Raw genomic sequence first — 112293 nt, 5'->3', positions numbered from 1 at the left:
AAATTTAAAAACCAATTTGATATTCTTATATTAATCAACAAGACAAATTCAAAAAGATGCATAAAGCAATACTTTGAAAGAAAAAAAGTTGCACCTCCAGAATAAACTTCTAAAATTTTTAATGCATGGAAACACCTTCCCCCCATTTCCCCTCAAGGACAAAATCAATTTTTTATATTTAGGTTTCTTATATGACGTTTAAACTGTAGATGTTGATTACAAATTCAATGTCCAAAATTGATCCACTCTACTGTACATTGTTATAATTTAATATTTGATGTGGGTATAAACATTAGACATAGATGGTCAACCTGACCCCATTTTTTTCTTAAAAAGAAACCTTTGTTCACTTTTGTTGTATACAGCTTTATAGGCAACATTATTTGCAACTAAATTTTAATTTTTAGAAAGATAACTTTATTATAAGAAATTAAATTATTTATAACTAACTTATTATATGTTGTGTCATACACTTCACATTATATGATGGAAGAAATATTTTCTTCAAATATTTCACCCAAGGAAAGCTTTAACCTAAGATATTCAACAATTTATAGCTGATACATAATGTAAACAAAATTCCCTTGTGATGTCTCTAGGTTATCTCTATTGTATAAATGAACGTACAAAAGAGGAGGAGAGAGAGAAGGAAATAGACAGAAAAGTGAGGGAGGGGGGAGGGGGAAGAAATATAGAGAAAAATAGACAGAGATATTTATTGTTCACCCTTAGATGATGTAAATTTTTTGATAGACTTTTTTGAATTTAAGAAAAAGATAGAGAATGAGACAAAACCAAGTATCATATTTTATTAATATTGCTTATACAAGAAAGGCCATTCAAAATTATTTCACCAATATTAAGGTCAAGTGACAAAATTTTAAATTTCCACCTACTTCGCCCCCAGAGGGGGCAATAGTAGAAGGAAAATTCAAATTTTGATCACATGACCAAAATTGTTGAAATAATTTTAATATCCTTTCTAGCATTCACAATATTACGAAAATATGATAAATAACTATTAACATATTCTTGATAAGTGAAAGACATAGAGTAATGTGAAATAGAATAGGATAAAGGTATTTATTTCTCATAATAAAAATTAAAAGGGCTCTAAAATAACCTAAATTGTATTATAGTAAAAATAAGGTATTTTTTTAGAATTTGAAGCAAAACTATGTAGAATGTTTTATTTCAGAAAAAATGATGGTTTAAAAAATATTTATTTACAAATACACATATTTAGAATTGAAATGTATTATAATATACATAGAAATATTTATGATCTACCAAGATGATATTCTACTTTAAAGTAAAGCATTGTCTAGAATCCAAGGTAGATATGCAGTTACATTTGTATAGACAGCTGGTACCCCTTTGCTTGCACATCTCCAGGGACCAAAACTTACTATTCCAACCTTAAAATAAACTTTAAAAATTACACTATATAATAGTTACTATAAAATCAAATACCTCTTTTGCTAAACACTAATTTAGAACGGTAAGTAATTCTAATAATCTGTATGACAATTCTTTATCTGTAGCATTTCAGATATACTTACAAACAAAGTAAGAGATGCGGTCAGGGTGCTTGCGCAAACTTAGAAATTTTTTTCCCCCATTAACTAGATTAACAGAAGAAACAAGGATGACAACATCCATAAGTAGCGAAGCTCAAAAATTAGGAATGGATATGGGGGAAAATAACTATAAAGCAGTGTCATACAATAAACATTAATCTTGATAAAATAGGAAAATCAGGAAACCTTAAAAATCACGCAACCTTAAGAATCACGAATATTATAAAATCTAGGAATTAATCTAGCACCGCAATTTATAGATAGAACTTAATGAAACTTGATAAAGACATGTAGAATATGAGCATATTCAATCCTTGATAATTTCGGACGGACAAATGGATGGACATTTTGAATTATAGAGTAGCTTTGCTACTAAAAAGGTATAGATCGATTCCCATGGTCTAGAGAAGTCTCCCAATATGCCTCTAGACGCCTCTAGGAGGAAAGGAGGGAGAAAACCCTCCCCACTTTCAATTACAGTTTTAAAAAGAAAAAGTAATAAAAAATTTGGGGGGTGACTCTTTAAGTTTATTTTTCTAGGGGCATTAACTCTATGGAGGTTGTTGGTACCCTTCCCAAAATAGTTATATACCCTACCATGACCTATAAGAAGAAAGACACATAGACAGACAGTTATCTTTTTATATAAAGTTATACCTGGATCCATCTTGGATCATAAGGTCTTCCAGCTATAGACTCAAGCAAAAGTCCAGATCCTGAATCACCAGAACAACTGTCTTCACCTGAATATAATTATACAGGCTGTTTTATGCTGTGCTTTCTAGTAAGATGTAGACAGCTTGATTATCATTTAACATTTTTTTGGAAGTTAGTTTTATTCTAAGGTATTTTTTAAGCTAGTTTGCAGGAATTACAAAGAAAAGTAAAACTATTACAAATCTGGAGATGAACTTAAGTAAACACCAAAAGAAAGAGGCTGCCTGAATGAGATATTTTAACGAGCAAAAAAAAAAAAAAAATTCTTGAGGGTCAGATAAAAAGATTTTCATCCTATTCAATAAGTACCCAGGGTTGCTTTAATATTATTGATTTTTAAATTTTAGTCTCATGATGGTTTTAGACTATAAATTTAGACTAAAATGATATAGAATTAACTCTACCTTCGTTACCACCAGCACATATTTGGGTTTCTTCTAATCTTACTCTTTGAACCTCATAAATATCTAAAATATTACAATCAAAACTAGTAACTTGAAACAATATGCCAAGTAAATAATATATAAGTAGGTCATGCCAGGCTACAATTGAATCAAGACAAAAGTAAATGTTAAATATTTTGGTTTTACCTGGAATCATCATGGTTTTATAGGTCCCAGAGCTCAGCACTTACTTTTGTCTTGATTCAATTGTAGCCTGGCGTGAGGTGTAAAACAAATTGGTACAAAATGACAATTCAAGTGGATTAAATGTGGAACAGTAAGGTTATGATAAAAACATCATGTAATTTATGTAAATGAATAGAGTGGGCATAAGCTATATGTAACTCTACTCACAAAGTGGGGACCCTGCACCGACTTTCAATTGGGTCTTTAAATATCAGCCTGTAGCATCAAAAATAAGTACACAGCAAAGTGGCTATAAAAGAACAGAAATCCAGAAAGCAATTTACTAGCAGATGAAAGGCCCCCACCAATTGGGTCAGGTAGTTGTCTGGGTTATAATTCAATACTTATTCATATATTTTCATGATTGTTCAAAATTTGTATTTTGACTTTAGTTAGTGAAAGGCTAGTAGCATGGAGTGATGAAGCATAAAAAGTTTAAGAATTTTAGTTACCTTTACATGTATCAAGACCAACATAGGGAACAGAAACATGTTTCAAAATATCACTAAACCTAAAAATATCTTTAAATTAGTAGCTACACAGGAAAGAAAGAAAACGTTGCAATTCAAAATAGTTTTAGGATGATCATTTAGCTGGGGGTTATTTTCAACCTCCCCCATTTTTTAATTTAGTTTTAAAAAATAGAAATAACTATTTTTGAGTGGGGATAATTTTTTTAGTGGTGATTTATCTTTGAAGGGTTGTTGTACCCTCCCCAAAATTAGTTATAAACCTTACCACGAACTATGAGAAGCTACATTGTAAAGGTTAGCAAGGTCCTTTGGTATACACAGACACAGATTCTATTACTTATCTATTAGGATAAATCTATCTATTGATGTATCTCAGGGAGTAAGGGAGGGGACAATGGATCAAATATTCAATTTTTAGGAGTCTCAGACTTTGGGGACTGGCTTAAAGGGAATGTGCAAGAATTTAGCAGTTTCTGACTGAGTTTGGGGACTTGCGCATAAAATGCCGCTACTCGTTATGTATGTTTTGAATATTGCAGACAGGGAGAAGGGATAAGGGAAGTGGGGGCAAGGGAAATAAACACTCGTTGTGTTAGTTTTGAATGTAGCAGACGGGGAGAAGGGAAAAGGGAGGTGGGGCAAGGGAAATAAACAGAATAAAAAGGGGCAGTCATATTCTTGCTGGCAGCTGGCCGGGTCCAATAATCTTTTAATATAAAAATCACACCAAAAAACCTCAATATATTTCATCAAAAACAAGTTGTGATTTCACTTTACATGACGCTATGGAAAACTATTATTCAATTAACAATCCCTTTATAATTTCCCACAAATTTATTGGATTAAACTGGATTTCATGCCCTTTCTTTGATAACTCTTATATTGAATTAATTGCCCATTGTCCCCTCCCTTACTCCCTGGATGTATCTACTTACTCTCTAGCTAGTTTATCAGTAGCCCCCCAACCAGCCACCTCCATTCGACTTCACCAACAAAACAATACATATTTATAATCTATAATGAGTAATAACTCAGAGAAGCCTTATATTGATACTGATAATGGTGGAGCTTTTCATTTCAAAGGACAAAGTGATTTTGTAATAAATATTCCTAACACCTTTATGATTAAAGGACCTCAAATCAAAGGTTGCTAAATTGTATTTGAATTTTTTTTTATTATTCTTGTTGATTACCTCACCCTCCACCCCCCCCCCCCCTGAAAAAAAAGAATTTTGGTAATTTCCTAGGTTAAAGCCAATCCCCTAATTAAAAAAAAAATTTGGGTTGGCATAGGCACCAACAATTTTTTTTCTGGAGGGGTATTATTCATTATATGCTTTTGTAAACCTCCCACTCTAAAACAAATTTAAAAGCTTGGACGTCCTTGATTCTTGTGAAGAATATGAAAATGATGAATAGTATTATTTCCTTCTGGAGATATTGTATGTGAATGCTGAAGGTAGTGGCAGACATATTGGAGACACAAAATCTGTAAATTTTAAACCATTACTTTCTCACAAAGAGCCAGTTGAGCAATGAACCCCCCATTTCTTATTTTTGAAATAAAATGAAAATAAGGGTGGGGACCTATACAATATACATGTATTGTTCATAGCGACTAACTTTACCTAAAAAATATACATATGTACCCTGAAAAGATTGTCTTTTTAGTTCCAAAGGATCTGAAGGCCTGGTCTAACAAAACTTGTATTAATTCTATGGTTTTTATTTTATTATTCGTGGAAAAATGTCTGTAATATGATGCTATACATGATTTTTCAGTAATTTTGAGAATCAGGTCTAATCCAACGAATGTTATTTCAATCTGTTTTCAAGCCATACTGAAATATATTTTACCGTTTTCTCTAACATTCTTATCAAGCTTTATCAAGGCAACATCATTATTAAACCTAAAATTAAACAGTACTTAATAATTTTATCCAAATATTCGGCGGTTTCCCTTAAAGTGACATGTTGATCACAGAAACTCCCTTCCTCCAGGGATTAGACATAAAAAATAACACTTTCTTCATTATTCATTTTTAAAAAAAGGGTGGGTGGTTCTGAGCTTGTTTAGCTATTTCAGGAAAACACCAAATCTGTATTGATTTCTATGGAGCAATTACAAACTTTTAAAAGATTTCTTAAGCGTTGCTTACCTGTATAAATATGCTTAGCTAGTAAAGAAATCCCCTCCCCCTATATTTATAGAAAATTTTTATTTCTTATGCCGTAACCCTAACCCTAACCCTGCATTGCCTATTTCTGCGAGGGTTAACCTAAACCTAAATTACCTAACCTGACCTACCATAAGATAAAAAATTGACATTCTTCTCATTTAACAAATTACTAAGTATTGTATGAAAAAGAAAATGTACCTATTAGGCTTGTTGTAACTTGGATGAATAATAATTTTCTCTGCTCTAAAATCCTAAAATATATATATGTAACTATTTTTGACAAGTAGCAATTTTCCTATTTTTTTGTTGTTAATCTTTTTGATTAGATCAATTTTATCCAATTCTTTAAAGATAACAAATTTATATCAATTGTATAGAAATTAGAGTAAAACACTAGAGGGAGAAAGGGATAAATAACTGTATTTCCCTATCGCAATGACTTTGTCTTGACTAGAAATATAGTCTTTGAAAATCAACCATTGATAAGAAGAAAATTAACACAGCAAAGTAGCAGATAACAATTTGCTGGCAGACGAAAAAGATCATTGGCAAAGTAAATATAGCGCATCAGCTAGTATGAATTACTTGAGGTACAGGTGCACATATATCATTCTTGGCATTACAATCTTGTCCAGGATTAGATAGGTCATGCTCTCCTACTCTTACAGTTGATCTAGATAGATAGATAGATAGATAGTATATGTCCAGGATTAGATAGGTCATGCTCTCCTACTCGTACAGTTGATCTAGATAGATAGACAGTATATGTCCAGGGTTAGATAGGTCATGCTCTCCTACTCTTACAGTTGATCTAGATAGATAGATAGATAGATAGTATATGTCCAGGGTTAGATAGGTCATGCTCTCCTACTCTTATAGTTGATCTAGATAGATAGATAGTATATGTCCAGGGTTAGATAGGTCATGCTCTCCTTCTCTTATAGTTGATCTAGATAGATAGATAGTATATGTCCAGGGTTAGATAGGTCATGCTCTCCTACTCGTACAGTTGATCTAGATAGATAGATAGTATATATCGAGGGTTAGATAGGTCATGTTCTCCTACTCTTATAGTTGATCTAGATAGATAGATAAATAGTATATATCCAGGGTTAGATAGGTCATGTTCTCCTACTCTTATAGTTGATCTAGATAGATAGATAGTATATATCCAGGGTTAGATAGGTCATGTTCTCCTACTCTTATAGTTGATCTAGATAGATAGATAGTATATATCCAGGGTTAGATAGGTCATGCTCTCCTACTCGTACAGTTGATCTAGATAGATAGATAGTATATGTCCTGGGTTAGATAGGTCATGTTCTCCTACTCTTATAGTTGATCTAGATAGATAGATAGATAGTATATATCCAGGGTTAGATAGGTCATCTTCTCCTACTCTTATAGTTGATCAAGATAGATAGATAGATAATATATGTCCAGGGTTAGAAAGGTCATGCTCTCCTACTCTTATAGTTGATCTAGATAGATAGATAATATATGTCCAGGATTAGATAGGTCATGCTCTCCTACTCGTATAGTTGATCAAGATAGATAGATAGATAATATATGTCCAGGGTTAGAAAGGTCATGCTCTCCTACTCTTATAGTTGATCTAGATAGATAGATAGTATATGTCCAGGGTTAGATAGGTCATGTTCTCCTACTCTTATAGTTGATCTAGAAATATAGATAGATAGTATATGTCCAGGGTTAGATAGGTCATGTTCTCCTACTCTTATAGTTGATCTAGAAATATAGATAGATAGCATATGTCCAGGGTTTGATAGGTCATGCTCTCCTACTCTTATGGTTGATCTAGATAGATAAATAGATAGATAGATAGATAGATAGATAGTATATGTCCAGGGTTTGATAGGTCATGCTCTCCTACTCTTACAGTTGATCTAGATAGATAAATAGATAGATATAGAGATAGATAGATAGTATATGTCCAGGGTTAGATAGGTCATGCTCTCCTACTCTTATAGTTGATCTAGATAGATAGATAGATAGTATATGTCCAGGGTTAGATAGGTCATGCTCTCCTACTCTTATAGTTGATCTAGATAGATAGATAGATAGTATATGTCCAGGGTTAGATAGGTCATGCTCTCCTACTCTTATAGTTGATCTAGATAGATAGATAGTATATGTTCAGGATTAGATAGGTCGTGCTCTCCTACTCTTATAGTTGATCTAGAAATATAGATAGATAGTATATGTCCACGTCCAGGGTTTAAAATGTCATACTCTCCTACTCTTATAGTTGATCTAGATAGATAAAAGATAGATAGTATATGTCCACACAAATAAAATTCAAATAAAAAATTACATATCCCTATAGGGCTATGGACTGACGCACGGGAAGACCTTACGAAGTGATAAAAATACAGTCGTATTTATTAATGTATTGAAGAGTAGCTTCGCTGCTACTAAAAAAACTTACACAGTTGTTCCTCTTTCCAATGAAGTAACACAATGTGCTGCTGTCAGTACATGCTGTAAGCCTAAATGTAAATGTATTTTTAAATAGCACAGATACTCTATACTTAGAATTTGCCTGTCTGTCCGTTTATATGCTGGTTATACAATAAAGGGTATACTTTTTGATTATAGATAAAATTTAAGAGCCAATGAAGATAAATTTATGTACTCCCCAATCAAAATACTACAATTTATATGTTATAGATCTAAATTATTGATTGACTAGTTTGGATAATGATATTTTGAACCCAGGGATCTAAAGGGATAAGACAATGGCCGATAAATTTAAGTACATCCCCAATGATGATACGCAAAATTACCACTTCTATAATATAAAATTGTGGTTAAAACTTTTAAACCAACCAATCTAAATTTACTTAAGTCCCCAAACTTGTTAAGCTATCTCGTAATAGCATTTTAATCTTTCTCAATATAAGCGTTATAAACCCAGGTTTGGACTTAAAAAACTATAAAATCCGTCAACTGAATCAGACCCTAAATGTAAAGAAAATTCACAAAAATACATTTTTACATATATTATTTTGAAGCCGGCTGTGAAAAAAAGTGGCTTCGAAAAAGAGAGAATATATGCTATTAAGTAAAATTTCTTAGTATTTATATAGTAAAACTCCATATATAAAATTGCAGCCGGCTTCAAGATTTTTTGAAATTTTAGTGATTTTTTCACATATATTTTTCAATAAATTCCTTTGATTAATTACCATTCTCAGATTTCGAGGAAAATGAAAATTTTTTTAAATAAGGGAAAATCAATAAAAATAAATTTTTCAAATTATTAAGTTAAAAAATCACTAAACTTGTCATGATCGCTTCTAGTTTGGTTGTAATTTACCTAAAAGAAATCTTTGAACCATTAAACCTAACTTTCTTGATTATTGACCAATTTCAACCATTTTTTTTTCTTTCACCTGGATATTCATTGGATATTCCAAATCTGATATCGTACTTTACCTAAAATGACTATTTGAACCATTAAATCCAACTTTCTTGTTTATTTACCAATTTCAACCATTTTTTTCCCTTTCACCTGGATATTAATTGGAGATTACAAATCTGATATCGTAGTTTACCTAGAATGACTCTCTGAACCACTAAACTCAACTTCCTTGTTAATGGACTGATTTCAACAAAAAAATTTCTTTCACAAAGAAAATCATCTATCTATCTATCTAACGGACTATCTATCTATCTAACGGACAATCTATCTATCTATCTAACGGACTATCTATCTATCTAACGGACTATCTATCTGTCTATCTATCTAACGGACTATCTATCTATCTATCTATCTATCTATCTATCTAACGGACTATCTATCTATCTAACAGACTATCTATCTATCTAACGGACTATCTATCTATCTATCTAACGAGCTATCTATATATCCAACGGACTATCTATCTATCTATCTAACGGACTATCTATCTGTCTATCTATCTAACGGACTATATATCTATCTATCTAACGGACTATCTATCTATCTAACGGACTATCTTTTTATCTAACGGACTATCTATCTATCTAACGGACTATCTATCTATCTAACGGACTATATATCTATCTAGCTAGCAAGCTAGCTAGCTAGCTTTCTAACTATCTATTTATCTATTAAACGGACTATCTATCTATCTTTCTATGTATCTATATTTCTATTTTTCTATCTCTCACAGGCCCCGGGATAATTGTAAAATGCTAAATCTTTTTAAGCAAGTAACATATGTCTGTTAGTGTGTAGCATAAGATCTCGATAACTACTGAACAAATATAAGTTTAATAAGAAATTGAAAGTAAGATATTTAACAAATTGTTGTTTTAAACTCAAATATTTATTGTCAAGTGTTCCTTCATAACTACAAAACTTCTAGCTGTTGTAAAGTAATAAAAAGGGTACACTGAAAAGAAATATTTTGGTTTCTTGTGTTATAGACAGAACATGGAAAGGCTAAGTGCTAACTCATAAAAAAATAATTGCCAAAGTGGGTATGTGAAATAATAGGAGTGAGTGTACGTTTGTGCTGTTTTGTCAACCACACTGTTTTAAAGTTTTAAAGACACACAACAAATGTCAAGTTTAATCGTCCAATGTTTCCTGTTACCCAATAAAAAAATATTCTTACACAAAAGTGTTTCTTATAATAATAGAAATATCTATAAATATTTCTATCAAATATTATTTTCAAGGAATCTTAATGATGTCATTGGGTGGTTTTGATTACTGCCTTCCCACTCCCTTAGACTTTTGTCTGAAATTCTTAACTATGCATGGCAATGATACAAATGTATTTTTAATTCAACAATTATATGCTTAAGAAAGTAAGTGTATTATCCTAAAGTAAATGTTTCCCTATCCCTTTTAAAAACATATCTTTAACTATTTTTCATACATAAAAAACTTTTCAAAATCTGTTAAAAATAAATAAAAATCAAAATTTAAATAAATACAAAAAAAATGAGTATTATGCTTTAATTAATTACGTGGGAAAAAAGGTCAAAAAAACATTTCACACACTCCCCGGGGGGGCTAAAATGGAAAAACTTTTCCTAAAAGATATTCATGGATGAAGTTAACAGTAAAGTGACCAGGAAAAAAAAACCAGTACTTAGTAACAACATTTTTATTACAATTAGTTAAATTTTTAAAAATTAACATTAGAAAAGAAGAAGTATGTATCTATATTTCAGGGTAAAATAGCCTTAAACCTGTTCTGGTCTAAATTAAAGATTTATGAAATAAAATATAGTTTATACCTTTCTTCATAATATCAAATACCAAAATCTTTCTCTTGTATTTTTTTCCTTTTTTCCTGTATTATTTGATACTAAAACACAAAATGAAACGTGTGAAAAAAGGGACAGGGAGGATAAAATAATCCTCAACATTGACAAACAACATTTCCAATAATGATAAACTAAATTACCCCTGCACATTAAAATAAATTGTTAAAAAGTTTGATAAAATCATATAAAAAATCAATAAAAATACCCAAAAGTTTTGATCAATAAACGTATATAGTTAGAAAGCTTTGGGTACCAGTGAAAATGTAGCCTATCGTCCACATCATCCCTGAAATATCAATACATGGGGCCAAAGGACATTTCTAAAAACTATATTCTAAAAATAAAGTAAAAAGTAATATAGTATCTGTATGTTTTAGCTATGAAATTTTGTTATGTTAGAAAAATGGATTATAAAGTTTGATATCCCATTTCCAAGATATTTTGTTTCAAACAAAAAACTTTAATTTCTTATCTAATGGGTCATAGCCAATAGAACCTGTACTTTTGAGAGATTGTGTTTTAAAAAAATCATTAAACCATTGTTATAGTATACATACAAAAAAAATCACATTTAATTATTATAATGAAAAGTTGTATAATTTGTATTTATTAAACATCTAATTTTAAAATCATTTATTTATCTTTATTTTCCAGCTAAAATTGTTCCATATTTGTTAAATTTTTATTTCTATTTGAACTTTACTTAAACATTTATCTTATCATCCAATTATAGGATACTTTTTTTGAAGAAAAGTAGCGCAGCAACTCTACTTTATTTCAGCTTTATTCAAATATTGGCCATACATGCTCAGTACAGTTTTCCGTACATCTAGAGATTTACTTTCTTATTAAAGAAGCGCAGCTACTAAAAACTGCAGATACAACTATTTCCACTTACCTTTGTTTATTATCTAATTATCTAAGAAAATTAAACTTCAAGTGGGTTATAGCCTAGATTTGCTACAATTAAACAAACTGCAAGATTAGAAGTTTTGAAATTATGGATAATTTTGAGTGTAATCACTCCTTTACCTCCCCCCCCCCCCCTTCTCTCTGGAGGGTTGTGGTTCCTTCTAGAAAAGACCTATAAAAGCAACAATGTGAAAGAGAACTAATGGTCCAGTGGTTAGGGAGATTCTTGGTACACACAGGCAGAAAGACAAACTCATGCGCACAGTCACAATGTTACTCTAATCTAATTTAAGAATAGTCACCAACAAAATAAGATTGTTATAATGAAAATCTATATAATATGTTTTGTTTCTATCTGTCTATTTATTTAGCTACATGTCTAACTATCTACTATCTATATATCTATATTTTGGTCCAACGGAATCTTTGCTTCTGCATGGAGTTAAATATAATTCTTTTTTTTAAAGGGGTAGTTGCACGAAATGCATTTAAATTTGAATTTAGTCAACTGCTTAATTTCTCCTAATCAATGGTTTGAATTTACATTTATAGGCCATACATTTGAAAGAATTTCAATATTCTACCATGTAGTTTAAAAATATTAGGACTTAAAATAGTATTTTTGTGATATATGTAATTTATATAACTGGCTACATAGATTCATGAAAAACAGCATGACGACTAATTTAGTTATGTCTAATTGTTTGTTATTTTGATTTATGTCCCCAATGATGTTTCACAAAATTACCCTTACTGTAGATTAAAATAAGTGTTTGTTGAGGCAACGAATAAGAAAACATTATCAGAAAACTTTGAGGACAAACAGACAACCATCCAAAGACATTTACAAAGCTTCTTGAAAATTTTCAAGATTGAGAATAAAAAACCTCACTACTCATTTAATTTTATTAAGGAAAGCATAATTATCTTCTATTAAATTAAAAAGCTGTGATTTTTAGTAAAATTTCACTACATACATTGTTTTTGTCTGTGCGTCTAATTTTACCACTTACTTTTTCAGTCAGTTTATTTGACTCTTTGACTTTTTGCTAAATAGTTTTATATTTTTGTACTTCGCTACTTATGGATGTTGTCATCCATATTAAGATGAAGGGTACGATTTCAGAAGCGTAGCTGCTCTATAATCGTTACCAGAAAGTCCGTTCGTATTTTTAGCTTTATTGGACAATAACATTTCATATGATATAAAATTATCCTATTCATCTCATATGATATAAAATTATCTTATTCATCTGATTCCTATGACAACAATTTACTATGTCATAAGCGAAGCTTCTCTATTTTAATACAATTTGTTCTAGACATTATACATCTAAATTCTGCTTTTTCAGTTTGGTACTCTACAAGTGTTCATATTTGTTTGTCCTACCATTTCAGAGCTTTTTTTATGGATGTTGTCATTTAATCATTTAATCTAATATTATAATTTCAATGAAATATAATATGATAATAGTTATTTCTCGCATCGTATTATAAACGGCTTTCCGCGGATATAGATTGTACAATTATAAGATTAAAACCAGTTTTTTTAGTCCCGAGATGCCGAAGGCACGGGCTAAAAAAACTGGTTTTAATCTTATGATTGTACATTTCTATATTCGTAGAAAACTGGATATAATACGATGCTAGACATAGTTTTTTCGTATGGATGAGAACCGGTTCCTATCCACCGGATTCGAATGAATACGAGAAAAATGATTAACTATCATTTAAATATTTTAAAATCAAAAAAATCAAAAACCAAAAAGTGTCCAGAGCAACTTTATTAGAAAATAATAAGCTTGTCTCAAATTTGTGTAATTTAGCGAGATAAAGCAAAAAGAAATTGTCGGGATATATAGGTTTTCTTCACAGCTTTACAGGGTCATTCAAGAGAAATGACTTTTTCTTTTAAACTTGAATCATAGAAAGAATTCAAAGTCATTCCTAATGAGGACAGAAGTCACTGGAAATTGGTCTAAGGAAGACTACTTATGTCCTTCATCTAACAAAATCTAACTTAAAGGAACCCTGCGAGAAATACACCGATCTAACTGCTGAAAGACTGCCACAAGTGGATCCAATACCCCAAATTTGAAGCCTTCAGCTTTATTAACAAAAAGTTTTAGGCATTTTAAAAAGACATTTTATGTATAATGAAAATTTTAAAATATTTTCATTGCTTATGTTAAGAAATTTAAAATTTACGTAGCCAAGAAACAAAATTATAAGCTTTTTAAAAGCGAAGCTTTTCTATAATTAGGGTCGGTCCGTCCGTCCGTACGCCCGTCTGTAATGGATAGCTTTTTTGTTTATTTAGGCATGTTAGAATTGTCCTATCGATTTCAAATTTTGCATGGTGATTCCTTTAGTAGTTAGGTACGATTTAGAAAGCGTAGCAACTCTATAATCATTACTAAAAATTTCTGTATGTCCATTATAAACAACAAATTTTTATATGATCTAATCATCCGATTGATCTGATTTTTGGTATATTGATTCTTGGACCAATAGCGATAGCTCGCTCAATTTTCTGCTTTTTGGTTAGTGGCATATTGATTCACTAGGTACTTATTTCACAGAAAAATTGTCACAGTTTATTGCATCAATAATTCACTGGATGCTATTGATCTCTTGATGAATGCTAACGCCTATTCATCAGATACTTTGAAATTGTCTCAACCATGACACTTTGGTTGAGCTTGACTTCCGAATTAGCGGGAAGTTCACGAGATCAGTTGGCGAACATACAAACCCCCAATACCAGGAACCATCAAGTTTCAACAGCAGGTTTGAATATAGATTTATTGATGAAATTATTTCAAAGACCTGAAATTACAATATCAATTAGTTCATAATTCCAGTTATTTATAACCACGTAATCTTATTTGCTTTTTAAAAATCATTTTTCTCTACGGTAAAAATCTTTGGAAACTTTGGCTTTAAAGGAAAATTATTTGGTTTAATAAATCATTGTTAAATGCAACAATAAGGCACATAAAAATTACTAAAACATATATTAAACATAATTAAGTTTCATGCTTAGCTGGCTAAAGCCTTTTTAAAACTACATATAATCGTCCTATACACCATACTTCTTAATCAAATTAACAAATTCTACCTGAAGCTCTTATGGTTTCAAATCCCTGATATACTAGGGTCGTTCACACACAATGAGACCAATGATAGGCCCAATTTTGTTCTCCGAAATCTTCACACTCTCATATCTCATTCAAAAGTCAAGAACGTGCGCATCATAATAAACAAAACAATCCATGCCGCGCCACATTATGAAAGGAAAGCCATAAAAAGACGACATTTGCGCTTGGTTTTCAAATAATGATAAGGAATTAATTTCGTACTTGATAAACACAAAGCTTCCTCGAAAAGAGGTTAAGACATAGAGACTAACTAGGGGGGGGGGGGTTGTCATGAATTGGGTTGTTCAATATAATTGTCGACAAAATCATATTTCTTTGCTAAAGCATTGTAATAAAGTGAAAGGATATCTCTCTGTGCATCTGCTTAACTGATATGCTTCTTTTTTTACTATGTAGCTTCTCATAGGTCCTGGGAAGGTTTATAACTATTTTTATAACCCTCCAAAGAGAAATCGCTCCTTAAAAAAAGACCCCCCAACACCAGAAAAAATAGAATTAACTTAATGAAATTAATTCTTTTTAAATCTAAAATAAAAAAAATATGGTTGTTGAATTCAATGACATCACCCCTCTCAAGTGCCCCTAAAGGCATCTAGGTGCGTAGCCACTAGTATCAAATAATTATATTCTGAATTGTTTTATACAAACAAATGGACATACAGACAGACACTGATTTTAGAGTATCTGTGTTATGTATCCTTATAATAAAGTAACATAATATACATTCTACATGTGTCTGTGTGTACTAAGAGATCTCACTGACCACTGAACTGATATGGTTCTCCTTTACATTGTAGCTTCTTATAGGACCTGGTAAGGTTTATAACTATTTTGGGGGAGAGTACCACCACCGCCCTAGGAGAAATCACCCCTAGAAAATAATAAACCCCTCTCAAATTTTATTTTACTTTTTATTTCAAAAACTGTAATTGAAAGAGGAGGTTGGCTCCCCCCCAACCCAAGGGTCTCTGGATACCTCTAGGGGCATAGCGGCTGCTAGTATAGTGTTCCACACTATAAAGTAGTAAGGTTTTTTGTATCAAGCCAAAGATTATAGAAATTGTGGGTGTGAATTGGTTTTACTTCTCAGGAAAGCTTTATAAATATCTTGGGATGGTTTTATGCTATTTTTATAACATTCCCCACCCGCCCTAGAGGTTAAGGGCAAAGCAACTAATAGATTATACAGCAAAAGCCTAAGATGATTAGTACAATATGGTACAAAATAGACGCATAGGAAAAATGATTAGTCCGGATGCGTTGAAAACGACGCAAAAAAAACTTCTTTGGTATGCCAAAAATCAAAAAATCTAAAAATACAAATGTCTTACAATCCCTTAAGGAAGCTGTGTTTAAAATTTCATGCAATTCTGACGACAGGGGGGAGCTTCGGTACTAATGGGTTAAGGACAGAAAAGCTTAGTTTTGCAAGAATTTGCTATTTGAAGGACAGAAAAGCAATGTTATGTAAGAATTTACTATGTGAAGGACAGAAAAGCAATGACTTGCAAGAATTTGCTATGTGAAGGACAGAAAAGCTAATGTTTGTAAGATTTTGCAATGTGAAAGACAGAAAAGCTATATTTTGTTAGATTTTGCAAAGTAAAGAACAGAAAAGCTACTTAGTACTTATGTCCTTCATAGGAAGGTTACATCTGTCCTATTTAAGGAATGACTTTGTTTTCTTTCCATGATCCAAAAACTTAAATAATGCAAGAATTTGCTATGTGAAGGACAAAAAAGCTATATTTTATAAGATATTGCTTTGTGAAGGACAGAAAAGCTAAGTTTTGGAAGAATTTGCTATGTGAAGGACAGAAAAGCTATGTTTGGTGAGATTTAGCTTTGTGAAGGACCAAAAAGCTATGATTTGTGAGATTTTGCTATGTGAAGGACAGAAAAGCTAATGTTTGCAAGATTTAGCAAAGTAGAGGACAGAAAAGCTAGGTTTTGTGAGTTGAAGGGAGGCTACTTATGTCCTCCATCTTAAAATATCTTTGTTAAGGGAGGCAAGTTATGCCCTTCATCTAACAAATTCTCACTCAAGGAAGGCTACTTATGTCCTTCATAGGAAGGTTACTTCTGTCCTAATTAAGGAATGACTTTGTTTTCTTTCCATGATCCAAAAACTAAAATATGCATAGAGAAAATACAATTATATAAAATGATTTATATATTTGAAAACCTGTATTGGGACATTGATGTTTAAATTAATTATTTAATTAAAAATTTAAATTAATTATTAAATTTTTATAAACTGTACAGCAATATAACGGCTATTTATTAGGGTAATTTATATTCAGTTTCCTTAATTAGATATTTTGTAATTTTAGATGTTTAGCTGTTAAACAGCTGCATAGTGATTCATGTAGTAATTAGGTAAAATGTAGAAAGCGCAGCAACTCTATAATCAATACCAGAATGTCCGTACGTCCATTTTTAACATGTCGATTTTTAACTTTTTTTAACAACAAGTTTGTTTGTGATATTATTATCCAATTGATCTGAGTTTTGGAATACTGATTCCTAGGACAACAACATACAATGTTATAAGCGATGCATATCTATAATTAAGTCATAAAAATGTAAGTATGCCCTTAAACATTTCCCTGTATTTAAACAGTTTTTAACAAATTTACTTGAATTTTTTCCTTGTTGAATAAAAAAATTAAAGGTAATATTTGCTGCCAATGATAAAATATCATTTGTTTTCATATAAACCCGTTAAAATATATAGTAAAACCTTTACAAGTACTGACATGTACTGAAAGAGGTGTACTAAGCTCTACTATCCTTGTACCATAAACTCATACCCCTATCTTATCCTATATTATTATTATAAATTGTAAGTCGATAGTTAAATACTGAAATACATATACAGCTTCCATTGGTTCTCAGAGGTTAGGATAAATGCAATTTTTGTTGCCTAATTTCTGGTAAAAACATCCGGGTAAAGAGCATAAATATTTTTTGGACTTAAATAAAGTATTTTATGTTACCTGAGCAATCTAACAACAAATTTACATACAACTGTGCTTTATGGATGTTTTAATCATTGTTTTCATAAAAATTTTGGAAAATTATGTAAAATAAAAAGAGTTTTCATTGCTTTCATGATCAAAATTTTTTTTATAGCACTGACTCTTTGTCTGATTTCGATATGAACTCGCCCTAATGGATGTACAGACAGGGAGACATGTTTTGCCACATTTTCAGAGTTCAAAATTTCATAGATTTTGAGTTCTAATTAGAAATGTATGTAAAATCAACTATTTTTTCTTACTTTGCATGTTATAAATTTCCTATATATTGAGAACTTTGAATAATCTATATTGTTTATTTATCGTATACATGCTAAAAAGTAAAAAGTCAGTGCAATAAAAAGATTTTGATCATGGAAAGAAAACGAAGTTGCAGGTTTCGTAGTATTTTCACAGAAGCTTTTCTCCTATTTTTAGCCCTGCGGGGTATATTTTCTAACCCTGCAGGGCAATCATTAACATTTACTTAACCTAACCTAACCTAAAATAACCTTTCAAAAGCTACTGTGAAAATACGATGAAACCCACAACCTCGTTTTCTTAACATGACCCAAAAATTCTTTTCATTTTTATCTTGGAAATTTTTGAATTTGTCAAAACTAATTTGCACCCGCCCTGTATACCGATAAAAAAAGTTTTAGGATGGTTAAAAGTAAATCTTTTCTATAATTAGGAACTGTTCGTCCGTACGTCCAAACATATGAATGTCCCTAACGGATGGCTCCTATCATTAATTTATACAACTGGGATTTTTTTGGATTTTTCTGTCTATTTAAATCTTGACATGATGATTTGAATCTGTAACAAATAAGCAATAATTTTATAAGCAAAGCATCAAGTCCTAATAATATAAGTATATCTTGTATTTAGGCGATCTTACAACGAATTTAAACACAATTGTGTTTATGCTTAAAATGTTATATTCTGTTTATTAAGTTCTAACAATCTACAAGGGTTGATGTTTGTTTTGCTATCATATTTTGGATTTTCGCTTTTATGGATGCTTTCATCCTTGTTTTAATAAATATATATTTTTTTAAATTAGTTAAAAATCTGATTTTACATGACATTGATATTATTTAGTATTGTCTTATTTTTTATATCAATTAAATTAAAGGTAGAATATTTAAAGATTAGGTGTCGAAATTTGGATGAACAAGTTTTTTTCAGCAGATTAGGGGTCTGCAGCAACACTTTCAAGCTGCTGTGTTGTCTTCCTAGCCCTGTGGTAACTTTATTCTCTTTATTTTTGTTGTTTTTTCTTGTTTAAATAGTTAATATTTTCATATATAACAAGGATGACAACATCCATAAAAGCGAAGCACTGAAACGGTAGGACAAACGGACATTAACACTTGTATAGTGTCAGAACTGAATAATCATAATATAAATGTATAGGAAACAAAGCAAAATTGTAAGTAAATTTGTTAAAAAACTGCTTGATTCAGGATAATGTTTATAGACATACTTGTTTTTTTAGGACTTGATTATAGAGTTGCTTCGCTTATAATATTGTACTTTGTTGTCCCAGGAATCAATATACCAAAAATCAGATCAATCGGTTGTCACATAAAAATTTGTTGTTAAACAAGGATGACAACATCCATAAAAGCGAAGCACTGAAACGGTAGGACAAACGGACATTAACACTTATATATTGTCAGAACTAAATAATCAGAATATAAATATATAAGACTCGAAGCAAAATTCTAAGTAAATTTGTTGAAAAACTGCTTTATACATAATAATGTTTATGGACATACCTACATTTTTAGGACTTGATTATAGAGTTGCTTCGCTTATAACATGATATTTTGTTCTCCCAGGAATCAATATACCAAAAATCAGATCAATCGGATGATTTGATCACATAAAAATTTGTTGTTAAAAAAGTTACAAAAATCAACATGTTTAAAACGGACGTACGGACATTTTGTTAATGATTACAGAGTTGCTACGCTTTCAAAATCATACCTAACTATTAAAGGAATCACCATGCAAAATTTGAAATCGATAGGACAATTCTAACATGCCTAAATTAACGAAAAAAGCTATCCGTTACGGACGTACGGACGGACGTACGGACGGACCGACCCAAATTATAGAAAAGCTTCGCTTTTAAAAATAATAGAATACTAATTATAGCCATGATAAATCATTAATTACATTTTGTTTTTCCCCAATTAAATTCTTAAAGAGAGGAACAAATAATTGGCCATTTTTCTACCCTTTCCAATGCAGAGCATATAGGTGCTGGGGACGCAGTCGATAGAAGATAAAGTTATTTACTAAGTATATTTGCGATTACTTTTATTTAATAGATTTTTCCAATTTTTAACATTTACAAAAGGGCCTGCTTTATTGCTTCAAGATCCATGTCAGATCTATATAGGAAATAAATGTCTATAAACGAGCTCAAGTTTTCCAAGGAATAATTGTATAAAACTCATAGTGCTCCAATAATCCATAATAAACTCTCATTGCCCAGAACATTTAAACCCAATATTTTACTTTATTAAGAATAAATTAATTTTTTTTAATTTCATCTTGCTATTTACATAATATTGAAGTATTTTATTACTATTCTTAAAAAAGAAAATTTAAATTCATAATGTAGTAAATTTAAGAAAACTTAGTTTTAAAATGAGTTGATTCTAGCGCCCCTCCCTAATGTGTCCAAATATTGAAACAAAAATTAAAAACATTTTAACCCTTTCCTGACGGTTATAAAAAATATATATTGGAAAATAAATTCCGTAATTTAAATTGCATTTTTGAAAGAATGAAAATGGCTTTATTAATAACACGTATTTGAAGATTAAATTAAGAAATCAAAAGAAAATGGAAGAAAAAGCAAGTTAGAGAGAGGTTTTTTTTTAAAACAAGAAAACGTCAAGGCAGAATGTTAATACGTTCATAGTATCAAAGGCTTTTATTATAAAATAAATAACTAAAATCAGCCGGACAGAAATTCTAACGTAAGTAGTTGAACTTGAAGTAATCTTTATGTGTAAGTTAATATATTTATCTCTTTCTATTCTAAATGCATAAGAATATTTTAAACTAGTGGATGTGTACCTAGCATCCAGGGGCTCTCAATTAAAAGGGGCAGAAACAGGCTAGAAAAAATAGCTCAAAACCATCTGAAAATAAAATAGCCTAATAACATCATGGGACCTATTTAAAGCTTACCTAAAATAGAGAACCCAATTGCTTCAGTAGTTATTGAGATCTTAACCTTCATAAAAAAAGTGGAAAAACATATTTTTGCAGACAGACTGACGGGCCAATTGAGATGCAGAGTAGATGCTCATCACCCTGTAAAATTTTACCAGGGAAAAATTCATCTTTCTATCAATCAAATGACAATCAGAGCATTACCGATAGACTGACAGACCAGGTAAATTATATAATGGATGCTTTTTTGTAAACGAGAACCATATCGATTCTGCGTTTATAGAGATCTTTTAGTACAGACAGACACACACACACACCGAGATCCTTTTACTTTATTTTAAGGACTATAGGCTAGACTTCTATTTTCAATAGAAGAAAAGGCACATTTCTCTACAGAAATTGATGTCATCTGGAGGGTTACAGACAGACTAACCGACTAAATAAGGTAGAGAGTAGATATTCATTTATCAGGAAAATCTTCTCTAGAAAAATCAGAAGTGATCGTCTATCTAATTTAGAATTTGATAAATAAAATTTTTACATTTTAAATTAAATGCCTTGCAGGGTATTTCCGACAGGCTGATGGAATAAGTAAATCACATATTGGATGCTTAAAGGTATAGGGTATATTCTCAAAAATTAAAACCGTCTATCTTTAATAGCAGATGGTGAATTATGTTTTACCCTCAGATGGACATTTCTAATTAAAGAGGGACTTCGCGTAAAAAATATTATATTTAATAAAAAAGCAAGGTCAGCCAAAGTGAGGATTAGGGTGCTTTCCCATATCGAGTGCATATCGAGCATTGAAAATACACTTCCATATTTTATAAATAAATTGTAAATTAGAAGGGATAGTTTTTTTTGCATAAGCCTAACTCCTGCAGGGGGCCCTAACCCACCAAGGTTTACCCTTGATGTGCCCTTACTCTTGATAAGATATTAATTATAGAACATATAGAATTTCTTAGAAATTTTAAAGCTAAACAAGGATGACATCATTTATAAGTCCTTAGTAAAGCTAATAAACATGGAAATCTTTACAATAGAATTTATATAATATCTATGATAGTAGATGCATATCAAAGCATTCCAACAGACGGACGGACAAAGTAAGTTCATCAGTATGGGGATGTTTTTAATTCCAGCCATTGATCTTTTATAACTGAAGAGAAATTCACGTTTACTTCTTTACGGTTTCTTTCAGACAGACAGACAGACATTTCAATTAGAGTACCAAGAAACATATGATAATATCCATAAACTTTGTGAAGTTCATAAAAAGCTAATAAAATAGACGGACAATGTGGTTAAAACATTAGATGTCAATAGAAATATATACAGTAAACTTAAAACATAAAATACCATAAAATCTAATTACTAAAACTTTAGCATAATGAACGGACTGACTGACAAAGTTAATTAAATATATATGATGCTTTTTAGTCAGCGAAATCCTCACAGACAAATTTGCTTTTCATTTTTAATTTTAAGTAAATCATAATTCTGATTTTGTACCAGACAGACATACAAAGTTCAAGTAAGATTTTCTGCTAAAATATTTTTTAGTAGGAAGCTACTCTATAATTCATAATATAATAATTTTTCCTAATAACTCGGACCCTAAGGCGGCCTGAGGCCACTTCGTCATATCTTAATAATTGCATTAGCCTTCTACCTTTCTAGTACGGATATTTAATATTCTCAAGAGCATTACAGACCAGCGAACAACGTGAGCTGTAGGCTAGTTTAAAGATATTTATGGGCTTGCTAAAATTTAATTCAACGTATTGTCATTTTACTCAAGAATCCCATAACATTTTTTTTGATAATGGTTAGGACCCATATGATTTGATATTAGGTTAAGTAAAACTACTAATAAAACTATTTCTTGTGCATGATTTTTTTAAGTTCAATAAAAAAAACAACATTTTTTTGTATATACTACATATGAAGATACTGCTTTAAAATTTTGTTGTTTTAAAGGGACTCTTAACTTTAAACATTTGAAATTGCCCTTACTGACCTTACTATGGACATATTATTACTTGGCTTTTACATCAGATTTTCATGTTCTCTAATAAAATAAAATTTGCAGCGAGCTAGAATAACAATTACCCCCTTTCCACCCCCCCTAACCCAATCCACTCCCTTCATACCTCCAACCCAATATATCTTTTTATGAATAATATTCCTTTATTTTTCAGAGTGACTTTATATAGGTCACAGAAACTTATTCAGAGGTTTATGAGGTCAAGACATTCCCCCCTCCCATCACAAAAGTCTATCCATCTTTCTATATATCTGTCTATTTATCTTTTAACACTTTAATTGTCCTCTATCTCTCTATTTGTCTATCGATATGGCTGTCTTTTTATTTTAACTTTTTTTTTAATCTAGCCAATTAAGATTTTAAAAATATTTATATTTCCAGAAAAATGGAAATATGTGGTAAAAATAATATAACTAATTACTTAATCTAACAAGGGAACATTTGTTGGAAAAAAGGTGTCAGATATCTCCCACCTACTTGGCTAAAATTGAAAGTTCTTTTTCTGTAAAAACAAGGATGATAATGTATATAAAAGCGAAGCTCTGAAACGGTTGGACAAACGAACATTGAAATTTGTAGAGTGTCAAACTGAATAATCAGATTATAAATGTATAAAAAACGAATCAAAATTGTAAGTAAATTTGTTAAAATACTGCTGAAATACAGGATAATGTTTAAGGACATACATATACATGTCGGACAATTATATCAAAATTATTTGTTCAAAAAGTTAAAAATCAGTCATTCTGGTAACGATTATAGAGAAACTATGCTTTATAAATCGTATAAATCGATAAGACAATGCCTAAATTAACAAAAAAAAGCTATCCGTTCCAGACGGTGTTCGGACGGACTGACCCTAATTATAGTAAGGCTTCACTTTTTTGTTAAAAGTCAATTGTAACAAGGATGACAATATCCATAAAAGCGAAGCTCTGAATCGGGAGAACAAACTAACATAAGTGTCGAATCAAAATTGTAAGTAAATTTGTTAAAAACTGCTTAAAAATAGAATAATGTTTAAGAACATACTTACGTTTTTAGGACTTTATAATATAGATGCTTCGCTTATAACATTGTTTTTTTTTGTCCTAGGAATCAATATTCCAAAAAATCAGATCAATCGGATAAAATTATCTGATAAAAATTTGTTCTTAAAAAGTTAAAAATGTTTAAAATGAACGTACGGACATTCTGGTAATAATTATAGAGTTGCTACGCTTTCTAAATCGTACCGAAATACTACAGTAATCACCATGCAAAGTGTGAAATCAATAGGACAATTCTAACATGCCTAAATTTACGGTCGGACGTATGGACGGACCGACCCTAATTTTAGAAAAGCTTCGCTTTTAAAAAGGGAGTACTTAAAAGTTGAAAGGGGACGGAGGGTTATAAATAAGTTTTAAACATTTCTTGGACCTTAAGGGATAAGATATTAGAGGATAAATTGATAAACATCATGCTCAATAGCGGTAAATTAAATTACCCCATTTCTACATCATTTGTTGAAAAGTTTGAAGAAAACAGTAAAAGTGTCGAACAAAAACGTCAGAAAAAATTAACAATTAACCAATAAGAAGCCAGTATTCACTGTGGTAAAATATATAGCGGCCTCTCATTGGTTAACTGTTAATTTTTCTGACGTCATAGTTCGACACTTTTACCAACAAATAACAATGTAATAAAAGTACCAAAGTTTTTTAGTCAACAAATAAGATAAAGTAGTTTGAAAGCTTTGAGTACCATCCCTGAAATATCTACCCATCATTCAAATATTCAAAAACCCATTTTTTAGGAAATGTAGCACACCAACTCTACTGTGTTGGATTTTCTATCTATCTATCTATCTATCTATCTATCTATCTATCTATCTATCTATCTATCTATCTATCTATCTATCTATCTATCTATCTATCTATCTATCTATCTATCTATCTATCTATCTATCTATCTATCTATCTATCTATCTATCTATCTATCTATCTATCTATCTATCTATCTATCTATCTATCTATCTATCTATCTATCTATCTATCTATCTATCTATCTATCTATCTATCTATCTATCTATCTATCTATCTATCTATCTATCTATCTATCTATCTATCTATCTATCTATCTATCTATCTATCTATCTAACTATCTATCTATCTATCTATATCTATCTATCTATCTATCTATCTATCTATCTATCTATCTATCTATCTATCTATCTATCTATCTATCTATCTATCTATCTATCTATCTATCTATCTATCTATCTATCTATCTATCTATCTATCTATCTATCTATCTATCTATCTATCTATCTATCTATCTATCTATCTATCTATCTATCTATATCTATCTATCTATCTATCTATCTATCTATCTATCTATCTATCTATCTATCTATCTATCTATCTATCTATCTATCTATCTATATCTATCTATCTATCTATCTATCTATCTATCTATCTATCTATCTATCTATCTATCTATCTATCTATCTATCTATCTATCTATCTATCTATCTATCTATCTATCTATTTATCTATCTATCTATCTATCTATCTATCTATCTATCTATCTATCTATCTATCTATCTATCTATCTATCTATCTATCTATCTATCTATCTATCTATCTATGTTGACTTTCAATTTGGAAAGTTTAGTGATTTTTTCCGTATTAATATATTTATCTCAAGTATTAAATTGATAAATTTAACTTGAAGCCAAATTACATATATTCTGAGTTTTTTAGGTAGGGGTTAATTTTGGAAGAATAAAAGGGTTTTAGGAGTTTATTTTTAGTTAAAAAGGGTCTAGAGCTGTCAACATATATTTTTAACTTTTTTCGGCTTTGAAAGTGTTTTTTACAGCCGGCTGCGAAATAATATATATGTACCTATTAAAGTACCTCCACATCTAAAGGATAGTTGATTGTTTTTATCTAAATCAAAACAATGATAATGTCTTTGTGAGATCTTTTACAAATTGGTTCTTTTTTTTGCATTTTCTTATTCTTTACAATTTTCATAGTGTAGAGAAATCTGTTTTTGATCACCATTAGTCCAATAGTTAATCCAGCAAGTTTCTACTCACAATGTTTGTTCTATAGGCATAGCTTTTTTATTCCATTCATATGTTAGACTGTACGTAAGCTAGGTTTTTAAAAACTTAAATTATGTAAAAATCATTTTGTCAGCTTGGATATTGTTTATTTTCTAATTTGGTCGAATGTACATGATTCTTGGTTGCCTAAAAAGGATTATTTGAAACGTTTTACCTACTCAGTAAATCAACAGCATTTATTATTGTCTTTAGTATAGGGCTATGCAGGATAAACCTTGTTGTATATTACCTGTGTATCCAATGTTAGCAAGCCAAGGAAATTGTCCAAGCTTTGCTGCTTTTCCTCCAACAATTCTCCACATTCTTCAATAAAGTTCAATTAATAAAACCTATATATAAATATTAAATATTCTGGAATAACCATGATCCAATGATCCACGGGGAAAGCTTCAATGAAGAAAAAAAACGCGTATAATAAATCTTTTTCTCGCATTTGTGTGCATGTGAGATAACCGTGTATTATTGAGTTATGATGTTCCATATTTTTTTGTAGTCCTTCTTTTATTTTTAAAAATTTTGTTCGAGCATAATTGGTACGTTCCACCGTTTGCAGTCTTGAAATTACTCAGATATTTTGAGATAATCATAACTAGGAACAAAAAATATTATTAATGATATTAATTTCCAACACAAAACAGCCAACTATTTTTAAAATCACTGCAACAAAACATTTTTTATAATTATGTAAGTTTTTTTTTATTTTGCTTACCCATCTACAACAAATGGCCGTCCACATGTTTGAAGGTTACTCAACACGTTCATACCTGGATATTTTTTATCAAGAATACAGACTTTTACTTCTTTGTAAACTTCTTTGCTTGTTTCATTTTGGAAAGGTCTTGTGGTCTGTTGATTTAATTTTTTGGAGCGAGTCCTTTTTTGCATGCCTTATTTTTAATGGCCTCTTTGTTAGATAAAGAATTTTTGACTATAACACTAGTCCCCAAAGGTTTATAATAACGTCTTCTCATTCGTTGGCCTAACAACTTTAAGGATCTTTATTGATTTATGGGTATTTTGTGTATTATCATTGGGATTGTACAGCAATATATTCATTTATAATCCTGAGTCTTTGTATTTAGGTCTTAATTTCTTAAAAATGGCTGTCATTTGGAAATTAACTTGAGGAAATGCATAGTTAACCTGGATGCTCTTGAAATGATCTTGGATTTTCTGTGGTTGTAGTTGTAGTAGTAGTGGTTGTAGTAGTAGTTGTAGTTGTTGTAGAGGTAGTTGTTTTTAATGTAGTTTCTTCCTCTTTAATTATATTTTTTAATCAATAAAAATACATTTTGGTAGGTATAGCAGTAAAAGTAAGACAAAAAATTTACATCCATTTCAGAAAATTTACATGAAAATGGAAAAATAAAACAAATTTGTTGGATAAGTTTAATCACTGTTAGTTTTTGCTAACTAATCAAGAATAAAAAGCTTAAAGTTTTTATGTCAAATGAGAAAAAAAGGATCATTTTTATTTACTATCCAATGCCCTCTTCCTCCATGATATATATTCATTATCAGTCATGCATAGCTATGATTATAAGACAATTTCAACTACTTCTTTATGAATATTATGTTTATGTTGATTTTTTCCTGTTGTAGTTGTTGTAGCTTGGGTTGTGGTTGTACTTGTTTCATTTTTATTCAATTGAGAATATTCTAAACATAAGTATACTTTATGTATAGCTCGTTATATTATTAAAAGGATATGAACACATAGTTAGTATTATTCGGGTTTAATCTCAAAGAATAGCTAAAAACTTCATTGGTTTATTATAAAACTGCCTTAAAATCAGGGATAATTGCAACATTTATTGCTGTAATTTAATGATAAATTTGAATGCTAACGTTAATCCTAATCTAAAACAAGTAGGTATTAAGTATGACTCCTACTCTATTGCTTATCACTGGACTTTATAAATACTATTTTAAAGGAAAGCTTTATTAAGGTCTAAATTTTTTTTAAAAATCAAATACAGCCAAAAACAACCTTGCAATTATGCTTTGCGCTTACTTTATATTGTAAAAGTGCCTCGTAAAGAAGGCGACAAATTAAACAACAGTTTGGCTGAAGTATTCCAAATGACGTCATACTAGAAGGAAATATGACGTAAAGCGGGATATTCCAAAGCTTCCAATAATCAGATAAGGAAAAATAAGATGCCCCTAGAGAGTTTATAAAATTGAATTGTTTTCAGCTAAACAGTTAAAATGCATCAATTTATAAGTATATGGAAATTCCATGCGTATGAATGCTCTAAGCGCTGCTTCACTTTATTAATTATTTGAAACTAGTGGCTACGCACCTAGTAACACTGGAGTTGGCGGTGGGGAGATCGACCCCACCTCCTACTTTTCAATTTTAGTTTGAAAAAGTAAAAGTAATTTTTTTTGTAGGCAATATGTTTTTATGTGCTTCATTGTACAGAAGAACCATTCGGTTCATCGGTTAGCGAGAACCTTTGTTACACACAGGAAGACAGACAACTTTTACATAAGGCTTTCTCACCAAGAAAGTTAGGATCTTGGAGTCCATCTCTAGGACAGCATATTTTTGGTAGCCCCGTGTCTGGTTCCTGGCCACATAAATATACCTAAACAAGGACAAACATGTGCAAAACCAAAATATTATCATTAAACAAATTGAGAAAGCCTAAAATGTCACTTGTGACGTCATAAAAATCCATCTCTTTTTTGGGAGTTGTCTTTCCGACTACTACCTTCATCCTTCCTTTTTAGACGTATTTTTATGACGTCACTCGTGACATTTTAGGCTTTCTGAAAAAATTAGAAAGTTTTTTATAGTGCCTATAAAAAAATGACAGCGTACTGGTTTACCATTGGGCAATTAAAATGTATACTTATCTGCAATAAGTAATTTAGCCTGTGTATCGGCCTACAATTGGTCATTTGTATTGTATGCCGTCATTTTTTTAAGGCACTACAAAGAGCTTCAATATTAGTTAGGTAATTATTTATGATCAGAAATGTTCTCTTTCCCTAATATTTCAAGAAAGCAGCTTATAGTGCCTCACAAAAAAGTGAACAAATGTTCCAACATTTGGCCAAAGATGTCGTTTGACGTCATAGTCCTTTCTAATGGGGATAGTATTAACAAGCTTCAACTACATCTAGACTATTTCTGGACATTTTTCAACATACTTGACCATAGTTCAAAGTATCAGTCACAAAAAAGTTACACTTCACAGCCCAAGACTTCATGGATTTTAATATACTTGTTTTATATAATATAAGTTTAAAAAAAAAATGAAACTCACCTCCTTCATTATGATTGGAATTCCAGAGGGCAAAGGCTAAAAATAATATAAATAAATATCATAATCAATCTATAAAGTTTATCGTTTGTTTGTTCGTTGATTTAGGACAAGTTAGGTTAGGTTATACAGGGTACTGGGTATTCCCCGCAGGGAAAAAATAACCTTCTCCTTTATTTCAAAAATAGCGATGGGGGATTAAGTTCACAACAGGCACTTTGTGGAAAGGCACCAAAAATTCGTCGTGGAAATTTTTCGGATGCTCTTAATTAGAGAACTCTACTTATCAATCAAAACCCACTTAATAATAATCCAATCCAGCTGTCTATAATTTTTTTTTGCTTTGTTAGCTGATAGTTTTTATCTATGACCTTTGCTACATATTAATGTTGTCAATATTGTCAGATTTCTTACCCGTCTGAGGTTTGCCAACATTTGAATGAATGGGAAACATTTTGTGTATGCTACACATGATCCTTGAGAACCATCCTGAAATATGGGGTTTAACTATTAGTTTTGTAGTTAGAATACAGGGCTCGGCAGCCGCGCGACGAAGCTACAAATTAAAACCCGTTTAAATGCTTTGATTTAAAAAAAAGTGAATTGCAATATTTGGTCAGGTTTATCATGCTTCTAACTAATTTTTAAAAGTGTAAAAGGTTGATTTCCCTGAGGCATACAGGCTCAAAGTAAAAGTAATGTAAAATAAGATTGAATTTAACATGCTTCAATTCCAAAGTTGGAATATCATTCTCATTTAAACGAAAACTCATTTTTATGCTTGTAAAATGTGGTTTAATTTTGGTTTTTAAATTTCATTTATTCCCTGGTATAATTTTTCTTTCTTTTAGTAATTAATAAAAATTCTAAAATCTTCCCAAAAAAAATAAAAATTTTCTAAAAATGACTACCTCCGGGAAATAAATGAATATTTACATCCACTATTTAAGGGGTTGTTTATATGGGAATGAAAATTTATAAAAAAAGTTAGGCATTTGTTTTAAAATCACATAATCGAAATATAAACCTGATATTCACAAGTTCCCATCGCAACCTGAAGTATTCAAATAAATGATAACTAATAAATTTGTTTAATGAGGATAGGTATACAAAAAATCATTATAATAGATTTGTATATATTAAATGAAATTATTTTGTGTTAAGATATAAAAAAAAGTATTTAAGCAAATTTGATAGAATTAAGTATGTTATCTATTAATAAATTAAATTCAAGCTTTTATTACCGGAGTATTAAATCGTACAACACTCTCCCTAAAAAAAAAATAATTTTAAACTCTATTCTAATAATTACAATTTGAATGAAGGGGGCATTATGGGTAACAAGATAAAAAAAATAATTTTTGAGGTTAGAATGTGAGGAGTCCACTAGTAATCCTTTGGTATTATTATTCTATGTTTTAATACTATGGAGTTTGTTGTTAATGGCATTAATGAACATCTAATTTTACCCCTAAGAAACAGCTTGTTATTATATCCCTTCTCTATCAATGGCGTGCACAGTATTTCAGTGGGTTGTAATTCAGGGGTAACAAAGTGGAAAGATAGTCCAAATTATATTTTTAAGGGGGTGTTGAATCGTTGATACCACACGTTACTGATTTCAGTAGATGATGTATCTTATGTGTATTAATACAAAAATTTGACTAATCATTGAAGAATAAACTAATAGAATATCCAATCCAACTATCTAAATCCAATCATTGTTGAAGACCCAGATTCTTTTAACCCATATTCTCAATTTTCTTTCTTATATCCACTTCCCTTTAGTGACATCTAAAAAAATTATACATGTCCAACGACAAATAATGCAAATACCTGGGACAGCAAACAGAAACGCCAGTATTAGATCCCCCATGCTTGCAGAAAAATGAATCTCTTATCATCAAACCAACATCTAACAAGAACAATTATGTCAATAAAAAGTGTATCCTTTAAAATACATTATTGCACAAAGAGGAGCCCTCCCTCAAAGTGCCTTGTCGAACATAGTAACCCACTATTATATTTTTGAAGTTGAATAACAGGAGAAAAGGTTTTTCATTTGTTCAATTCCGCAGGTAAAGGCTTAAGTCCAACTGTAGTGGTTAGGCATAGGGGAAAAAAACTTATTGTATAACTCCGCAAGAGCTTATGCATGCGACCATTATACAAAACAAGAATGAATCTTTTACCTTTTGGTAATGGCTTCTGTAGGTTTCTCAGAAGTTGAATTAGTAAATTACATTCACCCAGGCCAACACAATTCTAAATAAGAAAACAAAGTTAAAGAAAAACAAATTTTGCAATATTAATCCTTCATTTATTATTCTAAATAAATAAATAAATGTATTCTATAAAATGTATTTTAAAAAATAGTTATTTTTTGAAATAAAATGTTATTTTTACCCCTGTATTGCCACTGACCAGCCGACATTGCCTTGGCTCTGCAGGTTCCAGGTACAAAAACCTGGTCCAGATTCATACCATGGACCTTTATTTTCACAAGTTGCTTTAGTTTATGATTTAATATTACAATGTACTATGTATATTTTTAAATGGTTAATTCCCATTGGAAAGTAAAACTATTTGAAAAGACGATTGAAATTCTTTATTTAATAAAATTTGAAGATTTTTTTTTATAAAATTATGGTATGGCATTCCCAATTATTAATACTGTAAAAAGCTTTTTCATTTTTTCTGAAATTTTAACATTTGAAAATCAATATTGTAAGGTTTGAATAACTTCAAAAATATGCATTATATAAATGAATCGATGTGAATTTGGTTCATTTTTTTAGGAGATACTGGTATTACCTAGGTTTCAAACTGTTTCAAAACACCCCCCCCCCCCAATAATATCTTGGTGCTTTCCTTTAAAGTTCCAAGCGAGCGCAAAAACCTTTACCTTTATTTTTAAAATACATTTAAATTAATGGAGGGTGGTAGTTTTTTTTATGGAAGCTCCATATTGGTACTGCCTAGGTTTCATTCTGTTTCAGGTTTCATAAACTCTATCACCATTAAAAATCGATTGGTGCTTTCCATTTAAGTTAAAAGCGAGCATAGAAAACTAATCCCTCCCCCTTTATTTATTTTTTTTAAATAAGGGGGTATGGGGGTTCTGTGCTTGTCTATTCCTCCCACACATTATCATATAACCTTCCTAAGATAAAAATTATTAAGAAATTGATAAAAAAGTATTTTTAGTTTAAAAGACTTAAAATCAAAATTTCACAAGCGTTTTATTTTATAATTTCACAACAAGAATTTGATGTTTATAGTGTGTTCTTAACATTAATGTGTTGTCACCAAAATTTCTGACTAAAACTAAAAAATAAACAACATGATTTTCAATCAACTTGGGAAATCTGAAGTAGGTGTTATTTAAAAATAACAGATAATATGAAACAGTAGCAAAAGGAAGTTGGCGACAAATTAATGTTAAAAAATTTTTCTTTTCCCCCTTACACAAATAATCTTTGTATACCCAACACATGCAATCTTAATATAATACTTTAGCGTGCACAGGAGTCCTGCCAAGGGGTTATTATCCTGAAGGGGATGTTAAAACGGATGAAAGTCCTTCACACGGGAGGGGGGGGGGAGGGGTATTGACACCTCCCTCCTGAACGCCCCTGATACTATCTGATCGTACGACTAGTTTTTATTCCCAAAACTAAATTACAACTTTAATGTAATAGTAAAAACCTATAAATTGCTTAATATGTTTTTCAAATGTTATGTATGAATACCTATGGAAATGCAATGTCTCTTGTATAGACTTTAAAACAATGACATTTAAATAACTAAGTAGTGGAGCAATAAAAGTTTACAATATTTTACAAACATAACTTTGGCAAGTAATATCATGCAATCATTAAATAATAAAATATACCTATTATGTTTTGAATTTCTTAAAGAGTAAGTTGTCTGTTTATCTAACTTGCTTAGAAGGACGAACAAACATACATTAATTATAGAGTGGCTGCGCTTCTTAAGCAAGGGACAAAAGTCAAAAAGAGATTTATTGTTTAATTGTTCATACATTTTTTGAAAACATCTTGTTTTCATTGAGGCAAAATATTGGTTCTTTGTGTTATTGGCCTAAACTTTTATTTGTAAAAGCATTGAACTCAATTTTAAAAGTGCTAAAGTAAAATACAATCTAAATAAAAAGTTAAAAGTTTATAGAGAAGATGTGCTAAAATGAGCAAAAGAATAAGAATGATTTTAAACAAATTTAGAAAAAAAGCAACAAGAAAAGAAATAATTGCAAAAATATAATATATCTTAGAAAATGAGAAAAAAGAGAGTGAGTAAAAGGAGAAGAAAATTAAAAGTAATGAAGGAAAATGATAATAAAAATTAAAGAAAAAGAAGAAAATTAAAAGTAAAAGAAGAAAATGACAATTAAAATAAAAGAGCAATGACTTAAGAATAACATATGTGCAAATTCAAACACTACATATAACACTCTAAAATGTTCAAAATAAACAAAAAATGTAATTTCACAAATTACTCATCATCTTCTGCAACAACATTACTCTTATTCATTCGAAACCGATTAATATCCGGCGGATTAGAACTGGTTCTCATCCATACGAAAAAATCATGTATTATATTCAATTTCCTACGAAATAAAAATGCACACTCATAAGATTAAAACCAATGTTTGTAGCCTTTGTCTTCGGCATCTAAAAAAACTGGTTTTAATCTTATACTTGTACATTTTATATTTGCGGAAAGCTGTTTATAATATGATGCGAGAAATAAATATTAACTTCTCTACTTTTGAATTTTAAGTAATCCTAACCCCCTCCAACCCCCCCCCCCCCAAAAAAAAAAACCCACTTTTGTAAATAATCCCCCAACGTCAAGAGTCCTCTAGGAGAACTTTTGAGAAAGGGAAGACCATTGAAATTTCTCTTAGGATAATGGAGGTACTCTAGTATTCACCTCAAAAGTAGATCCCAAGACTTATGCAAAGCTTCATATTGGTCCAGCAGTTGGTGAGATCTTTTGCACAAAAAGAGATGAGACTCAGAAATACATACATGTATTTTAGATAATTAATTTTTTATAGTGTTAGAAAAGGAGAAGTTTTTGTAAATACTCTTATCTATAATACAAAGTAGCTTGATGTCTGTCCGTCCGTCCGTCCGTCTGTCTGTCCGTCCGTCTGAAGCTTAAGATCTCGGTAACCACTGAACCGATTGGATTCTACTCTTCAGGGTAAATACCTATCAGTCCTGTGGTGGTTTTAAGCTATTTTCTTGGGGGGTGGGACACCCCCAACCCCCCCAAAAATAAAAATTTACCCCCCCCAAAAAATTTTTTTTTCTTGAGAACACATTAGACTATGAGCAGCACCAGTAGTTTCTTGAGAACACATTAGACTATTTTTTTTTACGAATTTTGCGAATTCGTTATTTAAACGAGAAAATGTTTTCCTGCTGGGTAGGTGCGAAAATATTTGCGATCCGTTTTGCTGGGTAAGTAATAGAAGATGTAATTATACCTTTTGGGGCAAAGCCCCTAGAGGCTAGGGGCGAAGCTGCTAGTACTACATATCGCATTATGGATATAGGATATACGTGTATATATTAACAGGGGAAAATTTGTCATTAATTTAGCTTGTTAATATGGACCTCATTTATTGGTAATTTCGTCCATACAGTAAGAGATGAGGGGATGGATCAAAAATGGTGAGACAAATTCGAGCATCACATTATCACAGTACATGAAAATCTGGTGCAACATCCAAGTGATAATTTATCTAATAAACAAGTATTCGGAATTTCAGACTTAGTTGAAGACAGGGATAGGTGTTCTGAGGTGGGTTTCTTAAAAAACAAGGATTAAAACATTAAAGAAGTGAAGCAAAAAAATCATATAATGACAAACGAACAAATTAAGTTAAAGAGCAGGTGGCCAGTTATCATAAAAAATACTTAGAGTAACAGAAAGAGTAAAAATCACCAAACCTTATATAAATATGTTTATGTATACATATATGTCGTTTGATAGCATGACTGCAGGGATCTAAAAGGACAAGACAATGGCCGATGAATTGATGTAAATCCCCAATGCAATGATGATACACAAAATTTTCTTCTGTAAATTAAAATTAGTAAATGAAACGTTTGAACACTCAACTTAACAAATCAACCAATTAAAATCCACTAAAGCCCACAAAGTTGTTAAGCCAACGAAGAAGAAAACGTTATTATAAAACTTTGGGGACTTGTGTAATAAACAGCCCATTATTTCCTCTCTCTCTCCCAGGCATGACTGCCAGACAGACCGACATAGTAAATTAAAATATAAACTACAGATGTATATCTATTTTAAGCCGCAATTTACAAAAAAAAGAATTGAATTTGTTATTTAGCAATAATATTTAATTCAGCAAGACTTCATTTTTTGTGTCAGACTTTATTATATTAAATCAAAATTTTTCATGCTTGAAATTGATGTGCTTCTTTTAAACTTATTATTCTCAATTCATGTGCTGCAACATAAATTATTCAAAAAAAAATCTAAACCATATTTTAAACTATATTTATAATTTTTTTGGAATTACAAAATTATCAAATAATTAAGTATGTATTGAATTATAAAATTTTACAAAAAAATTAATATTTATTATATATTACACTTGCAGCTGCGCCCCTATGAACTTAAAAACGAAAAATAACCTACAACCATCCTAAGATTTAAATTTTAAAATGTAATAGCCTAAAACCATTCTATAATTTATATTAAGCTTATTGAATTCGAAAACTTATCGGTTCAGTGGTTAGCGAGGTCTTAACGAACAAACAAAAACTCTTACAAACAATCATATAGGATTATATTCATTAAGAAATTGGAAATAACAGGGTCATACACTTTAACACAATATTTGAAGGCCATAATCCAAGTCCAGCAAGAAAGATCAGTACGGCATCATTTTGGAGTCTTCATGATTATTTTCCTGAACTAAAACAAGAAAATTAGCATTATTTAGTGAGGGAAAGGTGGGTTAAGCAGTTCTCCAGTCCCTCGTCTTAATTTCTGTTTTAAAATATAAAGAAGGATAATGGAGCGAGTCAGCCGCGTGTAAGCCTTAGTGAAATCGTCATGTTATAACTTGAAAATTCAACTGGATATCTAAATTGGTTCTAAACAGACAATCCATCTTTTCAGCATTTTATTTTTTTTGCGCTCAAGTGGATTTAATTTTGAGTCTTATGTGTGGCTACCGAGCCCTGTTAATTCTCTCTTGCTTCGGGCCGGTTTCCTTACCATACCATAAGTTGAAAAATACATTTTAAAAAGTTATACTAAGTATTGGGTAATTATTGAAATATTGTCTCTATTTATTAACATATAAATGATAATAATAACCTGATCTATGAGAAAAAATAAAAACAATTAGGTCTTAAAGATCTAAGAATGTTTGTATTTAAACTTTGTTTATGAATAAAATATAATTATTATTTATATTATTATTATACCTATTTAGAATAATTTTACAGGCATCCCAAAACCACCATTGACTCTCTTTTATACATTGCAAATAAGCTTTCCCTGAAAATAGACATTTAAATAAAAAAATTAGTAAATTATGAAGAGTGAAAGCTAAAATAAAAAATCTATGATTTTATCTTATATGACAGCCGAGAAAATCAAGTACCTTATGGGCAGAGAAAGGGAAGGACATTTGAATTATAGAGCAGCATCACTCTACACGGTTAGTTTTTTATTAAATGAATAAGTTAGGGTACAATGTTTGGCACTTTCGAAATAAGCAAATGATAATAACAAAGCCACAGAATACGATAATACCTTCAGAAAAATCGATGAAAATAGTTTTCATACTAAATTTTGTTTTTTTTATATTTTTTTCTAAAATGTCATGACAGAAGATGCAAAATGTCGTCTTAGTTTTTTGAAAGGATTAATCTTCTCTGAAATCTAAATTATCAAAATATTTTTTTTGGTAAATGATTATACGATATATGTCAAACATTTTATCAGAAAGAAATATTTAAAATTGTGAAGTAGAAACCTGAATAATTTTTCTTGTGGAAATAGTTTTCTGCAAATGTTGATAAACATATGTCTGCTAGTATTAAGATGTTTGTACTGCCAATACACGTTGGGTTTTATTTAAAGAATTTCTTAAAAATGTTTTTTTTTACATTGTATACCAATAACGCAATATTTGCTATCAGAAAACCCCCGACTAAGACTCGCCTACGACCCGATCTTTTAGGATTGCTTTGTAATTTACATTTTTGAAAGTCTTTCAACAGTATACACAGAAAATTCTCTCTTTTTTAACTAACTTTCCGAATAATATACCTAAAGCATTTGAATTGACAAAGGCTATGCTTATATTTTTACCATTCAAGTTTATTTAATATTCTAATAAATAGCACAACCCTCCAAGTTTATGACTACTTTTCATGAACATATGATCTAAGGAATAAGCTCTGACGCAATGTCATATAAGGATATTATAATATTCATTAAAAAATTGTTATTTTAGCATATATGTTACATTTTACAGTGTTTTGTGGCTCAAAAGAAAGACAATTAAAAATTATTTCATATTATATAGTTTAAATTACATAAGATAACCTAGAAATAGTAAAAAATTCCCTTTCTTTTTTTGTCGCAAAAGAGAATTCAACAAAGATTTTCATTAAAAAACACCTTAGTGTAAAAATTAAAAAGTTTAAACATGGTCACAAAAAGATTCAATTAGTTTATTAAATGTTTCATTTTCAACAAATGACGATTAATTTCTATTACAAAGAATAAAGTGTAAAAAGATATTCTCGTTTTAATTTTAAGCAACTTAAAATGCATTTTAATACCTTTTAATGATTTATTTTTTAAAACATCATTTTATAAAATGTTATTGATTTTTAAAGTTATATATTATAATGTTTTAAAATTTTGTTAACATTTTGTTTTAAATGTAGAAAATTGGTAATTCTAAACATTCAAAAAATGATTTTATTAAATTTTCATCACTTAAATTGCATGTTTGATGAAATTTTCAACTGATAATTCAAGAAAAATCGTTTAAGTTTTATTATATTTTACTTTGAAATGTTAAAAAAATATATTATTGTCAAAAATGTGGAAGTTATACTTTCCTCAAAAAAAGACCTAAAACATGCAAATTAACACGTGTAATGAGATTTTTTTTCTTTCAGGTTTAATTTTAAGTAATTATTGATATTTTTTGTAAAAAGGATTTTATATAAAAAGTTTTAAAACTCGAGTTATGTAGTGGTTCTAAAAAAGGTTGCGAATTTATGCAATTTTCTTGCAAAAAAAATTTTCTAGGATTTTAAAAATAGCAAAGGGTGTTATTAGACGTACTTACAGATACAATTGCTAAGTCATTTTGGCCAAACACTAAAATAAAGTTTTGACATCTGAGGGTCCAGCCGTGTCTAATAATTCTTAACTCAAACATTAGAATATTGGTACTAACTAATAAAGTAGTTTTTTTTCTACATGCGACAATATAAAAGATAGTTAATTTATAAACAAAACAAGACCAAGAATAGTCATAACATGAAACTGTAAAGATTGCAATAAAAGTAAATACAGACTTTTTAAGTCCATAAAGAAAATGAACAAGCGTTTTTAATACGATAAAGATATTAAATTTTAATTACGTTTAGCTTCGTCGCTTTGAGGAGCAGTCATTCCAAAGCCAAGGAAGAGGGTTAAACACAACATTACAAGCTAAAAGAAAAAATAAATAAGTCTAAGCAAAAAAACTGCCTAAAACAGATAATTAAAAAAAAAAATATTACACTTAAATTGCAATGCAGTTTATAAGGCTAAAAATAATAAAGAATATAGTCAAATATTTTGATTGTTAAAGATTTTAAGAAAAAATCTATTGCATGATTTAAATAGTAATAAAAAAAAGAACTTACAACAAAAAACAGTTTAGAATTCATGTTTGTATACTTGTAATGTCTAAAAACTACTGATTTCTAAATGAAAAGTGTTTAAGGATTTCTCAAACCCCCAGGGCAGAGCAACAAGTTTCTTGATAGGAAGCTTTAACAAAATGTAATTTACAATTTGCCAGTTTTAGAAACGAATTTGGTTTATTTGAAAAACATATAAATATCTTATAGATTGTAAAATAGACTATAAAAGTTTTAAAGATTTTTAATCAATATAATAGATTTAAAATCTGCATAAAATTTTAAGGATTTTTTATAAAATTCGTTTTTTATACAATTCTTTATTTAAAGGCGCAAATACGATTTAAGTTAATAAATTTTGACCAATAGGATAGCTGGATTGGGAACTACCTACGCTCTAATTGGTTGAATGATGTACGTCACTTAAGCTTCTCCAATCAGAGCGCAGATAGTTTTCAATCCACCAATCACAGATCTCAAAATTATTTAACTTAATTTGTATTTGCGCCTTTAAATAAAGAATTATATAAAAAACTAATTTTATAAAAAATCCTTAAAATTTTATGCAGATTTCAAATCTATTATATTGATTAAAAATCTTTAAAACTTTTATAGTCTATTGTAAAAGGTATCTAAGGAAGGGGGGTAATTAGGGTAAAAGCCCCCTCCCACAACAAACAAAAAATGCATATCTTCCAATATCATCACCCCTTGAATTTGATTAACCCATCTTGAACTTCATCGTAAGGGGCTAATATGATCATTTAAACTTGTACATTTACCTTTTTTTAAAAGCGAAGCTTTTCTATAATTAGGGTCGGTCCGTCCGTACGTCCGTAACGGATAGCTTTTTCCGTTAATTTAGGCATGTTAGAATTGTCCTATCGATTTCAAATTTTGCATGGTGATTCCTTTAGTAGTTAGGTACGATTTAAAAAGCGTAGCAACTCTATAATCATTACCAAAATGTCCGTACGTCCATTTTAAACATGTTGATTTTTTTTACTTTTTTAACAACAAATTTTTATGTGATCAAATTATCGGATTGATCTGATTTTTGGTATATTGATTCCTGGGACAACAAAGTATAATGTAATAAGCGAAGCAACTCTATAATCAAGTCCTAAAAATGTAAGTATGTCCATAAAAATTATCCTGTATCAAGCAGTTTTACAACAAATTTACTTACAATTTTGCTTTGACTCTTATAATTTTATATTATGATAATTGTTAAGTTCCAACACTATACAAGTGTTAATGTCCGTTTGTCCTACCGTTTCAGTGCTTCGCTTTTATGGATGTTGTCATCCTTGTTTAATGTTTAATAATGATTGTCATAAACAAGGATGACAACATACATAAGTAGCGAAGCACAAAATCTATTATGAAATAGACACACGTTAAGGGTTAAACAATTTTTTTTTGAACATACAAATATACAGACAATGACATTCATAAGTTATAGAGTTGCTGTGATACTAAATTAACAGCTTGAAAAAAAGAAATCTAACTATGCCGGATTAAATTAAATAAAAGGCAAAATTGTAATTTACAATTTGGCCGTAACTTTCCAAAATTGTTTTACAGCTTTCTAACAATGGATATATGATATTCATGGATGTATTTACAGGGGAAAATTTGTCGCCAATTTAGCTTGCTAATATAGACCACTTTTATTGGTCTTTTCGCTCATACATATTTAGAAGAAGGGATTGAGTTAAAAGAGTGGATGGGGGTGGGGCTATCCTTATTTTAGCCACTTGTGAGCATTTCTTTATCAGAGTAAATGAAAATCTGGTGTAACATCCAAATAATAATAAATAAATTTTTTTAACAAGTACTCAGTTGTGTGTAAACTCTCCAAGTAGAAGTACCAACATGAAATTTAAACTTTTTTTTCTAGTAAGTTTTTAAAAAATCTCTACCTTTCATACATGAAAGGATAATTACGTCCAAAAGTAGCGAAAGCAAATACGCAGTAAAAATGAAAAAGAGAAATAAACATATCTTAGCTTTTAGTAAAATGAAACAATTATTCATATGCATAAGCATAAAATAAAAAATGTTTTTATGTATAAGTTAATCCTTATAATAAAGTAACAGGATGTTTATCTGTCCGTACTAAAATATTTCGCTAACCACTGAACCGAAAGGTTCTCCTTTCCAGGGTAGAGTCTCATGGGTCTTGGGAAGGTTTATAACTATTTTGGGGGAGGGCACCACCACCCTATAAAGAGAAATCCATCTTTAAAAAAAGTTACCTCCAATCTCCAAAAATAAAAATGGGTTTGAACTACCCCCTTTTCAAATGCACCTTGAGGCCTTTTTATATATTTATATTTAACTGAAGAAAAGTGGGAAACATTTAAACTTCAAATATATTAGTTTTTGTATTCTACCTATAAACCCAACCCCTTAATTCTAGATTAAATATGGGCTTTTCATTTGTCAGCCCCACAGACAGGGTTAGGGAACCAAAGAAGTTAGGCAATGAAAAATCAATTAATTTAAAACTAGGGGGGGGGGGGCGGGGGGTAGGGTCAACAGTGTTAACAGGCACTTTGTGTGAATGCACCAACTAATTTGATTTTTTTATTTAGCTATTAGTCGTATGTCTGTATATTTGCCTTGGATATGGAAAGGCTGTCCCCGATGCACAAGGGTATACTCTGAATTCTGCTTATGGTTTTGGTAAATGTTATTTTTTTTTTATTATCAAAGCAACTCTATGATAAGGCAATATTTGTAGGTTTGTAAATTTCCTTTTGTTTTGGATTGGTTGTTTCAGAAACAGATCTATAGTATAGATGTATATACAGATAACTACCTTTTCTAAGGACCTATTTCGTCTGCTATCCTATTGTTTTCTGCTACCTTGCTGTGTTAATATTCTTGACACTATTGGTTAATTTTCAAAGACCCAATTGAAAGTCGGCACAATGTCCTTGGGATGGGGACATATAGTTATTTACCCCTTACCCTAGTGTTTTACTCTAATGTTTCAGATGTACAGCTTTTAGAGGTATTTTGAATTAAACATTTTAGTGATGTAGATTATTAACTACAAAATTTGAGTTTATGAAGTTAAGTAATTGTTTCTTATTAGGTATTATAAAGCTTAAACTACAATATTTGAAAAGATTCTATTATTATATTTCAGATTGTTCTCGCTTTTGCCCTACTCATCATGTCTGCAGTCATGGTGAATGTATCTACTATCCACCTGTTACTGATTTTCCATGGCATTAATTGTAAATGTATTATCCTTCTTAGCAATATTTATTTGTAAAATAGTTTTATTTTGTTTTCTTCATATCTTCGATTGTTTTCTTATATCAAAATTTACTTAAAATGGATCACAATAAAACTTTTTTCATTTGTACTGTTCTGTTTCTTTAATTCATATTTTTCTCTTATTTAAAAGATCGTGGAGAATAAAGTTTCGAAAAAAACTAAAAATAGTATAATACTAGTAAAACACCATTTTATTATTTATACATAACGTTTAAGAATTTTATTGTTTTTTTCTTATAATAAATGATTTTGAAGTAATAGATTAAAATAAACATATTAATAAGTATAACATATTTTATTTGTTGTAATTTTTATGTCAAATTATTTTATTGAATAAATAATTGCTAAAAGATAATTTTGTAATATACTTACTGAAATAAATTGAAACCTGTTCTAAATATTATGAAAATACAACAATTTTAGAAAAAAAAACAAGGATGACAACATAAAAGCTTAGCTCTGAAATGCTAGAAAAAAACGAACATTAACGCTTGTAGAGTGTCAGAACTGAAAAAGCAGGATATAATTGTATAAGTCTAAACTAAATTATAAGTAAATTTATTGCTAACATTTTTAATTACAAGATACTATGTATTTCAGGATATACTTACATTTTTAGGACTTCATTATAGAGATGCTTTACTTATAACATTGTACCTTGTTGTAATAGAAATCAGTTTTCCATAAATCAGATGAATGGGATAATTAAATTAAAAATTATTGTCAAAATATTAAGAATCAACATATTTTAAAGGGATGTACGGACTTTCTGATAACGATTTGAGAGTTGCTACACTTTCTAAACCCTACCAAAGTGTTTTAGGAAACATCTTACAAAGTGACAGCACTTTTGATTTTGAAGAAACTAGCATTTCAGAACTATGGGTTATGGACATCCTGTCCCTATATTTAGAACAGATTTGCTACGTTTCCAACCCCCCTCCCAAACAGATGAAAATTGTATATTTCTGAATTAAAATAAAAATTTTGGCAATGTCTTCTTAGATATATTTTTTCAATTTTTTTCGACAGAACTATGACTCTATGAGAATAAATTTTTTTTACAATTAGTTTAGGTTATTGGCTAGGGCCCCGAGCGCTGCGGTCAGGCAGGCAAGGGTGCCGAGCGCCGCGGCCAGAGTTCATAGTTCTGTCGGGAGTGGTGCATAAAAATTTTCAAAATTGAAAAAAATATTTCTAATAGGATTACCTATCAATTTACAAACAAGATTGTTTCCAAGTGAAAAACGGGCCCTTTTTAGGAGCTTCAAAAAAATTTGACAACAAAGTTACAAAATAAACCTTAGTAACATGAAAACAATTTAGAAGGTAATTTGTAATTTACATTTTGTTTAACTTTCTAAAAAAATGTTTAATGTGTTTAAATTCTGTAATTTAGACATAAAACATAAACATATTTATTTGGGCATTAAAATTCAAACATTGTCATCAAATCAAAAAAATATAAGATACAAATACAAATACAATTAAAATTACTATAACAATAAACAACCTAAATCCTAATCAGTTCTGCCCGGATAACCATGAATTGATCAATGGATCTTATAAATTCCTTAATCTTTTTGTAAGTATTTAAATTTGATAAGTACATGAATACAATTTTGCCTTCAATCTTATAAAATATTTTTTTTTTTTTTGGGGGGGGGGGGGTGTGTTTGTTCTCCTTGAAGAATGAACTATATTTTTACAGATAAAAATTATTCCTGGGATTATAAAAAAATTTGTTTTCGAAAAGGAGATCCAAATCTGTTTCATGCTACACACAGACAAACACACATACTGTTACTTTTATTTAAGGTTAAATGCTTATTCTTAGCCAATCATACAAGACTCCTAAAAAATTGAATGTGCTTAATCCCTGCGTGATTGGCCCTTCTAGGAATTATCAGTACACTGCAGTTTTGATTTTATCCAAAATTTGCCAAATAATTTTTTTGTTTAATTCATACATATTGATAGTAGGTATATCTTCCCGTTTCTTAACCCCCACAGGATTTCACAACTCCTTTGGCAAAGCCCTGTGCACGCCACTGATTAAATTTCAATAATTCTAAGATCATGTAATGCAAAATAAATCTAAAAAAAAACTAAATGTGGCAACTCATGTGCAAATAATTTTGGTTCTAAGTCCTGATTTTAAAATTCTTGTTGTTTCTATGCGTAAATAGGGGCCATAGTTGGGTTTGCTGGTTATATCTGGTTAGAAAATTAAAAATTGTTTTGTTTCTCTCCTCCACTCCAAGAAATAAAACAAAAAAAGTATGTTTATAAGTAGCGAAGCATTAACATAGGAAACTGGTAAATGTTAACATGGTGATCAGGGGCGTCCAAGCTTTTTTTTTTTTTTTGGGGGGGGGGGGGTAAAATGGCGCGCGAAGCGCGCCGCAAATTTTTACCCCGGGGGGGGAGGGGGTAATTACCCCCCCTGAAATCTGTTGGCAGGGGTAAATTTTGTTTACCCCCCCTTAAAATTTACCCCCGGGGTAAAATTTTTTGAGGGTTTAATAAAAATTTTATTAAATATTTAGTATTAAAAATGCGCGCGAAGCGCGCAAAGTTTTTTTTTGTTACAGATTTTTTAGTTTGGGGGGGGGGTATTTATCCCCCCCCAAAAATTGTTTGTGGGGGTAAATACCCCCTCCTAAATGGTTGGGGGTGCCTACGGCACCCCCAGGGTAGGGGTAAATTCTAAACAGGGGGGGTAAAATAAAAAAAAAATCGTTTGGGGGGGGGGTAATCACCCCTTTACCCCCCCCCCCTTGGACGTCTATGATGGTGATTTATAATTCCAAATGTCCGTCAGTTAGAAGCGTAGCTACTCTATAATTCAAAATGTCCGTCAGTCTGTTAGAGACAAAGTAGAAAAAACTTAATTTTCTCGGCTCTTATTCAAGATAGACAGCTGAAATGTTTAGTGATTAAACAAGTTTACATTTCTCATATTTCAACCAAGTTTCATCAAGATTTGCCCATTTTTCGTGATTTTCCTATGCAGGATTGATGGCTGAAAGGGATTGAATATGTTCACATTCTACATATTTCCATGAAGTTTCATTGAGATTTGCTTATTGATTGGAAGGCTAGATCGAGTCCTAGATTTTCAGGTTTTCGTGGTTTTCTCGATTCTATTCTAATTCAAGATTGACGGCTGAAATTTTCAGGGATTAGATAAGTTCACATTCTAGAAATTTTTACATAGTTTTATTATGATTTGTCTATTAATTGCGGTGATAAATTGATTTCTAGCTTTTCTTGATTTTAAAGGTTTCATGATACTCAAATTAAATGTTTTTTTTATGAAACTGCTCTATAGTTATTTTTTTCTGGATATCCATTAATAGTTTTTGAGCTTCGCTTCTTATTGATGTTACATCCTAGTTTTATTTTATAAACTTCATAATAACATCAAGTTTGTAATAGGAATAATAGTTATGTAAGTTAGTTGATGTTGTAATAAATGTATGTGTAGTATTCGGCAACCGTGAGCCATGCCTATGGCACCCCTGACCGGGGTTCGGGGAAGGGCCAAAGGCCCTCCCCCGAGTCCTGGGGAAGGGGTCTGCCGACCCCCTCCCTATGCCTAAAATTAATGATTGAATCTGACAAGCTTTATTATGGTTAAGCTGCATTGTTAATTCCCCCCACCCTTCCCAGGGATGGGGGATCATTATTGCCCAAACTGACTATTGTATATGTATTATAATGCTTTTATGTTATGATTATTTATTCCTATCTGTGTAGCTATTGTTTGTTGTATATAACTTTAGTAATCCTTAGACCTTCAATAAAGGAACAACTGAATAGATGCTGTTTGTTATTTAGTGATTGTTAGAGAAGCGTAGCTTCTCTATAGTAAGGTGTCCACGTCTGTCACACTGCCGTAGTCTTTTCGAACTCTGGTGTCTGCCATTTATCCTAGGCGGATACCACAACTTTTGGTGACAGCTGTGTGAGATTACGGCAAACCACAAGTGTAGAGCAGACGCGTAGCTGAGGCTAAGGTACTCCCAGCAGTGAAACTGGCAAAACTGACACAAGCAACCTGAATTACCCACCCTGGATAGCAAGGTCTAACTCTGCATCCGGCAGTTGTGGAAGCGAAACAGCGAAACTTGACGGAGAACCGCGAGAAGCGCCGACATCTAACGGAGAATTGAGCGCTCAAGGGCTGAAACAGGCCTGCGGACTGGCTGAAACAGGCCAACTAAGTGCAAACGGCTGAAAATAGGCCAACATTTACTGCAAGAGATAGCAGGATTCGAACCAGCGGCGCTAGCAGGACGGGACATTCCCTGCCGCCATCAGCCGGATTCGGATACACGGCGCTGCAGGACGGGACATTCCCTGCCGCCGATAGACTGAAACAAGCCAAGGATTCGAACCAGCGGCGCCGCAGGACGGGACATTCCCTGCCGCCAACAGTCGGATTCGGATATACGGCGCTGTAGGACGGGACATTCCCTGCCGCCGATAGGCTGAAACACGCCAAATAGCTGCGAGCTGCGAGCCAACATACGAGTGTAGTGTACCAAGCAGAGGAAACTACGTCAACTCCAAGTATCCTGAGAGGCTTCAGCGCAGCCACCCATCTAGAAAAGCAGATATTATATCACATTTTAGGGATTACCACCCTAGTGTGATGGCTAAACAATAGATTTATGAGCAAGGATTGGCAAACAATTTGTTGTGTATTGTGATAAAACTAAAAATAGAACAGGCTTGGTAAGCAAATCTGTTATGTATTGTGATAAGGCCAAAAATAGAATCTAGATGTAATATAACAATGCCTTGATAAACAATCTAACCACCCAAGCCTCCAGCACAACAAAATACACCCCTTATTCCAGAGGAAAGGGAGGGGCCCACTCTCCATTGAAGAAAATACAATCAAGGTGACATAACAATAAGCCTAGGATTAAGGAGAAAGGGCACCATTACCTCATCACACAGTTACCTCAAACCCACAGCACTCCCCCTTCCCCACAGGGGGAACGGATGGCTTTACCCTGTCCCCTCACGCGCTTCCCCCCTCCTACCCACACTTGACTAAGTCCGCCCACGGTGTGGAGCTAGCGACCGGGAAAACAGAGCGCCATTTACGGGTCGCGCAACAGAGTTCGGGACATATCATAAAATTCAACGGACAAAGCGGACCAATGAGAGAGCGAGTTGAGGGATAAGTGCGCGTTTTACCTGTGTGCGCGGATTTGACGGTGCGTAAGCGCGCTACAAGGGAAGGAGATTTCACGCACACACACACACACAGGAGCGGAGCTACTCCATAGCATCTAACAGAGATATTTTTAGAAAATAAAGAATTACAAGCTTCTCCCTCCTATCTATAGTGTGATAAAGGAAAACCCAATCAGTTCCTGACAGCAGTTCAGACCCTCAACAGCTATCTACCCCTACCAGCCTACTCTACAACCTCAGAATAAAACTAGTGATAAGTACAGCTAAGTTATATCTTTGTAACTAAACTACCAACCTAGTGATAAAACAGTGTTGGCTGCTGGGCTAGAAAGCCTCAAGTGATAAACCATTTATAATATTGCCTCATAACTTTGTGTCCCGCCGTTGAACCGTTGACCCGATGGAGCAGCCGCAAGCGCCAGGAGGCGACCAAGCCCAAGGATGGCTCCAGGATGACCCCCAGCCGGCTCCAGCCAAGTGACGCAAGCTGATGCTGAGTAACCTGCCGGAGTATAGAGGACCGCCCAAGCAATCCTGGAGTTCCCACATCCGCAGACTCGAGATGTCATGGGCGGCTTACCGCGTGCCGCCCCATGACACCCTCAACCGCCGCAACGCCCTTTTACTGTCACTGGTAGGGCAAGCGGCGGAAATGGCTTCTCATCTGTTTGGCGAGGCAGGCCAAGCCTTGACATACGAACAAGTCAAGGCCGAGTGTGAAATGTTATTTCGTCCCGCCTTTGAATCCCAGACTTTGAAGCAAGCCTTCAGGGATTACAGGCAACACTCGACAGAACCTATACAAGCATACATATCCACAAAGTGTGCCTTGTATAGGGAGGCCTACAGCCATGAGGATCTCGAATTATTAATCGATGAATTAAATCGTGGCATTCGTAACGCCAATGTGAAACGTGAAATGATGAGTCATGAGATCGCCTCTGTACCTGAGTACACGAGGCGAGCCATGTTCACCGTCACAATGATTACCAAGCAGCTGAAGGAGGGTGTGTGCCTAGTGGACGCCACCGACGGGCTCAAGGGATCAGCCAGCGTCCAGTTGCCCAATTACGACGAGTCGGAGCCAATGGAGATTGGCGCCTTGGCTCCGGGTCTCCACCAGATGGGGAAGGTCGCTCCAGATGACAAGACTCCAGGCCGCTGTTTCCGCTGCCAAGGGAGAAACCACCGAGCTCGAGACTGCCCGACGCCTATGGAAGTCAGCCTAGAGGAGAGACGCACCCAGCCACGCCGTGACCGTCCTGCCAAGTGCGAGCGTTGCCACTATGCTGGCCATACGGCGGCCGAGTGCAGAGCCGACTGGGACCAGGTAGCCGGCCGTAGGCGCACCGCAGACAAGGGTGCTCCCCCAGGAAAGCCCAGCAGAGTAGCCCACATGGAAGGGAGCGCGCCCCCAGCACCACCGCAGCAAGCAGCCGCCCCCAACGCAGCGGGCCGAGCCGACGGAATGCCGCAGTTTGGGACCGTTCCAGCTAGAATCAACGTACTGAGAGGCGCGGCTGAACCCAACCGGGTTGGCCTGGGCTTCAGTCTCAACCACCTGGGGCCGGAGTTTGTGCAGCCCAACAACATTGCCGAGCCAGAAGTTCTGAGGCCCCAGCCTTTTAGCCTAAACATGATGGGGCCTGCCCGACCGAGCCTACCCAGCAAGAGTGGAGGGGCGCTACCCAGCGTCACTGAGACGGTGTACGGGGAGGCCCTGGCGGCCGTTGAACGAGAGAGGCAGGAGGCGCTAGCCAGCGCATCAGAGTCGATGTATGGGGCGCCACCCGGCGCCGCCACCTGCGATGACTGGGGGGTGCTATCCAGCGCCTCCAACCTGGTGCCTGGGGCGACAACCGTCGCCGCCACCGAGATACCTGGATCCTGGAACGAGCCAGCAGTCCCAGAGGAAGGGGTGACACCCGTCACCCCCAGTCAGCCAGCGCCACCAGCCTGTAGGGAGAGCCCAGCTATACACCATCCAGCGCCCCCTGCCAGCCGAAGGAACCCAGCTGCCCAGCACTTCCAGTCGAGCCAGGATAAGTTAAATTTAACAAATGTGTTGTATCCAAACTGTTGTAAAACCCCAACCTTGCCTGTGCCCCCTGCACCAGAGGCTGGGGAGATTGAAATTTGGGGATATAAGGACTTGCCTGTGCCACATGCACCTGAGTTCCTAGGGCAGGGGAGGGACGTGAGTCAGGGCGAGCCTGTGCCACACGCACTTCAGCCCCATGCCACTGGGCATGCCATGGACAAGGGAAGGGACCCCTTGGGGCTAGGGGAGCTGACACCCAGGCAAGCGCCAGTTGCCTGCCAGTCTGTCATTGGGGAGGGTATCGGGGTGCCCCGAACACACAAAGATATGTTCAATGGAAATTTGTATCTAGCCAGGAGCAGCCCAGCCGTGTCCAGCCCCAAGAAGCAGCCGTGACCCAAGCCGAAGATCCCCAGCCGCGTGCGCGAGGTAGATGGCTGTCTGGTAGCTTCTCACACTGGTGGATGGTCCTGTGGGGACTACTGCTGGCAGCCGTGTGGCCTACAACTAGCTACGTCCTGGTAGGGTGGGACTGCGCCAACCCCACCCACGTCACAGCCTACAATAAGGAAAAGATGTGTAGCACGGAACCGCTACACCAGGAGGTGCCCCTGGGCCATGAAGTACATGTCCTGCAGCAAGTCAAGATTAGGGAAACAACAGGATACAGTTGTCAGCTCACTGTGTCCCAGTGGACATTCAGGTGTGGGGTATGGGGTCACCTCAAGGTGACCTCGGTCCCCACCCTCATGAGGCCAACCAAGATCGATCCAGAAACGTGCCGAGACCTGGCCAGGAACCGAGTCTACACGCTGCCAGGCAAGACCCAGCCACTGACGTTCCAGCTGAACCATCCCCTGTTCTTCACCCTCGATATGGTGGGCGCCCTGGTCAACAGCCCCGAGGGGGTGGGTTGTGAAGGGGAGGACGTCCACTTCGAGGGCCAGCTGTACCGCAATGAATTAGTGCTCCAGGAACGACGGCTGCTGGTCAAGGAAGAGACCTACGTAGTAGAGGATGGACGGGTGGAGTCCCAATCTGACCACCTGGCCTTAGAATGTCCCCATTCTGAGCTGTCTTGCATCACTGGGGAAGCAACCTACGTGTGGGACCACCTGGGGAGAGATTGCCCCTTGAGGCTGATCCGCAGCCTCCAGCCTAGCCTAGTGATGGATGCGTTCCTGGTTGACCATCAAGCCCAGTTTTTCATCAACATGACCAACCCCACCTCAATAGTGAACTGCGACTTTGAGGCCCATGCCACCAACCACCCAGCATTGTTCGTGGCAGCTGACCCGGCCACAGCAGCGCTGCCCAGAGTATCGGCCAGGGATGTGGATGTCCCCCTGCAGGCCCAGATACATGCAGGTTACATTGGATTCACCCTGGAGACACGCATGAAAAGCACAGCGGCAGAAGAAGTAGCGGCCAACTGCTGGAAGCTCCAGCAACTAGACCCGGCCCACCCGGTGCGTGTCCAGGGGAGCACGTTCTCTGTACTGAGGGGAGATGTCCTGCTCCAGCTTACCTGCCAATGCAACAAATACGTTGTCCGTGAAAGCAAGGAATGTTGGGACAAAGTACCAGTGGAACCCACAGGATTTGTAGACGCCATGACACGGGTGTATAGCGGCCACGCCACCAAGATTCCCTGCTCCTCCACCTACCCCCTGACTGTGCACGCGGAGGAAGGCTGGATAGAACTAACCCCCGCACCTAAGAAGAGGCCACCCCAGCCGGATACGCCCAAGCAGCTGCTGACAGAACCCTTGGATGACTTTAGTTCGGGAGGCTTGTATTCGCAGGCTGAGTTGAACGACTGGCAGCAGCTGCTAGCATTCCCAGCGTATAAAAGCGCCATGCTGACCGGCCTGTCCTATGGCTCGTGCGTTCAGCAAGGTAGCTGTTCGGCCACTGGAGACCATGGGATCGTGTCCTACAATATCGACCGACTGGCGGAGGAAGGAGAGGCCGCCCTGGATGTCTGGGCTGGGTTCAGACAAGCTATTCACGAGTGGGGAGATGGCGCAGCCATACTGTGCTTACTGTTGTTGATCCTCAAACTGCTGGGGGATCTGACCATCATTTCCCTGGCAGCCGCACAAGGAGGTGTACGGGCCGCCATGAATGCGATGTCACAAGTGTTCCTGTACCATCCAACCTTGTACAGGAAGGCCTTGGCCAGAGCCCGGCTCACCCATGCCAAGTCCCAGGACTTTTCAGTAGACTGGGATGCCATTCCCATTGGCCGGGAAGCCGCCGAGGAAATGGTGTCCATGCAATCGACCGATAGCGGGCATGACCGCCCAGGCAGGCCTGGACCGCCCTCTGGAAGACCCCGCGGCCCCTCGGGAGGCCAGGCTGCCGCTCAGACGGTCAACTTGGCAGCCAGTGCCCCAGCCGCTGCCAACAACAACCAGAATGCCCCGCTGCTGACCGGCCCCGCAGCGGCTGTGCCCCACGCCAACCTGACACCTGCCGGCGCCGAGCTACGTGTCCAACCAAAGCCAGCCTCTACCTTCTATCCCACGTTGGGAGCCCATCAACCCTGAAAAAATCACCACTAGGATTCCATTGAATCATTATCATTTGTATATATCTTAGCCCTAAGGAGCGGGACGAAGGCCTCAACCACTGTCGGAAGTCTGGCAGGGAGACCCCCTCCCAGCCTTCCGAGGGGAGAGTTGTGGTATTCGGCAACCGTGAGCCATGCCTATGGCACCCCTGACCGGGGTTCAGGGAAGGGCCAAAGGCCCTCCCCCGAGTCCTGGGGAAGGGGTCTGCCGACCCCCTCCCTATGCCTAAAATTAATGATTGAATCTGACAAGCTTTATTATGGTTAAGCTGCATTGTTAATTCCCCCCACCCTTCCCAGGGATGGGGGATCATTATTGCCCAAACTGACTATTGTATATGTATTATAATGCTTTTATGTTATGATTATTTATTCCTATCTGTGTAGCTATTGTTTGTTGTATATAACTTTAGTAATCCTTAGACCTTCAATAAAGGAACAACTGAATAGATGCTGTTTGTTATTTAGTGATTGTTAGAGAAGCGTAGCTTCTCTATAGTAAGGTGTCCACGTCTGTCACATTGCCGTAGTCTTTTCGAACTCTGGTGTCTGCCATTTATCCTAGGCGGATACCACATATGTATAGATATGTTAGAATAGGTTGGATTAATTGTTTAGGTTTTAATTAGTTTAGGATAGCCCCATTCAGGGGTTAGGTAATTACTTGGTTTTAGGGGCTGAGGGCTTGCCTCAGTTACAGTGAGTGCAATACATTGTGGTTGGAATTCAAATAGAATCAAAATTCACATGTTAAAATATAAATTTATACTGTCCAAGAAGCATGCCATATCAGGGACGTCCAAGCCTTTTATTTTTAGGGGGTAAAATGATTGGTTTCAATGCTTTGAGGGGGATAATCTAATGTATTTTTTAAAATTTTGAGTGGGGTTTTAAAGTTTGATGGGGGTTTACCGCTAACTTTGGACATATCTGTGCCACTTTTTAATGACATATTGTAATAGTTTACTGAGTATTGAGATTGCAATAGATAATGCGTTGCTAATAATCTAATAAAATACGCACAAAAAAAACAAAAAATATAATTTACATTTTGCTACAACTTTTTAACAAAATTTAGTTGCTTTCCAACCGTACAAGTATCAACATTCAACATGAAAATAAAAGTATTTTTTGTGGTAAGTCCATGAATATATATTTAGATATTAATAAACTAGAAAAGAGTTAGGAAAACAGCATAAATTAATCTTAATTTCTTCAAAGTCTTAAAAAAATCAATTTTAAAATGAATTCTTTTTTTTGATATTGATTAAAACATGATCCATTACGTACATATATACATATGTGATTTAATGTTTCTTTTAGTTTCTAGAACTAATCTTGGGTGGTTTCCCAAAAAGTTTCTTTTGAGCAAAAAACCCCCACCCCATTATTTTGAATTTAATTTAGAAATGTTTTTTTCTTACTTTTAGTAAGGTTAGTTTATGTTATACTAGCGGCTTCGCCCCTAGCCTCTAGGGGCTTTGCCCCAAGAGGTATAATTACATCTTCTATTACTTACCCAGCAGAACGGATTGCAAATATTCGCACCTACCCAGCCGATTAAACCACCCCCCAAGAAAATAGCTTAAAACCACCACAGGAACGATAGGTAGATACCCTGAAGAGTAGAATCCGATCGGTTCAGTGGTTACCGAGATCTTAAGGGACGGATAGACAGACGGACAGACAGACAGACGGACAGACAGACAGACAGACGGACAGACAGACATCGTTCTACTTTGTATTATATATTGGGTACAGGGTAAGGGGTAAGGGGTGTTTTTCTGTGCTGGCCAGGCACTTTGAGGGAAAGCAATTAATCTTTATTTCTATGAAATCTTCAGGTGTTTATTGTATGTTTAAATCTTCAAAGAGAGCCATCTTATGTATCTGCCGGACTTGCATTTCCAATTAAGTTGCCAGGTATTTATTAAGATAAAAACAATCTTTTTTGTTGACAAGGCATTTCTTATTTATTCAATTATTTGAAATAAAAATGTGTTCTTAGAAGCTAGATTGTTACTGATTTTCGACACAATAAAAACTGTCCCGAATTTGTATTAATTTTGAGGAACACGACTCCAGTTACGTCATATTTTTCTTTCCCGAAAAAGGGAAGTGGGAAAGAAAAAAAAGGGAAGGGGGGAAGAAAAAAGAGATGGGAGAAAAGGGGGTTTTCCCCATCTCTTTTGAAGAGATTTTCTTCCCCCCTTCCCTTTTTCGGAAAAGAAAAATATGACGTCACTGGAGTCGTGTTCCTCAAAATTAATACAAATTCGGGACAGTTTTTATTGTGTCCTGATTTTCCCATAGAAAAGGATATTTGCATTTAGCACTAAAAGGTCACTAAAATAAAATAAATATTCTGCCAATATATAACTGATTATTTTAGATTGCCAGCAGGTTACTTGCAAACCAAACAGTACTTGTGTTTATGGCATATGTGTTCCTGATTGCAATAGTTCCAATTGCCCTTCCCCAAATTATTGTGATCGTAATTTATGTAGACAAGGCCAGGTCCAAAGGGATAGTTGCAATAGTTCCAATTGCCCTTCCCCAAATATTTGTGAGGGGAGTAAATGTACAATATGTTGCCCTGAAGGAAAAGATTATTGTATTTGCTAACGAGGACAAATTGATGTATTTGTGGTAAATGTAAACGAGAATTTTTTAACCCAAAAAAATTATTTCAATTAAGTACTTGAACATACACATTGCTAGAATATTTACTTAAGGCATCGTATTATAGACAGTTTTCCGCGGATATTAAAATGAAAAAGTTTGAGATTAAAAACAGTTTTGTCAACCCCGAGGGACCGAAGGCCCAAATATCGTATTTTTTTTCGTAGTAAACTAGCTATAAAACGATATGATACATGATATTTCAGTAAAGCTTTAACCAGTTCTAAAATTGGCGGATGTTGGTAGGTTTAGAGACCATACTTTTTTATTATTAATCCTTGTGTATATCAGCTTATTAAAAACTCCTGTGCTGAGTTTTTGAAGTATTGTTTTTTTTCAAAAAAAGTTTCTAATTTTATTTTCATTATTTAAAATATCTTTAATATGTTAAGATTTCTAAAATCATTATTAGTAGCAAAGCTACTCTACAATTAACTACAATTATATATCCGTCCGTCCGACCTTCAGTCAGTCCGTTCCTAACACAATAGTAGATATGTGATTTTCTCGGCTGCTGTTTAAAATAATCAGATGAAACTAATTGTAAAGATTCTCTGTACCAATGAAAATTCAGTATTCTTACTTTATTTTTAATGACAACAAAACATCTGCTTTACATCTCACTTTGTCCGTCCATGATTTATTTGTACTTTGCTACATATGAATGTTTATTTACGTCATTTATTTTGGCTTGATTTTTTTTGTGTATTTATAAATATAATAGATATATGTATATTATATAAACATCTACAGGGTCTATCAAATAAAGTTCATAAAAAATACCCTCATTCGTATTTTCATAGCTAATTCCAAAACTGTACAAAAATAACTTTTAAAGTAATCAATGATTATCTATATCAAATTAAATTCAACAAAATTCAAGAAGTAAGTTAATAATTAAATTTTACGCTCTAAATTTTCAATTTTAAAGTTTTTATTTAATTGTCATACTTTTAAGTATCTTGTAAAAATTTTAATTATGTTTAAAGTATGTATTCATATATATAAAGATTTATTGATTTTTATTGTCAAAGAAAATAAAAAAATAACTTAGTTATTGTTCATTAAACAAGGATGATAACAGCCTAAGAAGCAAAGCATAGAAGTATTATATAGACTAGACAAGTATGAAAAACCGGAAAACGTATGTTAAAGAGAAGCTTGTAATTTTTAAGATTAATTTTAGAAGTTTTTTTTTAAGTATGTCTTTGAAACCGATTGATATCCAGTGGATTGGAACCGGTTCTCCAGCCATACTTCAAAATAATGAGAAGTTACAGAAATTTTCCAAGAATATTGAAATATAATATTTAAAACACTTGAAGCTGGCTAAATTAAGATTCTCCCCTCTTCCCCTCTTTACCTTATCCCCTCCCCTCCTTCTGGATGAAAGAGCTGACCAATAAGTGACTTCATTTTAGTAACAATTTTTCCCCTGTCATAATATCCAAGTATATTTTGTATCCATTTTCTTATGAACTATGAGTTATGGACAGTCTCTAAATCTAGAACAGAGTTGCTGCCAATTATAACCCCACTCCCACCTACAAAATTCTATATTTCTTGACGGAAATTAAATTTGATCAACTAGTTTGTTTCCAAGTAGAAAAAATTAAGCCCTTTTTGGGAGTTTGGAAAAAATTTGTAGTGCCCCCCTATTCCTAACAACAAACAAACAAATTTGTAATTTACATTTTGTTTAACATTCTAACAAAATATTTGACGTGTTTAGATTCTCAATTTAGACCTAAAATTTCTTGATCTTTTTGTAAGAATTTAAATTTATTACACACAATTAATATATTTATGTAGCGGAGCTACTCTATAGTTTACTTTGTCTTTACCAACGAAGATACTCTATAATACACTTTGTATGAACGTCGATCCGACAGTCCGTTCATGATGCTATGGGGAAAATGGGATATACGCGCTGCAATGTCAAAAAACAATTTTCTGTAGTTCTAATTGATTTTAATGTTCGTAGATGAAAGTACAAGTAACAAAATTTTCACTTATTTTTTATTTTCTCCTCTGCTATTGAAGAAAGATTGCTAATGTTTGTTGTGAAGGTACTCACTTTCCAAAGAGCATCTAATATACAACTTACTTAGTTCGTCAGTCCATCGGTCATGAGACAAATGGTTTATAGATATATTTTGATTAAAGTTTCGTGATTTCCTATCAATCTTAATTTATACTATTCATATTTTCACTAAAAATTTGCTTAATTTTGTCAATCCATGGTTTTTTCTACCAGTATTTTTGTGTGTTTAATTTTTACACATGCAGAAGGAGGCGTAGAGGGGTGTCAACACCCCCTTAATATTGAAATTTTAAAGGTATACCTTCCCCTTTTCTTACCCCCACAGGATTTCACAACTCTTCTTTATGTGTAAAAAGAAGCCATACTTTGGTTTGCCGGATATAACTGGCTAGAAAATTAGAAAATAATTTTACTTCTCAGATATTTACCTCCACTCCACTCCAAGCAATAAAACAAAACAAAATATATTATAAGTAGCGAAGCATACATTTTTGAGATAGCTGCTTTTACACATGTTCGTGGCTATGTAAGAAGTTTTACTTTAAAATTTTTTATTTTTTAAATTTCAGTTATGATATTGAAACCGATTAATCATATAATTTAAACCAGTTTTGTTAGCCTTGGCCTTTCAGGGATGGAATTAAAAAAAACCAAAATTCACATGCTAAAATAAAAGTTTAATTTAAGCTGTCCTAGAAACATGCCATCTTAGGGACGTATAAGCTTTTTATATTGAGGGGAGTAAAACGAGGGATTTCAAAGGTTAAAGGGGGATAGTCTAATGTATTTTTAAAATTCTGAGTGGAGTTGAATAAGGGGTTTTAAAGTTTGAGGGGGGGGGGGGGGGGAGGGTACCACCACCCTTGGATGTATATGAGCCTTATTTTAGTGAAAGACTGCAATATTCATAGATTAGCTGTGTCAAATACCAAAATCAGCAAAGTTCAAGTTTAGTGACAGATTGCAGTAGTTTCAAAGTAGCTGCGTTGCTTATAAAATGCGCACAAAAAACTGGAAAGAAATAAAACTGTAATTTACATTGTAATATAACTTTCTAACAACATTCAGTTGCTTTCCATCCCTACAAGTATCAACATTCAACATGAAAATCAAAGTATTTTTTCTGGTAAGTTTTGCATTTAAATCTTAAACAAAAATTACCAAGTTTCAGAAAACATCATTCCTTTACCCTCCTGTATTTTTCTACATTTTTATACTGTTAACTACATATTTTAATTTCTGCAAAGCCCTTAAATTAGAGCTAATCTTAACTATTTAATAAAAAAAATATTTTGTTATATATTATTATAGATATGATTAATTATACATTTAAATAATTTTGGATATTTTTGTGTTTTTTTTAACTTTATTTATATTAGGTTATGCTTTATTGGTAACAGGGTAAGGGAGAGGGTTTCTGGGCTCACTATGCGCTTTGAGGGAAAACATCTAATATTTTTTTTGTATGTAATCTTTAGGTGTTTATTGTATGTTTAAATTTTTCCCTTGGTTATGGAAAGGCTGCAGTGGGTGCACGTGAAGTTCAAAGTTCAACAGCAGTACGTAACCGTGAAGGTATTTGATAAACTATTAAAATATTTTTTTTTAACTAATGAAGTTTTTGTTTGTTTCTTTAAGTTTTTACATCAAAAAACTTGCTAAATTGTTATTGCTTTTACTATAGAAAAGTTTTTTTTTTATAGTATTTAACACTAAATAAATACTAAAATTAAAAAAAAAATATTCTGCTAATATATCAAAACAACTGATTATTTTAGATGCCATAGCAACTTGCCTGCACCTTTGCTACTTATCCAGTTTACCAGTTACTTATCCAACATCTTCTACATATCTTCAACAACAACAACAAAAAATTGTTTAGGCTGTTATCTTCTATAATACAAAGTAGAACGATGTCTGTCCGTCTGTCTGTCCGTCCCTTAAGATCTCGGTAACCACTGAAACGATCGGATTCTACTCTTCAGGGTATCTACCTATCGGTCCTGTGGTGGTTTTAAGCTATTTTCTTAGGGGGTGGGACACCCCCAACCCCCCCAAAAATGAAAATTTACCCCCCCCCCCAAAAAAAAAAATAATTTTCTTGAGAACACATTAGACTATAAGCAGCACCAGTAGTAATTTTCTTGAGAACACATTAGACTATTTTTTTTGGAATTTTGCGAATTCGTTATTTAATCGAGAAAATCGTGCAAAAATTTGCGATCCGTTCTGCTGGGTAAGTAATAGAAGATGTAATTATACCTCTTGGGGCAAAGCCCCTAGAGGCTAGGGGCGAAGCCGCTAGTAATGTATAACACATAATATTCTTCCCTTCTAAATGCTATTTGCCAGAGCACTTGCAGACCACCAAATTATTGTTATAAAGGTATATGTTTTACTGGTTATCCTTCTTCCTGTGTTCCTGGCTTATCCAAATGCAATTTTTTTGAAATTTGTATTAATAATGTATGTACACCTTTGCCCCCAAAAATGGGTAATCCATATAAAAAAAAATAATCATCATATATATTTATTGAACCTATATAGATATACACATTGCTGGAATATTTATTTATCGCATCCAAATAAATTATAATTTAATTTTTTGCTCTTAGTTTAAAATTTTTGTTTAAAGACCCTGTGTGTTTTTTAAAATTTTTACTATTAACAATTAAAGTATTTTATAAAAGTTGTAATTATAATGAAAGTATTTATTCATGTATTATTAAGATTTATTGATTTTTATTGTTAAAGAAAACACCTCTTACTTATTATTATTCAATAAACAAGAATGATTATAGCCTTAAGTAGCAAAGGATATAAGTCGGATATTAATTGCAAAAGTACGAAAAGCTAGAAAACATTTGCTAAAAAGAAGCTTGTAATCTTTATTTAATTTCAATTTAATTAAATTAATTTAATTTATTTTATAAGTTCTTTTACACTATGGATTCGAAACTGATTAATATCCGGTGGATTAGTATTAGTTCTCAGCCATACTGAAAAAGCAGGTTATTTAACACAATTGGTTTTAATCTCATAATTTTTTCCAATTTAATATCCGCGGAAAGCTGTGTAATACGGTACATTAAACATTTATTTCCCACATAAATAAATTATTCTTGTGTTATTGACAGACTGACAGACAATAATTATCTTAGACTAGATGTTCAACTCATTTAACCTAGAAAATTTATTCATTTAATGGATTTAATATTACTGGATCTTAAACACCAGATTATCATGTATGTTGCTGGCTAAACAAAGATCCCCCATACACCCTTTACCACATTCCCTCCCCTCCTACTTGATGAACGAATTGACCAATAAGTGATGTCCATGTCAGCAACTCTTGTCAAAATATCCTTGTATATTCTATATAAATTTTCTTACTACAGCTGTACAGACTGTCAAAGTTACATAAAGAGTATGCTAGTTAACTATTTTTTATAATTATTTTGCATTGTGCCCTTTCTACCCTCCTGTTTTTTTTATTGTGGGGCCCTCCGGGTGGGGGGGGGGGTTGGTTGGTGGATCAATTTCTCATCCTAGAACCTCAAAAGAAGAGTGTAAGATAAAAACAAATTTCATAAAGTACAAAAGTCGTCTTAGAGTAGTCAGAAACAAAATATAAAAAAAACAGGATCATATTTTGGTATATAATTCAGGCGCGTCCACAGATATTGGGTTAGGGTGTGAGTCATCAGGGGTTTTAAAAGAGGGTTGTAGGCCACTTTAATTTTAATTCTGTAGGGGTGCTGACACCCCCCTAATACAATTTTTATTTCTTACTGTGCAGTGTTCTTTTATTTTTCGAAATTTCAAAACTGATGGTTGCGCCCCTCGCATTTAGGAACTTTGTTTTTGAAGGGGAAAATAAGTGTTAGAAACAAAGCTTAAAACCATCCCTAGGGGTGTCAACACACCCCTAATTTCACCCCTACAATATTTCAGATACCTGGCGAATCCCTGTACACGCCACTAAAACCATTCTTTTCCCAAAGCTTAAATTTAAGACTTAAATAACCTAAAATCATTTTTGGGCCTATTTAGACCTCCTTTGATAGCAAAATATAATAATTCACAATAAACATTTTTAAAAGCGAAGCTTTTCTATAATTAGGGTCGGTCCGTACGTCCGTCCGTCCGAGATAGTTAGCTTTTATTCGTTAATTTAGGCATGTTAGAATTGTCCTATCGATTTCAAACTTTGTATGGTGATTCCTGTAGTAGTTATGTACGATTTAGAAAGCGCAGCAACTCTATAATCGTTACCAGAATGTCCGTACGTCCATTTTAAACATGTTGATTTTTTTTACTTTTTTATGTGTCTCTATCATCTCTATAATCAAGTATTAAAAATGTCAGTATGTCCTTAAACAGAATTCTGTATTTAAGAAGTTTTGCAACAAATTTACCTATAATTTTGTCAAACCTTATATTTTCATGTTTTGTATATTCACTTCTGACACTCAACAAAAGTTAATGTTCGTCTGTAATATCGTTTCAGAGCTTCGCTTTTATGGATGTTGTCATCCTTGTTATTGGGAAAAATAGACTAGAGACAAGAGGCGAGGACTAAAAAGCTATCCTTATATAAAAAAGTATAAGGGTGTGTGTTTGTCTTTCCGTCATTATTTTTGATTTCTTCTTGGGGCAAAGGCTAGGTGCGAAGCCGCTAGTTTGATTCTAAAGTAACTTGAATAACAAATAAACCAATATCCTTAGATAAAATCAACAATTTAAAAACATTATGTAAGTATTCTATAAAGGTTGTAATTTTTTGCTTGTGGACATAATCTATGATAATTTGAGAAAATATTTTTTTAAATAATTCTTTTTTGAACAAGGATGACAACATCCATAAAAGCGAAGCACTGAAACGGTTGGACAAACGGACACTAACACTTGTATAGTGTCAGAACTAAATAATCAGAATTCAGAATATAAATGTATAATTGTAGAAAAACTGCTTGATACAGAATAATGTTTATGGACATACTTACATTTTAGGACTTGATTATAGAGTTGCTTCGCTTGTAATATTGTACTTTGTTGTCCCAGGAATCAGTATACCAAAAATCAGATCAATCGTATGATTAGATCACATAAAAATTTGTTGTTAAAAAAGTGAAAAAATCAAAATGTTTAAAATGGACGTACGGACATTCTGGTAATGATTATAGAGTTGCTACGCTTTCTAAATCGCACCTAACTACTACAGGAATCACCATGCAAAGTTTGAAATCAATAGGACAATTCTAACATGCCTAAATTAGCGAAAAAAGCTATCCGTTACCGACGGACGGACTGACCCTAATTATAGAAAAGCTTCGCTTTAAAAACGCGACTGCGGCTTATTTATATTTGCTTTAGTGACTCTTGACTTGTAGAAAACTTCAGCTAAAACAATTTGAGGAATTTGAATAATTTTCGTTACAAACTAACAGTTTACAAACCACTCAACTACTAATTTTATTCTACAAAATAATTTATTATAACTGGGGATGTACATATATTTATATTCTATTGTCTTATTCCTTATATCCCTGGTGGTAACTGATTTATTACTGTAGCTTTCTATGATTACTCATAGATAAAAATCGCCAATAAAAAGACAACAAATACCAATAAAATAACTTCCTGACTACAAGTAAATAAATTAATCAGTTACTTACAAGTCATACAACAAAACAACTTGTTACTTGCTAAACTAATACCAGTTTGATAAATTTTCATTTTACTGTCCGCGGAAAGATGTCTTTTTTACAACAATCTGTATAACTTTTGTCTTAGAGACTTTTGACAATACACGAAAAATGTTAATGTTTCTAGGATCTAATGGATTTATTTTCGAAGGGATATGGAAGGGCAGAAAAAAGACTAAAACCATCCCAGGACATAAATAAAGCTTCACTGTACAGACAAAAAAGCTTACTAATTTATATGATAGGATATTATTAAACTGTGATTTTATAGCATTCTCATTGTTTTAGAGCTCAAAAAGTTGAAATAAAAATGGAAGAACTATCTGTAAATGATGTAAATGACAAAGCGCTGGAAGTTCTTGCCAAAGAGAAGGAAAATGAAGGAAAAGATGCATTAAATGAATTTGAGGATGCTGAAACAAGTATTGACAATAAGGAGTTTACTTTTAGTCATAAACCAACGCCGTTTAGTAAGTATATTCTATTGTAACACAGATTTTTAATTTAATACCGATGCCTTCATTCTCCTCTTTAAAAAATTAAGTTACTAAAGTAATAAACAAAAGATTACTTTAACTTCTTTTTTCAAATTTAGTTTTCAATGTTTTTTCCCTCAATGTTGTATAATAAATAATCTTCGAACTAAAAAAATTCTCCGATGGAAACAACCAATAATGTTTACGATAATCTTTCTAGCGCTCCGTGTAAAAATATTCAATGTCTTAAAACTATTTCAGTTGATTTGAAGGGTAAGAGCCTAGTTCTGGACTATTTTCTTTCAAAAGAATCAAATTTTCAGCTGGAAATTAGAACCTTGAAAAGAGGAATCATAATTACAGGTTTACATCCAGTTATTTTAAAACAAGAATGACAGCATTCATAAAAGCTGAGATAAAAAACTGTTAGACATATAATGAGTAACAGCTTATGTGATTATGAACATTATTTAGAGAAACGGTTATAATCTGTATGTAAATTCTATCAGACCGGTGCATCGCGGTGAACAAACACACACACTTTAAATTTCTAAAAATGTTTAAATTTCAATCCCTAAGCATTTACTTAAATTAAAAGAAATAATTGTTGTTTTTATCCTGTAGAAGGAGATGGTATGGAAAGTTTGTCGAAAATTGGAGAAGACTCTTGGACAAAGGTTTGTTAATAGCACTATATCTCATACCCTAATTATAGAATAGCTTCGCTACAAACAGTGCAGTATCTATGATATACACAAACGCACACTGACACGCAATTAAAAAAATAATATAAACTAAAAAAGAAATTTATCTTCTATATCGACAAAGAAAATCTAAACTTTATCAGATTCATACAGACAGTTGAGACAAATGAACACACAGACAATAATTCTAGAGTAGTAGTAGTGCTGCAAAAAACTGAAATTACAAATATAAAATACAAACAAAAAACGTCATTTTTTGGCAGGGAGGAAGGGCTATTTTACACTAGTCCCCAAAGTTCTATGATAACGTTTCTTATTTGTTAGCTTTATAACTTTGGATTTATTGAATTTTGATTGGTTGGTTCATTTAGTTGATTTTCCCTGACCAAGCGTTTCAACCACTAAATGATATCTACACAAATGGTAATTTTGTTTATGATTGGGGATGTACATCAAATTGTCGTATATTGTCTTATCCCTATAGATCCTTGATTTTTAGGTGAAGAGAGTAGAAATAGATCAAAGAACATTAAGATCATTTAAAGAAGAACTTTCAAATCCAAAAGATTTCAATCCAGATCTTTTTCAGGTGCCACAAGTTGTAATAGTCATTTTATCAAAAACTTTAAGTATATTTATCAAATTTTTATTAGTTGGTTCCAAACTAATCCTGTCGTTACTTTTCTATAAATTATCATAATAAATTAATTATTTATTAATTTTGATTATTATTGTTGGGTACGCATACAGTACATTAATTTATCGTCCATTTTCTTATCCCTGGGACTATTAAACTAGAATTAAACGCAGTAGACTACCTTAAAACTAAGAAAGGGGCGGTGTTTATTGTATATCTTTATTAGAAAAGAAATTTCACTGCTATATTTGGTCCAATAGGCAAATTATATGTTAATTGATGCTTTTGGTCCATGGCAGGGACATTAATTAAGTTCTTTGGTCTTTTAATAAAAAAATCTTCTTTTAGGTTAAGAATATAAACAACAACATATGTCTTGGATTCGATGTGGCAAGGGTAACATTCTGCTTATTAAGTTCTGACACTCTTCAAGTTTTTGTTAGTTTGTTCTACCGTTTTAGATCTTCGCCTTGATAGATGTTTTCATCCTTGTTTAGTAATAAATTTACTCTTCATGCATTTAAGATGTTAGTTCGTATTGTGAAATGGCAACAAGTATAATTTGAAACCGTAGCAAAGTTCATAACAGTCAGAATTGTTCGTTATGGATGATGTCATCCGTGTGTTAGTTTATACTTTAACTAGCGGATACGCCCCTAGAGGCCTTGAGGAGGAGAGAGTCAAATTTAATAACCCAATTTCTTATTTTAAATTTTAAAAGAAAAAGTAAAAAAAACCTTTTTTTTGGGGGGGGGGGGCGAAATTTTTTTTTTTTTTGGGGGGGGGATTCTTCATTTTTTTGGGGGGTTGGGGGTGTCCAAGCCCCCAAAAAATAGTTATAAACCTTCCAGGGACTTATGAGAAGCTACCCTGTTAAGGAGAACCCGATCGGTTCAGCGGTTAGCGAGATCCTTCGGTACAGACACACAGACACACAGATACACAGACAAACAGATACACAGATACACAGACACACAGACAAACAAACATCCTGTTACTTTAGTATAAGAATTAAAAGATATTATACGTACCTTTCAAGATCCTTTTCCTCGTTCATCAAATTCAAAAAAGTTAAATATTTATTCTTTAAATCTACATTAGTACTATGATAAACTTATCTTATCATACTGATTTTAAAATACTATACACCTTTATAAACTAAGGAAATTTTGTCATTTTTCTTAATTGTCCTGTGTTTCAGCAACGTCCAGTTTTAACAGAAAGAAATCCACATCTTGAAGGTATGCAAACATATTTAACTCTTTCTGTGTATCTACCTATATAGCTAAGTATCTATCTATCCATCTATTTATCCATCTATCTATCTATCTATTTATCTATCTATTTATCTATCCATCTATTTATCCATCTATCTATCTATCTATTTATCTATCTATTTATCTATCTGTCTATCTATCTATCTATTTATCTATCTATCTTTCTATCTATCTATCTTTCTATCTATCTATCTATCTATCTATCTATCTATCTATCTATCCATCTATCTATCTATCTATCTATCTATCTATCTATCTATCTATCTATCTATCTATCTATCTATCTATCTATCTATTTATCTATCTATCTATCTATCTATCTATCTATCTATCTATCTATTTATCTATCTATCTATCTATCTATCTATCTATCTATCTATCTATCTATCTATCTATCCATCTATCTATCTATCTATCTATCTATCTATCTATCTATCTATCTATCTATCTATCTATCTATCTATCTATCTATCTATCTATCTATCTATCTACCTAGGATACCTAGATCTGCACAGATGTTACTATCTACCCTCAGCTACAGAAAAGAATAGATATCTTCCCAATTATTTGAGTCAAAACACAATGTTTATGGTAAGTTTAGTTCTTGTGACCTTTTTTGATTGTATTTTTCTATAGTTTAAAGCCAAACTTTCTAAATTTACAATCTGTTCTAATTATTGTTTATTATGGTTTTTTCTTTAACAAGGAATTGCCAAGCGAGCCAGAATTGATTCCAACCATTCTACCTGGATTCTTTTTCTACACACCAAAACTTGTGGGTAGGATTTTTATTTTGTCAGTCTTATTCAAGTTTTAGGTTGTTTAGCGTTGAGTTTTTGATTCTCTGTCAAGTATTAGGCTATTTTTGATCATAAAAAAGTATTGTTTAGGGTTTACAGCCCTCATTTTTTATTTTATTCATCAAAAGTAGCATATTTCCATGATCTCTATACATTTCCACACAAAAATATTAAAAAAACATATGCTACTTTTGATAATACATTAAGAAACAAGAACTGTAACCTTTAAAAATACTATCTCTTATAGATCTTGCTGTTTTTTTACATTTTGTTTTAGGATGCAATATATTTATTGCCTATGATGAAGAAATGAAAAAGTATATTATCATAAGGTAACTAAAAAAAATAACACATATATTATCATAGTAGAATAACAGTTATATAAGTAAAATGAGATATTTCGACATGTGTTTGAAAAGTTGTAAATTCTAATTTTTTTTCAATCTACCTTGAAAATTTTGCATCAATCAGTCCAGCTATTTAGTAGTAGGAGAGGACTAACAGTCAAACAGACATTCGGTTCAGGGATCTAAAGGGATAAGACAATAGCTGATATTTATGTAATACCCAATACTTATTCACGAAATTATCCCTTCTGTAGGTTACTATTAGTAGTTGAATCGTTTGGACACTCAACTTAATGAGCAGACCAATAAAAAATATTAAAGTTTCAAATTTGATGAGCCAACGAATAAGGAAGGTTGTTATAAACTTGGGGACTAGTTTAATAAAGAGCCCAATGTCCCCTCCCTGCTTTTATTCACTTACTTTTGTGAATAAGATCTTAAGAAAATATGTCCCTGATATTATAAAAAAATGTTTTCAGAATTGGTTCTAAGTATTTGTTACCCCCGCCTGATGCCAACAAGAGTAAGTCATAATGTTAGTAGCGCAGCCACTAATATAACTAGGATATGATAGTACGTCGGAAACTAAGTTCTTTCATCCGTTTAAAGTGAGTTAAGGAGTACTCAACAATGCTAAAACTTGTTGAAATTACCTTAGGAGATTTAACGTTATAATATATTATAGTACAACAAGTTATTATTCTTTTTCTTCCTTTGACTCTAATTAACATAGATTGATCAACACAGTTTGATTAAACATGTTATTTTAATTTGATAAGTCCAATACACGGTGTTTCATGTTAAAAAACAATCTTCAGTTGGTTTATAAATAAAAAGACATGATGCTTTAATGAGCATAAATTATATACTCTAATTAGTAATTTATTACTAGCAGCTGCGCCTCTAGCACTTAGGAGAGGGACCTAAATATGATAATTAAATAAAACAGCCACAAATCATCCCATGAGCTTTGTGAAGTTTTCGTGAAATATAGAACTCATACAAATACCTTACTACTTATCAGGATACATCAAATATTAATTATTATATGTACATTTTTGATGAATTTTCATTTCATAAGAAAATACTGAAAAACAAGATACATCTAACCCGTTGGATAATTCAAGACAGGTAAACTATATGTAGCGAAGCTAAACTCAATATGATTCTTGTTGACTGTATTGGGGAATTGTGATTATCACGGCTGCATTGAAGACATACACCTGAAATTTTTAGAAAGGTTTCCTATGGTATATGCTCATCTAGTCATTACTTCGGTCTTTCCACATAAAACTACAATTCTTTTTTAAAGGTTTCGTGATAACAAATATATATATTAATCCTTGTTTTAACTTAAATTTTTTGTTGCAGGAAGAACAAAATAACAAACAAAGTTCTAAACAGGGGTAAAGTATATTTTTTTGTAGTAAAGCTACTCTAATAGTTATTGTGACTGTCTGTTACTAGGTACCCTTCCCCAGAACATATGAGAAGACAGACAAACACACAGAGATCATGTTACTTTGTTATATGGATTAATTTTATTTTAATCATTTATATTTTTGTATGTATATCTTTTTTTAGAGAAAAGATCTTATCATTTATTGGTAACAATGCTAGTAAACTTAGGGAACTTTCCGCCAGCCAAAGAAAGAACTCTTCAGGTATACTTTTGTTCACTGGTGCGTGCACAGGGATTTGGCGGAGGGGCTTAGTGGTAGGTTTAGCTAATTTTTCATATGCTCCCTTGCTGTTAATCAAGAATAGCTGACAATATTTTGTGTAGTTTTCAAGAATTTAATCATAATGGGTTCTATTTTCATCTTCAAATTTTCATATGTTAGCCAAGGACTTACATAAATATACAGGAATATGTAAGACTTGGGAATTTCTAACTTCTGGGCTACCCTTAGAATATTTAAAGGATTTGGCCTAATATCATTGGTTTATAAGGTACACCGACAAACGTCCTAATACGACAAACGTCCTAATGCGAAAAACCTCCTAAACGACAAACATCCTAAACGACAAACATTCTAATGCGGCATCTCTTAAGTAAAACGTCCTAATTTTTTTTTCTCAAAAATTAGTTCTTCCAAATTTAATTTTAAAATGTTCTAAAATAAAAGGAAATAGATATATGTATATTTTTTAATTTAGAAAATTAAAGGTTTATTTTTGTAATGCACGGTTGTATTGGGTTCGAAACCATTCCGTTTGTGATAGCCAACACAGACTTTGGGAAAACTGTCGGACAGATTTGTAAAATTTAGCCTATGGTTAAAGTTATTCGATTTAAAAAAATATTTTTTCCTGTGTTTTATCGCCATTTTTGATTTGATATTGCTAAATATTTTTATAATTAGAGGATTTTGTCCTTAATTTTGGAAGGTTTTTTTTATTTCATAATTTTTAAAATTTTTTAGGACGTTTTAATAAAGAGATGTCGCATTAGGACGTTTGTCGCATTAGGACGTTTGTCGTTTGGGAGGTTTGTCGTTTAGGAGGGTTGTCGCATTAGGACGTTTGTCGCGGTAGGACGTTTGTCGGTGTACCGTTTATAATATTAATTATATTGAATTATTACCAAATAGTCGACATAAACCATTGAAGGTCACTTTTTGTGATTTATTGAAATTACTTGTAAAATTCGGTTCTCCAGTTCACATTATTTCTGCGCTACTTAGACAAAATTGCATGCATCTTAAGGGATAAGCCAGTGGAGTATAATTTAAAGTCCAATGTTTCCACCCTCCCCCAAAATTTTCAACATATTATATATCATATTCAATTAAAATAATCTTGATATGCCATTTAGACGAAAAGCTAAGTCCAACGCCAGCAAGGAAAAACTCGTCCAAACGAAGTCCATCACCAACCAAAAAAGGTAGTTTATACAGTTTTACTTTAAAAATCTAGTTAAAAAACAAAATTAATTTAACATATTAGTTGCGAATTTTTCTAAAGTTATACATCAAATAAAAAAAGACGGTTATATCGTAAAATTATAGGATTTACACTTAAAAAGAGAAGATAAAACATTTTATTTGGGGGGAGGGGGGGGGGGGCGGGTGAGTTCTTTTTCCAGCTCATAATAAGCTTTTCTACTTTTTCCAGCTTATAATAAGCTTTTCTATAATCTAGAGCCATATCTGTCCAGGAATTAGCAAGATCTTTAGGTACAGACAGAAGATAGACTAACATCCTGTTACTTTTACATACAGATAAATTAAAAAAAGATGATTAAATTAGTTTTAGAGAAATCTGGAAAAGATTCTCTGGATGACGATAAAACAAGAAGTTTACTTAAACCTTGGAGACCAGCAATGTTTGTTAAAGTAAGTCTTTAAGACAATTGTTTTCAATTCTAAACGGGACCGTGGCTCTAAACGTAGCGCATCCGCTCGTCGTCGGGGAGGTTGTAGGTTCGAATCTCGGCCGACACCACGTCATAACTAAAGACATTAAGAATGGTTCCTACTGTTGCCATGTCAGATGCGCGTCATGAATAGTTAAAGTATGGGGAATGCCCTGGCCCATAAACAGGCGCAACTTATTACCATGCCCAGTTAGGACTTTTCAGACAAAGGTGTTGCTATCAAAGGGTTAGTAGTCTGTTGGATGTCACTGAACCCAATTTCCTTGGGTGTTAGAGTAGTGAATTTCATAACAAGCGGATGATACTTAATGATGATCACTTAAAATTCGAAGGAGAAGGGTTGGTAACTAAAATTTTACCCCAAAAACACAGTTACGACTCTTAGACAAATGTTAAAAAATCAAAGAGCTGATTTTCCAATAGTTACAATGAGACGTTCTAGAGATCATAATGGACAAAGGACTCTAAAAAATATTATTTTAGACTATTCAAAAGCATAATTGTTCAACGGGTGCGCATAACCCTGAAAATAAGAAAAGAAATTGGACGGCTCAGTTCAAACAGTTTCGAGTCCTAGCAGACTGTGTTCTTAGCTATCTTAGAAGTCAGGTACTTAGACAAATAAGAGGATAGCTATAAAGATAGATTAATAGATAAATTGATGAACAAATGGGATATGTCTTCTTTATGGTGAAACTTCTCAGAGTTTCTTAGTAGGTTTTTAATTATTTAGGTCTTCCATTTTATGGAAGCTTCAAATAGGCCCTTGAATATTTTTAGGCTATTTTATTTTTAGACTTAGGCCCTGGGCGTGTTTAAGGTGTCTTTATCTGCACATAAAATGTATGCTTGGGGCGAAGCAGCTAATAAACAAAAGAACATTTTGATTATTTAGGGTATAAATGCAAAGCTAGTAATAAGAATTGCTACAGACAGGGATTGGGCTTCTGACGTGAAAACAAAACAGGTTAGTTTTTTTAAAATTCGCATCTGCTCTACAACCCACTGTTATTACGCAACCCATATAGATATATATTTGGATGTTTTATATTTTTCAATATCTCTAAACTCCTTAGGGAGATTATTTGCAAATGTTTAACAATTTTAAAAAGATTATACATTTTGTTTTTCGAAGATTTTTTTTTACAAAAGATTAAAACTGTCTGGAAATGATTGAAAACTCTCAACAAATCAAACTTGCTAAATCGCACTAAAACTTTCTATTATATGTATTAGTGTTTATTTTTTCACTTATATAATAAAAGATTGATAACACCAAACCTTAACAAAATCGCAGTGAACTTGTGGAGGATGTAAAAATTTACATCCTTAAGCAAAAGTTCGCAATTTAAAACAATTTTAAGTCTCTAAAATATACCATTTTTAGTTTTGGTTAGAAGAACGAGATAAGTAAGTATTTTAAATATCATTATATTAAGAATAAGTATTAGATTTACACTTAATTATCTTTGTAGTAGAGAATCTACTCTTAAACTAGAATATGCCTACTGTATATTATTTAAATTTTAAATATACAGTCATACAATATATTTTTACTTTTCTTTTAAATTCCAAAATATTCTTCTACTGGTGATAGATTAGCTAATAATTGCAGCGGCTAAAGAGAAGCAGTTTTCAAGCTTATTGGCCGCGGATACATTAAATATTTATTAAGGGAGGGAAGATGTAAACATTACGTGTACCGTGGAAAAGCTATCTTTTTTGGTAAAGTTAAAGGTAGGTAACATTACCAACCAATTTGCATATTAACCGATCATTACAATGAAAAACGTAATGGAACTTAAGAAAAATATGAATACACGGAAGAGAGGGGGGGGGGGGGTGTAGGGTCTCCTAAGGACATGTGGTATTCACCCACCTATTTCATATAGCAGCCATGGAATTGAATTATCATGGGAATATTAATAAATCTATTTTTGATAGCAACAATAAAAATCAAGTTTTCTAACGGAAAAACATACAAAATTATAAATCTAAAATATTGTTGAAAGGTTTGATTTAAAATAATTATACAGCTATCCGCGAATAGTAAAATATCATTCTTGAAAAATTGTCTGTTATTCGATACTACAGTGTGTGTTTTTTTTTATGAGCACTTTTTTGAAAGCAATTTTACCCCACTTATAGTTATCAGAATTTAATGATTAATAGCTTATTTTCTTCGTTTTTTAAGGGAAATTATGAAACAACCAAAAAAAATTACAGTTTTTGTTGAAAAAGTACAGTAAAGTTGAAAATTAAAAACTTAGGTGAAACATCTAAAAATGGTTTTAGCGCATTTTTCTTATGCTCAAAATTGGATTTTCAGTAGTCGACTTTGGGGGGCCAGTACTTTCTCCCTGATTGAGATATGGCCTTCAAACTTTGACCTATTCTAGTACATGTCCCCAATAGTATCTGTATAAATTTATAGCTCTATATCTCAATTTTGAAGCGTTTTGCAGCCATTCTTGCAAAAGGTAGAATATTTGAACATAAGAAAAATGCGCTAAAACCATTTTTAGATGTTGACACCTAAGTTTTTAATTTTCAACTTTACTGTACTTTTTCAACAAAAACTGTATTTTTTTTGGTTGTTTCATAATTTCCTTTAAAAAACGAAGAAAATAAGCCATTAATCATTAAATTCTGATAACTATAAGTGGGGTAAAATTGCTTTCAAAAAAGTGCTCATAAAAAAAACACACTGTATATATTATTTTTCTGTATGGTTCAGAACCAGTTTTAAACCCATATTAAAGGTAAAGCTTTTTTTACCTGCTATGATTTTTAGCTAGGTCTATAATATTTCAGATGGTCGATGGCAGTTTGGCTTAAAAGATCTGAGTGCCGGCGCTCCTAGAATGATGCAAGGTGACTACTACCTTACTAAAGCAACAGAATGTTTCTTAGTCTGTTAAGATCTCTAAACGGGTGGACCGATCGTTGCATCATATTTTGTGACTTTTTATATTGTTTTAGGATAGGTTTTAGGCTATAATATGTGGCCTCAAGAAAAAGCAAAAGGCTAATCTATTTATCAGATCTACAAAGCACAGAAAAAAACGAAAGGCTACCCTTTGACCAACTTTCCCTAACCTAACATATGCTAAGCCCATAAAATTAATACTTTTGTCGTATCGGAGTACCTCTCCCCCTTGAATAAAATTATAAAAATAACCTAGGGGGGAGGTTATATGCTTCACAGGAGTAATAACGACCAAAGTAGGAAAACAGCTAACCATATTTTTAAAAGCAAAGCTTTCCTATAATTACCGTCTATACGATTGAGAAAGCTAAGCAACTATAATATAATATTGTAAGCGAGGCATCTTTATAATCAATTCTTAAAAAATGTAATTATGTCCTTCAGCAGAATCCTGTATTTACAAAGTTTTGCAACAAGATTATATTCTATTATATTTTTACCCATAACTTAATATTCTGCTTATTAAGTTTTTTTGTGTTTAGAGCTTTGCTTTTATGGAAGTTTTAATCCTTGTTAGGTACACATTTTCCACTGGAGCCCTATGATACAGCTTTAACCAGAGCTAAGGATCCCTATGTTCTTTATCACGAGGTACAGATCAATAAAGATAATTAGATCCATGAGTAGCGCAACAATAACAGGATGATAACATCTGGATAAAAAAATACAGTGGAGTATCTTAAGAGATAAGACAATTAACGGTGAATTCCCCTACAATTATGATTATCAATATTTAACCTTGTGTTTATTAATTTAACCAGTGCAGTGTAAAAATTGTTCACTATTAGTTTGTACTAGCCAATCAAAATTGATAAAGGGTGTGCAAAAAAAATGCGAACATTTTTAAAATTGAAATTGCGCGGCTTGTGTTAATAGTAGAAAATTGTTTCGCATATCGTTAGAACCACTAGGAAGTCTATTTTTTGGAAATATAAGAATGATTTCTCTGCTACGTATAGTTACGGAGCTACGTGTTAAAATGTCCCAACTGATGTAAAACTTGACTTGCGAGTAAATCATTAAAGATTAAATTAAAGGGTATGCAAATAAAAATACGTACATTTTTAAAATTCTAATTGCTTGACTTGTGTTAATGGTAGAAAAATGTTTTGCATACCTATGGAATCGCTATAAACTCTATTTTTTGGAAATATAAGAAACATTCATGAGCTACGTATAATTTATGAGCTATGTGGTAGAATCTCCCAACTGACTTAAAACTAAAAAAAAAATTCCACTTTTCTCACATTTATCAATACAGCTCCTAGACTAAAAATAGCACAAAAATCATACTTATATTTCCAAAAAAAATAGAGCTTATGACGGTTCTAACGATATACATAGCATTTTTCTACTATTCACACAAGCCGAACAGTTTGAATTTTAAAAATGTCCGCATTTTTGCACACCCTTTTTTTTATCTTTAATGATTTACTCGCAAGTCAAGTTTTAAGTCAGTTGGGCAGGGATAAGGGATGGGAAACGTAGGAAAATATTATTTCAGGCCTATTTCAAGCCTAGGCCTATTTCTAGCCTAATAAACCAGTTTTGGGATAGCGCAGTGGTTCGTATAAAATGCTAATGAAAAAGCTGTGTGTGTGTGTGTAGATAAAGTATATAATCAAATTCAGGTAGCTAGTTTAAAGTAAAAAACATAACTTTTTATAAACCTATATATTAATGGCTTTTGTTAAAATGAAGTTTTTTCTCTCCCAAAATTTTTTATCTTTTACTTTGGTAATTTGAACTGTCAGAAAGCTATCGTTGGGTTTCCCTCAGACAGATTTTAGTTTGTATTATTTGCATTTTTATTAATGAGTAAAAATTTTATTTGAAAATTCCATTGCTAATTAAAATTCAAAATAAATAAATAAATATGCACTTGGGTAACATTCTATCAAGTTCTTTGGATACTATACTGGATATAATGTAATGATATATCTGTACTGTGTTGTATTTTTGTTTTTTCTATGTGGCCCTTTTTTAATGTTTAACTCTAAGCAGATTTAATAATTAAACTAATGTGATCTAACACCATTTATATTTATTTTTTCGTAGCAGACGAAATCATTATTTTTTCTAGAATTGTCTGCTTGTAAAATTTCCGCCATCTGTGATTTGGGCTTGTTTTGTATCAACCAATCACCAATTGGCGGAGCCAATTGGTGATTGGTTGATACAAAACAAGCCCAAATCACAGAACACTATTGGTTTAGAGCGGTAGCCAATATGAGCCGTCCGCCAGTAAGGTCATTAAATTAGGCAAATGGTAAAAGTTGCATGATCCCTTTCAAAACCAGGCCGAGACCTAATTTATGGCCAGGTTTCCTATCCCTTATCCCTGCAGTTGGGACATTTTACCACATCGCACCGTAACTATACGTAGGGGAGGAATCGTTCTTATATTTCCAAAAAAAAGACTTCCTGACGGTTCTAACGATATGCGTAACATTTTTCTACTATTAACACAAGCCGCGCAATTTTAATTTTAAAAAGGTACACATTTTTTATATACTTTAATCTTTAATGATTTACTCGCAAGTCAAGTTTTAAGGCAGTTGGGACATTTTAACACATCGCTCCTAAACTATACGTAGCACAGGAATCGTTTTTATATTTCCAAAAAAATAGACTTTCTAACGGTTCTAACGATATGCGTAACATTTTTCTACTATCAACACAAGCCGCGCAATTTCAATTTTAAAAATGTCCGCATTTTTTTTTGCACACCCTTTAAATGTCCCCAAAGTGTTTTAATCCAATAAATATGAGACAGCATCTGAAACCCTCTGTTCTACTATGGACATATTTTAATTTAAGAAGCAGCGCTTATAAATTAGTCTATACCAATTTTTTTCTCTATTTTATTTATAACAACAATCAAAATTTTTTTTTTATTAAAAACATTAATTTAAATTTTTTTATAGGCTATGGAAAAAGGAAAACCAGCTGTTGCTTCTATTAAGAAACATTCTTCTGAATAAAATTATGATTACAACACATATGATATAATGTGTAGTGATTTTTGAATAAAATGGTGTTTTTGTTTGTTATACATTAACATTAATAGTACATAAGTGCTTACAAATCTATTAAAATTTTATCGCTATATATACTAAAATTTGAATCAATAATTAAATGCACCTTGACTTTCGTAAAGTATTTAATAAAATTGTATTATAAATATTTTCCAGATCATATTTATTTCAGATTTATTTTATAATTTGGACCCCCTAGATATTTTTTCTTTAAGTTCTTAAGGAATAAAACAAAAAATTGATGTACACATGCAAATTAAAACTATTGATTGATAAGTTTGTGTACTGCTAGCTTGAACCAGCTAATCAGGATTAGATATAATCTATAAAGTTTTTAAGCTAAGCTATGGGAGGGATTATTTAAAAGCTTTGGGTACCAGTAAAATTTACAATTTAATGTCCCCCCCCCCCCTCTCTGATTGAGATAAAAGAACCATGTTAACCTTTTTTATTGTTGTTTTTCCACGTTCACCCTTTTTAGAACATTGACGTATAGATTCACAGCTTCTCTATAAGCATTCTATGTAATATATACTGTATTATAGTGTGAATATTAGTACATCGACAATGACATATAGATTCATATACATCTCTATAAGTATTCTATGTAATGTATACTGTATTAAAGTGTGAATATTATTGTATGTAAAGAACATAGTTAGCCACTTTATAACATAAACATATACTTTTCCTACACTTTATACTGTTTAGTTTTTGTAGAATATTTTATTTAAAGGGATAGTTGCACGAAGTGCATTTTACGAGTTGTGGTTACTTGTAGAAGTGAACCTTTAACTATCAGCTATGAAGACTTTTGAAATGAAAATAAACTTTACCTTGCAGTTTTTGAGTTACGTCCAGAAATATCTTATTTGTGTAGGTGAAAGTCACTATTTCAGTCTTGATATTTATAAAACTAAGTGGTAGAAAATTGAAAAAGAAAATATGTTGTTCGTGCAATTTCCCCCTTAGGCACTCATTGGGCCGAAATACATATAAGAGCCTATTTTAAATTCTTATTGGGATAGGTGGGTTCCTTACCCATCTACGTACAAATTTTTTTTGGTAGCTGTTAAAATTTTCGGGTACCCAAATTTTCAATAGCTTCAAATTTATTAAAGGCCGTACATATTTTTATGTAAAGGGAGTACGAACCTTTTTTTGAGATTATCTTTATAGAGATGTAATTTTTTATATTTACCAATTGAAAACAGATTGACTTGACTATTTGACCTTCAACAGTTAGAAGGTTGAAAGCAACTTTATTTTAGCAGAAAAGTAATCTACGTTTTGTCTTTTAAGGGCGTTAAGTGTTTGCTCTTTTTTTCTGTTATTAAAGGTATTTCATCAAGACAAATATGAACTTTTAAATACCCTATTCAATGTTCATTTTTTATGTTTTAATTCTTTTTTTTTTATAAAGATTAGTGATCCTAATTTATAATAAAATGGTCATTAAATTCAACCCATTAGTGTCGAGCGCCACTTTTATGGACCGATTGAGCTGAAAATCTCAGGGAAGCTTTATTATGGTAAAAACGTAATTCCAATTTTTTTTTGCTCTAGTGGCATGCACAGGAAAGTTGCGATAAAACCCGGTTCGGCATGGTTATAAAAGCCCATTGGGCGTATGGACCCATTTTTGGACGGTTTCCGCCGGCATTAAAACCCGTTTTTTTTTTCTAAATTCCCGGTTTTTTAGCCTCAAAAATTAAAAATGTAATTTTTGAACGCCCAAAGTGAGATGAACAGTTTCTAATACTACGATACGATCTGTAATTGAAAACTACAAAACCTCATGTAATCTATAGAGCTACAAGTAAGATACAAAACAATTTATATCACATATAGTGTTTTGGCTATAGGTACCACCCCTTTTCGGTTAATAAAACCCATTTTTGTTGTAAAAATTGGGTAAATACCCATTAAAACATGTATTTACCACTGGTCGCCGGAAGGGAAAAGCAGTTTTTTGAAAGGGGCTATCTGAGATTATTACAGATTCTGATATATACATATATAGACTAATGAAAAATGCAAAAAACGAAATCAAAAGCGTTCCTTCTTGGGAGAAAATCCGGGAAAAAGATTTTAGCTATTTTTAACCTAAAATTCACATTGGTAAGCCTGCAAAAAATATACAGACATGTTAAACATGTCATTGCTCAGCACCTAGAAGTGGTAGAAAAATGCTACGCATACCATTGGAAAGCTCATTACCTCTAGTTTTCATATTAATATATAACGTTGTTGTACTATTATTAGTTTTTGAGCAATCCTCTGAAGTATAAACAAGTTTTAAAAGTGCAGTTTTTTCTTGAATTTTAAGTTTGATACTTGTTACACCAACCTTCATAAAATTATATTGATTAGTACCTAGGAGTTATATAATTATTTTACATATGTGTAATTGTATATTTTGTGTATATTTAATTTTAGTTTAATTAGAAATAGTCTTTGAAATGTATATAGTTTGTAGTAAGAACCAAGGATGGAGGGGGGGGGGGGGGCAGGAGTTTATTCACTTATAAGCAATAAATTTTGTATAAAATTTTGCCCTCGATGTTTTTGGGTTGGATGTTATAGTTATTGACCTGATTCTTTTTGTAAATTCTCTTATATGATTGAATTTACCAGTTAAACTTTGAAAATTGAATTTTGGCACTTTCCTTCTAGGGGCTAGTGGGGTAAAACAGCCCCCCAAAACACTAAAATCTAAGGTCTGAGCTTATTTTTAGAGATATCAAGCCAGTTTTTTTTATTTAAACTTTTTTTTTTGCATAATTGAGCTAAGTAGCCCCTAAAGATTACATTTGGCACTTTCCTTCTTGGGGCTAGTGGGATATAAAACCCCCCAAAACACTAAAATTTAAGGCTTGAGCTTATTCTTAGAGATATCAAGCTGATTTTTTAATGTATACTTTTTTCACATAATTGAGCTAAGTAGCAACGAAAGATTTAATTCTAACACTTTCTCTCTAAGGGCTGTTGGGTTGAAACACATCCAATTGTACAGTTATAAGATCCAAGGGAGGGGGGGGGGGGGTGGAGTTTATATACCTGATTATTTTTGTAAAATACCTTATATGATTAAATCTACCAGTAAACCCTAAGTTTGGCACTTACCTCCTAGGGGCAAATGGGGTAACTCTGCCCCCAAAACTACTAAAACTTTAAGTTCTGGGCTTATTCTTAAAAATACTGGGCTGATTTTGTTAATGAAAACTTTTTTTCAAATAACTGAACTAAATAATCATTCATTAAAGTTCCACATGATGTCTCTGAAAATAAGCTCAGAACTCATAATATTTGTAATTGGGGGGTGTTTTACCCCACTAGACTCTAGAAAACTCTAAGTGCCAAAACGAAATCCGTAATAGCTACTTAGTTCAATTATGTGAAAAATGTTTACATTAGAAAAATTAGCTTGATATCTTTAAAAATAATCTTATAGCTTAAAATTTTAGTGTTTTAGGGGCTTTTTACCCCACAAGACCCTAGAAGGAAAGTACCAAAAATATTTATTTTTTATTTTTTTTTAAGAACAGGTAGATTCAATTTTATAAGAAACTTTAAAAAAAGAATCATTTGATATATCTATAACAACAAGTCCGAACAGCCAAAAAACAGCAAAATCTTTTATGGCTATGTATCTCAATTAAGAGAATAAATTTTAAATTAAAAAAATCATCTTGATATCTTTAAAAATAGGTACATAACTTATAATTTTAGTGTTTTGGGGGGTGTTATAACCAACTAGCCCCAAGAAGGAAAGTGACAAAATGAAATCTTAAGTGACTACTTAGCTTAAGTATGTAAAAAAAATTACAAAAAATTAGCTTGATATCTCTAAAAATAAGCTCAGACCTTAGATTTTAGTGTTTTGGGGGGCTGTTTTACCCCACTAGCCCCTAGAAGGAAAGTGCCAAAATTCAATTTTCAACGTTTTACTGGTAGATTTAATCATATAAGAGATCTTACAAAAAGAATCAGGTTAATAACTATAACATCCAATCCAAAAAAATCCAGGTCAAAATTTTATACTGAATTTCATTGCCTATAAGTGTATAATTCCTGGAACCGGGCGATAAAAACCGGTTCGGCACTAATGGGTTAATGTAATTTTGATTATGATATAAAAATATTTCTATGTAAACTATAATTATTGGTTGAATATTTTTATTTCTGTTTCTATATACTGACCAGTAATTAATAACATAGACCACAAAACGACAAATGAATGACAGAACTTGTAAATAAACTTAGAGGATCAGTATTATATTCAGTCTAGTGTTTACCCCCCCCCCTCCTGTCGATTTTTTATATCTTGTTAAGTGAATCTAAGTAACAGGATGTTTGTCTGTGTATCTGTGTGTCTGTACCGAAGGATCTCGCTAACCGTTGAACCGAACGGGTTTTCCTTAACAGGGTAGATTTTCATATGTCCCGAGAAGGTTTTTAACTATTTTGGGGGAGGGTACAACCACCCTCCCAAGAGAAATGACAAAAAAATCAAAATTTTAAAAATATATGGGAGACTTCAACGTAACATAAAGAGAATTATCGTAACATAAAGAAGTAACGTAGAGACTTTAACAAATAAAAACATCTAAAGTGCCACTAGAGGCCTCTAGGGGCGTAGCCGCTAGTACTGAATAAAGTATTTTATTTCTACTTACTATACAAACTTTGTCTCAATGCCCTAACTGCTCCCTGTGTTTATGTAAATGGGAAGCCTATCTATTGACTTTATGTAACTCTTTTTCAAGTATAGAATAAAAACTTTACAAAGCTTAACAAGGATGTAAGCATTTGCAACTAGCGAAGCAAAGGGCCTAAGATTATTGTCCACAAGTCTAAAATAAACTGTATTTATATCTCAACTTAAAGCATTTCTTATATGAAAGAATACATAATGCTAAATATGGACATGATTACATTTTGTGGTTTAATTACAGAGATACTTCTCTTTCTAAATTATGCCGAATTATCAAAGGAATCTTTATTTCAAAAAGGTATTTTACAACAAAGAAATTGTTTGCAGAAAAATTACCATGTTTAAAATGGTCGCATTTACTTTCCTGTAAAAAAGTATAGACATTGTATGCTTTGGATTTTTTTTTCTTATTTCAGGATAGATGGACGGACAATAGTAGAGAGAAGTATCGCTCCTAAAAAGTTAGTTTTACTGCATCTTTATAGAATTGGACCGTGTGAACCTTTTTATCTTTTACATGTTAGTCATGTAGTGAAATATAGAGTAGCTTAGCCAATACAAATACATTTCTAATAAAACTGTGGGTACATAATTTTTTTTTGGTATTATATTTAATTTTTCATGGGATTCAAGGACGTCCAAGGTTTGTGTGTGTGGGGGGGGGGGGGGTTGGTAAAGTAAGCTAATTTTTTTGATGCTGTAGGACCTTAATTCTGTTTGAAATACAATAGAATAACCCCCCCCCCCCAAAAAAAAAACTTGTGAAACCCCTCATTCTAACACCCATAAAAATAAAATAAAAATCTTGGACGTCATTGATTGGCTGGGTAATTTTTATCGCGAAAAAAATATCCCTTATAATTCCTTTTTAGATAAGTTAGAGAACACAATTGAAATCTTTAGTAGAGATTCAGACAGCTATCTATAATAGCAGCCAAGAAAATATTTTTTAATATTTTTAAAGTTGTTGTTTCACTATATTCAAAAGAGTGTCAGGTTTTGACAGACATTTTATCATAAAAAAAATAATTTATTGCCCAAATATGATGTGAGCTTTTTTCGTCATTAGCCTAATTTGTTTAGCTTACTTTTTATTCTTTTTAACCTTGAATCTCTTTTTAGAATTGAAATTGAATTTAACTTGATATGTTGTTCAGTTATACATTGTAGAATTTTTTTTAAAATGTGAATCTTTTCTAAATATACAGTCGGTTCACATGTAACGGAAAGCTCTGAATATTAACTTAGGTTACTTAGAATTGTCCTTTTGAATTCTAAGCTTTTATGATTAAAGGTTCTATCTAATCTAGAAGCGCATTAACTCTAAAATCATTTCTTGAAAGTCCGTATGTCCATTTCAATAATGTTTTTTTTATCTTCTGACAAAATTTATTACCATAATCGATTGCTATTCAAAATTGAAGTTTATTAGGAATAATTTTAAGATCAAAGCATAAATATCTTTAAATTTGTTGTGTAGCATATTTTCAATTAAAATAACTGTCATATTCTCAACCCCCCCCCCCCCCCCCCAATGAAACATACAAAGAAAATAGTGATTATTTAGGCATATACCATGCTATGTCATTTATTGATTTTGAATAATTACATAAAATTCACTTTCACAACACTTCACCTAACTTAAAAAGCTTAAAACATATTTTTTACAATTCAAACTATACTAGGCTTACATAGTCTTAAAGGGCATAATCATAGTAAATAAAAATGCATTAATAATTTTTAATACTTTTGCAAATGATTTGATTGTAGGCCGTCAGACATATTACATAATATTATCATAATAAAAGCTGCATTATCAACACTTATGTAGATCTGTTTATATTCTTCAAGCATTGTAATTTCTGACAAATACAGTCAAATTTACCCAATTCAATTATGAAGGGTGTATTCCTTTTTTCGGTTATTTGCCCAAAAAGCAAAAATTTGCTTTAATAATTCAGTTTAATGTAACGGAAAAAATACATTTTACACCTATATCTGGAAGTCCATACTGTGCATGGTATTGAGTTGATCCTGGTTACGGGTTCTCCCTACTTTAACTTTTTCTCTTTGTGTCACGCACCTGACATAGCTTATAGCAGTAACTATTTTATACTATTCTAGTATAATTAGAAGTGTTTCATTATCAAACCCGACAGCTTTCCGATAGCAAGCGGGCACGCATCAAAATTGTTGATATAATTTCCTGCAAAAATCTTCAAAATCTTAACAAGTAAAAATACCGATTTAAAAAGCTTGCACTGTCCCAACTTATCAACCATGTTGGTACATAAAATCTGCATATGATCGTGTGTGTGTTTTACATTAGACACACAAGTTTAGACCAACGCATGGGTTCATCTAGAAAGACGGCAGAAAGCTCAGGTTTTAGGCTATTTTGAGGTGGGTCATGCCAACTCCAACATATCAGACCCTGGGAAAACAAACAATTTCTTCGTGTACATACAAGATAGAAGGTTATAACAGATAGAATAGTTATGTATTACACTACTAAAAATAGAAATAAATATAGTTTACCCATCCTGAGCTGGATTCTTTAAGAAATTAGGGTCACTTAGTGAGGCATAATTATTAGTGAGGCAAACTTATTTTTGTGAAAAATCCTCCAAAATCGCATAAAAAATCTACAATAAAGGGTAGTTAACATAAGATTTGTTTAATTTTTTTTTAGATTTTTTTGTGATTTTGGAGGAATTTTTACAAAAACATTTTTGTCTCACTAAACAACCCTAAATTTTTTTAAAATCTACCTCTGGTGTGTTCAAAAATCTAGTAAACATTGATAGGTCATCCAGGTTTATAAAAAAGAAGTTTGATGATTCAAATAGCTTCAAATAGTTCCCGGGGTGATTTTATGATATTTCATTTCAGTTCATGTCTTCATATAGATGGTATTTGGCCTCTTTCCTTATATACAAAGCCCCTAGATGCTAGAGATGAAGCCACTACTAGTTAATAAATCAATACTGCAATCTTTGATCAGTATTTTTTTTCTAAACTCTAATGTATATGCGGTTAAAATCACTTTAAAGTTGGTGCTGAAACTTAGGAATATAATCTAATTATAAATTCAGATAGTAAATGTAGGACAATATACATTTATATATATGTATGTATGTATATATAGATTGAATTTAATTATCACGTTGAAGATTAAAGCAACTATAAAAAGATTAGACTTGGTATGCTTTTTGTAGTTACCCTCCACACCCTTTAGCTCTTAGATGAATTTGAAATACATTCTAAACCAGAGGAAGGGGTAGTTTTTTTTTTTAGTTTAGGTTAGGTTAGGTTATATTGTGTACTGGGTAGCTTTGCAGGTTTGGACACTTTAGTTAAAGACCCCACAGGGTTAGTGACACATTAACTAAAAATACAGAAACAGAATTTTTTGGTTTATAAAATTTTTATAAGCTGCTTTGATTCTTTTAAATCATTTATATTGTTAGACTAAAAATTTATTAAATCTGGTAATTTTTTTGCTGTAAATCTCAATATTGAATAATTTTGAATAAGCTGGAAAGCTTAATCTGACCCATCAATCTTTCTCTCTCTCTTTTAAGAAAAGAAACAAGGATAATATTATACAATATACAACAAGGCTTATACTTATCTAAATGATTGAAAAAGTTAAAACTATTGCCTTCGCCCCTAGTTTATAGAGAGTTTTTGTCTTCTACCAATGCATACTGTAGTTTGTCTTTTTATGAAGAAAAGAAACATCTAAGGAGAGTAACTAACGGCTACACAATATGAGTTTTCTTGTAGGGGATGTGGTAAACTTTCTTGGGAGAGCTACGTTATCCAAAAGGATCAATGAAAAGCTTCACTGAAAAGGAGAAACATGTCGGTACAGCAGTCAGCGAGATCCTGCTCTGCACACAAACTCACACATACCGACAAACAGACATAAATGTATCTTCTATATAAGGATGAATTGAAGAATTAAGTTGATCGTCAGCAAATGCAGATAAAAAATACTTAAACTTGTAGAGATGCTACGTATAGTTTTAGTCTATACTAAGAAGTTCTTAAAAATTAACAATATACTCTCCTATCATGTTACCCACATATAAAATGACAAAATTAAAGATTTGCTGTTGTAAAACACTTGCATTAATAATTGATGATAAATTGTGGTCAATCTATCTAATCTGCAGTTATAATATGTAATTCTATATTAGGACATAGAAAGAGATATTGGTCATAGACTATGTAATATGTAGAAAAGTCAGGAATTGATATTACATTCATGTTACAAAGTAAAACGATGTCTTTCTGTCTGTCTTTCCGTCTGTTCGAAGCTGAATAAACCTACTTGTTTTATCAATGTAGTAGGCTATCTTCTTGGTTGCGGGGGGGGGGGGGGAGGACAACAACCAATCTTAAAGGCTACCCCCCCCCCTATTTTCTATATTTTTTGATCTATGAGATGTAACCAATTTTATAGTAGTGTTATATGTGGATGTGTAAAAGTGTTTACTCAGCACAAAAAAAAGGCTAGTCAGTTTGGGTCTTTTCTTTTTTTGCAAACCAAGTGTATTTTCCTTTCTAATAGCGAAGCCAGTTTTGAATTTAAAATATAAGTCTGTATGTCTGTCTCTGTCTAAAAAAATTGAAAGAAATACTGAAAAATCGTGTATAGCATCATATTACATACAATTTCCCTCGGGGTTCACAAAACTGGTTTGAATCTTATGATTTTTATTTTAGTATCCGCGGAAAGCTGTTTATAATACGATGTGATAAATAACTATTACTACATATTAATAAGTCTATTGGTATGTCGGTCATGGTGTAACAGCTAACAAAAAAAGCCTTTTAATTGCAGAGTATTTGCATGGATGTTCTCTCCAGGGATTAGAGATCTTTTGTTAGTATTCTGTTGTGTAAAAAAATGACATGAGCAAATTTTGTTGAGAAGTTTTAATAGCCCAATTGACAATAAATATCTGTCGTCTGTAAAGGGTATTTTTTTGTTCATGAGTACAAAAAAAGTAATAATTTTAAATTTAAAAAATAGGGTAAATAGCATAATTACGTTGTTTTACTTTTTGTTTATTTTATCTAATAATTTTACAATTATAGTAAAATTAAAACCGGTTCTTAATCACAACAAAGTGGGTCAAATTGGTGTCAAATCATCGGACATTATTTGTAGTCGTTTGAAATCCTTGGAATCAAAAGGTCATATTTTTTTAACGTATTTTTAGCTAAATTTCGGCCAATATGGTATAAAGATTTCTACTACCATAAAAGTGAATTTTAAAAAGGTGTATAACTTAATATTTGATATATTGTTATAGCTAATAAATTTTATAGCGTTATAGCTTAAATTGTTATACCTTAAATCGTTATACTTTCATAATTTTAATTGTTATATCGTGATTTCGTTAAAGCGCTATAATTTTTTATCGTTGTGTCCTTATAACATTAAATCCTTTTATTTTATTTCATACTTTTAATTGTTACATCGTGATTTCGTTAAAGCGCTGTAACTTTTGATTGTTGAAACCATTGATCATTAAAACCATTTGTTAAAATCGTTCGTAAAACTGTTTGTTAACACAACGTTTGTTAAAACCGTTCGTTAAAACCATTCGTTAAAACCGTTCGTTAACACCGTTCGTTAAACCGTTTATATCTAAAAAAAACCGTTGATCAATAAAAACCTTTTAACGTTTTAAAAAATCGTCAAGCATTAAATCCGTTTATCGTTTAAAAAACCGTTAAGCATTAAATTCGTTTATCGTTAAAAAAAAAGTTTATCGTTAAAAAACACATAAAAAATCCGTGGAAAATTTGATAAATGTTTCATTAATATTTTTAGGTATTGGCTGATATGTTTATGAAATATTGAGATGTTTCATAAAAAATATTAGTTGATAATTGAATTTCTTTATGCTCTTAATATTGCTTTAAAAAAAACATAGTATAAAATGGCGATTTCTTTGCTTTACCTTATACTATGAGCATAGTTTTGAGTATATCCAAATTTGATAAAATTAACACTAATTTATGTTGGATAATTTAGATAAAATTCCATAGAAGAGATCCAGACAGAATGGCAACTTTGCCATCAATTTTGATTTTCTCTGGACACCTTTAGTTGGGATAGCCCAATTAAGTTTTTCAACTATCTACCTACCTATCCTTTTGTTTTGAGAGCAGCTAAACCGCAACTGATTTATTCCACCACAGTATTTTAATATTAGTTAATATTGCTATTTTTTTGATTAATCTTGTAAAATAAATATTATTTTCAAAATTTGTTTGTTTTCTTTATTAATTTTAACATTGTAATAGTTCAACAAAAACAGGCTTAAAACCACCCAAATTTTTTTGCAACATATCCCAAAACACGAAAAGAACCCAAAACGTACAGCTATCAGAAAAAACAGAGAGTATGGGCAATAATATAGATTTTGTCCGGAAATATTACAAGCAATATTTCATTTCTGATACAGGGTGTCAAAAAAATGTATTTTTTGGTCAAATATGATAATGTTTTTTACTTTCTAATACAGTGTCTCCAAATATTGTCTCCAAATTGTATCTTGAAATATAACAATATTCTATTTCTATTACAAGGTGTCATTATGTATTTTCTCTTAAAATATGACAGTATTCTATTTCTGGTACAGGGTGTCCAGGTGTTTTTTTCTGCTGAAATTTGACAATATTCTATTTTCGAATCAAGGTACATGTACTATTACTATCCTTTTAAAAACATGATGTGAATGATTTTTATTTAATATTGAAACCAAAAATGAAAAATGAAGAGTTAAATGTTTTTTTTAAATAACACTGCAGTGATAATCTATGAAGTTTTATTTTGTGCCCTGTTTTATCCTTATTCCTTTATCAACTTAACATATAACATATTTTACTTTAGTTTTTTCATTGAAAGAAATATATGTATGCTAATTTTAAAAAAAATTTGGGTTAGGTTTATTATTTTTAATATTGTAGTTTAAATCGCGCTTCTATAGTATTGTTATTAGCGAAGCTACTCTATAATTTGAAATGTCAGTCTGTCTGAGTTTGGGGGAAACTTTATATTCTCGGCTCCTGTCGTCAGAATCACTTGAAATTTTAAACACAGCTTCCTTAAGGGATTGTAAGACATTTGTATTTTTAGATTTTTTGGTTTGTGGCATACCAAAGAAGTTTTTTTTTGCGTCGTTTCCGACGCATTCGGACTAATCATTTTTCCCATGCGTCTATTATGTACCATATCGGACTAATCATCTTAGGCTTTTACTGTATAATCTATTAGTTGCTTCGCCCCTAACCTCTAGGGTGGGTGGGGAATGTCAGAAAAATAGCATAAAACCATCCCAAGATATTTATAAAGCTTTCCTGATAAGTAAAACCAATTCAGACCCGAAATTTCTATAATCTTTAGCTTCAGACAAAAACCTTACTACTTTATAGTATGGAACACTATACTAGCAGCGGCTTCGCCCCTAGAGGCATCCAGGGACCCTTGGGTTTGGGGGGAGTCAAACCCCCTCTTTCAATTACAGTTTTTAAAGAAAATTTTTTAAAAAATAATGAGAGGGGTTTATTATTTTCTAGGGGTGATTTCTCCTAGAGCGGTTGTGGTACTCTCCCCTAAAATAGTTATAAACCTTACCAGGTCCTATGAGAAGCTAAAATGTAAAGGAGAACCATATCGGTTCAGTGGTTAGTGAGATCCCTTAGTACACACAGACACATGTATGTAGAATGTATTTAGATCCTGTTACTTAATTAAAAGGATACATAACACAGATACTCTACAATCAGTGTCTGTCTGTACGTCCATTCGTCTGTATAAAACAATTCAGAATATAATTATTTGGTACTAGTGGCTACGCCCCTAGAGGCCTTTAGGGGCACTTGGGATGGGGAGAGGTCATTGAATTCTACAACAATATTTTTTATTTTAGATTTAAAAAGAATTAATTTCATTAAGTTCATTCTATTTTTTCTTGTGTTTGGGGTCTTTTTTAAGTGGCGATTTCTCTTTGGAGGGTGGTGGTACTCTCACCCAAAATGTTTATAAACCTTACCAGGTTTTATGAGAAGCTACCATGTAAAGGAGAACCATATCGGTTCAGTGGTTAGTGAGATCCCTTGGTACACAACACACAGACACATGTAGAATGTATATCCTGTTACTTTATTAAAAGGATACATAACACAGATACTCTACAATCAGTGTCAGTCTGTACGTCCATTCGTCTGTATGAAACAATTCAGAATATAATTATTTAGTACTAGTGGCTACGCCCCTAGAGGCCTTTAGGAGCACTTGAGATGGGGAGAGGTCATTGAATTCAACAACAATATTTTTTATTTAAAAATAATTAATTTCATTAAGTTAATTCTATTTTTTCTTGTGTTGGGGGGTCTTTTTCAAGGGGCGATTTCTCTTTGGAGGGTGGAGGTAACCTTCCCAAAAATAGTTGTAAACCTTCCTAGGACCTATGAGAAGCTACAAAGTAAAAAAAGAAGCATATTAGTTAAGCAGATACACAGATACCCTTTCACTTTATTACAATGTTTAGCAAAGAAATATGATTTTGTCGACAATTATATTGAACAACCCAATACATGACAACCCCTCAACCCCCCACCCCCCCCAGCCCCTGTTAATCCTTTAAGTTTTATAATAACTTTTTCTTATTTGTTGTCTTACCAACTGTGGGGAATTGTATTTGTATTTTGATAAATTGGTTTATTAAGTGTCCAAATGTTTCAACCACTAAATGTAATCTACAGAAAGATTTTATGGTATAATATCCCTGAGTAAGTACATCAATTTATCGGCCATTGACTTACTATTTTAGATCCCTAACCAATACATTTCTTAGTTGTAGCGTAGTTGTTAATTATTTGGATGCAATTATATATATACAGACGGACGGATGTACAGACAGACCATAATTGTAGAGTATTTGCGCTATTTTTATGAATATATTAACAGCTAGGCTGCAATAAAAATTACGGAAGTATAAACATATTTACAGTCTTTAATTGGCTGTAATTTTGGATATATAGACAGACATACATACATTCCCTAGTTGTAAGGTAGCTATTATTTATTTGGATGCAGTTATGGAAATACAGACAGGTGGACGTACAGACAGACCCTAGTTGTAGATTATCTGCGCTACTACTTTTATATCCCTAAAATAAAGTAACATGTTATTGTATGTCTTTGTGTGTGTACCAAAGGACCTTGCTAACCACTGAACCTATATGGTGCTCCGTTACATGGTAGCTTCTATTAGGTCCTGGTAAGGTTTATAACTATTTTGAAGGAGGGTACCACCACCATCCCTTAAGAGAAATCATCCCTAGAAAATAAAAAAAAAACAAAATTAAAAAAAAACTTTTTCTTTAAAAAATTGTAATTGAAAGAGGGGATTTGACTCCCCCTGCAATCTAAGGGGCCCTAGATGCCTCTAGGGGCGTAGCCGCTGCTTGTATTGTATTCCATACTATAAAGTAGTAAGGTTTTTTGGCTCAAGCCAAAGATTACAGAAATTGAAGGTCTGAATTGGTTTTACTTATCAGGGAAGCTTTATAAATACCTTGGGATGGTTTTAAGCTATTTTCCTGACATCCCCCACACGTCCTAGAGGTTAGGGGCGTAGCAACTAGTAGATTATAGGAGATTATACAATAAAATCCTAAAATGATTAGTCCTATAAGGTCAAAAAGGACGCAATTGCTAAAATGATTAGTCCGAATGCGTCGAATACGACGCACAACAATTTATCAAAAAACAGTATGTAAACTTACTAACATCAAAGAAAACTTAGCAGAAACTAAAAATATATAACAAATGCTATAATTAATTATAATAAGTATGTTTTAATTCTTTAAAAGAAAAAAGTTAGGCCTGGTGTGGAAATTTTTTCCTATTTTTTCCACTTCTGCCATGAAAATATGATTTCATCTGGTCATCGAATGAAGTGAGAGGCCAAGCAATGTAGAGGACAAAACTTGAAGCTCTATTCAGTTATTTACAAACATTTAAAAAGGACAGCATAAAAAAATAGAGTGATAGTATAGGTTTAAATTTGTGCGTCGTTTAAGACCCTATTGTCATTAATGGGTTAACTATAAAACAGCAATGGCGATCTGACCGCTTTTTAGCAGGTTTTAGGCTAGTTTTGTATTTTTCACTTATTCTCTATATCTTTGGTGTTTATGGTCCGATTAAAATTTTTTTCAGTTATAGATATAAAAATTAAATCTCCTGATAACATCAATGGCGGTCAGACAACTAATCTTTAAATTCTTATACATATTTCTTTGTGCTTCGCTACTTATGGATGTTGTCATCCTTGTTTTAATTCATTTTCTATTTGTAAAATCTTTACAGGCAAGCGTCCCTGCAACAATTTAACCTAAATATGTTTGATATCAGATTAATTTTGGGAAAAGTTTTTAAAAAAGATTAGAATCAGGAGTAAGCAAATAGGTTGAAAAAACACTAAAATATAAAAGGCTAAAGAAGGAATAAATATACTTTTGATGTTTATCATTTTTAGGGCATTGTTTTTGCTTAAATATCTCAGGGGCTACTATTCAGCCAATCAATTCCATTTGAAATTAACCGAAAATTAAATATTTATGTTGGGGTAGAGTTGGCGTAAAACTTGTTTTTTTGATATAGCTGATGGGAAGTGGGTAAGAAGAAGAGAAATAAGGAAAGAGGGTTGATGGGAAATTTTCACTTAGAATTGTTTGTCTCAATCAAATTCCATAGAGTCTAAAACATTTATTCATTTTGCCGATTCTTCAATCGTTTTTTTTTTATAAATTATTAAGATTTGATTGCTTACTTACTTACAGCCATATTATCCAACAGGGGGACTTAGGCTGTTCACGAATCTTCGCCAAGATGTTCTGACTTGTGCCAAGGCTTCAATCTCCTCCCAGGTTTTGTCTAGCTCTCTGAGTTCAGATGTGAGCTTGCGTCTCCAGGTAAGCTTTGGTGCACCACGCCGCCTGGAGCCTTCTAGTTCCCAGGTCAAAGCTTCTCTTTGTACCTCGGTTATAGATCGCCGCAGAGTATGTCCTATCCATCTATATTTTCTTTTCTTAATTTGCGTATGTACGGGGGGTTGTTTGGTAAGGTTCCAGAGGTCAGTATTAGAAATAACTTGTGGATAAAATATCTTTAATATTCTTCTGATACAGGTTTTTATAAAAACTTGTATTTTTGATTCTAGTTTCTTAGTAAGACTCCAGCTTTCGGATCCATATAATAGAATAGACTTAACATTTAAGTTAAATATTTTGATTTTTGTATTTGTTCTGATGTGTGTTGATCTCCATATTTTAGTAAGCATTCCAAACGCATTTCTGGCTTTCTTTAGTCTGCTGTTTACATCTTCTTCAGTTCCACCTTCTTTGTTGACAATGCTTCCTAGATATGTGAAGCTGTTTACAGCTTCAATTTCCTCATTATTCAACAGAACAGGTGTATTGTCGTCAATGTTAATTCTTAAAATCTTAGTTTTAGCTGCATTGATTAGTAATCCTACTGCTTCTGATCTATCTTTGATTTCGTTGGTTTTGTCTTGAATCTTGTTAACTGAGTCAGAGATTACTGCTAGATCATCGGCAAAATCTAGGTCATCCAGTTCTTCATCTCCAGCCCAAGGAAAGCCATTTCCAGTATTGCAATATTTTAGAATGAAATCTATTGCAAGGAGGAATAGAAATGGTGACAATAGACAGCCTTGTCTAACTCCTGTTAGTACAATAAAAGAGTTAGAGAGCTTGCCTTTGAAGAGAACTTTAACATTTTGATTATCATACATGCATTTAATTATATCAATAATCTTTCTGGGGGCACCATAGAAGGCCAGTATTTTCCATAAGGTGTTCCTGTCCAAGCTATCAAATGCCTTTTGGTAGTCAACAAAGTTAATAATACAGGGTTTTCTCATTTCTAAGCATTGTTCAATAATAACTCTTAGTGTTACTATTTGGTCTGAGCAAGATCTTCCTGACCTGAATCCTGCTTGGTTTTTCCTTAGTTTTTGGTCAATGGCAGATTTTAATCTTTCTAGCAGTATTTTGCTAAGCACTTTGCCAGGAGCTGACAGAAGCATTATGCCTCTGTGATTATCGCAGATGGATAGATCTCCTTTTTTAGGAAGGACAGTAAGATGTCCATCTTTCCAGTCTTGAGGGATCTCGTTTTTCCTCCAAATTTTCTTGAGAAGTACTTCTATTGCATCTGCAGAAACCTCTTGGCTGGCTTTCATGGCTTCTGCTGGTATATCATCAGGACCAGCTGCTTTACCATTTTTTAGAGAGCTAATTGATTTAAGGATTTCTTCTTTTGTAGGTGCAGCCACATTCACAGCAAGGTCTTCATCGATATCAGGGATATTGATATTACCTACTGGAGGGGGCCGATTCAAAACATTATTAAAATGTTCAACCCATCTGGCTTGCTGTTCTTCAAAGGATGAGAGAGTATTTCCTTCTTTATCCTTTATGAGAGGGGTGGAGGATGCTTTCTTATTGATAAGCTTTTTAGTGATATTGTAGACTTCTTTTGAATCATTTCTTGCTGCGGCACTTTCAGCCTTGGTAGCAAGTGCATCAATGTAGTCCCGTTTATCACTCCTGACACTTTTTTTGATTCTTTTTGACAGGATTCTGTAGGATTCTTTGAGCTCCAAGCTGTCAGAGTTGCAGAGTTTTAACTTTAACTCTTTTCTCTGTTCAATAAGATTCAGACTATTAACTGAAAGCCATTCTTCCTCCTCTCTTTTTTTCTTACCCAAAACATCTTTGCATACTTCATTGTAGGATTTTTTGATGTACTCCCATGTTGTTTCAACAGTATCTAAGTTGTTGGTAGAGTTTTCATCATCTTCGTCATCTGTATCTATGTTATTTGTCAGAATTGCAAATTTATTTGTAAGTTTCAATGTAAATTCATGGTTGACTTCAGGATTGACTAGTTTATTTAAATTGTACTTCTCTCTGTAGGAATTTTCATTTCTCATAAATTTAAGTTTTAGCTGTATTTTTGCTGTGACTAGGTTATGGTCTGAGTTACAATCAGCACCTCTCTTAGTTTTTACATCTAAAAGAGATCTTCTGAGTCTCTTGGAAATACAGATATGGTCAATTTGGTTCCTAACTCTGTCACCAGGTGATGTCCATGTATATTTATGGACTGTTTTGTGAGGAAAAACAGTGCCTCCAACAACCAGGTTGTTCTCCAGACAAAAGTCAGCAAACCGTTCACCATTCTAATTCATAGTTCCAAGGCCATGTTTACCCATTACTCTTTCATAACCATCATTATTGTCTCCAACTTTTGCATTCATATCACCCATAAGGATAAGGATATCCTTAGCTGAGTACTTTTTTTGAATCACACTCTCCAACTTACTGTAGAAGTTGTCTTTAGCTAAATCTTCAGCTTCATTTGTTGGAGCGTAGCACATGACAACCCTCAGATTAATATTTTTCATGGAGGTTTTGAAAAATGCTTCTATGATTCTTGGTCCATGGGGTTCCCAGCTTTTGAGTGATTTTTGTGCATTTTTAGATAGCATAAATGCAACTCCTTGGGCATGTTTAGCATTTAGTTGACTGTGACCAGAGTAAAGTAGCTTGACACCATCTCTGAGGTTTTCTTCACCTGTTCCTATCCACCTTGACTCACTTAATCCCAGAATTTGAACATTGTACCTATTCATTTCATTTAACACTATTTCGGTTTTCCCCGCTTGAAACATTGTTTGAACATTCCAGCATCCTATCCTAACTGAAGACCTTGTGCTCAAGATCATCCGCCTGTCTGGTCCACGTTGGGTTTGCCAGCCAGCCATCCTGTTCTCCATTTCTGAAGCTTCTTGTGCACTTTGGTCAGGTAATATTTGGTTTTGATTCGTAAACATTTCAGTAACTATGTTTTTCTACCAAGATGGGGAGTTAGCCCTTCTTGAACCCCCCGTAGGGGTAGGTGGGAGCTGCGTTTAGACTGGATCCTCTGTGGCGACCTTCCTGCATGGTAGAACCTTCAGTATTGCTCTCCACTTCCTTGAACCACTGGCAGGTACACTTCGTGCAAGAACAGCTCTCATACCTAAGATTTGATTGATATCCGTTGAATTAGAACCGGTTCTCCGCCATACTTAAAAAATATTGCTTAGCACCATATTACAGAAAATATTCCACGAATATTCAAACAAAAATCTTAAAATTAAAACTAGTTTTGTGAAAAAGGTGCTTCGGCCCCTCGGGGCTAACAAAAATTGTTAAGATCTTATAACTGTTCATGTTAATATCCGAGGAAAGCTGTCTATAATACGATGGGATAAATAACTATTATCTATCCCTGTCATGTACACTAATGTATGTACACTTTCAGGCCACCAGTCCACTGAGAAGAACAACGGGTTGCCTGCGGCTCACTGCGGCAGACATTCTAATTTCGCGGTTGCAAACAGCAAACAAAAGATTTTCATTTTTCAGACCGCTTAATTATAATGTCTGCCGGCTCTTTGAAAAACTAAGCTGTCCAGAATTAACATCCAGGTACAGCTTAGTTCTTCAAATTATTAACCTTTCCACCTTTCCCTATTAACAAATAATGTAATTGGGGGGAGGATAGGACAATAGCTTAGGCCGGGTGAAGTTTAGGTTTCCACCAAATTTCCCAAAATATAACTCTATTTGTTTAGGCCTAAACATCAAGACCTTCCAATAATTCCAGACTCCATTAAATGCCCTGAGGCCCCGCCTGGAGACCCTAACCGTACTCCCGTCCTGGCCCCCTGCACCCTTTGGATAACCTCTGGTGAGATTGTGATAAATTTGATCTTCCCTGCATTACAGACCCAGGTAGTTTATTATTGCTAAAGCTGCTCTATAACTAGCCAATCTGTAAGTCCTATTCCATCTTGGGGGATACAGCATCCTACCCAGACATTGATGTTAATACGGACTGTTAATTCTGGACAGCTGCTGAGGTGCTTTACAACTAAGTGCCACCCACCCATAGGACAAACTTTTTGTCCTCTTATTTAACGAGGTCGCTTGTTAAATAATTCGCCCCTGATCACCCCCCTCCCTTTTTTCCTATCACCTCCCTGTTAGCTTGCGGCCCCTGCCTACCCGCATCATACCAAAGACAACAAAAAGCTGTTGAAGGTTCATCCATTAGCACTTATTTGTTGGAACAAAACAATATCCAAAATACCAAAAAAAAAAAAAAAAAATATAAGCTAAAGAGAGGTTATAATTTAAATAAATAAATTAACAATAGCATTCAGTGGTCAATGAAGGAGATTTTCCTCACTAAACCGCCCGGAGCAATTACACGCTCAAGGCATAACACCCTCTATCATCCATCTAACTCACACCCCACCCCGTCTCACACCAAACGTTCACAATCCGACTCTGCGACTGTTGCGAGTCGTCGGCCTAAAACCGTCAGAGTTTTAGCCAAAAAACATAAACTCAACACCCCGTTTGAATTACGCGCCAAAAAACTCCTTAAAACAAAAAAAGCGCTACTTCAACGGCAAAAACCGGTTGACCGCAACTCTAGGCCCGTCGTTTCCTCACTCAGGCCCAGCGTTAGTCGCACCCCCCCAGGCCAAAACAGCCACCACCGTAGCCCATCCCCGTCACCTATCCGAGGATTCCCTACACCCCCTGCAGCTCCCCAACTACTTGCAGCCCCCCACTTACCCTCCTCACCTGTTGATCCACTGGTAACTTTTCCCGTTATACATCCGTATAACGGCCTTTCACCACAAACCCCCACAACCCCTACAGATACTGAAGAGTTTGAGCTAGCCCCACAGCAACTAGATTGGGATAATTATTCCCCCATACCATCCTTCCAAAAATCAGCTTCAATTCTTGAAGAAGCTTTGGAACAACTCTATTCTGAAGATTTACAGAAAGAGGTTCAGGACGAGGTTTTTTATAACCCTGAACAGTTCCCATTACACGACCACCTCCCAGGCTCTGCTTATAACGCTTCCACATCGACACACAATATTAGTGTCGATCTATCTGCGCTTGTTACAGCACAAACCCCAACCATGACTGATGAGGCAACCAAACTCATCATCGAATGCGATGAGTGCATGGTGATAGACGAAGACTGTCAGGGCATCATAAATAACCCTGACAGGTTTAGCATTGAAAAGCTAGACAATAGTCTATCATTGTTGGAAGAAAAAGCCTCGTCAATTCGCCACATCATAGCTTTCGTTCGCAACAGCCCAGACCCAAGGGTCACCGAAGCTGACATGAACAAAGCGTTACAGCTACGTATAGCCATGCGCTCAAAAATCGAGTTCATTCATGACCATCGTACATCACGTTTGAAAGCTCAACCGATTACGACGACTGCTGCTCCAGCAGTACCTCTCTCTACTTGCTCTGACGACTCGACTACCACTTCAGCAGTCGGATCCGAGGCAGGTACCTTACCATGTGATGGCCAAGTAATTGTGCCTCCAGCAGTTACGACTCAGGCCACAGCTGTTCCTGCTGCAACTATGCTCCAGCAAACAGCTCCCATCCCCAACCGCATAAACCCTACGACATACGCGGTAAAACAAGCAAGGGTAAAACAAAAAAGGGACCCCATGCTTGTGGAGCTTGATGACCTCTGCGAAAAGTTCGGCGATCTTAAAGCAACCGAAGTTAAGCAGTTAGGTCAATTCAATAAGCTCAATGCTCAATTTAAAGAGCTACTTGATAAGGCACAGCGCACCTTACATAAAGCCAAAACCTTGTGTGAGGACGCAATGCTTACGGACATGGAGCAAGATGCAACAGCACTAGATGCCCAGTCCACCACGCTTGAAACGGAAATATCCAGCGTGGAATCTTACGTTGAACGCTTGAGGGATCGTTTCGGAGTACCTATCTCAGGGCACTCCTTCAATCAGCGCTCTTCCAACATCCCTATCCCTCACTTCTCCGGGGCCAAGACAGATAAACTTGACCTCTTTACATTTCAAAAGAAGTTCCAGATTTATATCGACTCAATGCCGTCTATAGCAGAAGTCGAAGCATTGGAAATCCTGAAAGAAAAGTGTCTTCAGGGCAATGCGCAGATGTTGTGCTCGGCCGAAAAATCTATTAAGGCTTGCATGAAGCAGCTGTCGTTCCACTATGGCAGCAAAACCAGCATCATAGCCAAACGTAAGGCTAAAATCATGGAACTGGGACCATGCCCTAAATACAACTGGGAACAGCAGATCACATGGATGGTAAAACTCCGTTCACTACTTGCTGACACCCAAGAATTTGCAAAAGAAAATGACGCAGAGCAAGCCTTGTATCACGGCAAAACGGACATCGCCAACTCTGTACTGAACCTTCTTAAAGGAGACTACTTTAAGGAAATGTCTAAAAAATTCCTGCTTAGCGCAGATGAAAATGGGGAGGAAGATGGCCAGTACTGCTATGAGCAACTTCTCCTCTTCTTGGATTGCGAGCTACGTCAGCTCCAATACCAACTTAACCAGCATGAAGGGGCATCCCTCCATACTGGTACCGCATCCTCTGGTGGCAACAACGCCAACTCGAACAGCGGTAACTTCGGCCAAAGACAGTCCAACCAGACTGGTAGCAACCCCGGTCAGAAAAACTCGAACTGGAGTAAACCAGCTTCTCAAACTTACACGGCCTCCACTTTCTCGGCCTCGGAGGACCCAAAACAACGCCCTAAAGGCAAGGCCTCTGATAAGTCCGCTAAGACGCCCACTCCACTCTTAGCATACACAGGCGCCGCTTCTAAGCCTGTACCAACTGATTGCGCGCTTTGTCAGAACAAACACACATATTTGTTCCAATGCCAGGTGTACATCAATACACCACATAAGGAGAAACGCCAACTCCATGGCAAGACAAAAGCCTGTCACAGGTGCCTCAGAATGGACGCCAGCGTCAATTTCGACAATATTGACGAATGGTGGAATAACCACAAAAACAACTGTCGCACCACCTTTTACTGTCAAGCTGACAATTGCCAGTACGCGTCCGCTCATCGCGTGCAAAAGCATATCCTCGCCTGCTCTATTCATGTCGAGCAGAATAAAAAGAGGTTAGGCGATTTCCGCAAGTCATTGCCAAAGGATGTTCCTATAACATCTGGCAACCTTCTGTTCATGGATAATATCACCATGAATCTCCAAACCTCTGACACCACACCTGACGTTTCCAACCCCAACACCTTCCCTGATGTTGCTGCTCCTGGCATTTTCATGTGCCAAAACGTCCCTGATCTTTCCGGCAATCCGCTGTTTGTCTTTTACGGCAGCGGTTGTGGCACAGCCGCAGTTTCAGCCTCTGCAGCGGCTCGACTAAATGCCACAGAACACCGCCCTGGACCCACCCTCATGAACGTAGCAGGTGGTAAAGTTGTCCATCTTCCCTATGGCAGTGACAAGTTCACACTGCCATTAGTCGACAGTGCCATGTCCGCAACTATAATTGCTGCAAAAATGGACACACTGACGGCCCCATTTCCTCGTTGGGAACTCACAGAGCCTTATGGTGACCTCGCAAATCACTACAAAGGCCACGAGCTTCTCCCTACTGTACCAGATGTCATTGGCGGAGGCCAAGTCGACATAATCTTGGGGATCAAGTACAACTACTTGTTCCCAATGCGTATCTGCTCACTGCCCTGTGGCTTATCCTTATACAGAAGCCCACTCAAGGGCATTGATGGCCACACAGGTGTACTCGGTGGTCCCCACAAGGCTTGGGCCAAAGCAGCCGAGACTGTAAACTTTGTTGGTGCTGCTCTCTTTTTCACCAACGAGTTGTCTGCTTACCGCTATACCACTGAAACACTTCTGAACAGTGGTAGGAATTGGTGCGCGGATTCCTTAACCGACACCTTTCCATACCTCCGTCCAATCACTGTTGAGGAAAAAACAGAGGAGGACACTTCGCTGGATGTTCATACATACAGCTCCGATATTCAACACGTCAAACGACATGAACGGAAGTATCTTGAGAGTGAAGACATAGGCACTCAAGCACCTTACCGTTGCATAGCATGCCGTGGATGCAATGATTGCAAAAACGGAGACATTCTGGATGCAACTTCTCTCAGAGAAGAGGCCGAACAACTCCTAATAAAAAAGTCCATCAAATTCCTACCTGACGAACGCTGGATCGTAGCATCTCTTCCCTTCATTGCTGATCCGGTTAAGGAGTTACAACCAAACAAAAATAGGGCCCTCAAAGTTCTGGAATCGCAGCTGCGAAAACTGCAGAAAGATCCAGAGGCCAAACTGCAAGTTATGGCATCACATGACAAGTTGGCACTAAACGGCTACTCATGTGACATTGATGACCTGTCCCCTGAGGAACGAGCTTTAGTAGACAATCTGCCAGGAGAATACTACCTCCCTTGGCGCTTCGTCACTAAAGAAAATTCTCTCTCCACTCCAGTTAGAGTTGTCTTTGATGCGTCTGCAACCACCTCCTCAGGTAAAAGTCTGAACGATGTCCTAGCAAAGGGCACAAACAGGCTCGAAAAAATCTTAGCTCTGGACATCAACTTCAGAGCAGGACCACATGCTTTCGCATGCGACATACGGATGGCGTACAACCAGATCAAGTTGGATCCATCTGATTTCCGCTGGCACAAGTATTTGTGGGTTGATAGCCTTACCCCTGGTGGCACTGTCAGAACGCGCATCATGTGTACCATCATTTATGGGGTCAAACCTTCTGGCAATCAAACTGCAGAAGGCCTTGAACAGGTAGCTCAGTATGTCATGGACAACCACCCTGAACATACCGCAGGTGCCCAGGTTCTCAGAACCAAAACTTATGTTGATGATACTTCTGATTCAACAGACTCCGCAACTGAACTAGACAAACTCATTGCGGGAGTCAAATTTACTCTTGACTTGGCAGGCATGAGCGTCAAAAGCTTTGTCAAATCTTCAGCTGTACCTGAAGACACCGTGTCCAACGACGGCACACATGTTAGCTACCTCGGCTATCGCTGGGCCCCACTAACTGACACTCTCAGCTTGGATGTCAAACCCCTGTCGTTTGGCAAAACAAAACGAGGGAAAAGACCCCCGCCAGTAGAAGGCAGTCTTGAAGAGGCTCTTCTACTCAGTTTCACGAAAAGAACCATCCTGTCGCAAGTTGCCTCAAACTTCGACCTTCTCGGATTCTGCACCCCCGTGACTGCTAAATTCAAAGCAGACTATCACGATCTCCTCTCTTACGCTACTGGTTGGGACGATGGGCTCCCAACCAAACTGCTTCCAACATGGGTGACCAACATTGAAACGATGCAACAACTCGCGTCAGTTTCCTGTCCACGGTCGGTAATCCCGGCAAACTCCCAACCCAAAGTTGATCTGCTAGTATCCGTTGATGCTAGCCAAAACATGGCAATCGTGTGTGTGCATGTTAGGTCAATATCTCTCTCGGGGGAGGTCACTGTCCGATTGGCCGCTGCCAAGTCAAAGATCGTGACTGGCAGCACTATCCCTCGAGCAGAGCTAAGGGCAGCCGTTGTAGGCACCATTCTTGCAACAACCGTTGCCAAGAATCTCAAAGACAAGGTCGACAAAGTCACCTATTTCACAGACTCTACTGTTGTGTTGTCGTGGCTTCACCAAGACGCACGTCCTCTTTCTCTGGGCGTACGTAGCTGCGTCATCGAAATTCGACGGTTCTCATCCCCGGATCAATGGCGTCATGTTGAGTCAGAAAACAACATCGCGGATCTCGGCACCCGGTTCCTTGCCACTATTAAGGACATCGACGCCAAATCTGAATGGCAAAATGGCAAACCCTGGATGTATCTTGATTACCAGGACATGCCAGCCCAATCCTTCCAAGATCTTAAACTAACAATGGAAGCGAAACAGGCCGCTGCCCAAGAGGTCAAAATCCTCCATGGTGATACGAAATCACCCCAAGAAAGAACGGCAGAGATAACCAAGTTCTCGAGTTATCTCTACGACCCGTGTAAACGGTCATGGCCAAAATCTCTCCGGGTCATGGCCATCGTTCGAAAATTCTGCTTTTTCGACTTTAAATCATACCGTCACAACAAGGCATCACTTCCACAACCCACTCCTCGGGTTGTCCAACTCTTGGACGATGAAGTTCAGAAGGCGGAGAAATACTACTTTAGGCTCGCCACTAAAGAAGTGCTTAAATTCTCCAACTCTAAGGCCCACGGCAACAATGTCATCACTGACGACGGCATTATCAAATACAATGGTCGTATTGTCGAGGGCACCAGCATTGAAGACGTTGACAATATCATGCCTGATTTGTCTCCCCTCCACTTTGTTAGACCGATAGTTGATCGGTATAGCTTGATAGCATACTCCATTATGCTATACGCCCACCAAGAGCTTGCACTACACAGGAATGTAAATGCAACACTCTTAGAATCTAGGCACATCGCCTATATCCTCCATGGCAGAGATCTCTCCAAAGAGATTAGAGCGGCTTGCCCATATTGTCGTAGGTTCAAGGCCAAGCTTCTAGAAGCTGAAATGAGACCAATCCACCAAAACAGATTGACCATTGCTCCCCCGTTCTACTACTGCCAACTTGACCTGATGGGTCCGTTCTTGGCTCACTGTGAACACAACCACAGGTCCACAGTCAAGGTTTGGGGTCTAGTCTGTAGAGACCCAGCCTCATCCGCAACAGCGTGTTATGCTATGACTAAGTATAATACAGACGCCTTTCTCCAAGCATTCCAACGATTCGTTCATCGTTATTGCTACCCTAAAAAGGTCTTCATCGACCCAGGAGCACAGCTCATAAAAGGCGTAGCAAAATCGGAGTTTTCCATGGCTGACATCACTAAAACGCTCAATGGAAAAAGTTGCAGCATAGAGTATGAGGTCGGTCCCACTGCTGCTCACAACTATCAAGGTTGTGTGGAACGCTCAATCAAAGAAATCAAAACCTTGTTCCATGCAACATTTAACGGTCTCAAACTGGATGTCATGTCATTTGAGACTGCCTTTTCATATATAGCAAATGAGATCAACAACATGCCGATCTGCACGGTATCCAGAACGGAGGATGTAGGTCACGCAGACCTTATCATGCCTAACCGTCTGATACACGGCAGAAATAACAGGCGTGCCCCCACTGGACCAATGAGGGTAGAACAACCCTCCCGCCTTTTGGAACAGATGGAACGCCTCTACCAATCATGGTGGCAGATCTGGCTATATGAACGCCTTCCAGACTACATCCCAAGACCAAAGAAATTTGGCAAGACAGGTCCACAACCATATCGTTGTTTTCCTCCGGTCCCCAGATGAGTTGATTGGCGATCAACTCTGGCGTCTTGGTCAGGTCCTACACCTCATCACTTCTGATGATGGTATTGTCCGTCAGGTAGTTATCCGTTGGCGGAAACACTGGAAGGAAGAATTTCATGAGACCAGAAGGAGTGTCCGGCACATCGCCATCCTGTTCTCCGAGGACGAGCTCTCACTAGTTGACCAAATCAGGTCCGCGGCCTCCAAGTGTGACGAGTCGTACGCTTCGGCGCAAAAAAACTAATAAAACTGTTCCTGAAATGGGTTAACTCAATGCGTTGCAAATGAGTCACACCCGTTGAAACTTTGGCTGAACCTGCCATAGGCTGAATTTGCCGAAGATAATAATTAACCTCACGGACACGCATTACGATGTTTTGCGTTTCCAATTTCAAATCTGCTACTAATAAAGGCTGTAATTGCCGAAATAATTTAACTTAACCGACACGCATTACGATGTTATGCATGTCCAAAATTCAACTCTGCTATTAATAAAGGCTGTAAGTGCCGAAGATAAAAAACCCTATCTCATTACACTACATAATCCTGCACATTGATTTTAATAATGTCATTATTAAATATTCAATTACTACGAAAGAAAAATCCTGCTTTAAAGGTTTACACTCCCTTTAATAACTTTAATAATCTCATTATTAAATGTTATCTTACAACAAGTAGATGCTGCCTAATGTCTTTAATAATCTTATTATTAAATGATTGATTACCCCAAGAAGTTTACCCCACTTACGAGGATTGATTCCAGCCGAAGCAAACCTGGATTAGTATTAATCATATATTGCAAATTTAAAATTGTTTACAAAATAGTTATTTATTTATTTATTTTAACCCATTGTAAACGATACGCCCCATAAAAAAAAAAAAAAAAAAAAAAAAACACATTAAAGGCTATTGCTGCTGGGCGTATCATCTTCCTATCTTCTGTAAACTGCAGTGATCAACCCGCACCCCTATGTTCTTCTTTTTCTTGCCGGGAGTGTCATGTACACTAATGTATGTACACTTTCAGGCCACCAGTCCACTGAGAAGAACAACGGGTTGCCTGCGGCTCACTGCGGCAGACATTCTAATTTCGCGGTTGCAAACAGCAAACAAAAGATTTTCATTTTTCAGACCGCTTAATTATAATGTCTGCCGGCTCTTTGGAAAACTAAGCTGTCCAGAATTAACATCCAGGTACAGCTTAGTTCTTCAAATTATTAACCTTTCCACCTTTCCCTATTAACAAATAATGTAATTGGGGGGAGGATAGGACAATAGCTTAGGCCGGGTGAAGTTTAGGTTTCCACCAAATTTCCCAAAATATAACTCTATTTGTTTAGGCCTAAACATCAAGACCTTCCAATAATTCCAGACTCCATTAAATGCCCTGAGGCCCCGCCTGGAGACCCTAACCGTACTCCCGTCCTGGCCCCCTGCACCCTTTGGATAACCTCTGGTGAGATTGTGATAAATTTGATCTTCCCTGCATTACAGACCCAGGTAGTTTATTATTGCTAAAGCTGCTCTATAACTAGCCAATCTGTAAGTCCTAATCCATCTTGGGGGATACAGCATCCTTCCCAGACAATCCCGTTTTGTCGGAACACGTAGAAATACTCATTTTCATTTTAATCTTTTGAGAAATAGAGGAATTATAGAAAAGAATTGATATTTAATCCTAGTTTTCTCTCTTTATAGCTATGAAGCTACTACATATCTCACTTTGTCTGTCCGTCTGTATCTAACCCTAGTTGGAAAAATATACTTTATGGGGATGCTTTTATTTTCTTTAGTAAGAATCTAATGAATGACGTTTTTAGTCTGTCAGTCGTTAAAAGACATATTTATGGAGAATATGTAGTAAACTTACTCGGATGCTATCAAAGATAGAATGCAGAAATTTAACTTAATTTTGTCGTCATTCTAGCCACAAAGCCAGATATTTAATTAGTTTTTAGAATAACTAGCACACAACTATTGACCCTAAAAATAAATGGAAGAGATTTAGTTACTTTTACTAACAGGAGACACCCGACTTAAATCACAAAAAAAGCCTTCCTGAAAGTTACTTAAAGTATTTACTTTAGAATATTATATACATTTACGTTTGTTAAAGTTTTGTTCTTTTAAAAAGTTGTTATATAAATGTATACATATTAAGCTTGCTTAGGTAGACAACGGATTTTCTAGAGCTTTGTTTTTTTTAGTGGTTGTCATACCTTTCTTATCAAGTAAAATAAAAAACAACTGAAAACTTCTCTATAATTGAGATTTAACTAATTGTTTACCTGGTTTTTAAAAGCGAAGCTTTTCTATAATTAGGGTCGGTCCGTCCGTACGTCCGTCCGTCCGTCCGAGATAGATAGCTTTTATTCGTTAATTAAGGCATGTTAGAATTGTCCTATCGATTTCAAACTTTGCATAATTATTCCTGTAGTAGTTAGGTACGATTTAGAAAGCGTAGCAACCCTATAATCATTACCAGAATGTCCGTATGTACATTTTAAACATGTTGATTTTTCTACTTTTTTAACAAAAAACTTTTATGCGATCTAATTATCCGTTTGATCTGATTTTTGGTATATTGATTTCTGGAACAACAAAGAACAATATTATAAGCGAAGCAACTCTATAATCAAGTCCTAAAAATGTAAGTATGTCCATACACATTATCCTGTATCAAGTAGTTTTTCAAAAAAATTACTTACAATTTTGCTTCAAATCTGATACTTTTATAATCTGATTATTCAGTTTAGACACAATACAAGTGTTAATATCCGTTTGTACTACCGTTTCAGTGCTTCGCTTTTATGGATGTTGTCATCCTTGTTTTTTTTCACATCTTAATGAACACATAAACGTTGATACAAACTTATACATAGAAAAATTTATTACAATATCAACTTGATTTAACTTTTAATAAAGATACTTTTTAAAGAAGTAGATTTTTTGCACATAAGGATATCGCTAAGAACCGAACTGGTTTAGTTTTCTATTTTATTGTAGCTTCATATATGAGCCGGGATGGTTTTAGGCTATTTTGACTATGAATTAAATATTTTATTTGGATTATAGCTATTTTTTTTGCATACTTTCTCTCCCCTAGTAATCTAAAAAGAAGAAACATTAAGTTTTGTAAAATAGGAAAAATTTTCTATCTATTTTCATTTTATGTTGGTAAGCCTACAAGGTTTAACCTTAATCTCATAATTTTAAACCTAGTAGGAGTTGTTACACTAGACTAAATAGCAATATTAGAGTAAACCAATAGAGGCGGAAGGGGTTTAATAACTGTGGATCCTGTGCCAACTATCAATTGGGTCTTTGAATATCAGACAATAGCGTTGGGAATATTAACGCAGCAAAGTCGCCACAAAAGAGCAAAAAGAAATTTGCTAGCAGACAAAAAGGGTCCCCAACAAGGGACTCAGGTAGTTGTTTGGGTTTATCATCTATATTTATAATTTATTGTAGCAAAGCTACTCACAGATTACTTTTGTAGGTGACTCTGTATGATAGTTGTTCCATGTATAAGGCAATCGCAAAATAAATTAAAAAACCCATTAAAAACTAGATTATTTAGTTATTTAAACATTGAAAGTACTCTATGAAAACTATCTGATTTTATAAAGTGTAAGTTTTTTTGTCTCTTTAAATCTATCTCTCTGAAAAATAACGAAATTGATATTTTCATGAATGGGCTGCTTCATATAGGTCCCGTATGTCTTTTATTTAGGCTATTGTTTGTGCCCTTTTCAAATTAAAAGCCTCTTTATTGTAAGGGCGCAGTCGCTTGTTTCAAATGTACAAAATAAGTTTAATATACTCTAATTTTCAAATAAAATCCTATAATGTAAGGAAATAGTAAGTGTGTGTGTGTGTGTCCGTGTGTGTGTGTTTGTGTGTCTCAAAGACCTCTGAAACGGCGGACCGATCGTTTTAATATTGGTATCTTCATTGTTTGGTATAATGTATGAACTCCTTATAACAGTAAAGTAGACTAAAGCATTCGAGAAATTATTAGAATAAGAATTTTAAAACTATTTCATATTATCCCTCTCTAAAAAATGGAGTTTATTATTTACTTTTTAATATCTCTAAAACGGCTGATATGACGGAATGTCTATTTCCAATTTTATAAAGGGTTCGTCAGTAAGGTAACTTTTATTGTTAATTTAGACATGTCCTATCAATTTTAAACTTGGCATAATGATTCCTGTAACAGTTGGGTCATTAACATTTGCACTACACACATAAACACACTTTTGTTCTTATACTAGACCTTACACATTAAATCCCGAGTGAATTTTAAGCAACTTGTATTTTATAATAATTATGTCTGAACCAATTTTTAATTAAACAATTAATACCTCTGCTGATTGTATCTTAACTAACGGCTACGCCCCTAAAACTCTTTATGGTCATATAAGGAGAAGGGGCAGTCAACCCCCTCTACTTTTAATTTTATTTTTAAAAGTAATCAATGATCTTTTTCCTAGGAGCGTTTTCTCTTGGGTTGGAGGTGCTAAACTCCCCCAAAATAGTTAAAATCCTTTCCAGAAGCTAAAAGAATTTACACTCTAGCAAGATCCTTTGGTACACACAGACAGACAGACATAGATCCTGTTACTTGAAAAAAAATATTATTCCATAAAACTTTACCATTCTTAAACAAAAGTAAAGAAGGGAGAAGAAAAGTAACAGAGTTAATTTTTCTTTTGGACACATTTACTCAAATTCTTGTACAGTCATTTATTTTACCCAGTCAAAGAATTGAGCTGTATATATTTGGAGTGTTTTCCTTACAAAAAACTCTTAAGAATTTGTATTTTTTTTACTGCTGCTCTATAATTGAGGTATAGCTGTCAGTATGTTCATCTATTTTATGGTCACTAAAGACCAAGTCAGACATAAATCTGATATATCTTCTCTGTTTTACTATTTATAATGTCTAAATATGTTACAAAATAGTTTGTCGACTGCTTTGTTTCAGTCAATGTGACTTTAATTTACACCTTTTCAAAGCGAAGCTTTTCTAAAATAAAAGTAGGTCCGTCCGGAACGTTAGGCTCTTTTTGTTAATTTCGACTTTAAATTTTGCATGATAATTTCTATAACACCTATGTACGAAGCGTAGCAACTTTATAATCGTCCTCACTTTATTTTAAACCATGCTGATTTTTTTACTTTTCAACAATGCAATGATCTAATTGTTTAATTGCATAAAATTATGGAGGGAGGGGACATTGGCTTGTAAATCATATCGTTCCACGAAGTATTCTGATTTCTTTACACATTTTCTTATTTGTTTTAACTTTATCAAATCTTGATTGGGTGATACAAACTATCAGTGTTCTAACTTTTACAACAATGATTTCAATCTAATAATCGAAGACGTTCATAAAATTTCAGATATATATACCATAGATATACATTCAATAAATATTGTACAATAAATTTTCCTTTTTCGTCCTAGTTCTGATTCTTGTTTCATACATTCATAAATTTTCTAAAAAGCAGAAAAAAAATTCAGAAACTCAAGTTTTAATATGATAAAATGACGAACCCCAAACTGTCCCACTTTGAGAAAGACAATTCCAGTGACGTCATATACATTTAGGGGAGGGGGGGAAGAAAATATCTTCCCTTTTCTCCCATCTCTTTTGAAGAGATTTGCTTCCCCCTTCCCTTTTTCTTTCCCGAAACGTATATGACGTCACTGGAATCGTCTTTCTCAAAGTGGGACAGTTTGGGGTTCGTCGATAAATTGAATACTTACTGACGATTTTAGCTACGAATTTACTAAGAATACGAGGAAGACTAAAATCAATTCTTAAAACCTTTTGGTTCTCTTTTTTGAGTCTTATCAAACCTTTTCAGTAATTATTTTACTAAACAGTTTTGATAATTTTGTTAGTTGCAAATGGAAATGTGGAAATCAGTTTATCGTCTTTGTCTCATCTCTTAAGGTCCCCTAAATATCCACAAGCATTATATGATTAATATTTCTAATAGTTATAAATCGCATCAATATTATAGACCGCTTTCCGCGGATATTTAAATGGAAAATTTTAAGATTAAACCAGTTTTACTAGCTACGAGGGGCCGAAGACTCGGGATAACAAAACTGGTATTAATATTATGATTTGATTTAATTATTCCTATAAAATTTTCTCTAATACGATGCTATACATGATTTTTCAGTAAGGCTTAGAACCAGTTATAATCCAGCGGATAATAATCGGCTTTGAAGCCATACTGGGAATTTCTTTCCCTGTCCCTCGGTCTGATGGAAAATTTGAACCTTATATAAATTCATGAAATATGCATTGAATAAAGTTTGGACATTGTAATTTCTGAAAAAAGAGGAATAAACAAGGTTTAGTTAGCAAAGATTGAAAGTGATGAAGCATTTATATCATGCATAATTAAACGGTTAGAGCAGTTTCTTACTGACCGACGGACTTACCCTATCATAGAAAAGCTTGTATCAAATTTTATTTAGCAAGTATGAAAACATTTTTAAAAGCGAAGGTATGAAAATATAGTATTTACATATATTCAAGACATCATTTAACCAATTAAATCAAAGTAATAAAAGCCAAAAGGTGTATAATGTATGTTCTACTGTTTGGACATTTTTTTGAACACAGTAAAAGTGTCGGACTGATTATGACGTAACAAAAAAAATAGCCAATGAGAGGCCATTATTGACCAATGGTAAAATTTATAGTGGCCTCTCATTGGCTAATTTATTTTTTTCACGTCATAATCAGTCCGACACTTTTACTGTGTTCATTTTTTTTTCTTCTCTATATTATTTTTTCAAACTCTCAATAATTTGCCGTATTTATGTATATATCTATAATACAAAGTAGAACGATGTTTGTTTGTCTGTCTGTTTGTAGCGAAGGATATCGCTAACCGCTGAACCGATCGGGTTCTCCTTTACAGGGTAGCTTCACATAGGTCCCGGGAAGCTTTATAACTATTTTCTTTGGGGGTGGGACACCCCCAACCTCCCTAAAAATGAGAAATACCCGCCCCCCCGAATTTTTTTTTCTTTTTAAAACTAAAATTGAAATAGTTGGGTGGACTACCCCTCCTCCCTCCCCCCAAAAAAAATTTCCCAACCCCCCAAAATAATTTTTTTTTACATTCTTATTTTAAATCTAAAATACGAAAATTTGGTTTTATCAAACCTCTTTGGGCTCAAGCCCCTAGAGGCTAGGGGCGAAGCCGCTAGTATATATACAAGTATTAGTTACATTTGTATTACTAGCGTTTGCGCCCTTAGCATATAAAGGCTCTGTATTCATTTAAAGGGATATGGAAGAGCAGAAAAATAACCTAAATCCATCCCAAGACTCTAATTTCAAAATAAAACAGCCTATAACCAACCCGCGATTTATTTTAAGATACCCTAAAATGGAAAACCTAATTGGTTCAGTAGTTATCGAAATCTTAAGCTACAGACAAAAAATACTACTTTATATAATAGGATGTACATAAAATATTATTTTACAAGTCTAATAAACTAGAATATTGCTAGAAAGTACAGATATCTAATATAAACTAATAATAAGTTCAATAATTTATGTACATATATTTTTTGGATAGCTCGATTGCTAGGTGGATAGATAGATAGGAGGAAAGTAAAGATATCTAATATTCCAAGTTGAATTGAAGTTCAAAACCAGAGTTTTGATCAGAATTATACACAAACTTTAATTGAAGGGGGAATTGTTTCTCAAATCCAGGGCGGGGGGGGGGGGGGGTATGTCCCCCATTGATTTGAAAAGGAGGAAGAAAGCATGGATCTTAAGGGATAAGACAATACACTATAAATTAATGTAATGATTTAAAAGGTTGCACTTTGAGTGTGTAAGTTTGAACCAACTAATCAAAAGTTTTTAGTTCAATGAATGAGATGTTTATAACACTTTGGGTGCCAATACAATTTACAGTGTTCCGTCCTTCCCCTAAGTAGGAAAACAGGGACACGTATTTGTAAAATCAAGTTAAAGAGCAAAATCATATATATACTTTACTGGATTTGATCCCTCTCCTGTAGGGTAGATTTCTTTAAAGGGGGGGGGGGGGTGGTTGACAGTACCCTCTATTGGTTTGTAAAAGATATATACACCTTAAAAAAGAATTAAAACTTGGTATAGCATAAAGAAGAGTAATATATATACAAAAAGATCAAAGAAAAAATAGATCAGTATATAGAGAGAGAAAGGGAAAAAAGAGAAAAGAGAACGAAAGAAAAAAAAGAGAGAATATAAAAAGAGATACATAAATAAAGAGAATAACGAGAAATGAAGGTGATAGTGCATGATAGATATAAGAGAACATTTTCGAATGGTGGTTTAAATTTCGATTAGAATAAATAAACGAAAAGGTAAATCAAAAAGAAAGTTTACAGTAAGTTTAGTTTAAATATCAAAAGTTTAGTTTA

The 112293-nt window shown here is 33.8% G+C and overlaps 3 protein-coding genes and 4 long non-coding RNA genes across 7 annotated transcripts; 4 read left to right on the top strand and 3 right to left on the bottom strand.

The window, feature by feature from the left end:
* Positions 1–1176: 1176 nt before the first annotated feature.
* On the bottom strand, positions 1177–32295 carry LOC145332855 (CLIP domain-containing serine protease HP8-like). Its single transcript, XM_080177937.1, has 24 exons — positions 32264–32295; positions 32009–32070; positions 31795–31867; positions 31439–31517; positions 30847–30874; positions 30630–30656; positions 30017–30091; positions 29606–29641; positions 28837–28921; positions 27923–27986; positions 27471–27586; positions 27037–27091; positions 26557–26630; positions 26101–26145; positions 8029–8089; positions 6165–6252; positions 5778–5830; positions 5257–5309; positions 4832–4888; positions 4335–4386; positions 3379–3437; positions 2702–2764; positions 2238–2323; positions 1177–1418 (listed from the first exon to the last, which is right to left on the bottom strand). Exons 1-24 carry the CDS (start codon positions 32292–32294, stop codon positions 1308–1310), a joined length of 1533 nt encoding a protein of 510 aa, XP_080034063.1. The 5' UTR covers position 32295; the 3' UTR covers positions 1177–1307.
* Positions 32296–36147: 3852 nt separating this feature from the next.
* On the bottom strand, positions 36148–39612 carry LOC145332854 (uncharacterized). Its single transcript, XR_013884353.1, has 4 exons — positions 39553–39612; positions 39286–39355; positions 37102–37174; positions 36148–36583 (listed from the first exon to the last, which is right to left on the bottom strand). It is a non-coding gene; the product is annotated as an uncharacterized LOC145332854 (long non-coding RNA).
* A 14127-nt stretch (positions 39613–53739) lies between these two features.
* Positions 53740–56408, top strand: LOC145332853 (uncharacterized). The gene is made up of 3 exons (XR_013884352.1): positions 53740–53809; positions 54518–54596; positions 55066–56408. It is a non-coding gene; the product is annotated as an uncharacterized LOC145332853 (long non-coding RNA).
* A 1907-nt stretch (positions 56409–58315) lies between these two features.
* Positions 58316–59448, top strand: LOC145332852 (uncharacterized). Its single transcript, XR_013884351.1, has 3 exons — positions 58316–58525; positions 58878–58974; positions 59178–59448. It is a non-coding gene; the product is annotated as an uncharacterized LOC145332852 (long non-coding RNA).
* Positions 59449–66119: 6671 nt separating this feature from the next.
* LOC145332362 (uncharacterized) lies at positions 66120–66981 on the top strand. Its single transcript, XR_013884168.1, has 3 exons — positions 66120–66165; positions 66698–66792; positions 66908–66981. It is a non-coding gene; the product is annotated as an uncharacterized LOC145332362 (long non-coding RNA).
* A 3606-nt stretch (positions 66982–70587) lies between these two features.
* Positions 70588–76713, top strand: LOC145332527 (uncharacterized). The gene is made up of 8 exons (XM_080177526.1): positions 70588–70686; positions 71211–71336; positions 71623–71694; positions 72115–72137; positions 72403–72464; positions 73542–73601; positions 74234–74307; positions 76644–76713. The coding sequence occupies exons 1-8, from the start codon at positions 70588–70590 to the stop codon at positions 76698–76700; spliced, it is 573 nt and encodes a 190-aa protein (XP_080033652.1). The 3' UTR covers positions 76701–76713.
* An 18059-nt stretch (positions 76714–94772) lies between these two features.
* On the bottom strand, positions 94773–95369 carry LOC145332526 (protein CFDP2-like). Its single transcript, XM_080177525.1, has one exon. The coding sequence runs from the start codon at positions 95367–95369 to the stop codon at positions 94773–94775; it is 597 nt and encodes a 198-aa protein (XP_080033651.1).
* Positions 95370–112293: the final 16924 nt, after the last annotated feature.

The sequence above is a fragment of the Acartia tonsa genome, chromosome 11 (genome assembly GCF_053477335.1).
Source record: "Acartia tonsa isolate MP-2025a chromosome 11, ASM5347733v1, whole genome shotgun sequence".
NCBI classification, from domain to species: domain Eukaryota; kingdom Metazoa; phylum Arthropoda; class Copepoda; order Calanoida; family Acartiidae; genus Acartia; species Acartia tonsa.
The sequence above is the reverse complement of the archived record's forward strand: the minus strand, read 5'-3'. Positions and strand labels throughout refer to the sequence as shown.

Coding starts and splice junctions, on each gene's coding strand:
- LOC145332526 (XM_080177525.1), bottom strand. CDS start 95,369: ATGGAGAACAGGATGGCTGGCTGGCAAACCCAACGTGGACCAGACAGG.
- LOC145332855 (XM_080177937.1), bottom strand. CDS start 32,294: ATGAAAAAGCTTTTTACAGTATTAATAATTG. Junction 5,310..5,777: donor AGTTACAACAAGCCTAATAG/GTACATTTTCTT, acceptor GTTTAATTTTAG/GTTTAATAATGATGTTGCCT. Junction 4,889..5,256: donor TAAGAATGTTAGAGAAAACG/GTAAAATATATT, acceptor TAAAATTTACAG/ATTTTGTGTCTCCAATATGT.
- LOC145332527 (XM_080177526.1), top strand. CDS start 70,588: ATGATTAAATTAGTTTTAGAGAAATCTGGAAAAGATTCTCTGGATGAC. Junction 71,337..71,622: donor TTAGCTATCTTAGAAGTCAG/GTACTTAGACAA, acceptor TTGATTATTTAG/GGTATAAATGCAAAGCTAGT. Junction 72,465..73,541: donor CTTTTTTGGTAAAGTTAAAG/GTAGGTAACATT, acceptor ATAATATTTCAG/ATGGTCGATGGCAGTTTGGC.